Consider the following 144179-nt stretch of genomic DNA (forward strand, 5'->3'; position numbering starts at 1 on the left):
AATATTGTTCATATAAAATTGTTTTTGAGTAAGATTTAAAAATGTATACAAATACTAAATAACATAATAAATACCATTTTAATCTCACTTAAAAATAACCGCTATTAATACATTCCTTGTTCTATTTACATTGCCTCTGGTTGTAATTGGGATACACACCATCAGGTTCATTTGCTTTTCTCCATTTCCAGGGGCACCATTATCATGAACCTGGTATTACCTTCATATTTTTATAAATTTATTAAAATATTTATTTCTAAACAATACTGGTGTTTTGTGAATTTTTAATGTTTATGTGAATATTATAAGGTGTGTATTATTTCACTTTTTTGTTAACATTCTTGTTGACAGCTGCAATTATTGATGGCATAGTTCTTAGCCTACTAAATACCATCAGGTTCCATGATGTGTTTTTTGAAATACTGAAATGAAAAACCTTGCCTAGGCCTCTGGGTACACATGTGTGAGAGTTTATAATGAATGTATTAGAAGAATTGCTGGACTGCAGTGTGTGTACAGTTTTAAGTTTGAGGGGATAAAATATTCTCATTGGCCCCCAGGACTATGACTTTATTACCATTGTTCATCCATGCTAATTGGCTTAGCATATGTCTTAGATTTTTCATTTTTAATGAAGTATTATTAAAGTTAAATTGATTAGAACAAACGTGTTTGTTAAATGTTCATTTTGTTTAATAACCACAGCTATTGTCAGGGTTCTATCAGTATGTGAGGAAAATAAAATATTAACAGAATGATGACTTGAGTTGGGGGATAAGTCTGAAAATCAACTTTATTTTCCTAACAGTTTATACAAAACATATATAATGCTTTTTCAAGGACAGCGTGTGGCAGAGTGATAATAAATCAATATGCACTGAGTCAGTATTGACTAGGAATGACTAGCTTCTTCCAGTCTTGCTTTTGTTGGAAAAAGTATTTGACTAGTTTTCTTTTCTTTTCTTCTTTTTTTTTTTTTTCTGTGTGACTCACTTACACGACACTGCCAGATCATCATGGTGGGTTTGGGGAAAATGAGGGAAATAATAGGCTAGATATATGTAAATTATGTGCTGGAAATAGAAGCTTAGCACACAGAGAGTAGTTAACTCGTCCGGCCACAGTGGTTTTGTCATCTCTCATATACCTACAACTATTTATTTATAGGTTGCTTGCTAATGACTATTTTTAAAAAATCTGTTGCAGCAGCAATCACCTGAAAATGCAAGTAGATATTTAATTAATAACTACTTGATTTCCCTTTCAATCAAATTATGGGTTGAAAAGTGCCAGTAAACACATGGTGTAATCATAAAGCCTTGTACTCCCTGTTGGGACCACAAGCTAAAAGTGATATCCTGAAATCCAGAATATAGAGGGCTGAGGGGGAAAAGCAACTGCTATTTCAAAAGGTAATGCTTAGTTACATTAAGAAAACTATGCCTGAAGATAACATTTCACAGGTTTAATATGTGAATTTGGAAAAATTAAGCATATAATTCCGAGATGCTTGGCTTTTTATTTACATCAAATTAATATTTTTAAAAATCAATTGGGTACATTTTTAATTCTATTTTTTCTGCACTTAGGAATATTCATCAGTAATTGTTAGTATGTTAGCTACATTAGCTACAGAGGAAATTCAAAAAGAGTTGAATAATGCCATTTAGATGTTTCAAACAGAAAATTTGATTAAAACATTGTTTGAATTTTTAATCAATCATTGGAACCAAAATAAAGCTGTGGAAATATTATTGTGCCAGAAAAAAAAATTGAACAATATGATAAATGGTTGTTTAAAGTTCATTTAAAAAGCTAAACATTGTTGATAACTTTTATTGGTGACAGGAAGAGGCAACTTTGGAAAAGCTTGCAAGTAATATTATGTAAAAATCAATATAATATTAAAATAAATGCATTTTCCAGAAAACAGATACAGATTATTATTGTTAAGAAACAGATTAATTCATATAAATATGTTCTAGATAATTATTCTGCCTCTTTTTAATATTTAAATAACAAATATAAAGAAATTATTTTTCTATTTAGCCTCAAGACATGTAATTGTGGTTTTAAATTTTTGAAGTGATTTCATTTTTTTGATTTCATTTTTAAAAATAATTGGAAGATAACTATTACATAGATCCACCAATACAATAAAAAAATTGCCTGAAAGGAAATAATATATTAAATATTAAATAATTTTGTATATGTTAGTACTCTTTATTCTAAAAAAAGTTTCTGTTGGAACAATGAAAGTTTTAGTCATCCTAATTTTAATAAGTATCATTAGATATTCCTGTGATTGATGGAACCAAATTACCATTCCTTACACCCTTGACTACACTCGGTATTATTATGTTAATTGTTGACAAGCTAATGAACAAAAGTTGGAACGTAATGTGGTTTTGATTTATATTCCCAGATTACTAATGAGTTCAAGCATCTAACCATTTTTCACTGGTCATTTGACTTTCCTCTTTGCCAAAATGGATCTATTTACCTGTCGTGCTTTCTTCTGCTGGGCTAGATTGTTGTCTATTTGTAAGAGTTATTTTGATCTTTTTAGATACTGGTATTTTTATGTATATTTTTCGTAGTGATTTTCTGGAGTTTTATAAACACCAAAGATAATTTTTACAATTTACAATCTGAAGATTTTCAACAAGCTAACTCAGAAGACATTTGTGACTATAATGCTAACTTCTAATGAAAAAAATAATTTTGCCACTTTAGCAAAACATATTTTAAAGATACTAATTAGAAAGCACTAAAGTGCTCAATTCTACCTTTTTCATAAAACTTGCATTTAAATAGTCATTTCAATAAAATCCTTTACCCTTACTGTAAGAATCAACTATTAAATATTGATGACTTAGCTCCTGCCTGGTTGTCTAAATATTTCACAATAGTCATTTGGGTAACAATCACTTAGCATACTTGTTAGAATTACTGGTTCTCCAGGTCTCATTTCAAATTATTAAACCAGGATTTTAAAGGAAAATAACGAGCATTATCTGGATATATTTTTTATGAACCATGTAATTATTTGGGGATGTTTGTGAAACTCTGGTCTAACACATAAGATAAAGTAAAACAACAACAACAACAACAAAAAGAAAAAAAATCAAACAAAGAACATCAAGTCAGGAGTCAGGAATAAATACCTTATCTTTTCCTCACTCCCTACTTCTCAAGTCATATGCCCCTATCTTCTTTCTCATTCTTAGTAAATACTACACCATCTATCTAGCACTTCACAGAAGTAATTAACATGTTAGTTTGCAATTTAGCAAAAATAAGAAATCTATTTCTGAACACTTTCTCTAGGAACATGGTTCTAGCTATACACTGTATGTCAGTTAATGCTATGGATAGCTATAAAATAGCAGTATTTAACAAAAATAGTTGACCACTGTGGCAAAATTACCTTCTGTAAATGATCCACTGCTACTAAGATTACTTGACATCCTGGAGACTGTACTGACATTTTGAATTTCACATATTCATGGAAGATTGGAAAGTGTCTTCAGATGTCAGCGCCGATGATGATAACAGTTAAAACTTGTATTAACTTCCAAATTTTTCTGTGTTAAAGCAGGTGTGCAGGTATTGGATAAACAGGTATGACACTGAAGCATAGTGTGGTTAAAGTTGTAAAAGTTTTCGTGAAATTGCACATGACAACATCTCCACAGAAAATTTAGATTTTTGGCTCACCTGGGAGATGTTCAAGAAAAGGATATTTTATATTCTTAATGATTCCCCAGCTGGTTCTTAAAGTGAGATAGCAAAATACTGTGGAAAGAGGTAGCTCTGTAATCTGACATTAGACTTTAATATATGGTAAATATTTTGAGGCCCAAATTTCAGATGTATGAAGTGGGGTCTAAAATATTTAGTACCTGTGCGTATAGTTATAAAGATCGTATAATAACAATTGATTCTGTTTGCCTTGTACTTTTCTGTAAAACAAAGACATCATTTAACTTTGTTACTTAGTATAGCTTCATGTGGGCATTTTTAAGGAACATTTGTATTGTGATAAAAAAATAGTAACACTGGCAGAGAATTGTACTTACTCCAACATTGACTTTGCAGAGCTCCGGCTGTTCAGTAAGAAACTGATGAGAATTGCGAAAAAAAAAAAAAAAAAAAAAAAAGTGGATGATTGAAGGTTGTTTAGCGGCCAGTCTTTATTTACTAAGACTGCATAATTTTCGGAGAGGACACACAACCTATGAAGTGTTGGATGTGAAGAGAAGAGGCTGCCTTGAGGATCATCCTCTACATTTCTAGCTGCAAACACAAGGTATATAGTGCTGTGAATTTCTGAATAGTAGAATACTGTCGGGGGAAACATGTTCGGAGGATGAAATAGAATATAATTAAAATAATCCCTACTAACCAGTAGAGATGGGTTTCACCATGTTGGTCAGGGTGGTCTCAATCTCTTGATCTCGTGATCTGCCCACCTTGGCCTCCCAAAGTCCTGGGATTACAGGTGTGAACCTTCACATCCGGCTAAAATTTTAATTTTTTATTAGAGACTTTTAAACCTTATTAACAGTATTTTTCTGATATTATAAATTATTCTCTAATATTTTCTTCTGGTAATGTGGTGGTTTTGGTTTTTACATGTAGTTTTAAAATCATTATCCATTTACTCTTGTGTATACTGTAACATAAAGATTAATTTTTATATGTGTTTAACAAATGTGTTTAGTCCATTTTGCCTTTTTATGTGTATTTTGGCATTCATTTATTATGCTCTTCAATAAAATTTAGTACTTTTCCTTGAAAATTGTTGTTTTTTAAATGTTTGTTTTTATATGGCTCATAATTTTGTTTGTTCCCATAAACTCTATCAATTGTAATTAAATTCTAATCATATTGTTTAGAATTTTACGTGTGCCTTACCTATATGCTTAAATACTCATTGTTAGTGTTATTGTTTACAATGTTATTGCTAGCTTAGGGATATGTTCTTCTTTATTAATTTCTTTACTCACCTTGCTTCTTGAATTTTCCCTTTTGTGTGAAATTTCCTCTTTCCTGAAGCTTAACCTTAAGAAATTATTTCAGCAGACAAACTGCCTGTAATACATACATTCAAGTTTTGTGTATCATAAAGTATCTTTATTTCACACTCACACTTTAATGATAGTTTTTTAAAAAAATATATTATTTTAGATCATGACTTGAAAAAACCCTGCTTCTTTATTTAAATTGTTGCTTTTAGAAACTTCTTGCTAGTGTAAATGCCATTCATTTATAGGAAATTTGTCATTATTTCTAGTACCCTTTAAGATAATTGCATTGTGTTTGGTATCTGTTTAGGGTGTTTTTTGTTTGTTTGTTTGTTTTGGGGGAGAACAATAAAGCTCTAGTCTCTGAGGAAGTTTTTGAAGTATACAGTACAGTATTGGTAACCGTAGTCACCACAGGGGAATGTTTGCATGAGCTAGCAGTGAAGTTCCAGCCGTCAAGACTTGTGGCGGATAATGAGTTTCCCTCTCCAGATGTATCAGATCTGTAATGGTATAGCTTACTTCTCCCAGCATTTAAAATCTTTAAAAAAAAAAAAAAGTTGCAGCAAATGTGGAACCTTTGCACTCTGCCTGATGTCTGCAGATATGTATTACCTTGCACTCAGTCTGAATGTTCTATATCAGACGTATTATCTAAATTTTCATTATCACTGTCATAGGCTGTGGCTGAGGATCAGTGCAGGGACAAACAGTGGCTCTCCTTGCACTCCCGGCCCAATTTATCACATGTAAAGTAAGTGAAAACACTGTGCTTACTTTGCAAATACTCCTTTAAGACATATCTCTTAGCATCTTATGTATATTCATTTAAGTTTAGCCCTCATGGATTTCTCAATGACATCATCCAGACTTAATCTCTACTTCCGTTAAAAAAAAAGTTTATTTCATTTTGGTTAGGTTTTATTCTGCCTGTATTTATTCTTTATTTTTAAAGAGAAGAACAAGACACAAGACTGAAATATTTTATGAAATCTACATAGAATTAACCCTCTATGTCATTTAGAATGCCTGTGTGTGTCTAGAAAAAATTGAGTTGTATGTTCCTTTTTATTATTTTGCCACTATGTGAATAGGTAGAACTTGTGTAGGTATGCTTGCATGACTTTAAAACTCAAAACAAGTTTATTTTATTATAAAACATTCAATTTTGTGAAATCATAGATTTTAAAATATCTTTAAATAAATTTAAGGTAATCTAACTTCTTTTAAATTCAATTAAGTACATTTTTTGTTTGTTTTTTGATGGCCTCAAATCTTGCTCCATGTTATTTTCTCAGAAAAAATTAGTAACACAACATCAGCTTTACCAATTCAAAATTTTTAGTGCCTTACCTCTGCTTGATCTTAGCCTTAGCTCATTTTATTGGTAGACTACAATGTCTTTATTTCAACTAAGTTCTTGAAGATTTCAAAACTGCGTGGTTAAATAAATGAATTATCACCTATTTCTGTGGTGGAACTACTACTACTCAGGGTGCTGGAGATGATACCACTTCATGGTCTTAAGTTTCAGATCAAAGACAAACTAAATCAGATTGAATTATTTACCGCTTTTCATTGGCCACCTGACATTACGGTCCAATCAGTAACATTTTAAAGCCTGTATGTCAGGGCAAAAAAAGTGCAAGACATGGTTAAATTGGATTTCTAATTTAAAATGAGGAAAGAAGAAAGGAAGGAAGGAAGGAGGGAAAGAAGGAAGGAAGAAAGGAAAGAGGGGGCTGCAAAAATCTAAAGGTTATACAGCTTGTCATCAGCATGAACTCCGTTACTGTATTATTTCATTAAATAAGAAAGCCAAAATGTGTGCTATGCAGGAAGTGTAAATGGAAGTGGATCAATGTTATCCATATATTATTTGTAGGTTCTGGCTTCAACTGAACCAGTCAAACCCAACTTACAGTGCATGGCATGACCCGATCATGTTCCTTCAGCTCTTTAAACATGGTTCATTTTTTCAGTTTATGGCTTTATTTCTTCAGTGACTTCCAGATAGTCTTATTGACCGTCAGACCCTTATTCACTCTCAGCCCCTCAGTTTATTAGTTCTATGTTTATTATTTTTTTTGAAACTTTGTATTTTAGGAAAGACCCCAGTGGCACGTGTCTCCTTTTGTTTTATACTGGCACTAAGGTTGATGTAGGGCCATCAATCGTCTGTCTTTAGAATTATACATAAACTATGATTTACACCCAGTTTGTCATTAAAAAAAGCATACATTTTCATTCAACATCTCTTTCCACTTCGCTAATTCACCTTCTTGTATTCTGAATGCCTTTCCAATTGGACTTTGCCAGCCACCTCCCCTTTCTAGGAAGAACTTTCTTTTTCAATAATGTAGATGGGACTGGTTTTCTAACTGCAGTGATGGAGCTAATCAGAATTTCATAAATCTTTACAAAATAACAACTCAATACATTGATTGCCATCAGTGAGGTACCACTAAAACTTTTTGTCAAAATAAATCTTTGTGTGGGGATGGGCAGAGATGTGGGGATGGACTTTTCCAAAAGAACACTGTCACTTTGTTTCAGTTTTTAGAATACATTTTTTGGAGTGGTAGAATGGAATATAACTGAACCTTCAATGAGTTGGAATAAAACAAACCATCATTACCTCAATCTATAATTATAAGAACTTCGGAAGAACCGGTAACCTGAGTTTAAACTCTAGTATCAGTTCACAAAATGTCTCCTTTTGATAATACAGCATATTTTCCAAGAGGAACACTGTTTAGTCAGATGGGTCCTGTATTTACATGTGGCTTTTGAGACTGGTGATTTTACACCAGAACCTACAGTAACTAGAGTAGAATTATTGCTTCCCTAGCTTTGTGTCTGTCTATATGTCAACAGGGGGAAAAACGGCTTAAAAAATCAAAGCCGATGACTCTAGAGGGAATCCCTCTAATGCCTCTGCTGTTATTAATGCACTCCAAGGGGAACACTAATGGTTCGTCACCATAGTCCTGCTTTCCTGGCCAATCTGCCCCCTGGATCTACTGTAAGACCAGGAAAGCCTCTGTTAACTTTAACTGAGCAGCAGGGCACCTTTTTCTGGCTCCATGGTGCCTACTTAAAACCAAACAAAACAGTACAAAAACAGAAAATGCATACCTTGAATATTCTCAAATAAGGCCTCAGTTAAAAGAGAAGACAGAAATTTGAGACCAATTGATACATCATGTTTTAGTTTGGCAGAACTGTCTTCTATTTCTTTATAAGAAGTAATCACTTGATAATGAGAAACCTAGAAAAGTTGTGCAAATGAATTTGCTTCTCCAAGAACGCGCAATAAATCATCCTTTATAATTTTACTCAAGAGGCAGGAGAGTGATGGTCTGCATATCATCCACTATTCTCTTCATTGCAATGAGGTTAAAAGATAACATGAACAATGATGGTTAATACTATACTTACATTTTAATGAAAAAGTTAAGGTTTACAATGCATTTTATTTTACCCAGAAATGCGTAGCCATTATTAAAACTGTATTCATCTGGGTGAGTTTGAGGATTAAATCCTTAATGTCTGGAACACAGTATATAGTCACATCTTATTCTCCCTGCCTTGCGAGTAGCTGATCCACAACATTTTGAAGAGTTGTGTCACTGATTCATGGGTATAAATGTGAAATAAGTGAAACTAGTATGTATCTTGAGTATCCCTTATCCTTGCTAGACACAATGTCACAGATGCAGTACCTCCCACAAAGTTTTATGGATCTCTTCATCACTAATAAACTATGGCAGAGCTCCAAATTAGTATAACTCCTAGGAGTATTTCTACTTTGGGATTCCTGGAGCCTAGGTTTCCATTCTTCCTACAAATTACAGATTCCATTATTTGGTAACAAATCATCTATTTAGTAGCAATATGTGCTGAATGGTTGTGTAAAGTAAAACTAATAAGCTTTCTAGAATGGAAAGTATTTTAAAAAATCATCAGAAGAGTCTATTTTTAACAATGGTAACAGAAACTAGCAAGTGCATATGTTGAAGGAAATAACACGCAGAATATCTTTGTGGTTTCAGAGGAGAAGATGGCAACCCAACCTCAGCATGATAGCATGTTCAACTTCACTAGGATAGTGTTTGTATTTTTAGGTATAGTGTGATTTTAACTTCACTGAGTTGGTAAGTTGGTAAGTACAATTAATTCCTGATGAATGAAAATAAATATATATAAAAGTGACACTACTAGTCAGGTATTTAGGAATTATAAAATTTGTTCTCTACTGTCAGATATTCATTTCCTCCAATGAAAACTGTAAAAGAGCACACTTTTCAAAGCAAATGTAAGTCCATCTCTGGTAATATTTGTGTGATTGAAACTCAATGATTCCTTCTCTCCTAGAGGCTTCTAATGGAGAGAGAGATCATTATTGAAGCACATATTAAAATATACTTCTGAAATAACATTATTTATGTCAACATAAAGAATAATTTTGGGAGGTGTTTATAGTTATTTGTTTTTTCTTTCCTTTTTTTTTGAAACAGAGTCTCATGCTCTGTGCTCAGGCTACAGTGCAGTGGCATGATCTTGGCTCACTGCAAGCTCTGCCTCCCAGGTTCACGCCATTCTCTGTCCCAGCCTCCCAAGTAGCTGGGACTACAGGCGTCTGCCACCACACCCGGCTTTTTTTGTATTTTTAGTAGAGATGGCATTTCACCATAGCCATGGCCTCGATCGCCTGACGTGGTGATCCACCCTTCTCGGCCTCCGAAAGTGCTGAGATTATAGGTGTGAGCCACAGTTGATGGCCATTGTTATTTCAATATTCACTAAACAATTTTAACTTAAGGTAACTTCATATTTCTTTGTAACATTAAACAGTCTTTGGATTCAACTTTAAATCTTGAATACAGTGGATTTAACTATTTAGAGTAAGAAGATATATTTAAGGTAATAATGTTGGTTGAAATGTCTAATTTATGATAGAAGATATGCTGTCTACATTCATCATTTCGCAGTTACCTTGTGAAAGATCATAAAGTACCATAGGCAAATCCAAGATTCTGTCCTTGTGCCCTGATTGTTCTTGCTGGGCCTTCTTTCAAATCCTGACTGCCTCACTGCCATTTCAGTTTGAGTGGGGCACTGTACGTGGTATAAGCAATCAATGCTGACCTGCAACCGCAACAAAAACATTAATCATATAATCTTATTCACTGTCTTAGTATCACATTATGATAAGAATCCCTCTAAGCATAGTTCACTTTCTGCAATCCTCTTCAATGAGGTCTTTCTTAATAATTTTCCATGGAAACTTACTTGATCTGGGCAATATATTCCTCTCGGAAATTTAGTTGTGTATATCTATGATGTGTTGATTAATTCCTGACTCTTTCACTACAAGCAACTATGCATGAGATTGACATAAAATTAGCAAAACACCAGGTGTGATGGCTCACGTCTGAATTCCTAGAACTTTGTGAAGCTGAGTTGGGTGGATCACTTGAGGTCAGGAGTTCAAGACGAGCCTGGGTAATATGGTAAAACCCCATCTCTACTACAAATACAAAAATTAGCCAGGCATGGGGTGAATGCCTTTGGTCCAGCTGCTCAGGAGCCTGAGACAGAAAAATCGCTTGAACCCAAAGTTGGAGATTGCAATGAGGTGGGATCATGCCACTGCACTCCTGCCTGGGTGACCTAGTGAGACTCTGTCTCAAAAATATATATATAATAAAATATAAAAGCTCCAGGATATCCTTTCGCCTATGTATCATACATCATCATTTAAAGGACAGGACATCTATTTATAAAAATGAAACTATACCAGCCATAATATTATATATAAAAGTTTAGTTTTTAAGGTCATTATTAAAAGGAGCCTTAAAAAGGTGCAGAACAAATAAAGTTCAAATATGTATCTTTATTAAAATAGGATGAAATTTTTGGATCAAAATATGAATTAATGTCAAAATTTGTCAGACGGAATCTCATATGTATGACACTGTCTATTAATACTTTGGCACATGTGTTTGGCAATTTTGTGACAAAAAGAAAAAAACAACACATCAATTTACCTTGTATTTAACAAAAAATAATATCTTCATTATCTAATATATACATATTTGTATTATATTAAATTTAATTTAATATTTAAATATTTAATATTTCATGTTTATTTGAATTATAATAAATTTGCTGTGGAGAATATTTAAGTGTGTGTGTGTGTTTGAGAGAGGACATTTCATATTGTAAAATAGATTATGTTACAAAATTATTTCAAATTAGTTATTTAATTTTTTTCTTTTTCTTTTCTTTTCTTTTCTTTTATTATTATTATTTTACTTTAAGTTTTAGGGTACATGTGCACAATGTGCAGTTTTGTTACATATGTATACATGTGCCATGCTGGTGTACTGCACCCATTAACTCCTCATTTAGCATTAGGTATATCTCCTAATGCTATCCGTCCCCCTTCCCCCCACCTAACAACAGTCCCCAGAGGATGATGTTCCCCTTCCTGTGTCCATGGGCTCTCCTTGTTCAATTCCCACCTATGAGTGAGAACATGCGGTGTTTGGTTTTTTTGTCCTTTTGATAGTTTGCTGAGAATGATGGTTTCCAGTTTCATCCATGTCCCTACAAAGGACATGAACTCATCATTTTTTTATGGCTGCATAGTATTCCATGGTGTATATGTGCCACATTTCCTTATTCCAGTCTATCGTTGTTGGACATTTGGGATGGTTCCAAGTCTTTGCTATTGTGAGTAGTGCCACAATAAACATATGTGTGCATGTGTCTTTATAGCATCATGATTTATAGTCCTTTGGGTATATACCCAGTATTGGGATGGCTGGGTCAAATGGTATTTCTAGTTCTAGATCCCTGAGGAATCGCCACACTGACTTCCACAATGGTTGAACTAGTTTACAGTTCCACCAACAGTGTAAAAGTGTTCCTATTTCTCCACATCCTCTCCAGAACCTGTTGTTTCCTGACTTTTTAATGAATGCCATTCTAACTGGTGTGAGATGTTATCTCATTGTGGTTTTGATTTGCATTTCTCTGATGGCCAGTGATGATGAGCATTTTTTCATGTGTCTTTTGGCTGCATAAATGTCTTCTTTTGAGAAGTGTCTGTTCATATCCTTCACCCACTTTTTGATGGGGTTGTTTATTTTTTTCTTGTAAATTTGTTTGAGTTCATTGTAGATTCTGGATATTAGCCCTTTGTCAGATGAGTAGGTTGTGAAAATTTTCTCCCATTTTGTAGGTTGCCTGTTCACTCTGATGGTAGTTTCTTTTGCTGTGCAGCAGCTCTTTAGTTTAATTAGATCCCAATTGTCAATTTTGGCTTTTGTTGCCATTGTTTTTGGTGTTTTAGACATGAAGTCCTTGCCCATGCCTATGTCCTGAATGGTAATGCCTAGGTTTTCTTCTAGGGTTTTTATGGTTTTACGTCTAACATTTAAGTCTTTAATCCATCTTGAATTGATTTTTGTATAAGGTGTAAGGAAGGGATCCATTTTCAGCATTCTACATATGGCTAGCCAGTTTTCCCAGCACCATTTATTAAATAGGGAATCCTTTCCCCATTGCTTGTTTTTCGCAGGTTTGTCAAACATCAGATAGTTGCAGATATGCAGCATTATTTCTGAGGGCTCTGTTCTGTTCCATTGATCTATATCTCTGTTTTGGTATCAGTACCATGCTGTTTTGGTGACTGTAGCCTTGTAGTATAGTTTGAAGTCAGGTAGCGTGATGCCTCCAGTTTTGTTCTTTTGGCTTAGGATTGAATTGGCGATGCAGGCTCTTTTTTTGGTTCCATATGAACTTTAAAGTAGTTTTTTCCAATTCTGTGAAGAAAGTCATTGGTAGCTTGATGGGGATGGCATTGAATCTATAAATTACCTTGGGCAGTATGGCTATTTTCACGATATTGATTCTTCCTACCCATGAGCATGGAATATTCTTCCATTTGTTTATATCCTCTTTTATTTCATTGAGCAGTGGTTTGTAGTTCTCTTTGAAGAGGTCCTTCACGTCCCCTGTAGGTTGGATTCCTAGGTATTTCATTCTCTTTGAAGCAATTGTGAATGGGAGTTCACTCATGATTTGGCTCTCTGTTTGTCTGTTATTGGTGTGTAAGAATGCTGTGATTTTTGTACATTGATATTGTATCCTGAGACTTTGCTGAAGTTGCTTACCATCTTAAGGAGATTTTGGGCCGAGACAATGGGGTTTTCTAGATATACAATCATGTCATCTGCAAACAGGGACAATTTGACTTCCTCTTTTCCTAATTGAATACCCGTTATTTCCTTCTCCTGCCTAATTGCCCTGGCCAGAACTTCCAACACTATGTTGAATAGGAGTGGTGAGAGAGGGCATCCCTGTCTTGTGCCAGTTTCAAAGGGAATGCTTCCAGTTTTTGCTCATTCAGTATGAAATTGGCTGTGGGTTTGTCATGGATAGCTCTTATTATTTTGAGATACGTCCCATCAATACCTAATTTATTGAAAGTTTTTAGCATGAAGCATTGTTGAATTTTGTCAAAGGCCTTTTCTGCATCTATTGAGATAATCATGTGTTTTTTGTCTTTGGTTCTGTTTATATGCTAGATTACATTTATTGATTTGTGTATGTTGAACCAGCCTTGCATCCCAGGGATGAAGCCCACTTGATCATGGTGGATAAGCTTTTTGATGTGCTGCTGGATTCGGTTTGCCAGTATTTTATCGAGGATTTTTGAACAACCTGCTCCTGAGTGACTACTGGGTACATAACGAAATGAAGGCAGAAATAAAGATGTTCTTTGAAACCAGTGAGAACGAAGACACAACATACCAGAATATCTGGGACACATTCAAAGTAGTGTGTAGAGGGAAATTTACAGCACTAAATGCCCACAAGATCCAAAATTGACACCCTAACATCACAATTAAAAGAACTAGAAAAGCAACTTAGTTATTTTCAAAAAAGTATACATTTTACCATAATAGTAATGCCACAAGAATTGGAAAGATACATAACAATCTTTATAATTTCAGGATCCAAGATTAATAAACTCTGACAGGCAAGACATAATGCACCTTGACTCTAAAATGAATAGGAGGATGGTTAGAAGAGTGGAGGAATACAGCCAGTGGAAGTGAGAAAAAAAATCTGACAACTGAACACCTCTAAAATCAAGAGCAAGGGATAAAGCTTTCTGGGTATGGATTTCTAGTAGGAAGGTAACATGTGCAAGTCACTTGCAAACTAATTTTTCACAGAATAAAAACCACCTAACAGCTTATTATTTAAAATTAATAGTCCTGTTGCTTAGCACATATTCATACTTTCCATGGCAGAATTGTGCTTTCTTGTTCCTTTCTTCCTGTTAGGGGCCAATGGGATGCGCAGACATGAAAAACAAGGACGGTCTTGAAATGTGTTTGGCAATTGAACTTACCCACTTGCCTTCCTGCCTTTCTTTACAAGAAGAAAATAACTTAGCTATAGGTTTAAAGAGAACACATTAGAATCGACTGCAACAAAACCAATTCCAGCTAAGCTTAGAAGAGTAAAAAATCCCTCTTTTTCTGCAGTTACAAAGGCAAAAACACATGTTTACTATAAAATGCCACCAAGTTTTGGTATGGGTAATTATTCAGCATTATTAAGACACTAACATTTATACTCTGTACCTAAAAGAAAAATTGTTTTGCCAAACAAGCATTTGGTACAGAAAGTGTTAGACTAAGGCCTATACAAGAAAATTAAAAGTAAGTAATATTAACTAGAACAGTGATGGTAACCTCAGTAGCAAAAACAATTAATACAGAAAATTAAAAGTAAGTGACATTAACAAGAACAGGGATGATAACCTCAATAGCAATAACAATTAAAACAGAAATGTCTTACTTACATTTTCTCATTTTATATAAAAAAAGACACAATTCACATTGTGAATTGGAATGCTTAAAACTTCAGCTTTTTTATTTTAAAATACTATATTACCATGTAAATGGGGTCCTGCATTTTTCACTCAAATCAGTGAGACATCCCTTTAGTGTGGCTGAGCTGCTCTTAACTGTATACATGGGAATAAATCTTGTCTTAGTTTTTAGTTTCTTGAATGAAACAGCAGTAATAACAAAAACAAGATGTCCTCATCACTAACACTATGTATGGCTTTTAAAAAAAAATCAGTGTTAGTTTCTTTATTTCTTGGTTGGCCTGTCCTTAGCTTTTCAAACAGGCAATATCTGTCTTTAGAGAACATCTATCCTTGTCTCAACCTTTTGCTAGCATATAATATGAAGCATGAGAGAGAGAGAGAGAGACAGAGAGAGAGGAAGAGAGAGAGGAACACACAGAGAGAAACACAGAGAGAGAGAAACAGAGAAAGAAACATACAGAGAGAAGCAAATAGAGAAATAGAGAGAGGGAAACAAAGAAACAGAGAGGGAAACAGAAGGAGAGAAACAGAGAGAAAGAGAAAGAGATAAAGAGATTCTTCAAAAACAAGAAATTATTTCTGCATCTTAAAGCAAAATTTACTAGTGAGTTTGAACTAGGGAATGAAAACTTTGGTTCTATATGTTTAGCTAGTTTCTAATTTCTCTGTAATCTCATCATGAGTCTCTAAAAGAAAATAATATTGACCATACATACATTTGGTATAATTAGGTGCTCATATATTAGATCATTCTCAAGGGGCTCACCAAATTATTTACTAAGCCTAATGTATTGCTAATGCAGGTTTAACTCCACCTCTAGTGTAACTGTAAAATTCAATGAGTAAATAATTCCCTGTGATCATCATGGGCTTGTTATTAGAGATAAGTGAATACAGTGCCTAATACAATGTCTATAAGCAAATACTGTATCACCTTACCCTGCTCCATTAAAGGAATAAAGGTTCACATCATATTCCACCCAAAGAAAACATTTTTAAGTGCTTCATTTTCCCTAAGGTAAACCACAGTGACAACAACAACAACAACAACAACAACTAAAACAGACTCATTCTGTCTAGTTCTAGCCCAAAAATTAAATCAAACCTTGAGCTTTTCTGTAAGTTACTGACTCCCTAACAAAAAAAAACAATCTTTATCTTGGCCTTTGAAATGTTGATATATAGAAATGGGAGAATATCATCTAATTTGACAATAATTCAAAGAAGTTATTAATTGTCCATCATGTACATTACAAATTTGATAAATTATCTAGTCATTTTTAATTTTTTTAATTTTAGAGCAAGTTGTTAAAACCTGTACTCCAATTAATAATTTTCTGCAAATGAATTTATTTTCTTTTCTAAATGACTTAGTCTCTGAGTCTACCTTTGACCTTTGATTTCCAGTGAGTGCCCATAAACTGTTTTATATTACTGTTGTTATTAATATGGCAGTCATTTTCATAGTTAATAAATCTGCATAGATTCAAATATGTACTATCTGTGATAAACTTTTAAGCTGCAATTATTCTGGTGACTTTAGCAGAGCCAGGAGACACTAAACAAACAATTTACTTCAGTTATTTTTGCTATATAAACAGTGATGCATTTTTCCTCCAAGATTCAACTGAGGCATTCAATTAAGTATTCTTATGACTACTCCATGAAGAAATGATATGACCAAATGAAAAGAAATCCAGCTGAAACATTAGGAAAACACTAATTTTGAATATATACACATTTATTTATTTATTTATTGCATATTTATTCACCAAGGATTGTCTTGATAAAAACTGTAAGATACGTCAATCAGCCTTAATAGACTGACTCTACAGCAGTGACTAATCACTCCCCATAAGTAGGCCCTTCTTACCTGGACACATTGTTTGTTCTAGATATGCTAACCACTTCAAAGGCTTTGATGATTCTAAACACTCATTCAGGTACCCCAGACCAGGGTACCAGTGCAAGGCCTGTTAGGAACTGGTTGCAAAGCAAGAGGTGAGTGGCCAGCAGGCCAGCAAAGCTTCATCTGTATTTACAGGCACTCCTCATTGCTTGCATTACTGCCTTAGCTCCACCTCTTGTCAGATCAGAAGTGGCATTAGATTCTTGTACCTCCTGGTGAACTGCCCACTTGAGGGATCTAAGTTGTCCACTCCTTATGATTATCTAATGCCTAATGATCTGTCACTGTCTGCCATCACACTGGGATGGAAAACAAGTTCAGGCCTCCTACTGATTCTACATTATGGTGGTTATATAATTATTTAATTATATATTGCAATGTTGGAATAATAGAAATAACAGTACACAATAAATGTTATGTGATTGAATCATCCCAAAACCATCACCTCTCCACCCATTATCTGTGGAAAAATTGTGTTGCATGAAACCAGTCCCTGTTGCCAGAAAGGTTGGGAGCATCTGCCCCAGGCCAACCACTACAGAGAAAACATAACGACTAAGACATATGAGCGACCTAAGAAACTAAAAAATCTGAAAACATGAACCAGTCTGCACAAAAGGCTCTTCCCACAACATCCCAGGAGAACTTCACCTGCCCTACATTCTTATAGGGATGAAAGGGCACATCCAAGTAGAAATTTCAAATAATCTCTAAGTAGGTTACAGTAGGTAACCTTTTATATATCTTTTAAAATGTGTACATTTTCTTGAGGTTTTTTGGGCATTGTTTCACATTAACAAATCCAGTGAGTACTCAAACACCCCTGACCAGGTATAAATGCTGCCTGTTAACTTATCAATATTGTTGCTGACTAATGAAGCATAAGTAATAATTGTTTATAAAATTTTAATACTTGTCTTGGTGCTTCTTTATTTTAATTTTAATCTTTAAAAAATTCAGTCAGCTAATGTTTATAATGTGTACTATTAATATGTCTTTTCTTTGGAACCTCATAAAAAGAAAACTGCACATAATGCTTTTACTACTATATTTTCATAAGGATAAACTTGGACAGAAACTATGTATACATTCTAAGGCATATATGTAGTAAAATAATATGCTATCACCAATAATTTTATTACTGAACTAATTAAGTGTTGTATCTAAGATGAATGGCATTATTTGAAATTAATTATTTGAGTAAATAGAATGCATTCATATTTTAGTATGAACTTTAGTATGCCAATTTTCTAAAGAGTACAGTTAATGTTACTGATTCTTCATTCTGTTCAACACTTTGTTGAGCATGAACTGCACACTTGGAACTTGGAGATTGATAGGTTGATGCACAATATATGAAAACTACCATATCTGATATAAAAAATATTACCAATTTTTATGTCAAACACAAGCATGATATGAAAGCATAATTTTAATGACACTTTAAAGTCTAAACTCTCCTTAAACTGACATTCATTCAGATTTCTCAGTAAGCTTGCATGCACAATTTTTATCCTAGCATCCATATTTTCTATACTATTCTGCAATTAAAAGATTTTATTGCAAAATCCACTCAATATTTTATTTTCCTCTGCATTATTTTCTTCATGCCAGAGAAAACAAAGTAATGTAAGGAAAAGGCGCAGAAGAATAGAGAGAAAGTGTGACATGAGCTGAGTCCTGAAAGGAGAATAAAACTCCAACCAACTGCAGAAGGGACTTGACTATCAGGCAAAGGAACTGAGAACTGATTTCATGGTAACCTCACAACCTTCATACTTTCTCTTTTTGTCTTACTTTCTTTTGTGCAAGTCCTTTCCTTTCTTAGTTTCCAGGTTTGGGAACATTGCTTACATTGTTGGTTTGATTCAGAGGTCATCAAGAAATTTAAAAAAAGAATTTGCAATCCAATAGCTAAGACAAGGAGTATGAACAAGAAACCAGCAAGGATTGTTTTTATTTTATTTTATTTTATTTTTCCCACTTTCATAAAGCTAAGTGAAACACTTCAGGTTCAAGAAATTCTCCTCTTTCCTGGAGCAAAATTAAGCTTTAAAGTTCAGAGGAAAGTAGAAAATCAAGCATCACTTCCCCTCTGACTACAAACAAAAGAAAACAGACTTTGCTGCGAAGGCAGCAGGAATCTGGCTTGGTAAAACCACAATCAAAGCTGCTCTGCAGCTTTGCATCTCAAGTGGTAACCTGGGAGTGTACTACCACCATAATGCTTTCAACCCTAGTTAGCAAATACCCACTTCTAAGATAAAATCTGTCTTCTATGAGTAACCATCAGAGCCATAATGTTGTCAAACCCAAAGAAAGCATCTTTTCTTATCCTATTCCCATTATAAATTAGACATGTTTGGAAATAAATACTGTTCAACATTACCTAGTTGTTAACCAAATACATGTATTCTGAGATAGTTATATTAATAAAAAATATATCATGATATGCTGTTCACATTTTCAAAGGTAAAATGAATATATAATTACAGAACCATATACAGAGCTATACTGAGAAATGCAGAGACAGAGCTAAGCCCATGATGAATACAAATAAATGAAAAAAAGGAAGAAAAATCACAGACTGTAATGATATAATAAGATTCATAGTTGTTATCTTTTTCTTTCATGTTTGCAAAAATGTAATAATTGTTGGGTAACTGAAAATGTGATACTAATTCCCTTAATTACATTGTACTAAATATTTTCTTCCAAGGTTTTTATAGCCTTTAATTTAGACAAAATTAAGTTTAGCCAATGCAAATTGTTTTAAGGGAGAATTTGTTTAGCAAATACTACTCTGGAATTGTAGGAAAACTTTTTTTTTTAAGTATAATTTGTTTACTTTGATCAATATTAAAACTAGTGGAAATTTTGAATAAAGCCAATTCCTGTGAAAAAAGAAAACTGCTCGGTGTGTATTATATCTAAAATGTTACTAGCTTGCTTTTTCTAAAAGAAATAAATTTTGATCATGACAGGGAATTTTTAAGTATACTCTTAAGAAGTACAAAAATGGTGTTGGGAAAACTGGCTAGCCATATGCAGAAAGCTGAAACTGGACACCTTCCTTAAACCATTTACAAAAATCAACCCAAGATGGATCAAAGACTTACATGTAAGACCTAGGACCATTAAAATCCTAGAAGAAAACCTGGCCAATACTATTCAGGACATAGGCATGGGCAAAGAATTCATGTCCAAAACACCAAAAGGAATGGCAACAGAAGACAAAGTTGGCAAATGGGATCTAATTAAACTACAGAGCTACTACACAGCCAAGGAAACTATCATCAGAGTGAAGAGCCAACTTATAGAATGCAAGAAAATTTTTGCAATCTATCCATCTGACAAAGGGCTAGTATCCAGAATCTACAAATAACTTAAACCAATTTACAAGGGTAAAACAAACAACCCCATCAAAAAATGGGCAAAGGATATGAACAGACACTACTCAAAAGAATAAATTTATGCAGCCAACAGACATATGAAAAATGCTCCTCATCACTGGTCATTAGAGAAATGCAAATTAAAACCAAAATGAGATACCAGTTTGGTATCACTCCAGTTTGAATGGCAATCATTAAAAAGTCAGGAAACAACAGATCCTGGAGAGCTTGTGCAAAAATAGGATGCTTTTACACTGTCAGTAGGAGTGTAAATTAGTTCAACCATTGTGGAAGACAGTGTGGTGATTCCTCAAAGATCTAGAACTGGAAATACCATTTGACCTGGCAACCCTGTTACTGGGCATGTACCAAAGGATTATAAATCATTCTACAATAATGAGAGATGCACACTTATGTTTATTGTAGCACTGTTTGCAATAGCAAAGACTTGGATTCCAGAAAAAGAAGGTGAAGAAAGGAACTGCATGGTCAACTCAGTGAGTAATCTGTAAGTCATTGGTCCACACTTGATGTCACCAAGCTCTGGGGGAGGTTGGTTCAAGCTGAGTTTTCATTATGTGACAACAGTTATCAGCTCCTCAGAAACAGTATATAAAAGTATTAAAACAGTTGCTTAAGGCTAGCAGAGCTTCAGTTTCCCAGGTTCAGTTAAGGAAATTAATATAAACTGTGGTCTCATATAATCCATGGTTCCCCAAAGAAGGAAAGCTACATGTAGAACTCTGGGAACAAGTAGGGAGAAATCTTAATATTATGCACAGGGGCATCAGGTCCCAGCATCAGCTTTAACACGATGGGCTTTACTAAGGATGGCTTTAGTCCCATCATACACAGAAGAGTCTAAAAAGGAGAAGGAGGGAGAAACATCACCTGCCTTATCACTTCCTTTTCCCTTAGTCCCACTATCACTGGGCCAAAATAACAAAGAGGAAATGGAGGGTTTGCCTGAGCCCCTTCTTACTATAAGTAGATAAAAAAGCAAGAAACATACTTCAGATATGGGACATTTTCTTAAACAAGCAGCATTACATGGAGAGCTCTTAGCCTGTCCGGTAATGCAAGACTGACATGGTAATCAAGTACATGAACCGATTTCCTTTCACACTTAGAAATAACTAAGAAAAAGCATTAAAGAAAATGGAGCCAATAGACCATTTACAAAAGGAATGATTGAGGCCTTAGCAGACCACTTCTGTATGGCCCAATGGGACTGGTCAATGCTGGCTAAAGCAACTCTGGAGCGTAGTCCATACCTCCTCTGGAAGGCAGAATATAATGAACTGTGCAAACAATAAGCCAATCAGAATCAGGTGGCCTGGCAAAATATAACAGTGGATAAGCTCCAGGGGATGTGTCGTCATGCTGATGTACAACAACTAAATTTTGATCCCCAGGCCTATGCTCAAGTGTCTTTCTGTGCTCTCAGAGCTTGGGACCAAATTCCCAAGAGCAGAGTTCAGCAGAGGTCTTTTGTAAATGTTTGATAAGGGCCTCATGAGCCATTTATTGAGTTTATGGATCAGTTAACTCAGGCAGTTAAGAGGCACATTAGTCACACCCAGGCCACTCCTATCTTATTGTTGGAATTGGCTTCTGAAAATGCCAATGTGGATTGCCAGCAGGCAAAGCAGGCAATCAAAAGAAAGGCAAGCACCATCAGGGAGCTGATATAAGCATGTCACCTGGTAGGAACTGAGACAAACAAGGGAAGAATATTAGCTGCAGCGTTAAGGCCTCCTAAAGTAAAAAAAGGAGAGAAACCAAAATTGTTTACTATGTGGAGTGAAAGATCATGTGAAGAGGCAATGCTCCCACAGTGAAAACCAAGCTAACTCAGGGAAAGAACCCTCTTCTGTATGTCTCAGATGTAGTAAAGGGAAACATCAGGCAAATCAATGCAGGTCTAAATGTGATAAAAATGGCAATCTTATAGGAAATCAGTCAGGAAACTTCACGGGCCCCAGGCCCTGCTCCCAACTGGGGTAATGCCAACAGCTTTCCTTGGTCAGCTGGAAAGCCCACAGTCCTCTCTCTTACAGCACTACTGGGGGTGCAGGGCTGGATTTACTCTGCCCTGACAAATTACTGCTAAAGGAGGGAGAAGGCCCTAAAAGTTTGAGACCGGAATCTATAGCTGGCTGCCTCCGTGAACAGCAGGATTAATCCTGGGGCAGTATAGCCTACCCAGTAAAGGAATTAATGTGCTCCCTGGGGCAATTGATAATGATTACCAAGGTGAGATATTGGTTATGATGGAATGTAAAGGTCTGTATATTCTTCCCCCTGGATCAGTTAAAGTTAAAGCTTAGTTAAAGATTTTATCATACTGGATCACTAATGCCCATGGAAAGGAAAGGGGAAAGGAAAGTTTTGGAAGCACAGGAGCATATTGGAATCAACTAATCACTGATCAGAGACCAATGATTACCTTAAAAATTGGTAATAAGAATTTTACTGGCTTATTGGACACAGGCATGGACATTTCAATCATTAGTCACCAGAAATGGTGAAGAACCTGGCCTTGGATCACTCAGAAACAGAAAACTGTCAGCATTGGGAAGCGCACACAGCAAAACAGAGCGCATGCCCTCAAACATGCTGCAATTCAGAAGGAAGAAAGGCAGTTATACAACCTCTGATCATGCCCAACCCTGTTAATCTTTGGAGGTGGGACCTATTAGCCCAATGGTGAGGGAGGACACTCTTCAGACCCTTTTCTAACAATGGCCACTCTTGTTAATCCTTCCCTACCTCTGACTTGGCTCTCTCAACATCCGGTCTGGGTAGAACAGTAGCCTCTGACGGGAGAGAAATTACAGAGAACTCATGAGTTAGTTGAGAAGCAGTTAAAGGCTGGGCATCTTGAACATTCTACCAGCCCCTGGAATTCGCCTATTTTTGTCATTCCCAAAAAGTCTTGGAAACAGAGGCTTTCAAATGACTTACATGATATTAATGCTAATTTACAGCCCATGGGACCCCTTCAAAAGGCCTCCCCTCCCCCATGACGATTCCTCAAGATTGGCCTATAATTGTTATTGACTTAAAAGATTTCTTCTGTACCATTCCTCCAGCAGAACAGGAGAGAGAAAAATTTGTGTTTACAATACCGACTATCAATAATGAAAAGTCAGCTTGTCGATTTCATTGGAAAGTGCTTCCTCAAAGAATGCTAAATAGTCCTACCATGTGTCAGTATCATGTAAATCAAGCTTTGCTCCCTAGTAGAAAATAATTTCCTGATTGCAAAATTATTCATCCTATGGATGATATTCTACTAGCAGCCCCAATAGAGCAATACTTTTAAATTTGTTTACCTCTGTCCTAAAGAATAGACAGCTGAGAAGTTTAGTCATTGCACCTGGAAAACTACAAGTGTCCAATGTCCTCTCCTTGGAAATACCTTGGATATCTGTCAACCTCCTGGTCAGTAAGACCTCAAAAGGTTAAACTAAGTACTAGCAACTTATACACCTTAAATGATTATCAGAAATTACTGGGTGATATTACCTGGCTCCATCCCATTTTGGGAATTCCTACTAATAAACTACATAACCTGTTTTCTGTCTTAAAGGTCAGTCCAGCTCTTGATTCTCCCAGATATTTAATTCCTGCAGCAAAAAAAGAAATTGAGGAAATTGAGCAAGCCATCTCTCAGAGGCAGCTAGATCGTATTGATCCATGGTATTCAATTCATTTGTATATCTTTCCCAACAAACGCTCCCTTACAGGGTTACTAGGACAAGTGACCCCTAGGCTATGTTTCCCACAATGGTTTTTTTGCTCACATACTGAGACTAAAATACTGTCTCCCTATATTCAGTTAATTACTAGAGTTATCTATTCAGTTTGCAAATGTTGCAATCAGTTACTAAGTTATTACCCTTATGTCAAGATCCCTTTAAATAAAAAGCAATTTGAAGCAGTATTACCTTTGTCAATAGACCTGTAAATAGCTTTCTCTGATTACACAAGGCAAATAAAGCACATCTTCTCTACTGATAAACTTCTTAATTTCTTATCTCACACTCTGTTAATATTGCCTATAAAAATAATTTACTCCTCTATGCATAATCCTTTAACACTGTTTACTGATGGGTCTGCGAAACATGGAAAAGCAGCAGCCTGGAGATCCCAGAATCCAATCACTCAATCTGGGTTTACTAGCACTCAGAGAGCTGTGATTAGGGCTCTGATTTTAGCTTTAGAAACTTTTTCTACTCTGCCCATAAATATAGTTAGTGACTCTGCATGCTCTCTTCATTATTACAAAAGTTTGAAACAGCACTGATTAAGTCCACTCTGGAGCCAGCCCTGTTTACTCTTTTTCTCCGACTTCAGCAATTGCTAGACCAACATAAGCATCCTATTTTTATTGCACACATTTGAGCCCATAGCTCACTGCATGGCCCATTGGCTTATGGCAATGAACAAGCAGACCTTCAGGTTATGACATCACTGCTGGACCAAGCCACCCAATCACATCAATTTTTCCACCAAAATTGGAGAAACTTATCAAACAATTTCAAGCCCAGAGACTGGCTAAACAAATTATCCTATAATGCCTAGATTGCCAGCTCACAGGCACATCCCTTCTTCTAGACATGTGAACCCTGGAGGATTGTGACCTAATCAGTTGTGGCAAACAGATGTTACAGACATTCCTGAGGAGAATCTAAGATATGGGTAACAAAGATATGGGAAACTCATTTAATTAGCGTGCATGCTTTGCCTGGAAAGCCTACTCAATATGTCATTAAACATCTTCTTTTAACTTTTGCATTTATGGGGTGACCCACAAAAATTAAGACTGAAATGGTCAAGCTTATACTTTGAAACTGTGGAATATCCAACATTCCACAGGCATCCCATAAAACCCCGAAGGACAGGCAATAGTACAACACGCACACTTCGCCCTTAAAAATATTCACAAAGAAAAGAAAAAGGGGAATATAGGTAAGGACCCTGCAACACTACTGGCACAAGCCTTATTTACTCTCAGTGTTTAAAATTTAGATGTCAAGTTTCAGTCAGCTATAGAAAAGAACTTTGCTAAAACCTCTCAAGGCATAAAACCTGCAGTTTTACAGAAAGATGTAAATAGTCATGAATGGTGTGGTCCTAGTGAATTATTAACACTGGGGAGATGGTATGCTTGTGTTTACACTCCCTCAGGTCCTCTTTGGATTCCAGCATGAGGCATCAAACCATACCATGGTGTAGCTAGGATCCAACCCAGTATCAGAATTGAGAGTTAACCCTGCAAGGCCCACAGTTCCAGACAATGCAGCTTCAAAAGACAACACAGCCCTGGACATTAGCTGGGGGATGCTGAAGCAGACAACTCAGGAGGCTGAACAAATCCAGCTCTGGACACAGACAACATTTATTCTAGATAATTTGTTTCTTGATGTGCTTTCTCTTGTACATTGCAACTCACATAGGGTATTGATCCTTTTTATACTCTTGCTTTGTCTGTAACCTGTACCTGCTATACTCTATTGGGCTCATATCTTAGGCCCACTTTTCTTTTACCCTGTCACCTGGGCGGACACTGCCTTCCCAGTCTACAATAATGTGACTGCTTGGCAAGAAGGGATAGAATTACCCCCAGCAGGGTCCCTCAATAATGGCACACATTGGACTAAGGTGCCAGATAACACTATGTATCACTCCACTATCCTCCCACTGTGTGTAAGTTATAAAGTCTCTAACCCTTACTGTGTACCTGGCAAAAGCCAAGTATGGCTACATCATGGCAAAGAAAATACCTTAACATTTTTGGCTGCAGGTAGCCTCAAACCGGGTAATGCAATCCATGCTGCTTTCCCAAGTATTCCTTTCTGTGCTAAAGAACAGAGCTGAGAAAGTAATGGATTTCACTTTAGCTGGAAGTCTATCATGGGAAACAAGCCTACAGCCTCCAGTTGGACAATTAAAACATTTTAAACTGGAGTCCCTACAGCCACCTGCAGGGCAGCCTTACAAATGTCTTTGTCCATCATAGGATTAATCACCATTTCATAGCCACTTCTCATTCCCCTCTAATTTGGGCTGATGGGGGGATGGGATATCCCCAGATCCCAAGTAAAGTCCACGCCAATCCAAGGCACCTTATGGTGCCTGGGTCATCTTAGTACCTCCCTTAACACCTGCCATGGGAGATATAATAATTCCAGTTGCAACTACACTATAGTCTTTATTCATAGTCACCCTGATGAGTACGTGGTTTGCACTACCCATCCATATGTTTCCTTATGAGAACTAACATTTCCATTACACCCGGAAACTCCACATTTGTGACCTGGGTGCAGGGACATGCTTGGTTTGCCTCATGTATCACTTGTCACAGTATATCTAAATTAAAAACTTCTAGTGTCATGGTATTAAGCAGACAAACTGAGGCATTTCTACCAGTCAATTTGACACGTGATTGGCAAGGTTCTTCTGCCTTTACCACCTTAGAATGTGCCCTGTCCCAGGTCAGACAAAAAAGATTCACATTTACACTTATGGACTTTATAGTCTCAGCTATAGTTGTTCTGGCAACAGCTAGTGTTGCTGTTGCTTCTATTACTGAATCAGTACAAACAGCTGCTTTTGAAGGTAATCTGGCCAACAATATACGTAATGAACTTCTCTTACAGTAAGAGAAAAATATGCGAGAAAGCGACAAGATGCACTAGCATTCTGTCAACAGTTAAACTGTGACTGGGAACATAAACACAACTGTGTCACTTCTCTACCATTGAATCAATCAATGCATAGCTGGGTTGAGGAGAAACAACCCCTCTGGGGAACCTTTCATAACAATTTAACAGCAGACGTGAAGCAACTTAAAACTAAAATTTTGGAATCTGTTCCCACCATAGATCTGCACACCCAACAAATAGCCATGTGGAAGGGTGTACAAGATCATCTCTCCTAGTTAGACCCTCACTCTTGGGGGGCACTCTTTGACTGGAAAAGAATTTTGCTAATTATGCTCATGTCTGTCTTATGTTATTTGCTAATTCTAGGATGCAAATTCTCAATAAGAGCAGTGACTGCCTCATCTGAAAATCCGGTAGCTGCACATATCTGTGCTCTGCAATTAAAAAACCCTAATAATGAAACCAAAATGGGGAAATGTTGCAATTCACTCAGGATGGTGGCAGAAATATTAAGGGGAAATATTAGGGAAAGTTCTAGGGAAAAGTCACAAACCTTTTGGAAGGCCAAAAGATCACATAGCTTGTAATAATTGAACAGGCTGAAGGCAGCCGGTTCTTACCTTAGAACTTTAGGTCATAGGGTAAATACGAGGGACAATAGAGGCTTCCCCAGTTAAGTCTGTTTATCCTACCTCCATTAACTAGCTTTTGAGCCAAATGGCCCTCTCAGGCGGTCGAACAAAGATATTGCCCCCTAACAGTATTTACTTTAGACCAGTATACCTGAGGTTTAATTATTCATAGAACTACTGTCTTAACCATTTTCATTATCTTCAAGTGTATTTACTCAAAGCTTCTGTTGGTAGTTGTATACTAAATCAATGCCTGGAGTGCCAGCTGCTCAGGGCTGGCTGCAGTGACAAACCTCTCTTTGTGTGCAGGTGGTCAGACACAACAGGACTGGCAAAACAGAGTGTCTTTGTATCAGTGTAGATTTTATTCATCTGTCATTTGGGTCAGAGTCTGCAGGCAGGCCCCCGCAGCTAATGCCCTCTTGTGAGGAGCCATACCTCAGTTAAGAAACTCAAACTACTGGTAGTTCAACTCAGGGTAGTTGAGTTTGAGTCCCACTAAGTTAGAGAGAGTAGACAAAAACCTTGGCTTCCTATTGAAATTGCAGAAAGGATACACTTTAGGAAGAAAATCTATATGCCAGGAATAAAGAATTCACAATGAGAATAAGGATAAGATCCAAACAGTCTCATCCTAATAAAGTATAAGACAAATGTTCTACAACATAGGTATGACTAGCCAACAATTTCTGCTAGAACAAACACCAATCTTTTTCAGAGAAAGAAGATGAATCCATTCTCTAAACATGCAACTGCAGTTCACAGAAAAATGTTATTATGTATACAAAGAAACAGGAGCATATTGACACAGGAGAGATAAGTAAGAAGTCAGACTCCTCCGTGACTGAGATTTTGGAATTTACACACAAGGATACTAAAACGGTGTGTTCAAGGACTTAAAAGAAAAGATAAAAAGGCTGAATTAGCAGAGATAATTCAATATCTGAGAAATTTAAAAAGTTTTTAGCAAGACTTGGAGAAGAAAATAAAGTTAGTGTTCAAGAAGGTGGTAGGCAGTATGGCTTCTAGATGCTAGAAAAAATAAAGGGAATGGACTCTCTGGTAGAGACTCTAGAAGAAATGCAGCCTTGCCTACACTTTGGTTATAGTTTACTGACCCCATTTCAGACTTCTGACATCCATAACTGTGAGAAAATAAAGTGTAATCTAAGACCTAAAGAAAAAGAAAGTGTCAGCTCTGAGAAGACTAACAGAACAGTATGGAAAAAAAGCAAAGGTGAAAAGCTATGAACCAAGACAGAACTTGAAAACATGGGCAACTTGAATAAAATATTATTGACTCTGGAAAACGGGGTGGGCCTGAGATATGAAGCTAGAGCATTGGAGAGGAGGCACATTATGAGGGCCTTGTGGATGCCAGATATGTTACTTTCTGAGACATATGCTCCACAAACATCCCTTAAGAAGAGTGACTTAATATAATTTATATTTTTAAGAAAGAGAGTATTACAGAGAATAAATTTGAGAAGGCAGGAGTGAGAAGGTGTTAAATTTTAGGAAAGCTATTGCAGTAAATGAAGCAAAATATAATGGTGGCTTGGATTTACAGTGGATATTTAGAGCAGAGCATAGTCTGGGGATATTGAGAAACTAAGTTTAGCAGGACTTAATTATGGATTTGATGTAAAATTTTAAGGAAGAAAGAAATTGAGGATAAACCTTTGGTGTTTTGTCTTGAGTGGTTGATAGTGGCTTACAGGTATTTTGCAGTGAATGTGGCTGTTAATAAAAGACTCAGTTGGAAGTTGATGCTGGGACTGCCTGAAGGCAAAGCTCCTGTTTTTCACAAGCTGAAAAATCATCCCTATTTGGTCCCAGGTTTTCTATACAAAAGAAAAAAAAAAAAAGTTGTGAAACCAATATGATTTCTCTCACTTTTGTAATTCTCTGAGACTTTTACTCAATTCCTTCATCTGAACATCAAAAAACAAGAACTGAATTAATGTGTATCCAATTTGTTACCCAAATGTGTTTGTCTAAAAAATTCAACATTCACATACACATTTACATACACACAGCCAAGAAGTAATGAAATAAATTGGAAAGTACAAGAACTTGGGGCTGGTCATGGTGGCTGATGCCTGAAATCTCAGCACTTTGGAAGGCTGAGGTGGGTGGATCACGAGGTCAGGAGTTCAAGACCAGCCTGGCCAAGATGGTGAAACCCTGTCTGTACTAAAAATACAAAAATTAGCTGGGAGTGGTGGTGGGTGCCTTTATTTCCAGCTATTCGGAAGGCTGAGGCAGAGAATTACTTGAACCTGGGAGGTGGAGGATGCAGTCAGCCAAGATTGCGCCACCGCACTCCAGCCTGGGCGATAGAATAAGACTCCATCTCAAAAAAAAAAAAAAAGAACTTGGAACCACAAATACACTTGTTTTTGAGTCTTGGCACTAGCACTTTCTGATATGTGTCATTATATATGTCATTTAAACTTTATGAAACTCAATTATTTATAAGTAAAATCATATATTAATACTCACAATATTGTTGTAAGTATATTAACAAAATAACCAAATTACCTTTGACTGTAAAATTAAAAACTAGAAGTACTTGCTGGTTTTTCAATGCTCTTACAAAAAATTAATCATAGTAACATTTGAAAATAAGATGTGTGGAAGATAAATTAATACTTTTCTTCTTCCAATTTCAAATATAAGCACTAATAGCAATTTGACAATAATCTTCATGAACTTAATTTTCCATGTATAACATATGCTAAGATTATGTTCACATTTATAAAACCGAAACTGCTGTACACACGTCCATGTACACACACAATATATGCACATTCTATAATTTGCCTTTGCTAAAATACATATTTTAGATTTTTCTTCCAAAGCAACACATATATCAACCTTATTTGCATTAATAGCAACATAATAATCAATATTATATTTATACCAACGTTTCAATGGATGTACCATTTAATCTTTCCGATTAAAATTGAGGAAAATTGTATGATTCCAAATCTTTTCTATTACTAACAATGCTATAATAAACATGGTGGTATATTTATCTTCTAATCCTGGTAATTTTGTTTGTATTTAATCAGGGGTACAAAATGTGAAAACTGGGCGAAGTGTGTAAGTACTATGTCTTGAAATTATTTAAATACTAAATTTATATAATATTAAATAAAACTATAACTTTAAATACCAAGTTACTTTCCAAAAACCTTGTAGTAATCACATTTCTTCTAGTACCTACAATTTCATCACCAATGGTTGCTACTATTAGTTTTTATTTTGTAAGCTAATGAATGTATTATCTATTATCTTAACTTCATTTTTTTTTTTTTTTTTGAGAACTGGAAATTTTGTTTCATTGTTACTGATCTCTAGGGTGTTGATTTTTTTCTAGCCAGACACGTCTGAGGCTGTGACACCTTTGCCTGAGATCTTGTCCTGTGTCAGGAAGAATGAGGTAGAATGAGATATGCAGACAAGTGAACGGTGAACAAGAAGAAACATTTTATTTAGTGTTAGTACAGCTCAGAGGAACGATTTGCTCCTCTCTGTAGGCAGGTTGTCCAGCCAAGTGTTCAGCTTTTAGCAGAGAGGAAGCCCTGGAAAGGGTGGCTCTTCTCCATGGCAAAGTCTTTCGGGGGTCTCTGCAGGCCTCTGAAGCTATGAGCAGAGACCGTAGCTCCTCTCTGTGTCCTATGTGTAACATTAAGAAAATACTGATGTTGAGCTTTAAAGCAGTATTTCACTATCTTTCTCCACTGGCAATGCTCTTATTAAAATATAAGTAATCATTTGGCTTATACACTATCACATTATGAAATATAATGAGAGGAACCTACTTAAAATTTTTAGATTGCAATTTTAGTAATGAGTATGGGCTTTGCCAGACACTTATGTAAGATGTACATCTAAAGTTTAATTTATGTTATTTGGATAGTATTTTACTAAATATCTAAATCCTGGAAAGCATTAATCACAGTGTTTGACTTCAGAAATGCCTGCCATATATCTTTCATATTTGTTAATCAAATGAAGTCTTTGCAAATTAAAATTTTTGCAGCTTAGAAATTTTCAAAGAAAATGCAATACACAAAATCATAAATGGTGATATTATCCCAAATCTTAAGTCAAGTAACATGTCATTAAGAAACACACAAATTATTCTCTCAGAAAAATATTTTATCTAATGAAATGTTGAAAGATATCTTAGAAAGCAAGCTGACTACTGCACAATAATTTGGTGTAGAAATCCAGAAGAGTAGAAATAAGAGTAACAATAACTCACTATTTCATCAAACGAAAATATACGAAGTCGTCTTTAAATACAAACATTTACTTAAAATTAAAACCACTGAGTTTTTAATTGGCAGAAGTGTTTTGAACCTTCCAGATGGCAGAACGGGGCTGAATATTAGAGCAAAGACACTGATAGTTAATGAAAACCATGCATGGATGCTGTGAAATGTGACAACATAAGCAGAAGGAATCTTTCTTTCCCAATATGCTCTTCCCCTTCTCTCCTTCAATCTCATGTAGCTTGACATTTGACGTTGACAGATACTTCATTCCAAGGAGCGAGGCCAGCGAGGCCAAATCTTTGATTTGAATTAGCACATAGAAACTGTCTCATTTTAATGCCCATGACAAATTTGTTTACACTGCCTATTTCTTAGATTATGTGAAAATGTTTATTAAAATCAGTTGGAAATTTGGATGTTATTAGATTCCTCCTTGTGTTGAACTTTCTCACAGGAATAAAGTATAACAGTACGTTTCTTTCTTTCAGTTGAAAAAAAAGTACCAGTCTGGCACAGTGGCTCATGCCTGTAATCCCAGAACTTTGGGAGGCCGACGAGGGTGGATCACCTGAGGTCAGGATTTCCAGACCCTCCTGGCCAACATGTGAAACCCCATCTCTACAAAAAATACAAAAGTTAGTTCAATGTGGTGGCGTGCACCTGGATTTCCAGTTACTCGAGGCTGAGGGAGGAGAATCACTTGAACCTGGGGGGCGGTAGTTGTAGTAAGCTGAAATCATGCCATTGCAGTCCAGACTGGGCAACAAAGTGAAACTCCATCTCAAAAAAAAAAAAAAAAAAAAAAAAAAAAATCCAAACAATAGAAAAAGAGGGAATGGACTCTTCCCTAATTTCTTTTATGAGGCCAGCATCACCCTGATACCAAAACCTGACATAGACACAACAAAAAAGAAAATTTCAGGCCAGTATTCCTGATGAGTATCGATGCAAACATCTTCAATAAAATCCTGGCAAAACAAATCCATCAGCATATCACAAAGCTTTTCCACCACAATCAAGTCAGCTTCATCCCTGGGATGCAGCTTCATCCCAGGGATAACTATGTCATTCAACACAGGCAAATGAATAAACATAATTCATCAAATAAACAGAAGCAATGACAAAAATCACATGATTATATCAATAGATTCAATGCCCCTTCCTGCTAAAAACTCAGTAAACTAGGTCTTGATGGAATGTATCTCCAAATAATAAGGGCTATTTGTCACAAACCCACAGCCAATATACTGAATAGGTAAAAACTGGAAGCATTCCCTATGACAACTGGCACAAGACAAGGGCAGGGCAATCAGGCAAGGGAAAGAAATAAAGAGTATTCTCATAGGAAAAGGGGAAGTTAAATTGTCTCTGTAGATAACATGATTGTATATTTAGAAAACCCCATCATCTCAGCCTGCAATCTCCTTAAGCTGAGGAGCAACTTCAGCGAAGTCTCAGAGTACAAAATCAATCTGCAAAAATCACAAGCATTCCTATACCCCAATAATAGACAGAGAGCCAAATAGTGAGTGAGCTCTCATTCCCAATTGCTACCAAGAGAATAAAATCCCTATGGATACAACTTACAAGGGATGTGAAGGACCTCTTCAAGGAGAACTACAAACCACCACTCAAGGAAATAAAAGAGGACACATACAAATGGAAAAACATTCCATGCTCATGGATAGGAAGAATCAATATTGTGAAAATGTCCATACTGCCCAAAGTAATTTATAGATTCAATGGTATCCCCAACAAGCTACCACTGACTTTCTTCACAGAATTAGAAAAACTACTTTAAATTTCCTAGGGACCAAAAAAAGCCTGCATAGCCATGACAATCCTAAGCAAAAAGAACAAAGCAGGAGGCATCACGGTACCTCAATTCAAACTATACTACAAGTCTTCAGTAACAAAACAGCATAGTACTGGTACCAAAACAGATATATATATATATACACACACACATATATATATATATATACATATATATACACACACACACACATATACATACACACACACACACACACTTATATATATACCAATGAAACAGATCAGAGGCCTCAGAAATAACAGCACACATCTACGAACATCTGATCTTAGGCAAAACTAACAACACAAAGCAAAGCAGAGAGGATTCCCTATTTAATAAACGTTGTTGGGAAAACTGGCTAGCCACAGGCAGAAATTTGTAACTAGATCCCTTCCTTAGACCTTATACAAAAATTAACTTAAGATGGATTAAAGACTTAAACATAAGACCTAAACCCATAAAAACCCTAGAAGAAAACCTAGGCAATACCATTGAGGATAGGCATGGACAAAGACCTTATTACTTAAACACCAAAAGCAATGGCAACAAAAGCCAAATTTGACAATGAGATCTAATTAAATGAAACTACTTCTGCACAGCAAAAGAAACTATCGTCAGATTGAACAGGCAACCTGCAGAATGGGATAAAATGTTTGTAATCTATCCATCTTACAAAGGATTAATACCCAGGATCTACAATAAACTTAAACAAATTTACAAGAAAAAATCAAACAACCTCATCAAAAAGTGGACGAAGGATATGAACAGATACTACTCAAAAGAAGACACTTATGCAGCCAACAACCATAGGAAGAAAAGTTCATCATCACTGACCATTAGAGTAATGCAAATCGAAACCACAAAGAGATACCATCTCATGCCAGGTAGAATGGCAATCACTAAAAAGTCAGGAAACAACAGATGCTGGAGAGGATGTAGAGAAATAGGAATGCTTTTACACTGTAGGAGGGAGTGAAAATTAGTTCAACCATGGTGGAAGACAGTGTGGCGATTCCTCAGGATCTAGAAGTAGAAATACCATTAGACCCAGCAATGCCATAACTGGGTATATACCCAAAGGATTATAAATCATTCTGCCATAAAGACACATGCACATGTATGTTTATTATGGCACTGTTCACAATAGCAAAGACTTGGAACCAATCCAAATGCCCATCGATGTTAGACTGTATAAAGAAAATATAGCATATATTCACCATGGAATACTATGCAGCCATAACAATGATGAGTTTATACCCTTTGCAGGAACATGGATGAAGCTGAAAACCATCATTCTCAGCAAACTAACACAAGAACAGAAAACCAAACACCACATGTTCTCACTCATAACTGGGAGTTGAACAATGATATCACATGGACACAGGGAGGGGAACATTAGACACCTGGGCCTGTCGGCGGCAGGGGATGGGGAGGACAGCATTAGGAAAAATAGCTAATGTAGATGATGACTTAATTGGTGCACCAAGTCACCACATCAAGTGTATACCTATGTAACAAACCTGCATGTTTTGCACATGTACCACAGAACTTAAAGTATAATAATAATTTTTAAAAAAGGACCTTATTGAGAAAATTAAACTTGGAGAATTGTTGCCTTATTTGCAGTTTTGGCTTTGCAACAATCTCTAAATCTAATCTCATTACACTTTTTGCACATGGTTAGTATTGGAGATAATGCTTGTCTTTAGTATTGAGAGTGGAGACTCCCAATTTATGATCAAATAATTTAGCATTATGCATTTGGGCCATATCATATCCATTTTCAGATGACAGGATGCTATTGCTAAGGACTTACTGTCTGAAGTCACAAGAATGAGCAAACACAAAATGCAGAAGTGAGTTTTCTGGAGGCATACGTATGTGGGGTCCTACAAAATTTTCTTTCTTTTGTTCAACAAATTTTATGTGGCATACATATCCTGTTTAGTGTTGTGGATACAATAAGGATTGAGGAGTCAGTCCTTCACTCAAAAGACTTACAGTACAATGTGAAAAATGAAGGCCATCTCCCATTTCTCTATATCAGTAAAGAAAATTTCAAAAATAAAATTCTAAAAATAAGGAATTTATATTACACAAATTATGTAATACCTAGATTTAAATGTAATAACAAGGTGTTTTACCAAAACTACATGTTATTATTGAGATAAATTAGAAAATATTTAATAATAGGAGAAATATAACATGTTCACAGATTAAAAGCCATATTTTTAAGATTTAAATTTTTTCTAAATTTATTTATAGATTCTATACACTCTTAATCAATGTCTCCTCATTTGCCTGTGTTATTAGTAAAGTCCATCTCATACATGAGATACTGTCTTGGATAAGAAAAGGAAGAGAGAAGTGAAATGAGAAAACTGAGCATTTGGGCATTGTACGTAAGGGACTATTTTTAATATTGCTCTGAGCTAAGACTACTTGCTTTCTTCTTTTTAATTTTTAAATTTTTGTGAATACACAGTCATTGTATTTACTTGGTTTGTTGCATACAATCTTTCCCTATCCTGAGGTTTGAGATACTCAAGAGGAATATCAGATAACTTGAATACATAATAAAGAAGTTATAATTTATTTATAACTCTGAGTATAATGCAGATACATGTAAGGCTTCCTATAAAGTTTTTAAAACATATATCTAATTAGCTTATAAAAAGTTGAACCATATTTAGTCTTTTTAATATCAGTGCTCAATTCATCATCATTCTTCATTTTCAGTATTTCTGTTATAAAATTTTATTAACTTTAATTTGGGCATGGAAACACTCAAACAGTAACATAAATTCTATTGCATCATGCATTCCACTATTGCATGTGATACCATTAGAAAAGAAGTGCAGCACATAAACGAATTTATTTAATATGTTATTTTCATTTATTTCAGTGTTTTGAACTAGATTAAAATTGATGAATATGAGCAAGAATCCAAGACAAAGATGCAAAATTTTGACCAATTGATGAACATTGCTAACATTTTAATCATTATTTTGAGATAAAAATTGAGTTTTAAATTTGTAACTTCAGTAATTTGTAAAAATTCATGTGTGTGTTAATATCTATCTATCATCTATCTATATATACAACTTAAGAATAAAACTATAGATAAAAGAACTGAACTTTATATTATTTTTGCAGTATGCAATATTTTCCTGGGCATTATAGGCTTTATTTTGTCCATTTAATACACTATGATTTCACAGTAATATGCAAATATATTTCTTAATGAACTACTTTACATTATTAATCAGCTATATACCTAAAGACAAACATTGAGATAAGGACCAAATATAACCATTTTTAATAAAATAGTCCAAGGCATCACCATATTCTATGTTCTAATGAGGTGCTACTGTAAATTGAAAATTATTTTTAATGGCAAATATAAAGTATTATTGAAGCGAATTAACTTCTGTATTTTCTTAGAGACAAGACATTTTATTCCTTTTGCTAGTGGGTGTGTGTATGTCTTAGGGAAGAATTTAGCTGAGGTGGCATTTGATTCGATTGATTAAATATGCATTTTACTCCACAAAGACAATTTGTAAGTGTATTAGTTGGATATCTATTTCTAAAAATGTGGAGCTTCTTTGTTTCATGATGTCTGCCCCTGCCTGCCAGGGATTTGAATACAGAAATTAGCTGTGTTCCTGAAAATGTGAATGTATTCCTAAACGTGTTTTCTACCTCATCTATGATATTTTGCACCAAGAGAGTCAATGAATTGCCCATTTCATTGGGAATATGTATATTTTTTGAGATGGAGTCTTGATCCTATCATGCAGGAGTGCAGTGATGCAATCTCAGCTCACTGTAACCTCTACCTCCCTGGTTCAAGTGATTCTCCTGCCTCAGCCTACTGAGTAGCTGGGATTACAGGCATGTGCCACTATGCCCAGCTAATTTTTCTATTTTTAGGAAATAGGTTTAGGTTTCTCTATTTTGGCCAGGTTTGCCTCGAACTCCTTACCTCGGGTGATCCACCTGCCTTGGCCTCCCAAAGTGCTAGGATTTCAGGTGTGAGCCACCATGCCTGGCCAAAAAAAAAAAAAAAAAAAAAAAATTCTGTTTTCACTTTTTGCTTATACTGTCCGTAGAGTTTCTCTTCTTCTTGCCTTCTCTAATCAAGAGATACACATCTCTCCACGTTTCTGTGTAAATCTTTTTCTTTCTTCCTCATCTCCTATGCCATCTCTTCTCTGAAAGAAATGATTATCTTCCGCTGTACTCAATCTCTTTCTCTATTTAGCCTTCTTAGTACTACTATACCTCTTTATCTCTCTCACAGCACCATTCACTTTCTATTTTCTAGCATGGTTAATCAGCTTTAAAAACATTCCTTGAGGGTGGGGCTTTTATCTAATTTATTAATTTTTTTCCTCACAAAACTAATACAATAGTTTGCAGGCAATCTGGAGCTCAACAAACGCTTTAAATGGGTTATTCATTCAAGAGAGTAAAACAAGTCAGGTAGATATGCTAGTCCTTTCCTTAAAAGTATAAAGACTGAAAAACTCCAAAAAACCAGAAATACCAAAGCCTGAGCATGGTGGAACTGGCATGTGGTGTAAATCGTTATTTACAATTGAACCTCAGTTTCCTTAACTCATTTTTTAATCTGCGAATCTTTTAGACACCACCTTTCTTCATAAAATCATACACTTCATAAGAATTAGTAATTATTCTTAACTTTTGGCTAACTGTGATATCCCTTGTCCCCCATGTCCATTCTTTTATTTTTAATACAACAGAATTTTTGGCTTATTGTGTAACTGTAGAGATCAATACATTATATTCCAGCTTTGCATGAAGTCAGATATAACCATGTTATAAATTTCTGTGTGATGCATTACATCAGAATAGGTTTGTGCAACTTCTGGGCTGTGTCTTCCAAAGGAGGGAGCTATCATTCCATTGTCTTTATAAATCATCTGGCTGGCTAGAATGTGGTCACGACTATAGGAGATGGAACAGCCTTCTTGCACCATAAGCTGTTGTCTGTTGAGGATAGCAGAACAACAAAATAGAGGGAACATAGGTCTCTGAAAACGCTGAAGATTGGAGCCACCACATCAGCTTAGAATTCTATATAAAAGAAAAATTAACATCTGTCTCATTTAAAACTACAATTACATTTTAATGAAGAACAACTCATTGATTCCACAGTTGCTATTATCACTCCCACTATTGTATGCAGCAAACTTTACTACAGAATCAAATAAAGTTATCATGACAGGTTATCAGAAACCAACTGGATCAGTATCTTCCCATCCTCGTCTCATATTTGTCAACTTAGATGACAAACGGATAAATGCTAGAATATAAAATAATTTCAAATTAAAATGTAACACAATTTCATCTGAACCATGCCTAGGTCTTGGTTTTTGCTCTGATACTCCATTCAGCAGCAAAAGAAAAGAGAATATTTCAATAAATATAATATAATATAATATATGTTACTTTTTCTTTTTTATTATTATTATACTTTGAGTTTTAGGGTACATGTGCACAATGCGCAGGTTTGTTACATATGTATACGTGTGCCATATTGGTGTGCTGCACCCATTAACTCATCAATTAGCATTAGGTATATCTCCTAATGCTATCCCTCCCCCCTCCTCCAATCCCACAACAGTCCCCGGAGTGTAATGTTCCTCTTCCTGTGTCCATGTGTTCTCATTGTTCAATTCCCACCTATTGAATCTCTGAATAGATCAATAACAGGCTCTGAAATTCTGGCAATAATCAATAGCTTACCAACCAGAAAAATTCCAGGACCAGATGGATTCACAGCCGAATTCTACCTGAGGTACAAGGAGGAGCTGGTACCATTCCTTCTGAAACGATTCCAATCAAAAGAAAAAGAAGGAATCCTCCCTAACTCATTTTATGAGGCCAGCATCATCCTGATACCAAAGCCTGGCAGAGACACAACCAAAACAGAGAATTTTAGACCAATATCCTTGATCAACATTGATGCAAAAATCCTCAATAAAATACTGGCAAATCGAATCCAGCAGCACATCAAAAAGCTTATCCACCATGATCAAGTGGGCTTCAACCCTGGGATGCAAGTCTGGCTCAACATACGCAAATCAATAAATGTAATCCAGCATATAAACAGAACCAAAGACAAAAAACATGTGATTATCTCAATAGATGCAGAAAAGGCCTTTGACAAAATTCAACAACCCTTCATGTTAAAAACTCTCAGTAAATTAGGTATTGATGGGACAAATCTCAAAATAATAAGCGCTATTTATGACAAACCCACAGCCAATATCATACTGAATGGGAAAAAACTGGAATCATTGCCTTTGAAAACTGGCACAAGACAGGATGCCCTCTCTCACCACTCCTATTCAACACAGTGTTGGAAGTTCTGGCCAGGGCAGTTAGGCAGGAGAAGGAAATAATGGGTATTCAATTAGGAAAAGAGGAAGTCAAATTGTCCCTGTTTGCAGATGACATGATTGTATATCTAGAAAACCCCATTGTCTCAGCCTAAAATCTCCTTAACCTGATAAGCAACTTCAGCAAAGTCTCAGGATACAAAGTCAATGTACAAAAATCACAAGCATTCTTATACACCAATAACAGACAAACAGAGAGCCAAATCATGAGTGAACTCCCATTCACAATTGCTTCAAAGAGAATAAAATACCTAGGAATCCAACTTACAATGGATGTGAAGGACCTCTTCAAGGAGAACTACAAACCACTGCTCAATGAAATAAAAGAGGATACAAATGGAAGAACATTCCATACTCATGGGTAGGAAGAATCAATATCATGAAAATGGCCATACTGTCCAAGGTAATTTATAGATTCAATGCCATCCCCATCAAGCTACCAATGACTTTCTTCACAGAATTAGAAAAAATTACTTTAAAGTTCATACGGAACCAAAAAAGAGCCCGCATCGCCAAGTCAATCCTAAGCCAAAAGAACAAAGTTGGACGCATCACGCTACCTGACTTCAAACTATACTACAAGGCTACAGTAACCGAAACAGCATGGTACTGGTACCAAAACAGAGATATAGATCAATGGAACAGAACAGAGCCCTCAGAAATAATGCCGCATATCTACAACCATCTGATCTTTGACAAACCTGACAAAAACAAGCAATGGGGAAAGGATTCCCTATTTAATAAATGGTGCTGGGAAAACTGGCTAGCCATATGTAGAAAGCTGAAAATATGTATTACCTTTTCTAATAACTTAATTTTATAATAATTTAAGAACAACATATTTATAAAATTAACTTGAAAACTTTCATTTAACAATAATATGTATTCTATGATACAGTTTTTGCTTATAAATATACATTTATATATTCATGCACATTTGTATGAATGTGTCAATGTATATTCAAAGAAACATCATGAAAGTTTACATAATGACTTATCAGTTATGTCCTCTGGGAGAGCAGTTAAAATGGTAAGTGAATAACTTTGGCTTTTTATTATATACTCATGTATTAATTAAAGTTTTCAATGAGAATTGGTCTTTTATCAGCAGCATGAAAACATACTAATACAGTGAATTGTTAAGAGGAGTGGGGTGCTGCTGAAAAGATACCTGAAAATGTGGAAATGACTTTGAAATTGGGTAACATGCAGATACTGGAACAGTTTGGAGGGCTCAGAAAAAGAGAGAAAATGTGAAGAATTTGGAATTTCCTAGAAACTTGTTGAATGGCTTTGACAAAAATATTGATAATGATATGAACAATAGGTCCAGGATGAGGTGGTCTAAGAAGGAGAGGAAAAACTTGTTGGGAGCTGTAGCAAAGGTGACTCTTATTATGTTTTAGCAAAGAGAATGCAGCATATTGCCCCTGCCCAGCAGATTTGTGAAACTTTGAACTTCAGAGAGATGATATAGGGTAGCAGTCTCAGCAGGTATGCCTGCAGCTGCTGGAAGATGTATGGGAGCAGACACACAACCGTCCCTCCCAGATAAGCACAACGAAGAGACACAGAAGCAGTCCAAGCCTTGATATACTGTTTCGCCCTAAATCCTTAGAAATTTTAGTGTGTAAGACACTGTCCCTTGCACTAACTCAGCCAGAAAATCCCTCTCATATTTGTTTTCTTTATAATAAACCTGTCCTTCACTGTCAAGCCACTTTTCATGTTTCTTTCCTCTTTCTTCAATTCCTACATTTGGTGCCAAAACCTGTGACTGGTGTTGGGAGCACAGGCTGTCTTGCAACCCAGGAACCAGTAGGCAATGGCAGCTCATCCTGAGTTAACTCCTGTACCCTAAAGGTCTTTGGCTACATGCCCCATCTTTTCTCTCACTTCACTTTTCAAGTGATTTTTGTGAGGAGGACAATTAACTTGAAGAGACTCTGAGGCTCAGGCTGAGGGTACTCCCTGGTAGGCTCTCAAAGCACTCAGGTCTCAGGAATCCACTTCTGACAACCTGCAATGAGTATTTTGCTCCCTAACCCTCCCTTTCCACCTCTTCCTTCATCTTCTCTCTCTGGGTCTTTCTGTCACTCTCTCTCTCTCTGTTTCTCTCTCTCTCTTCCTCAAATGGCTACAGTCTGTGAGGCCCTTTGCCAGTTCCAGCTGGAACATCAAATATCAGATACTAATTCAGATGACTGGTGAGATTTGCCTTCTCCTGGCTTTCTGCCAGTGCCGGAGAAACTCTGGCCTGCCATTCAGGTCCTGGGAGGTCCAATGGGATTAATGGGGCTGAGCTAGAGGAAATCTTCACAACCAGTTGCTTCTCAGCTTAACCATATCCTTATGGAAAGAGGATTCTGGGTCTCTGTCTTTTGTCTGGGGATGCTTAGAACAAAACACACACACCCAGCTTCCTCTTACCAGTCCAAATGGGTGCCAAACAATCTCACATCCCTGCATCCTCCCCACTAGACTGCTATATTCACAACCTAGCCAAACTTGGCTTGTGGAGGACCTTAAAGCCAAAGCATTTAATTTTCTACTTCAACAGAGACTTAACAACTTTATTACTAGAAATGGCAAATAACAGATTTCCCCATATTCAGACTTTCTTCTACCATCAACCTCACCCCTCCTCCTCCTCTACCTGTTCAAAAACTACTTCAACCGGTTAAACCTTCTCTGCCACTCTGCCTCTACAGGAAGTGGCTAGGGTTAAACGCAGTCCTCGCATTCATTCCCCTTTCTCCATATCTAATTTGTGGCAAATCAAACAGCTTCTGGGATTTTTCTCTAAAAATCCCTCTCATTATCACGGGAAATTCCTGCACAAAACCCAATCCTTTAACTTGGCATAACATTTACATAATTCTAATCTCCACCCTTACCCATAATAAAAAGGAGTTCTCAGCTTAATTAAAATGGATATCTAAGCTATAAGTATATTCAAAAGTCCTTTATGTTTTTCTCTGCATAAATCTTGTTTTCCTGAAAAAGGGTTTTTCTCAGTCAAAATTACTTTTCTTCACTCTGTCTTGCCACTCTTGGTGCATGCACAAAAGACCCCAGAATAACTTCTGGTGGCCTAGGAATCCCTAGGAAGATAGAAATCTCGCCACAAATCCCAGGCCAGGTGCAGTGGCTCATACTTGTAATCTCAGCATATTGCCAGCTGAGGTGGGCAGAGCACCTGAGGTCGGGAGTTCGAGACCAGCCTGTCCAACATGGAGAAACACCAACTCTACTGAAAATACAAAATTACCTGAGCATTGTGGTGCATGCCTGTAATCCCAGATAACTCCAGAGACTGAGACAGGAGAATCTCTTAAACCCAGGAAGCAGAGGTAGTTGTGAACTGAGATTGCCCCATTGTACTCCAGCCTAGGCAAAAGAGTGAAACACACAAAAAGAAAGGGAAAAAAATAGTAAAACATAAGGAGCATAGTTTTTTCCTGCTCTTCTGAAATCCCAGAGTCAGAGGTATGGAGTTAAAGGAAAGTTTTGCCCCCTTGTGATTTGATCTCTGAAAAAGAACTTCACCATGTGGTGTTTGTGGCAACACAGGTCACCTATGGCACAGAAAAAGTAAAATGAGCGTATGGCATTGTTAAGCAGAGAGAGAATGCTGAGAGAAGTTTCAGAGATGCTCTTATATAGAGGCCAAGGATAGGACTCTGATGTGCCCAAGTGTTTCCTGGAAGAGATGGAAGAGTACTCAGTGCAGTGCTAGGAGGCATTCCCTGAGCTACCCTGACAAGAGATAAGGTAGTCATGGTGCTGAAGCCACTGCATAAACAGCCTGTTTGTGCATCTAATAGAGAGTTTATTTATTTATTTATGTATCTATTTATTTATTTTCAAATTTTTGAAAATTAGAGCACAACTAATTCCTGAATTGTCCAATACAAGGCACAAATTTATGCTGTCACTCAGAACAGAGCATGAGAATCTCAGAAATGATTCAGAAATCCTACAGCACTCTGTAAAACAAAGCTCTTTCCTGAAAACAAAATATAAACAATAGTGTTAGATACTATTAATTAGCCACTTATACCTCCACCATAAATTTGTCAGGGTCAGGGCTTGTGAGGAAGATTAGATTGATAAATCACAATGAAAAACTTTCAAGTACTGGTACATCGCTGTTGTTCTACGTGTTAATTTGTAGCACTACCACAATGCTTAGATTTAATGTCCTTCCATCTATTTCAGTTCATTCACATTTCATATGATTTTAAAAATACATACGGAAGATATGTGTACTGCTGTCAATAAAGGAATCTTTATGCAGCCAAAAAACACATGAAAAAATGCTCACCATCACTGGCCATCAGAGAAATGCAAATCAAAACCAAAATGAGATACCATCTCACACCAGTTGGAATGGCATTCATTAAAAAGTCAGGAAACAACAGGTGCTGGAGAGGATGTGGAGAAATAGGAACACTTTTACACTGTTGGTGGGACTGTAAACTAGTTCAACCATTGTGGAAGTCAGTGTGGCAATTCCTCAGGAATCTAGAACTAGAAATACCATTTGACCCAGCCATCCCATTACTGGGTATATACCCAAAAGACTATAAATCATGCTCTATAAAGACACATGCACACGTATGTTTATTGCTGCACTATTCACAATAGCAAAGACTTGGAAGCAAGCCAAATGTCCAACAATGATAGACTGGATTAAGAAAATGTGGCACATAAACACCATGGAATACTATGCAGCCATAAAAAATGATGAGTTCATGTCCTTTGTAGGGACATGGATGAAATTGGAAATCATCATTCTCAGTAAGCTATCGCAAGGACAAAAAAAAAACACTGCATGTTCTCACTCACAGGTGGGAATTGAACAGTGAGAACACATGGACACAGGAAGGGGAACATCACATTCTGGGGACAGTTGTGGGGTGACGGGAGGGAGGAGGGATAGCATTAGGAGATATACCTAATGCTAAATGATGAGTTAATGGTGCAGCACACCAGCATGGCACAGGTATACATATGTAACTAACCTGCACATTGTGCACATGTACCCTAAAACTTAAAGTACAATAATAATAATAAAATAAAATAAATAAATAAATAAAATAAAGAAATCTAAAATGAAAAGTATTCTAACCCAGGGTAAAAAAATTATGTTTTGTTGCTGATGTTGTCTCTCCTGCCAACTGGCTCTGTATCCTAGGCCAGGTCATTTAATTTCTCTGGGCATTCATTTTCTCCAGAAACTGAGGAGACTGGACTAAATCATTGCTGAGGACTATTTTGATTTCTGATGTCTTTCATTCATGACAGTGCTAAAATAAGGACTGCTGAGATGATCATGGTTACATTGGTATTAATCATGAAACAAGGTTAACGAGTACACAACCATTTAGTGAGTCCAGGCCATTTGCCTGGCAAAAAGTATGTCATTTTATATAAGTTATTTCTAATCATCTAAACAGCCCCATGAGGAAACAGAAGTTCAGAGAGTTTGTAATTTGCTCTATGCTACACAGTTGGTAACTGGCATAGCCAGACTTCTCACTCATGTTTTCTCTGAAGTTGCTAAATTACATATGATAATACTTATTTCCATCTTTTTACATTGTTTGATTGAAGATAACAGTTTCCAGGCATTGTGAAAATCTTATACATTATCCAAGCTCCCCATTCTCTCTGAAGCTATTTTTATAACATTGAGGCAAAGCAATCTATGTCCTGAACTCATGAAGAACTCACTTAGATCATTCATTTCGTACTTATTTTCAAAGCTAACACATTTTTCTAATCTCCTGTAACTATTGGCTGTGTCCTCCCCACAAAACTATAAATGCTCTGAAGGAATGCCAAGAAATGCTTGGGAGAGGTGTGGCATCAACAGTGCTGGAACTCAAGTGAAGAGAGTAGGGTGCCTGCTGTCAAAACCTTAGGAGGTCTCACTGTCAGGACCTCACCAGTGCTGGGTCAGCTGAGCTCGTTCCTGACCCCGGACAGCCTATAGCAGCTGGTGGATGGCTAGCTCACTGAAATGGTCTGAATGAATTTCAGCAAACTTATTTCTCAGCTCTGATGCCCACAGCTTTGGCTGCCCAGAGAGACCCTAGGTAGTGCCTGGAAAATCAATCTGGTGAAAACAAAACTGAAATCCAGAAGGCAGAGTAGAGGAAAGCCAGTGGAAATCCCTTCCTTGGTAGCATATTATTGTAGTATAAGGGGACACCAAACATCTGAAACACAAACTCATTCAGTCATTCCCTGGAGCTAGAAACCCTAGCAATATAATGTTGTAAATGGAAACATTTTTGAAGAAATTCCTTTAGCTTTTTTCAGCCCTTGACCTATGTGGGTTAGTGCCATAGCAAATCATCACACACTTGGTGACACTTGGTAATATTATCAAAACACACACATGCACACAGACACACACACACACACACACACACACACAGAGAAATGTATTGTCTTATAGTTCTGGAGGCTGGAAGTCCAAGTCAAGATGTCATCAGCTTTGATTTTTTCTGAGACCTCTGTCCTTGGCTTGCAGATTGTGGATCACCCTTTGGGTATTTACATGGTCTTATCTCTGTGCTCAGGCATGCCTGGTGTACCCTTGTGTGTCAAAATGTCCTCCTCTTATAAGGCCACCAGCGACATTGGAATAATGCCATATCCAATTGCTTTAGTTTAGCATAATTACGTTTTTAAAGCCCTTATAGCCAAATACAGTAACATTCTGATGTAATGGTTTTAGGATGTAAATATGAATGGGTGGGGGCTTGGGAAATCAGCCCATAATACCATCAGTCTGGAAAATTGTAAGCTGTCACATAGGCAGATAAAGTCATAATGATCAGCAGAATACCATGCATGTTAACAAATAATTATTGTTCATTTATGCCTCAAGATTCAACTCTGACAACATCTAGATAAACAATACATTTTTGTTGATTCAATACAATTGATTTAATGAATGAATAAACTTGTTTACTATTGTCAGTGGTCACTATCACACTATGTGAACAGCAAAACTTAAGGGTTAGAGAGGTGTCTGACATACAAGATATTAGTTACCCCAGTCTTTTTTATTTAAAAATTTGTATTTTAATTAAACAATTGAACTTAAGCAATATTACAAGTTAAGCAGATAAATCTTATTTAGAAAGATCTCTCTTTAGTAAATAAATAGAATTGAATATTTTCCCTCACTTTCCTCTATTATCTTTAATCAGACCTAATTCACATACTTAAGTATGGATTGGATATTTATTAGTATTAATTCCTACACTGACACTAGAGTCACCATTGGGCTGACCCTCTGGTTTCAGATTATCATAAAATACAATAAATTGTATTTAGTTCAGATGCTGAAAAAGTTTCTGTGTTATGCACACTAATTTTAAGTATTTATTGCAACAATTTTGCTAATAATGGTTATTTTCCATGTTTATTTGTTCATTGTATTTTTAGTATTACACATATTCTCATCAAACTAAATATCTGGGCCTTTCCCCTTTGCTTCTCTGCTCCGATTCCCTGATTCCCTTTGTTCACATTGCAACAGAAGGAAACAGAAGGAAAAGAGAAAACACATTTTGTAGATTTTCTTCTTTTACATATTACACTCTTTTTTTTTTGGTCTGGATTCTGTCTAATCAGATGCTATTTTTCCATTTGGCTCCAAAAATAATATTGCCCATCACTCATCAATTGCAAACAACAAAAATTATTGAATTGTTTTAACACAAAATTCAAATTGAATAATGTAACCTTAGCCGCAGGCCAGCAACATACAAGGTCAATGGATGTAAACAAAAGTCTTCAAATGTATTTTTTTTGGAAAAAGTATGTATTCTTACTTATTAAATTTATCTTTACATTATCTTTTTACTTGAAATATTTAAGTAACATTAACAAATATGATTAAGTATATTATTATATCAAATGTATTTTCTTACTGAGTTTTTGCAATATTAATTAATAGTAGCACTTAGCAAATAGGGCTTGTGTCAAGTTTAAAAGGCCACAAAATATGTAGTAGACTCAATTAGCAAATAGGGCTTGTGTCAAGTTTAAAAGGCCACAAAATGTGTAGCAGACTCAAATAGTAATGATCTAATCACTTATTTTACAGATGAAGAAACTAAAGGTCATCTAGAAAAGGCAAAGTTGTAAACAGGAATTATTTTAAAGTAATTTTCATTTTTAGGTTCAGAAATTATTTGAGACATGTGTTCTGAACAGGATCTTTGAAAACAAATTGGTGTAATGGAAGGTAAATATGCATAAACCAAAAGTATTAATAACTAATTCAATAATGGTGAGTATTGGGGGACAGGTAGCCAGTTTTGAAGCAAATATAAATTTCAGGTTTGTGTTTTAGAAGATGGGGAGTCAGTTGAAAAATCGTATAAAGTTCAACGTGACAGTTATATAGTTTGTGACAATGAATGTTGACAAAATGAACTAATGATGAAAGAATGGAGCTAAAAACACCCGTGAGGAAATAAAAACCAAAAACAATTTTTGAGCAATTTGTAAACTTCCTTGGTTTTAGAAGAAGACTACAGTAATGCAGATAAAGAGAATAAAGTGAGTCCATAGGATGGGGTAAAGAAAAATACAGCAGGATTGTGTCATGTGTTTATATAAATGATTCAAATTCTAATAATAGATTCTTGGCCCTAAAATTAATCAGGCTGAATTTTTAACAATAAGAAAATATTACATATAAACTGGGAAATCCATTATCAAAGGTGACAAAGAGCTTAAGATGTAAAAATCTTAATGTATAACCTGCAATTTGGACTTTCTTGTGGGTGTAACATAAATATTACAGTAAATGAACTCCATATTCATATTTCCTTGAAAATTATTGCACATAGTGGTATAAAATTAATAAAACATGGTTTTAACAAACAACAACAACAAAACTAATGTGTATTTAAACAGGCCATGTAAAAAGACTTTCAACTTTTGTACTTTCTGTAGATAGTCCAGTCTCCTAGAGGGTCCTATGTTTTAGAACTGAGAGCTGGTCTGCATGATAGCACTTCTTTGCAGTGCTGAAGGCTGTGAGAGTGGAGCAAAATCTCTTTGCTTTCACGTATCCTTTGTAGCAAAATATAGAGAAACTCCCTTTTCCTTCCTAGTGGTGTTTCCCATAAGAAAGAAGCTTAGTGTTTCACAGTATGAATTTGCACGTTGTTTGGATGCTAAGCACTCCACCTCAGAGAACGTTGAGATAGTGAGGAAGCTCAAAATCCAGTCATTGGAAGTAGGAAAACAACTCTGATGTACTACCCTTTTCATTTTTGTTTTCCTTAACGGATGAGGCCCCTAAGGTGGCTTCAACTCTGGAAGTGTGAAGCAAAGCAAAGCTACATCAGCACGATGAACGATATGTCTAATCTAAGAACTATCTCAATTGTGGTTACGGAGATAATTTCTTTTGAATTATTTACTTAGGTAAACTGCCAAATCTCATGACTGCTTCCAGATCATGAGATTTGGTGGTTTACCTGAGTAATACAGTTTTTACCTTGCTAAGTCATTTTTATTTATTTGTTTTAGTAGAAGCTTTGTTTCGTAGGAATTAGTGTCAAAATTCCAATACTTATTTGATAATAACCCTGCAGTTGGTTGACTTTTCTAAAAAAAAATGTTGAAATGATAACCATGGGGACATGTGACTATAACTTTATTTGGAAATATAAACTGTTCAAATATAATCAAGTTAAAGTAAGGTCATTGTAGATTAGGGTATTCCCTAAATTCAATGTCTTGTATCATTACAAAGGAAGAGAGATTTAGAGACACAGAGACACACAGAGAGGGAAGACAGCAATGTAAAGACAGGTGTATGCTGAAGCGATATAGCTACAAGCTGATGGATGCCAAGGATTACTGGCAACAACCAGAAGCTGGGAAAGGCAAGGAAGAATTCTCCTCTAGAAATCTGAGAGGTCTGACAACATATTGAATTCAGACTTTTAGCTTCCAGAATGCAGGAAAAAAAAGAAGTTTTTAAAAGCCATTCAAAATGTGGTATTTTTTTTTACGGCAGCTCTAGGAATCTAACACATTCTCAGAACTATAATTTTTCCCCGATTATAAATTACCTACTCATTGTTATCTTTTTCAACATTTTCTCATTGCTAATAAAAACATGTAATTTCCAACATTTGTGTAGAAGGTGTTGCTATATCTTTTAAAACTTCTAGTAATCTTAGGGATTTCTGAACAGAATATGTAAATTTAAAGGGAAAAACACATGTAGTCTTCTTAATAAAATAAGTGTTGATTGGGTAAAGAAAAACATCCTCCTTCTCTCCTGCAATCTGGCCTGGGCCTCCCACTCTAAGCATTCCGGAATAAATCATATGGCTTTTTACTCTACAGCGAATTTAAGAGATCGACAATGATGATGGTGATGGTAATGATGGTGATTACTAGAAACAGGATAATTCATATCTTATCTTTTGTTTGATTATAATTTGCTAACATTCTTTGGTATACATCATGTATATTACATGTGCCCACACAAACCCCTTTGAATAAACAGTATTATGTTACCCTTTCCCTTTGTCCTAGCTTGAGTTCCCCAGAAAACAAGCCTGAAATAGAAGAGCTTATGTGGAGTACTTTAGGGGGGTATATGAGATACAGAACAAGCAACACTCGGAAGGAAGAAGATTTACTATAACATTTTATAAAGTAGTCCAGTTTGAAAGGGAGTTTGGGCAATTCGAGAGTTAATACTTTATGATAAAGAAACTCCTCTGTGTACACAACAACTTCAATTAATAACCTTCAACCTCTGTGCCTGAAATAACACAGGTTCTCCATAGAGGTCACTACATCTCTTGCAGCCTACCCAAGCAGAGGCCACTTATTCTGTCACACTCCATATACTGGAAGGCCTGAGTGAGGTCACAGATTCTTCTTCCTCCCTTTCTAATATGGTATTCATGTACACTTTCCTAAATTTATGACCCATTCCCATTGTCTCACAATCTTCTTGTCCATTCCAATTCCTGCCAATGATTACAGAGACTTTGACATTCACACAAAGGCCCACCAAATAATACCAGTTCCTGAAATTCCTAGTTTCCAAAGACCTTCACTTACACTATAGTTCAGCCATTGTCTTTCACTGTTTTCTCTTAACTATGTTGTTTTCTGATATAGGGTCTCAATCTGTTGCCCAGGGTGGAGTGCAGTGGCATGATTTCAGCTCCCTGCATTCCTGAAATCCTGGGCTCAAGTGGTCCTCCCACCTAAGCTTCCCAAGTGGCTTGAACAAGAGATGCATGCTACCATGCCAAGTGAATTTTTTTATTTATGTACTTATTGTAGAGATGGCTCTTGCTATGTTGCCCAGGCTAGTCAGACTCCTGGTCTCAAGCAATCTTCCTGACTTGACCTCTCAAAGTGCTGGAATTATAGGAATAAGCCACCATGCCTGGTCCCCATAATGATTCATTTTACTAATATTTTAAAGTTCCTTGCCTATACATCTCACCTGTGGAAGCCCAAATGTGGAACACCTCATCCATCCCCTGTCCAAGCTGTTTCCTAGATGGCTGGCTGTCATGTTTGAGCTGCATTATGAGCACGCTCATGGGTCAACACAGTAGAGACCACCTTTAGCTAATAGCCAGTTAGGAACTCAAGTCTTTAGTCCAACAGCCCATGAAGAACTAAATCCTGCCAACAACCAGGTGAACAAGCTTGGAAGCACATCTTTCCCCACATGCATTTTAAAATGTCTGAAATCCTGGCTAACACCTTGATTGCAATCTCGTGAGAAGCCTTCAGCCAGACATACCCTGATAACTATGCCCGGTTTTCAGACCCACAGAAACTGTGAAATAATTAATGGTGTTTTTTTAAGCCACTAAGTTTTGCTATAATTTGTTACTCAGTGATAGATCACAAATAAACAGTTATGCCCCGTTACCAAAGTCATCTCTCCTTCAGGCAGCTAAAGTGCATGGTAGAAAGTAATGTTATGTGATTAGGTATTTGGTAACTGGGAAGCAATATTAAAATCACTAAAAAAGTAGTCATAAAAAACAGAAAGAGATCGAGTAGCGAAGAGTAGTTGCATATAACCCATAACACACTCTGTAAATGCATCTAAATTTCTGCTTTCCCCACAAAAGTATTGTTGGTGCCATGCCTACTTAAGGTTAGCTCTTAAGGACATGTTGTTCTAGTCAAAGAGTACATTATGGGTACAATTACTCTAATGCATGATTTAGCTCTTTCTGCAACATTTGATCAATTTGGTGATACTTACTTCTTTGTATTCCCATCTTTCCCCTGCTCATTTTAATTTAATAACATTTTCATTTCATCATCTTACTCTCACCAATAGGATGTATCATATCTCAAATACTTCTTTGCTGCATTTTTAATTTCTGCTATTGTTTGAAAGTACTACGATAATGATATTAACAAAGGACAAATGAAGGGCCCAAACTTATGCAGTTAACGGCTGTTCAAGAGCAAGCCACTATCAGTATCCTTTGTTACTCCATGGCCAAAGTCCATTGTTTCCATTTAGACAGTTTAGATATTTTGATTTCTCTCTTCTTTCTTTGAAAGTGTAGTCTTACGTTTTCATTAAGAGAAAGAAAATGTCTAATCTCACCATTTGATAAAATATAATGAAACCCATAAAATAAATAATAATATACATTTCATATTTTTATGGTACTTGAATAATGTTTCTGATTTTAACATAAGCTAACACATTGTACATTTTGTACAATGCAGTAACATAATTTTTCACAATGCATGTTTTTGTACAGTGCATGTTGTAAGTGCAATAACGCAATTTTCTTTTCTGTTATTGCTTTGTACAAAAATGCAATAACAAAAAACAAAGTGTTCGTACTAATGGAAGTAAGCCATGTATTATCCAGTCTGTCTAGGGAGTCAAGTCTGTTTGTTTTCACTCCCACATATTGCCAAGAGAAATAGATACAACAGTTATAAAATATCAGAAGATCACAATTTTTAATATCCAAATAACTGTTTTTAATATCTGAATTTCATGTCTTTTATACTTTAGTGTTTTTTTTTTTTTAATGGAAACACACTGTCAGCAGAGAACTATCAGGTCCTATGGTTTTAATGACAGCACTGGTGAAAGTTCCACCTGCCTATCAGGACCTACTGTTGTATCCGTAGCACTGGTGAAAGCTCCAGCTGCTTACTTCAGGCTTGTGAGAGCTTCTTCCCTTTGAGATTGGTGGCTGGTGCCATAAGAAGAAGAAATATCATGCCCTGGGAGAGTAGAGGATTGGTGGCTGGTGCCGTAAGAAGAAGAAATATCATGCCCTGGGAGAGTAGAGAGCAGCTGGTGTAGTTGTCCTGGTGTTTATGGGATCCGATTAAGGCATTTGGAACTGGTTGGGGAAATAATGTAATGCTTCTAAAATTTATCTTTATAATCTACTTTCCTAGCAAAGCAAGGACTACCCTGCCATTCATACTGTATTCAGCAAATGCAGTTGGGAAAAAAAAAAAAAAAAAAAAAGCTCTGTTACCACAGTGGCTGACAGAATGGAATGCATGTCCTAGTTAGATAAACTATTTTTTTCTTAGTCAAATGGAAAATAGATACACTGAGAAATTTCTTATTTTTTTAAAATTTGAACAATGAAAGACATTTTCATACAAATTAGCCAGGGGGAGCATGTCTGGAAGGCAGTCAACACGAAGTTTCCATTTGGGAGAAAATTACCATTATTGCCAAAAAATGGAGATTCGGATCACCTGTAGTATGATCCGAATTTGTCAAGCCAGAGGTATTACAAAAAGGAATTTCCTCCCAGAAAGTTGCATTCGATGGTATTTCCACTATTCCAAACTGTTTATTTTTGATGACATTTTCCTTTGTTTGGGCAGCAGTTTTATAGCGTGTATTTAGTGAAGAGCTACAGAACCTTAATAAAATGAAATAAAGTATCAGCATGGTAAAACTAGGGTCATTATGGTGACTTTAAAAATACTTTCCTACAGAAATCAGGTCTCAGGCAGCTTTTCCAAGTCCCAGAAATTATTCCTTAGTGTTGGGTTGTCTGCTGTTTTATACTCTCCCCTTTCACATTATTTGTTATTATTTTTCCTGAAATGTTTTGGGGTCTATTGTCCATCCTCTCAATGAACATCAGCGTGTACTGCATTGACAGTAAATTTTGCCTCCTTTTAGAGGTAAAATGGAAACACATGTGTGTACTAGCATCCAAAATGCATGGTGCTCCCAGAAAAGATAGTGCCTACTAGAAGTAATCATAGCATCAGAAATCACTATAAGTTACCATAATGAAGTAAACATCCATGAAAGAGTCAACAGATGCACTAAAGACAAGGAGAGTTGATTCAGTAATAATACTTGATAATCTGTTATCAAATATTATTAAATAACATTATCAAATAATGTTTTTAATTTTTACACCAATATTTTAGTCTTCTCTCAATTTTCTATTTAAAAATATATAGACTTTTAATTCTCATTCCTAAACATGTCTATCCCATGGATTGCATTCAACTTCATTTACAGAAATGGTGTCAAATTCTGGAATTTTATGAAAGGTTTATATTTGCTGGCTTACTCATCCCTTCAATAAATATTTATTGAGATTTACGCTGTGTCAAGCACTGTGTAACATGCTAAAGATACTACATTTAAAAAGGCAACATTAATGTGGCTAAAGAGGTAAGTGGAGACTATGAGGCAAGGAGGCAGGTCAACAGGTAGTGATAATTCAGCAAAATAAATTAACGGCATAAACAAACAACACAGTACACAATGATCCTGTGGTAACCTCACTTATACAAACTGAGAGAGGCATTGAGCTTATCCTGGTCAAATTTTTGAATTTAATGTGTTAAAAAATCTTATAACAAAAAAAAATTAAGAATTTTCCTGAATAGAAGTCACTGGTCAAATTGGCCTCACATTTCTGTTCTATAGACAAAACTCCAGAATATTTGGCAATGTCTAAAGAATTATTGGTAAAAAATATGGCATGACCCAATATTCATACACCTACATTTTCAAACTCATAGTATATTATTGGAAAGACAACTTTACATATACCAGAGCTCGAAAAGTGTAACCCATGCTACCCCATGAAAAAAAAAAGTTAATATAAGAGCACATGGCAGTTGAACCAGATATTAACTAAAATAATTAATAGAAAGATTGTGTTATAAAAACATGTGATTTACAAGAAAATATAGTTCACAAACAAAAAGAGCACACACACAGATACACATGCTGCACATGGTTGTGGGTGCCTCTAATTCCAGCTACTCAGGAGGCTGAAATGGGAGGCACAAGCATTTGAACCTAGGAGTTCAAGCCTGCCGTGAGCCATGATGATGCCAGTGCAATCCAGTGTGGACAACAGAGTAAGACACTGTCTCAAAAAAAGAAAAAAAAAAAGAAAAGAAAAGAAAGAAAGGAAAAAAAAATGATAACTGCCTGAAGTGAAAGATACCCTATTATTTATTTACTTGTTTATTTTTAGATTTATTTTTGAGTTGAAGACTCATTATGTCACCTAGGCTAGGGTGCATGGTGCAATCTCATCTCACTGCAGACTCAGCCTCCCAAGTTCAAATGATTCTCATGCCCCAGCCTCCCAAGTTAAGGTACTACAGGCATGCACCACCACATCCAGCTAATTTTTGTATTTTTGGTAGAGACAGGGTTTCCTGGTGTTGGCCAGGCTGGTCTTGAACTCCTAGCCTAAATTGATCTGAGTTTCTTGGCCTCGGAAAGTGCTGAGTTACAAGTGTGAACCATAGCTCCCAACCTTTGTAGATTTTGTAGAGTGGCAAATGACTTCATGCTAAAGATTTTGCCATGAAGACTGGTTTCTTCATCATTTGAGACCTGGGAAATATTTACTTGTCTTATTTTGCACTTTATATTCTCTAACTCATCTTTATATTAAACATGTACAACTGCATATGTGTGTTGCTGCATGACTATCAACATAAAATCTCTACTTACCAATTTCCTTGTACATTAGGAAAGTAGTGATGCAGAATAAAGCTATCTGAAACAATATTTAATAGCAAAATGTAAGAAATCACCTAAGTGAGCACAAAAAAGGGCCAATAGAAAAAAGACCACCCATAGTCGATACCATTAATACTAACATTAAATTTAAACTACTTACATTAAATTGCAAACAAATGCAGTAAAAGTACATGGACACTCATGGTAATAAAAATAACCAAATTTTACTTAGTTTTACTTTGAAATGTAGATGCTAATGTGGTAGTTTTCTTTACTTTAAATTGTATATAGTATAAAGAAAATGGGAGAAAATTTTTGCAATCTACTCATCTGACAAAGGGCTAATATCTAGAATTCACAAAGACCTCAAACAAACTTACAAGAAAAAAAACAAACAACCTCATTAACAAGTGTGTGAATGATATGAAGAGACGCTTCTCAAAAGAAGACATTTATGCAGCCAACAGATACATGAAAAAATGCTCATCATCACTGGCCATCAGAGAAATACAAGTCAAAACCACAATGAGATACCATCTTACACCAGTTAGAATGGCAATCATTAAAAAGTCAGGAAACAACAGGTGCTCGAGAGGATGTGGAGAAATAGGAACACTTTTACACTGTTGGTGGGACTGTAAACTAGTTCAACCATTGTGGAAGACAGTATGATGATAGCACAAGGATCTAGAACTAGAAATACCATTTGACTCAGCAATCCCATTTCTGAGTATATAACCAAAGGATTATAAATCATGCTGCTATAAAGACACATGCACACGTATGTTTATTGTGGCACTATTCACAATAGCAAAGACTTGGAACCAACCCAAATGTCCATCAATGATAGACTGGATTAAGAAAATGTGGCACATATACACCATGGAATATTATGCAGCCATAAAAAAGGATAAGTTCATGTCCTTTGTAGGGACATGGATGAAGAGGGAAACCATTATTCTCAGCAAACTATCACAGGGACAAAAAACCTAACACCTCATCTTCTCACTCATAGGTGGGAACTGAAAAATGAGAAGGGGAACATCACACACTGGGGTCTGTGGTAGGGTGGGGGTAGGGGGGAGGGATAGCATTAGGAGATATACGTAATGTAAATGATGAGTTAATGGGTGCAGTACACCAACATGGCACATGTATACATATGAAACAAACCTGGACATTGTGCACATGAACCCTAGAACTTAAAGTATAATAAAAAAGTATATATATATATATAAAAATAAACAAGCAAGTTCAGCTTGTTACTGGAAATAGCAATAATACTGTGATAAGTAAATTGTAACAGGTTAGAAAATAAAGCAAAGCTGAGAAGGTTAAAATCCACCGTCTCAATCCATCACACTGAGGGGAGAAGAACTGAAAAGCCATCTCCTGACTTAATGGAAATCAATATTTCTGCCAAAGTCTGGGCACAGCTATAAAGGGTCATAAAATTTATCACCTCTGAATGACTTCTGCTTTCTTACTCACTGAGAAACTTTATTTATGAACAGAGTATTTTCTGTTTGAAATGTTATCAGTGAAGAGAAAACTTAGCATTCTTACCCAGCTGATTTATGTCAGTTTCCACAGAAGAAAAAATGATTTCCAGTCCAGGTGAATAGCTCCAAATAACAAGGATTTGCACTGAAAATTCCACACAAACGTCAACTTGTGGTCTACAAGGAATAAAGACACTGGATTCTCTCACAGTCTAAACACGATGTTTTGGCCTTTCATACATCGGTGTACTTTACCTTGAATCTACTTAAACTCTGCTCTGTTTAAATATCTATTCACCACCTTTCCATAAATCCTACAGTACCTACTTTTATTAGTTTTGTTGCCCCTCAGGCATAGTCTATCTTATTCTAGCAAGTCAATGCAATTTTATCAGATTATAGCCAAAGACCAGCTGGATTAAGTCACAGAATTTCTCTGTGTAGCTCTTTTCCTCATAGTAAATGCAACGAGCAAAAAATGTCTAATATGCCTAGAATCCCCAGAAATAAAACACATTTTCTGATTTGGCAAATTTGATTCCTGTAAACAATACTCATTTGAAAGAAGTGCCATTTTTCCAGTGACTGATATAAAAATGGTAATGTCCATAATAATTTGTATTATATTTTATTTTAAAATGTGGATTTATTTTTTATTTTTTGCCAGGCAAGGTGGCTCATGCCTGTAATCTCAGCACTTTGGGAGGCTGAGGCAGGTGTATCTCAATGAGACCAGCCTGGCCAACATGGCAAAAGCCCATCTTTACTAAAAATATAAAACCATTGCCAGGTCTGGTGGCATATGCCTATGGTCCCAGCTACTCAGGAGGCAGGAGAATTGCCTCCAGGAGGTGGAGGTTGCAGACAGCCAATATCACTCCATTGCACTCCAGCATGGGCCAGAGAACCTGACACTCTTTCAAAAAAGTGAAATACAATAAAATAAATGTGGATATTTTGGAGACATAATAAGCTAGTTTTTATGTTATTTCTGAAATTTTTATCTGTATCTATTCTTTTGACACAAAAAGGAGCGTATAGACAAGCTGATACAAATGTTTCAACTATATTTGAATTTTATTTGCACAACTGTCTGAATAATTTTAATACCCTAGATTAAAGTTAGAATATGTATATTTTACCCTTTGGTCTGTTTTTTTGATTCTTTTAAGTCTGAGCATAGTAACTCACTAAAATATTTCTGTAGGGCCTGGTTTCTCCTAACATTATTTTCTTGGCTGTATTTTAACTAAGTTCATTATGCGAACAGAATTTGTGCTGTGTCTTCAAAGTGACTTCTGAAAGCCTTCCATTGCCGCCGTTATGCCACTAACTGTAATGGGGTAATGGGGACCATATTTACTCTCCCTGGGTAAATAACTATAAAACTAGACAGAAATATGAAACAAAGATTTTTCTAGATTCAATTGCAGGCAGTACTAAACAATAATTTCTCAGGAAAGATGAACAAAGACACTGTAAGGATGAACCCTGCTTATCACCAGGCCGCAACTTAAGAGCTCTTACTAGACTGAGAAAACTAAAATCAGAGTTCAACTATACCAAGAAAACTAGAATTTCTAGAGCAAAATGCCAGAACAAAAGAGGGCTTACACAAAAAGAAAAACCCAGAGAGGCAAAAGAGTTCTTGCAGGTCTTCTGCTGGCTGTTAATCTGCATATCCATTTGAGATAGTTCTTTGAAGTTTAAAAGAAAGTGCTGGAACAAAACTATTCCTTGTATATGCATCTATAATGTTGATTGCGCAGAGTACTTTGACTTTGGTTCTGGGTAAGAAGCATAGCATGGTCTTCCTATTATTTCTTTAGCTATGCTCAATATCTGAAATGTATGAGAGTGCCTTAATGGCTTAGGCTGTAGTTGTTTTAAGAGCCTGTGGTGAGACTCTGCTGGGGTTTGGTGTACTGAGCAGGCCTGTACTCAGGCTCCTGGGTAGCATCAGAAGACAGCAGCTGTGGCAGCTGCATTGGGCAGGTAAGTCCTAGGGTTCCCGGGCATCATGGAAGGGCCCCACTGTGGTGGCTGTGGACTAGGTGGGCCCGTCTTTGGTCCCCCATGAGGAACATGTGGGTGCCTATAGTGGCAGTAGCAGCTTAGGTTCTGGGTTGTGCGTCCTGACATGACACTCACTGGTGTCTGGTTGTCTTGCTGCTGAGGGGCTGAGAGGAGTTGGTGCCTCAGTGGCAGCAACCTCAGGCATGTATTTCCCATGCTTTATGGATCACACATTTTTGTTCCCTATGTTTTGAAGCAGCCTCTGAAATATGCTAGAATGCCTATTGCCTGGGTTATAGGATGCTGCATGATTTCCATTACCATGAACCCAGCCACATTGCTGCATCCAGCTGACTTCATGACACTGAAGTCTCTGGGTGGACAAGAGGGCATGTCACCAAGAACCCAGGATATGGAGATGCAGAGGGTATTGGACCCCTGGGCAAAAGGCTTTCTGATGTAGGTCCTAGACAGCCTTTTGCCCAATATCACCCTCAATATTGGGCCATACACCAGCAGTGTGGGCCTCTGTGGACATGGGGTCTTGCGTGAGTTCCCTCTCTGGTATACTGTAGATGTGTGGACATTAGGCAGGTCTCTGTTTTAGGCTTAGGACCTGTCCTCACAGGGCCAAGGGGATTCTCTGCATCTAAGATTGCAAATGTGGTCTTTCTTTCTCCCACAGTGGAGAATTCCTTTTGGTTTTGAGCCAATTCCAGCCGGCTGCTTTGGTCCCTCTCTATACTGCTGCCATCCTTAGGTTTCATGCCTCAGAGAGTCACAGTCAGTTCCCTGCTGAATTCTAGCATTCTCCCAAAGATGTTCGATTTAGTGCATAGTTATCTATGTGCTATTTTGGATTTTCTTTGTGGAAAAGGTGTGTCTTGAGTGACTCTAGCAGCCATCTTTATCCTTTATTTGTTGTTGTTGTTATTTATCTTATTATATGCATATTTATTGAGATGGACTCTTAATCTGTCAGCCAGGCTGGAGTGCAGTGGTGCAATCTCAGCCCACTGCCACCTCTGCCTTCTAGGTTCAAGTGATTCACCTCTGTCACCTTCCCAAGTAACTGGTATTACAGGCCCCCACTACTAAGCCTGGCTATATTTTGTATTTTTAGTAGAGATGGGGTTTCACATATCGGCCAGGCTGGTCTCAGACTCTTGACCTCAGCCCACCTTGGCCTCCCAATGTGCTGGGATTGAAGTCATGACCCACCATGCCCAGCCTTTTATTTTTTGTTTGTTTAAAAATATATGTCAATTATTTTTCTCTCCTTTTATCTTTGTCTTCTCCTTACAGTACTCAATATATTATCATCCTGCTTCATACTGTTCCATAACGTTATGGAACATTATGTTCCATAACGTTATGGAACATTATGTTCCATAGCCTAATGTTCCATTACATTAGGCTGTCTTCATGATTTCTTATTTTTCTCTTTCATTTTTATCCTCCATTTTGATTATTTTCAAAGACTCGGCTTAATTCTGCTTATCCTTTGTTCTGCTTCATCCAGTTTTCTGTTTGGCCCCTGCATCTAATTTTTGACTTAGGATCCTGTATTTTTCACTTCTTTGATTTCTGTTTGATATCTTGAAATATTTTCTATCTCTTTGTTAAACTTCTCAGTTTTTAGATGCATTGCTCTCCTGACTTCTGTTACTACATTAGTGCTTTTTGTTTTGATTTCCCCATCAGGGACGTTAAATAATTTCATTTTATCAGAGTCTAATTCTGTAGATTTCTTTTGTCCTTTTCCACAGAACATATTTTCCTCTCCACGGCACTCCTTCATCACCCTGCCTTCCCATACCCCCTGCTACCACCCCAACTTTTCTTTACTATGAGTTGGTTTCTGCAGGTCCGTGAAGACAACCGTCTTTCTTGGTTTTCCTTAACTCATCCTATGTAGGAAATTTCATTTCCTTATCAGTGCAACCAGAGATTCTAGGTGCTTCTCAATTCTGATTGTCCAACTCACTGTCTTTCTTCTTATGACCCCCTGGATTGTAAGGTGTGTGAAATCATACTCTTCCTTTGATGTAGGCAAGACAGTAGCCAGCCCCATTATAGGCAGCTAAAAGGTTTTGAGATTAGATGTATATTACTTCTGGAGAACCTTAGATTCAGAGTTTATGCCCAACTAGTTCTGTCCTATGCCAAGAATAGTGTCCACAACTGACATCTGTACAGTCATACATTATGCTTACTCTGAATCTGGACAGGTAGCCACCAAATATTTACAACTTTGACAGTCTTGTTCTCTGTGATATAGAAGACTCAGGAATACAGAGTCCCATTCACTTACAGAAGTAGATAATTTAGGACAAGCTTATGCTGTAAAATGTGTGACTCATGATGTATGCAGAAGCTACTTCCAGGGAGGGTCTACAGACCTTGATTTCTCACCAGAGCAAGCCAGGGAGAAGGTAGTGCAGACTGCCTGCTTTCTCATTGCGCATAGCTGAAGTCACATAAGTTTCTTTCAGGAAGAAACTGCAAGGCAGATTTCTTGCTGTGGCAAGGCAGAGAAGAAGGTGAGAAGGCCTGAGAGGTGTTCACTGTCACATTTATACTTTACCAAAAATCTGTCCATGGAGAATAGCAGGTGGGATCTGTTGCTAGAACAAGCCTGTGAAGCAAGCATGCTAGGTCTAGTGACAGAAGGGAAGTCCTGTCTCTTCCATTCAAGATTTCAGATATCTAACTCCCTGGTTTTCTCTAGCGAGTGATGGCAGAAATTTGCTATTAGAGCAAGCCAGGAAAGTGAGTGTGGGAAGTGCTTTACTTCTCATTTACGTTGGAAGTATTCTGACTCTCTGCCTCTTTCCAGATAGAGACTGCAGAAAATTTTACTGGAGCAATTGAGGGAAAATATCTTGGGGAGTGCTGTCTCTGTCTGTTTGGCTCATAGAGGTCTGTCTCTAGCCTACTTTGAGAGAATAATTGCTGAAATCACTGAAGGAAGTGAAAGAAGGCACAGTGATTGCCATTCTTCTCATTTAGGATTTTCATAAGTATTTTTTCTATCCTTGCAGGGAGAAATTTCAGAGATATATTACTAAAGTAAGCTAAGGAAGAAGGACTAGAAGTGCTGAGGCCTTTCCTCTTGCTCCTGAAGACTTTAAACCTCTTTCTAGGGAAAGGAAAAAGGCTTTTTCTAATCACTGAAGAAAGCCAGGGAAGAAGGCCCAGGGATTGATGTCCTTCCCATTAGGCTCCACAAGATTTATTCTTTCTTTCTTTGTTGGTTTGTTTTGAGTAGGGATTACAGCCTTGGTTACAACTCCCCTGGGCTGTAATTCTCTTCATCCTGATACTTGATACCCTATTTTGAGAGGGGAATATATTCTTCAGTGTGAAATGTTTCTTCCAAGCCTGGTGTGAAAGGCAGCTCTATTTAAGTATTTTCTTTTCTTTTTTCCTTTTTTTTTTTTTTTTTTTTTGAGACGAGGTCTCGCTTCTGTCAGCCAGACTGGAGTGCAGTGGCTCCATCTAGGCTCACTGCAAGCTCCACCTCCTGGATTCACACCATTCTTCTGCCTCAGCCTCTCAATTAGCAGGGACTGCAGGTGCCTGCCACCATACCCAGATAATTTTTTGTATTTTTAGTAAAGATGGGGTTTCACTGTGTTAGCCAAGATGGTTTCCATCTCCTGACCTCGTGATCAACCTTCCTCAGCCTCCCAAAGTGCTGGGATTACAGGTGTGAACCACCGTGCCTGGCCCATTTTTTTCAGTGAACATTAGACTGACCTTTACTCCTGATCTGAAACTGTCTTCTTAATAGCTGTTTTTCTTTATAGGAAACCCATTTCCTTGCATATAGGTTGGATATCCATTCTTCCTGACTCTCCTGCTAGTAAAAATTATTTTCTGGCTCACTGGACTTAAGTCAGGAAATCCTGATTTCCTGATATCCCGACTTCCTGATATCCCTGAGTAGGGAATTATTTTCTTACTTCATAGGATAAAAGCTACATAGGTATACATGTGCCATGCTGGTGTGCTGCACCCATTAATGCGTCATTTAGCATTAGGTATATCTTCTAATGCTATCCCTCCCCCCTCCCCCTACCCCACAACAGTCCCCAGAGTGTGATGTTCCCCTTCCTGTGTCCATGTGTTCTCATTGTTCAATTCCCACCTGTGAGTGAGAACATGCGGTGTTTGGTTTTTTGCCCTTGAGATAGTTTACTGAGAATGATGATTTCCACTTTCATCCATGTCCCTACAAAGGACATGAACTCATCATTTTTTATGGCTGCATAGTATTCCATGGTGTATATGTGCCACATTTTCTTAATCCAGTCTATCATTGTTGGACATTTGGCTTGCTTCCAAGTCTTTGCTATTGCGAATAGTGCCTCAATAAACATATGTGTTCATGTGTCTTTATAGCAGCATGATTTATAGTCCTTTGGGTATATACCCAGTAATGGGATGGCTGGGTCAAATGGTATTTCTAGTACTAGATCTCTAAGGAATCACCACACTGACTTCCACAATGGTTGAACTAGTTTACAGTCCCACCAACAGTGTAAAAGTGTTCCTATTTCTCCACATCCTCTCCAGCACCTGTTGTTTCCTGACTTTTTAATGATTGCCATTCTAACTGGTGTGAGGTGGTATCTCATTGTGGTTTTGATTTGCATTTCTCTGATGGCCAGTGATTGTGAGCATTTTTTCATGTGTTTTTTGGCTGCATAAATGTCTTCTTTTGAGAAGTGTCTGTTCATGTTCTTTGCCCACTTTTTGATGGGGTTGTTTGTTTTTTTCTTGTAAATTTGTTTACTTCTATAACATGTAGACTCCACAAGAGGGGTGTTCAAAACCCAGGAAGTGGCTGGGTGAGATGGCTCATGACTGTAGTCCCAGCACTTTGGGAGGCCGAGGCAGGGAAATCACAAGGTCAGGAGATCGAGACTATCCTGGCCAAAATGGTGAAACCTTGTCTCTACTAAAATACAAAAAACTAGCTGGGCATGGTGGCACACACTTGTCATCCCAGCTACTCATGAGGCTGATACAGTAGAATCCCTTGAACCCCAGAGGCAGAGTTTTTAGTGAGCCGAGATCACGCCTCTGCACTCTAGCCTGGCAACATAGCAACTCCGTCTCAAAAATAAATAAATAAAATTAAAATCCAGTAAATGACCTGTTACCTGAACACTGTATTTGCTGATGCCTTTACCTTGGGCTTCTCAGCCTCTGAGATTACAAGAAATGTTTGTTATAAACCACCAAGTCCAGGTATTTTCTCATAGTAATGCCTGTGGACAAAGATGATAAAAAAATAACTTATTATTCACTCAAAAGCATTATGTTCCTATGAAAAATGATGCAATCAGACTTTCACTCTTGGTATATAAAGTGTTTTCAGCATTTATTCTAACTTGCTGAAACAGAATCTCTATTCCAAAATTGATAAATTGTATCTTAGTAGTTACTCTTCTGTCTCCCATACATTTTAATCATTATGACAGAATGCCTCATGGAGATAAATGGGGTTAAAAAAGCCTAGGGACGGAGTTTCGTAGACACCTTGTCCTTTTTTTTTTTTTTTTTTTCTGCACAGTCTTGCTTTGTCACGCAGGCTGAAATGCAGTGGAGCAAAGAGGCTCACTGCAGCCTGGACTTCATGGGCTCAAGTGATCCTCCCACTTCAGCCCCCAAGATCTGGGACTTCACTGATGCACTACCACATCCAGCAATGTTTTGTGTGTTTTATACAGGCAAGATTTCTCCATGTTGCCCAGGCTGGCCTCAAATTCCTGAGTTGAAGTGATATGCCCACCTCAGCCACCCAAAATGCTGGGATTAAAGACCTGAGCCATCACACCTGGATAGACACTGTTTCTTGTGTTGCTACTGTGAAGATACACTAGACCAGGGAGTTGTATCTTTTCACTTAATCCTCACAATCTTACATTATAGATGAATGAAACACAATTTTATAACAAATAACTCACTTGAAAAATCAAAGTTGGTAACCTTTCCCTTTAAAATTATTTGCTACCTTACCCTATAAAAATTGATCTTGTCAAAATTTTCTCATAAATATATATCCTCCTATCATGAAAATGGCCATACTGCCCAAGGTAATTTATACATTCAATGCCATTCCCATCAAGATACCAGTGACTTTCTTCACAGAATTGGAAAAAACTACTTTAAAGTTCATACAGAACCAAAAAAAGCCCTCATTTCCAAGACAATCCTAAGCCAAAAGAAGAAAGCTAGAGGCATCACACTACCTGAAATCAAACTATACTACAAGCTACAGTAACCAAAACAGCATGGTACTAGTACCAAAACAGAGGTATAGACCAAAGGAACAGAACAGAGCCCTCAGAAATAATATCACACATCTACAAATATCTGATCTTTGACAAACCAGACAAAAACAAGAAATGGGGAAAGGATTCCCTATTTAATAAATGGTGCTGGGAAAACTGGCAGCCATGTGTAGAAAGCTGAAAGTGAATCCCTTCCTTACACCTTATACAATAATTAATTCAAGATGGATTAAAGACTTAAATGTTAGACCTAAAACCATAAAAGCCATAGAAGAAAACCTAGGCAATACCATTCAGGACATAGGCATGGGCAAGGAATTCATGTCTAAAACACCAAAAGCAATGACAACAAAAGCCAAAATTGACAGATGGGATCTAATTAAACTAAAGAGCTCCTGCACAGCAAAAGAAACTACCAACAAAGTGAACAGGCAACCTACAAAATGGGAAAAAAATTTTTGCAATCTACTCATCTGACAAAGGGCTAATATCCAGAATCTACAAAGAACTCAAACTGACAAGAAAAAAACAGCAACCCCCTCAAAAAGTGGGGGAAGGATATGAACAGGCACTTCTCAAAAGACGATATTTATGCAGTCAACAGACACATGAAAAAATGCTCATCATCACTAGCCATCAGAGAAATGCAAATCAAAACCACAATGAGATACCAGCTCACACCAGTTAGAATGGCGTTCATTAAAAAGTCAAGAAACTACCAGTGCTGGAGAGGATGTGGAGAAATAGGATCACTTTTACACTGTTGGTGGGACTGTAAACTAGTTCAACCATTGTGGAAGACAGTGTGGAGATTCCTCAAGGATCTAGAGTTAGAAATACCATTTAACCCAGACATCCCATTACTGGGTACATACCCAAAGGATTAAAAATCATGCTGCTATAAAGACACATCCACACGTATGTTTATTGTGGCACTATTCACAATAGGAAAGACTTGGAACCAACCCAAATGTCCAGCAATGATAGACTGGATTAAGAAAATGTGACCTATATACATCTTGGAATACTATGCAGCCATAAAAAAGGGTGAGTTCATGTCCTTTGTAGGGACATGGATGAAGTTGGAAACCATTGTTCTCAGCAAACCATCACAAGGACAAAAAACCAAACACTGCATGTTCTCACTCACAGCTGGGAACTGAAAAATGAGAACACTTGGACACAGGAAGGGGAATATCACACACTGGGGCCTGTCACAGGGTGGGGGGAGTGGGGAAGGATAGCATTAGGAGATATACCCAATATAAATGATGAGTTAATGGGTGCAGCACACCAACATGGCACATACATACATAGGTAACAAACCTGTACATTGTACACATGTACCCTAGTCATTAAGGTGTAATAATAATAAAAAAGAAAATCTAAAAGAAATGGATAAATTCCTTGATGCACACACCCTCCCAAATCTAAACCAGGCAGAAGTTGAATCCCTGAATTGACCAATAACAAGTTCTGTAATTGAGGCAGTAATTCATAAGCTACAAAACAAACAAACAAACAAAACCCAGGACTAGATAAATTCACAGACAAATTCTACCAGAGGTACAAAGAGGAGCTGGTAACATTCCTTCTGAAATTATTCCAAACTATAGAAAAAGAGAGAATCCTCCCAAACTCATTTTATGAAGCCAGAATCATCCTGATATCCAAACCTAGCGGAGACACAGAAAAAAAAAAATGCAGTCCAATATCCCTGATGAACATTAATGCATAAATCCTCAATGAATTACTGGCAAACTGAATCCAGCAGCACATCAAAAAGTGTATCCACTATGATCAAGTCAGGTTCATACCTGGATGCAAGGCTGATTGAACATAAGCAAACCAATAAATATAATCCATCACATTAACAGAACCGATGACAGAAACCACATGATTATCTCAATAGATCCAGAAAAGCCCTTCGACAAAATTCACCACCCCTTCATGATAAAAACTCAATAAACTAGGCATTGATGGAACATATTTCAAAATAATAAGAGCTACATATGACAAACCCACAGCAAATATCATACTAAATGGCAGAACCTGGAAGCTTTATTTCCCTTTGAAAATGTGCACAAGACAAGGTTGCCCCCTCTCTCACCACTTCTATCCACCATAGTATTGGAAGTTCTGATCAGGGCAATCAGGCAATTGAAAGAAATAAATGCATTTAAGTATGAAAAGAGGAAGTCAAATTATCTGTGTTTGCAGATTACAAGATTGTATATTTAGAAAACCCCACTATCTCAGCTCAAAATCTCCTTAAGCTGATAAGCAAATTCAGCAGTCTCAAGATACAAAATCAATGTGCAAAAATCACAAGCATTCCTATACACCAATGGCAGACAAACAGAGAGCTAAATCATGAGTGAACTCACATACACAGTTGCTACAAAGACAATAAAATACCTAGGAATATAACGTACAAGGGATGTGAAGACCTCTTCGAGGAGAACTACAAACCACTGCTCATGGAAATAAGAGAGGACACAAATACATGGAAAAAACATTTCATGCTCATTATAGGAAGAATCAATATTGTGAAAATGGCCATACTGCCCAAAGTAATTTATAGATTCAGTGCTATCCATTAGAGCTTTGATTGACTTTCTTCACAGAATTGTTAAAAACAATTTTAAACTTCATATGGAACCAAAAAAGAGCAGGCATTGCCAATACAATCATAAGCAAAAAGAACAAAGCTGGAGGCATCGTGCTACCTGACTTCAAACTATAACACAAGGCTACAGTAATCAAAACAGCATGGTACCAGTACCAAAACAGATACATAGACTAGTGAAACAGAACAGAGTCCTCAGAAATAATACCACACCTCTACAACCAGCTGATCTTTGACAAACCTGACAAAAACAAGTAGGAGGGAAAGGATTTCCTATTTCATAAATGATATTTGGAAAACTGGCTAGCCATATGCAGAAAACTGAAACTGGACACCTTCCTTACACTTTATATAAAAATTAACTCAAGAAGGATTAAAGACTTTAGCATAAGAGCTAAAACTGTAAAAACCATAGAAGAAAATCTAGGCAATACCATTCAGGACCCAGCCATAAGAAAACACTTCATGTCTAAAACACCAAAAGCAATGGCAACAAAAGTCAAAATTGACAAATGGGACCTAAGTAAGCTAAAGAGCTCTGACAGCAAAAGAAATCACCATTACAGTGAACAGGCAACCTACAGAATGGGAGAAAATTTTTGCAATCTATCCATCTAACAAAGGACCAATATCCATAATCTACAAAGAACTTAATCAAATTTACAAGAAAAAAGTAAAACAACCCATCAAAAAGTGACCGAATTACATGAACAGTCACTTCTCAAAAGAAGACATTTATGCAGCCAAGAAACATATGAAAAAAAAGCTCATCATCACTGGTCATTAGAGAAATGCAAATCAAAACAACAATGAGATACCATCTCATGCCATTTAGAATGGTGGTCATTAAAAAGTCAGGAAACAACAGATGCTGGAGAGGATGTGGAGAAATAGGAATGCTTTTACTCTGTTGGTGGGAGTGTAAATTAGTTCAACCATTGTGGAATACAGTCTGGTAATTCCTCAGGGATCTAAAACTAGAAATACCATTTGACCAGGCAATCCCATTATGGGTTATATACCTGAAGGATTATAAATCATTCTACTCTAAAGACACACACACACTTATGTTTATTGAGACCTTGTTCACAATAGCAAAGACTTGGAACCAACCCAAATATCTATCAATGATAGACTTGATAAAGAAAATGTGGCACATATACACCATGGAATACTAAGCAGCCACAGAAAAGGATGAGTTTATGTCCTTTTCAGGGACATGGGTGAAGCTGGAAAGCATCATTCTCAGCAAATTAACACAAGAACAGGAAGAAGCCAAACACCGCATGTCCTCACTCATAAGTTGAAGCTGAACAATGAGAACACATAGACATAGGGAGGGGAACATCACACACCAGGGCCTGTCGGTGAGTGGAGGGCTAGACGAGGTATAGCATTAGGAGAAATACCTAATGTATGTGAAAGGTTGATGGGTGCAGCAAACCACCATGGCACGTATATACCTATGTAACAAAACAGCATGTTCTGTACATGTACCCTGGAATTTAAAGTATATACAAAAAAGAAATACATATATATAGAAATATACTATACATGTATTAAAATATATATAATGCACAATATACATGGATTAAAATATATATACTGCACTAATTTCATCTATATGCAATACATATATAATTATAAAATATATTGATAGATGTATATGTTTAGGAATACTTATATTTCTAAATTAGTTATATAGCTTATATGGTTTATACATATATTAAATTATAAGATGTTAACTTAAAAGTATAAATTATACTTTTCTATCACATGTAAATTCCATATTACTTGATGGACAGTAATACATTTTACATGGTATATACTTCATGAGCTACATATAACACTTAGGCATAAATAATTGTAACTGGTTAAAAGAGTGAAATAAAATACTAAAGTGAACTTAGACGAAAGTTCTAAACAAAAATCACTTACATACTCAACATCGTTATCTGAATATTACTTAAGCCCTCAGCTAAATAACTTTAGGCAAAGCACAACTTATACAGTCACAAGAAATGACTGGGGGTATCACTTCTTCTGCCATTACGCTTGTTGAAGCATCATCATTTGTTTGGTCTCTCTGCTTGACTCTGATACTCACTTGCAGCTTACAGTTTGTTCTCCCTGTAGCCAGAATTATACTCAGAGTAAAACCAAAAGGATTTGCCTTTGATCTCACTCAAGTGTTTTATTTTGTTCATCTTGCCACATGATGGGAGTTTAACTACTTGCTTAATTCTAGTCTCGGAATTATTTCAATGGTTATTTTCTCTGCCTGGAATTCTCTTCCTCCCTGCCTAGATTACCACCCCAAGGATTTAGTCTTTGCTCAAGTAAAGCATTTTAAAGGCATGTGACTCCAAAAGACATTTTCCAACATCTTCCTATCACCTATTAATTTATTAAAATATATTTTACCACTGAACATTTTACTTTACTTTTTTTTCATGCTTGTAAGTTGACAAAAAATGTAAGCTTCATGAGAGTAAGCCTAACTACATGATTGCATAACCAATAACTCTTAGCCCACATGAAAATAAATGCTTAAGCTCTTGATATTTTACAAATGAATGACTGCTCATTGTTTTTGTTCTATACGCTATATCATTATGTTGAAATGTAAAGGGTATAAACGTCAATAGACTGCTTAATAGATTCTTAAATGTGATTTAATTTTTAAAGGCCACATTGCCTATTGCTTTCCAGAACAGAAAATGTTTTATTCTTCTAAAACAGGCTACTTTTGCCTTAAAATATTTCTGTAGGAATTTTTTTTCTGTGGCTCCTACTGATTAAATAACCAGGTATAAATATCATAACTTAAAATTATGAATTCAGCTTATTTTTCTGTTCTCATGTTTTCTGTATCTCTTTTTACCAACTTTTTCCAGAAAAAAACACATTTTCCTGTCCAAATATAAACTATGTATTAAATGTTCTTCATACCTCTGTATAGCTTATTTCTATAATAAAGAGCTGCTTTTCTTTCAAAGCCCAATCTAAAAATCTAATCAATGTGTACATATAATGAACCATATATTCTATATATTCCTACTGTTTGCAACACAGATTTCTGCATGAACATTGACAACAATATCTCATAATGTTATTGCACTATACCGTACACTTGATTTATTTCATATCAGACAGTAAGCTCTCTAACTAATGGGCTCAGGATTGGATTTTCTGAGAACTGGCATGAGGCCTGTTTCCTGTATGTGCCCTATTAGGTTAGAATTCTTTGTCTGTACAGGTATTCTGCTTGTCTAGTCTTAATTACAAGTTTTTTGAGTATTGATTTTATGATTGTTTTATGTTAGTCTTTTGGACTTAGAAAATGTTCTGATAATGTTTGTTAGCAAAGAATATTGAAATGATTTAGTATCCCTTCTCCATAATGAATTCCATTCATATTTCAAATAGTTTAAATTTTCTGGTTTTTTTTTTTTTTTTTTTTTTTTTGAGAGAATGACTCTTCTCTGTCCCCTAGGGTGGAGTTTGAACAATCTCTGCAAACTCTGTCTACTGGGCTCAATCTCTGCAAACTCTGTCTACTGGGCTCAAGCGATTCTTGTGCCTCAGCCTCCTGAGTAGCTGGTATTACAGGTGTGCGTAACCTCAACAGGCCAATTTTTGTATTTTTAGTAGAGAAGCAGGTTTCACCATGTTGGTCAGCCTTGTTAAGTTTTCTTCTAAGGCCAAGCGTGGTGGCACACGACAGTGATCCCATGTATTTTGGGACGTTGAGGTGGGTAGATCACTTGGGCCCAGGACTTCAAGATTAGACTCGGCAGCAGTGTCACTGCACCACTCGAGAAAAATAATTAGCTGGGTGTTGTGGTGCATGCCTATGATTCCAGCTACTGGGAAGGCTGAGATGGAAGTATCACTTGAGCCGGGCATATCAAGGCTGCAGTGAACACTGATTGTGTCATTGTACTCCAGCCTGGATGACATAGTGAGACCCTGTATAAAAATAAATAAATAAATAATTCTGGCCATCGTTGTCTTCTTAATTGTGGCTACTTATATACCAAATATTATCCCCTTCAGAAGGTACTACATTATATCTTACATTAGACTTTAAGAAAAGGACCACCATATTCTTTTCAAAAGCAGTTATTTGTAGAAGTGTGTTTTTCATGATAAATTTTGTTGTGTTATTTTGAGTTTTCATGATTGATAATGACCTCTCATAACTGCAGATTTTCATTTTTTATACATTTTCAGTTTATATTTGTTTAATTGGATTATATTTTTCTTCTAACAACTGAGTCCAGGAATCTAACTATAACTCTGTCAGTTTTTCCCATTGTTTCTAAATACCTTTTCATTTATTCTTTTTTTCTTTTTTTTTTTTATTATTATTATACTTTAAGTTTTAGGGTACATGTGCACAATGTGCAGGTTAGTTACATATGTATACATGTGCCATGCTGGTGTGCTACACCCATTAACTCATCAATTAGCATAAGGTATATCTCCTAATGCTATCCCTCCCCATCGCACCACCCCACAACAGTCCCCAGAGTGTGATGTCCCCTTCCTGTGTCCATGTGTTCTCATTGTTCAATTCCCACCTATAAGTGAGAGCGTGCGGTGTTTGGTTTTTTGTCCTTGCGATAGTTTACTGAGAATGATGATTTCCACTTTCATCCATGTCCCTACAAAGGACATGAACTCATCATTTTTTATGGCTGCATAGTATTCCATGGTGTATATGTGCCACCTTTTCTTAATCCAGTCTATCATTGTTGGACATTTGGCTTGCTTCCAAGTCTTTGCTATTAGGAATAGTGCCGCAATAAACATATGTCTGCATGAGTCTTTATAGCAGCATGATTTGTAGTCCTTTGGGTATCTACACAGTAATGGGATGGCTGGGTCAAATGGTATTTCTAGTTCTAGATCCCTGAGGAATCGCCACACTGACTTCCACAATGGTTGAACTAGTTTACAGTCCCACCAACAGTGTAAAAGTGTTCCTATTTCTAAACATCCAGCACCTGTTGTTTCCTAACTTTTTAATGATTGCCATTCTAACTGGTGTGAGATGGTATCTCATTGTGGTTTTGATTTTCATTTCTCTGATGGCCAGTGATGGTAAGCATTTTTTCATGTGTTTTTTGGCTGCATAAATGTCTTCTTTTGAGAAGTGTCTGTTCATGTTCTTTGCCCACCTTTTGATGGGGTTGTTTGTTTTTTTCTTGTAAATTTGTTTGAATTCATTGTAGATTCTGGATATTAGCCCTTTGTCAGATGAGTAGGTTGCAAAAATTTTCTCCCATTTTGTAGGTTGCCTGTTTAGTCTGATGGCAGTTTCTTTTGCTGTGCAGATGCTCTTTAGTTTAATTAGATCCCATTTGTCAATTTTGGCTTTTGTTGCCATTGCTTTTGGTGTTTTAGACATGAAGTCCTTGCCCATGCCTATGTCCTGAATAGTAATGCCTAGGTTTTCTTCTAGGGTTTTTATGGTTTTAAGTCTAACGTTTAAGTCTTTAATCCATCTTGAATTAATTTTTGTATAAGGTGTAAGGAAGGGATCCCGTTTCAGCTTTCTACATATGGCTAGCCAGTTTTCCCAGCACCATTTATTAAAGAGGGAATCCTTTCCCTATTGCTTGTTTTTCTCAGGTTTATCAAATATCAGATAGTTGTAGATATGTGGCATTATTTCTGAGGGCTCTGTTCTGTTCCGTTGATCTATATCTCTGTTTTGGTACCAGTACCATGCTATTTTGGTTACTGTAGCCTTGTAGCACAGTTTGAAGTCAGGTAGCGTGATGCCTCCAGCTTTGTTCTTTTGGCTTAGGTTTGACTTGGTGATGTGGGCTCTTTTTTGGTTCCATATGAACTTTAAAGTAGTTTTTCCAATTCTGTGAAGAAACTCATTGCTAGCTTGATGGAGATGGCATTGAATCTATAAATTACCTTGGGCAGTACATCCATTTTCACGATATTGATTCTTCCTACCCATGAGTATGGAATGTTCTTCCATTTGTTTGTATCCTCTTTTATTTCATTGAGCAGTGGTTTGTAGTTCTCCTTTAAGAGGTCTCTCACATCCCTTGGAAGTTGGATTCCTAGTTATTTTATTCTCTTTGAAGCAATCGTGAATGGGAGTTCACTCATGATTTGGCTCCCTGTCTGTTATTGGTGTATAAGAATTCTTGTGATTTTTGTACATTGATTTTGTATCCTGAGACTTTGCTGGATTTGCTTATCAGCTTAAGGAGATTTTGGGCTGAGACAATGGGGTTTTCTAGATATACAATCATGTCATCTGCAAACAGGGAGAATTAGACTTCCTTTTTTCCTAATTGAATACCCTTTATTTCCTTCTTCTGCCTAATGTCCTGGCCAGAACTTCCAACACTATGTTGAATAGGAGTGGTAAGAGAAGGCATCCCTGTCTTGTGCCGGTTTTCAAAGGGAATGCTTCCAGTTTTTGCCCATTCAGTATGATATTGGCTGTGGGTTTGTCATAAATAGCTCTTATTATTTTGTGATACGTCCCATCAATACCTAATTTATTGAGAGTTTTTAGCATGTAGGGTTTCTGAATTTTGTAAAAGGCCTTTTCTTCATCTATTCAGACAATTATGTGTTTTTTGTCTTTGGTTATGTTTATATGCTGGATTACATTTATTGATTTGCGTATATTGAACCAGCCTTGCATCCCAGGGATGAAGCCCACTTGATCATGGTGGATAAGTTTTTTGATGTACTGCTGGATTCGATTTGCCAGTATTTTATTGAGGATTTTTGCATCAGTGTTAATCAAGGATATTGGTCTAAAATTCTCTTTTTTGGTTGTGTCTCTGCCCAGCTTTGGTATCAGGATGATGCTGGCCTCATAAAATGAGTTAGGCAGGATTCCCTCTTTTTCTATTGATTGGAATAGTATCAGTAGGAATGGTACCAGTTCCTCCTTGTACCTCTGGCATTTATTCTATTTGTTCATTTTTCTTTTTTTAGAAACATAGTCTCCCAGGCTGGAGTGAGGTGACAAGATTATAGGTTACTGCAACCTTAAACTCCCTGGCTCAAGCAGACTTCAAAGTAGCTAGGGCTACAGGCACAGTCCAGCTTTTTTTTTTTTTTTAGAAACAGCATCTCACTATGTTCACCAAGCTAGTCTGGCTTCAAATGATCCTCCTGCCTCAGTTTCCCAACATACTGAGATTATTGGCATGAGCCACTGTGGCTTCAAAGTGTTTTTTAATAACTTCCCTACTTCTCAATTTTTTAAAATCACTAAAAATGCTTGTGCTTTATTTATCTGTGAATAAGGAAAACACATGTCTTCATGCACCTTTATAGAATTGGTAATATGTTTCTACAACCCCGTGACAATGCCAACTTTGCCTTTATATAGGAAGTACCCAGCAATCTTCTTGTGGCTGACTCTAGTTACATAAATTATTATTTCTAGTCTTGTAAGTATGTTGATGGTGGCAGAAGAAGAGATCTAGAAGCTTAACAGACAACTTCTTGATACGGCTGCCAAAGTTATTGTGATCTGAAGAAATAGAGATGAGAAGGATATGGGATATGCATTATTCTATTAGGCAATTTATAGCATGGCTTTCCTGTAAGATTTTATATTATAGCTTTCATTCATTACAAATATCCCTGAGATAGTTCAAATTCTCTTTTCTCCATCTCATCTCATACATACTTACTTCATAGAATCTTGGATTTTGGCAAATCACCTTACATCTTGTGACAGAATACAGAGTAATTTCAATGCCTGACATTGTGATTTTACTTCCATTTTTACTCCTATAAAGAAGAATAATTTGAATTCAATTGTATATTGATTTTTATATACTTCTGATTTTATTTTTCCATTAATTTTGTTTTTATTTTCAACCTCTGAATTTTATTAATGATATAGAGAATATGACTCTTGTGGCTTAGTCTGATACTGGTATACCCTGCAGTGTCTGTACAAGCAGTTATAACAGCTCTTCCAAAAGATGTAAGTGTGAGAATCTGACATTTCTTCACTTCTGATGGGGTACTGAAGAAGGACCACACCTATAGCTCTCATTCCAGGATCTGTTCTGATTTGTGGATTAAATCTTGGGTGCAGGCAGATTTTGTGGCCCAGTAAAACACCTTCCTGGTCAATGTCTCCTGAAATGGTTAGGATGCAAATGCTTCTTTATAGAATGGAAACATAAAGAATACAATTAAAATTAAAGTGAGAGAAGCGTTTAATTTTACTTCAATTTAAACTTAAATGTTTGCTTAAATATATTTTTTGTTGGCTTGGCATGGTAGGTCAGACCCGTAATCCCTGCATTTTGAGAGGCCTGTAATCCCATGACTGCCCAAGGCAGGCAGACTACTTCAGGTCAGGAGTTTCAGACCAGCTTAGACAGTATGGTGAAACCTATCACTACTAAAAATACAAGAAAAACTTGGCTAGGCACTGTGGCATGCACATTTAGTCCAAGGTACTCAGGAGGCTCAGGCAAGAGAATCACTTGTATCTGGGGGGCAGAAGTTATAGTGTCTGAGACTGTGCCACTGCACTACAGCCTGGATGAAAAAGTGAGACTCCATCTCAATAATAATAATAAAAATAATAAAATAAAATAAATCCTTATTTAGCAATTTAAGCACTTGATATTTTACAAATGAATGATCCCTCATTGTCTTTATTCTATATGCTATATCATTACATTGAAATGTAAAGAGTATAAATTTCTTTAACAGACTGCAATGTCTTTATATTGTACTTTATTTTGTACTTTTTGTTAATTTGTTTGCTTTATTGGGACAGGTTCTCACTCTGTCACCCAGACTGGAGTGTAGTGGCTTGATCATGACTACCTGCAGCCTTGACCTCTCCACTCAAGCAATCCTCCTACCTTTGACTTCTGAGTAGCTGACACTACAGGCATATACCATCAAAAGTAGCTAGTTTTTGAAATAAATATTTTTGAGACAAGGTCTTTCTATGTTGTTCAGGTTGGTCTTGAACTCCTGGACTCAACTGATCCTCCTACTTCAGCCTCCAAAGCAGCTGGCACCATAGGCGTGCACCACCAAGCATGGCTAATTAAAAAATACTTGTATTAGAGATGGGGTATCCCTGTATTGCCTAAGATGATCATGAACTCCTGGGATCAAGTGATTCTTTCACTGCAGCCTCCCAAAATGCTAAGATTACTGATGTGAGCCACAGCACCTGCTCAATATTTTCTCTTTCTTTCTTTCTCTTTCTTTCTTTCTTTCTTTCTTTCTTTTTCTTTCTTTCTTTCTTTCTTTCTTTCTTTCTCTTTTTTCTCTCTTTCTCAGTTTCTTTTCTTTTCTTTTCTCTTCTTTTCTTTCTTAGAGGATCTCACCCCCAGCAACATGTCGTGGCTACTGTCCATGGCTGAATCCTGCCAGGGCTTTATTCTGAGTCATTAGTGGATCCGGTCTACAGCCAGCTGTCTGTAAACTGTAAGTATTTGGAACCAGGCTAAAGAGCAGTGGTGGTATCAAGCCTCAATACAGCCAAGTTATCAGGCTTAGGTGATCCTCTCACCTCAGTTTCCCAAGGGGCTGAGACAGGGTCTCACACCAGTTGCCCAGGCTGGAGTGTAGTGGAGTAATCTTGGCTCACTGCAACCTCTGCCTCTCAGGTTCAAGCCATCTTCCTGCCTCAGCCTCTTGGGTATCTGCAAGTACAGGTATGCACCACCATGGCCAGCTAATTTTTGTGTTTTTGATACAGGTCGTGTTTCAGCATGTTGCCCAGGCTGTTCTCAAACTCCTGGGCTGAAGCAATTTTCATGCATTGACCTCCCAACGTGCGGGGGGTTACAGGAATGAGCCACCACGCCTGGCCTATTATTTTCTAAAGAAGATCAAAGTCCCTTTCATGTATCAAAATCCAAGGCAAATATAGTTAATAATGATGAAATAGATCTAAAAAGTAAATATAAGCATAATTCCATTCTCATGTTTCTAAATACTTACAGTTTAGTCAGACAGCTGGCTGTAGAGAGGATCCACCACCGAATCAGAATAATACCCTGGCAGAATTCAGCCATGTACACTAGCCATGACATATTGCTGGATGCTGACAACGGGGCAAAACTTGAGGTCAACGAGTATAACCACTGCTTCTGAGAATTAAGTACTATAAATGGGAGGGGAAATGGTAAATATAACATGAAAAACAGTATCTTTTCAAATGATCAGTAAGATATGTCATCCTATATGTTTGTTTGAGGAAGAGGAAATTAAGGAAATATACAGAAGGATGAGGAGGAGTAAAGAAAATCATCCTCTAAATGTAGAATTAAGTGAAAGAGAGCCATTAAAAATAGATGAGATAAATAAAGTAGAGAATAAAGAAATGATAGCATTTTAAAGCCTAGAAAACAAAACAAAACAAAACCTTAAGTACTCAGACAAACAAGTCTTAGTAAGGAGATTTACTTGAGAAAAAAAATTCCAAGTATCTGTACGTACCACCAGAACAGTGAAGAAACAATTCCTGAGAAGAAAAGTAGAACTCCCATGTTGGCTTAAGAGTGTGCAGTTAGAAGATAGGGTTTTAGGATACTATCTATGAAGGTGGAGATTGAAATGGCAGGATATGGAATGTCTGACATCATAAGAGGTCCTTGTGAGATAACTGCCTTCCTTTAGGATTAACTGTTACATGCAAGAAATGTACCCAAATTACAGGGGATATTAAAATTTTAACTCATTAGTTCAATATTAACCATTAATTTTGGAGTAGGGACAGATAATTTTCCAGTCCCACACCTTGTAAAAATTTAGGATCTATTCTGTGTTACTATGTAGCTTTCTTTCATTCTTTTTTTGAAATGCAGTCTCACTCTGTCACCCATGCTGGAGTGCAGTGGTACAATCTTAGCTCACTGCCACTTCTGCCTCCAGAGTTCAAGACATTCTGCTCTCTCAGCCTCCTGAGTAGATGGGACTACAAGTGCACACTAGCATGCCTGGCTAATTTTTGTATTTTCAGTAAAGACAGGGTTTCACCATGTTGCCCAGGCTGGTCTCGAACTCCTGGACTTAAATGATCGCACCATCTCAGCCTCCCAAAGTGCTGGGATTACAGATATGAGCCACCATGCCAGGCCAATAAGTAGCATTCTTTATCTATCTAATACTACTTAGTAATTAAAAAGAAATAGATAACATATATTATCTGACATATTTTCTGAAATAAGTTAAGGAAATATTTATATTTATTTAAAATAACCCATTAATCAATATAAGGAACAATAGCACATTTCATTCATATATCTTTTGACATACCCACATCTACTCATTATTATGTCTCTATTCAGAAGCACCCATGTTGTAAATTTACAGAAAATATCTCAAGACAAATTATCTGGCTTTCCTTTAATGGCAATCTGAAGCAAAGAGCTACAATCCAGTAAATATTTATCAAACCTCTAAAATGTAGTGTGCTATAATTTAGACACATATATGAGGAGGACCAGTCTTTGCTTTCAGGGAGTTTTCAAGGCAGGAGAAAACAATTAATATATAATGTGGGTAATTTATACTAAACAAAATAGAAAAACTAAAATCAATTATATATAAATAAATTTATATTCCATACTATGTAATTCATGAGATAACAGAGAAGGCAGATTAGGCAGATTAATGATTTTATTCTAGACCCAAATATATTCTATCATTCCACTTAGCAATTATAGTACATTATTTTCAACTTCAAGATGACTGTAAGATGGCCTCACTGTACCCATCTTTAGGTCCTTGTTCAAAATACCAAAAAAAAAAAGAGGAAACAAAATAGGGGAGAAAATAGGGGAGAATCTTTTTTTTTTTTTTTTTTTTTTTGAGATGTAGTCTCACTCTGTAGCCCAGGTTGGAGTGCAGAGGTGTGATTTCAGCTCACTGCAACCTCTGCCTCTCAGGTTCAATTGATTCTCCTGCCACGGCCTGTGGAGTAGCTGGGATTACAAGTGCCCACCATCATGCCTGGTTTTCTCTTTTTAGTAGAGATGGAGTTGGCCATCTTCACTGTGTTGGCCAGGTTAATCACAAACCCTGACTTCAGGTGATCCACCTACCTTGACCTCCAAAAGTGCTAGGATTACAGGTGTGAGCCACCACACCCAGCCAATAAACGGTTTAAAAAAAAATAATTAGCCAGGCATGGCGGTGCATTCCCCTAGTCTTAACTACTGGGGAAGCAAAAGAAGAGGATACGTGAGACTTGGAATTGGAGGCTGCAGTGAACTATGATCACACCACCAGTGCACTACAGCCTGGGGACAGAGACCCTGTCTCAAAAAAAAAAAAAAAAAAAAGAAAAGAAAAAGAGAAGAACAAAAGAAGAAAAGAAGGAAGGAAGGGAGGAAAGAAAATAAAGATAAGAGAAGGGAAGGGAAGGGAAAAGAAAAAGAAATAAAGGGAAAGGAAGAAGGAAGAATTTTTCAGCAAAATAGTGGCTCTTAAGCAGATTTTTCAGATTTATTCCCTAGAATTCATTGCATATGAATTTGGTTTTTTTGTGTGTTTGCACACGAATTTGGTATTTTTGTGTGTTTACTTGTTTTGTTTTTGTTGTTGACATAGGGTCATGCTGTATCACCCAGTCCAGAGTGCAGTGGCATGATCTTGGCTTAGTGCAAACTCCACCTCCCGGGTTTAAAGGATTCTCCCAGCTCACCACCTGTAGCTGGGACCTCAGGCCCATGCCACTACTCCCAGCTAACTTATTTATTTATTTATTTATTTTTATTTTTTTTGTAGAGACAGGGTTTCACCATTTTGCCCAGGCTGACCTCCATCTCCTGGCCTCAAGTTATCTGCCCCCACCTTGGCCTCCCAATTTGCTGGAATTACAGACATGAGCCACCAAGCTGGGCCTACATATAGGGTTTTTCTTTCTTTCCAAACAATTCTTAATAAATCATGCTTTTTTGACACTATCTGTAATCTTATTTTCCACGTCTATGAAATAGTGCAAATATTTCTTACAATTCTTTTATGTTTCTTTCTCTTGTTAAATTACTCTCTTGTTATTTATTCTTCCAGTGTGTGTGTGTATGTATATGTGTGTACTCATATATCTGTGTTTCTTCATTTCTTTGTCTTCCTTCTTTATGCGTGCATAAGTGTAAGTATACATTAACACAAACTATTGAATATTTCACTTGATGCAAAACATCCAAAGCAACACAATTGTTAAAGTATATTTTGTATATTTTTGACCAATCACTAAAGAAAGCAGGATTGCAAGTAAACCTCTAGGTGTCACTGAAAATAAATGTCATTATGACAATTCCATACAATTTTTTAGCCCTAAACTATGTTGTATGTGCTCAGTACATTATTAATCTTATGATAATAATATCTAGTAGATACCATTATTATATCATCTTTGTTGATCGGGTAAATTTCAAAGATTAAGCAGTCTAACTTCACACAGCTATTAAGTGGTAAAGGTTAGATTTTTCTTAGTTTGCCTAACTTTATATTGTACAAATCACCATATGCATTATACTGTCTCGTAGACTTTCAGCTTTGGTCAAATGATTTTTAACTGCTGCCCTACAAAAAAAGTAGCCTATTTGCATGGCAAGCAAAATGTTTCATGATCTTGCCCTCCATTCCCTGTGTCCACTACTGACATTCCCCTATATTTGTGTATTTAGTCCTATTTCATTGATCACAAGAAAATGCAGGTTATTCCATCAAGTTGATTTTTTACTTATAACACTGCAAGTTTCTGCACATTCTTCCAGCAAATATCATTCTATATTTGTGTTTTTGCTTTTCCTTCCACCACACAGATTTTAAAAATCCTGTTCATCTGCATGTTTTATCTCTGCCTAGAAAATATTTCTTAGTAGTATGTAATAGACTAAAAATCATTTTCAGTCTTGTTTTTTTTTCCATTTCTTTATAAGAGACAGTTTTAAGAACAAAATATTTCTGGAGGAAAGATTTGTTGGTTTAAATCCTATTTTTTTTAGTAATAGACTCCTAAAATTGTGTACCTTTTAAATACTTGTAACTAAATTTCCCTGCTTTGCAAATTAGGCCTAATAAAAATTATACAAATGTTATGGGACTTCTAAAAATGAAGTTGGTATAAGATATGTGTAGATATTTCATCAAACGGGTTGACCCTTATCACTATTTAGAAAATGACATTATGTATATCCTCTTTAAAAAAAAAAAAAAACACTGAAGCATTTTCTGATACATCTTATGGCATCAACCATAACGTATTATATACATATCTGTTTCTCGTGTGGTGTAGTCTCACTAGCTAACTTACTAATTCTTTTGTGTATTAGTTATCAATTTAATAAAATATACTACTCAATTATATATGACATTAATAAACATATTCCCTCAAGTAAATATAAATTGAAACAAAAGGAAATATGATCTGTTCAAAATGGAAAAAGGGTAATCTATAATGTAGAAAGAGCCATGGTCAAATTAATGTTTTTCTGGTAAGAATGTGACAAAAAGATTGTGAGAATAGAATGCTAGAGTGGATTTTGTAACAAACAAACTAAAATACCAATAGATTTGTAACCATAATTTAAGAAACTTTTTCTAAAATATACATGAACATATAAAATGTCTTTACCTTCAGAGCTTGCTTTTGCTGTTAGGATACTCATCAGAAGAAAACATTGAAAAGATAAATTAAAATATTTATGCAGACACAAAGAGCTCTATGTTGGTATAGTATAGTTTATGAACTAAGTAGTTCATAAGTGTGAGTATAGAACGTATAGAGTTTAATTTGCTAAAATTAATATAAAGCACTTAAAATTTGGCTTATAATAAGCATTTTTAAAACAACTGTTCTTTAAAATTCTGATATGCACAATTTATAGACAAACTCAGAAAAATGTTTGGGTTGCATTGTGTAGATATTTAAATGTATTTTCTTATGTTACATTTTATTTTGCAACAAAATTCATACAATGGAATAGGTAGGGGGAGAATAACTTAATGGACAATATAGTCTGTCAGCTAATAAAAATTTTTTAATGAATATAAATGGTATTTATTTTACAAGAGCTCTGTTAATTAAAGATGTTATTTATTATACACAAATTGAGGAATAGAAACTGCCTATGTGTGTATCTTGTCTTTGTTTATTTTGGAAGTTTGTGTCAAAACACTACATTTATCTACTAACCAAATTAAATAAGGTGTTCAAATATTTATATTACAACCAAAAAGAGAAGACACAAGATTAAGAAGTAGAAACTTTACATTCCTAATTGACTTATTTTTCTCACTTTCTTTTAATGTTATTTTACTTATTATTGCTTGTTTCTTATAGATTTCTTTAAAATTTGTTATTACTTTTCCCCTTTACGCATTATTTTATGAAATAAGCAGACACCATGTCGAGTGAGCTTATTGCTAATATTTTAGAGGGGGATGAAACACGGATGATTATTTCATAATAAAATACTTCTTTAAAGTTGATCATACTACCACAATTGAAAAAAAGCAAAAAATGAAAATAATATGGAACATATTTTGGCATTTTATTTTTTTTTCCTTTTCTTTTTGTTTTTAATTCAAAAGTTTCTCCGGCCACGCTTCCTTTTATTTTCGTTATGCTTCTCTTTTCCTACTTCACTAGCAGCTCCCGCAGGGGTGGTACATCCAGATTTCTAAGCTTTTTAGTTGGGTACGCCACTAGCCTCGACTGTTCCTTCAGCTCGTGATGATAGAGGGTGGCGCACAGGCAGTTTCTTGGAAAATCAGGGAAATTAGGCAAAAAAATTCTTCATTTTAAGCAGAGAGGACATGTTTGTATCTCAGTTGAAAGAGTTAATGTCTAAATCATCTCCTGTGAATAGAGGAAATGTAATTCAGACCATTTCTCTCAAGTTATTTTTTTTTTTTGGCAACTGTTAAGAAATGTTTTAATTGTCATTATGTGTGGATTTATGTATATGAGTATAACTGGTTTCTTGGCAGGAATACAAAGACCCAGAAGTTTTTGGATTTTGTTTTCTATAAAAGGGTATGGATTTTCAGTGTGTGGGTGTTGAATTATGGGATGAAAGTAGGGAGAGAACACTTTACTGCTATTAAGAAACTCACTTCTGTTAAATTTACTGATTTTTCTTGAGTATTCTTCCCTTTACTGTCGGACATGTCCAACATGTAGGCAAGTTGTAGGAGATGGAGCTAGAGCACCATTTTTTTCATGTTCACTTTTTGTTAAAGCGGTTTTTCTCTGTGAATGTGGTCATAATTCAAATATATAGGCAATATACTTAACCACTGTGATTAAAAACTTGTACTTCTACTCATCACATGTCAAATTTGTGATTTGCTTGACAGGAATTATGAAATTTTGACATAAATTGCATTACTTTAGTATATGGGGAAGTCTGGGGCCATAAATAATCACAGTTTAAATTTGTCTTCCTAAAATCTTTGTCTTTTTCCTTGTATGACAGTATTTGAAACATGTTTCATGTATCTCTGGCACTGTAAATAATTTAAACCTAGTCAGTGCGTGTAATCGAGATAAATGGTAATGAGAGGTGACAGTGCTGGCAGCCCTAGCTCGCTTTCAGCTCTTCCTCGGCCTCGGTGCCCACTCTGGCTGCACTTGAGGAGCTCTTCAGCCAGCTGCTGCACTGTGGGAGTCCCTCTCTGTGCTGGCCGAAGCTGGAGCCTGCTGCCTTTGCTTGTGGGAGGTGTGGTGGGAGAGGCGAGGGCGGGAACCCCGGCTGCGCTAGGTGCGGGCGGTGCACATGGTGCTCCCGGGCCAGCGCGAGTTCTGGGTGTGGGCGGGCTCCACGGCCCCGAGCTCGGAAGGACCTCTGGCACCACCTGCCCCAGGCAGCGAGGGGCTTAGCATCCAGGCCAACAGCTGTGGAGGGTGCACCGGGCCCCCCAGCACTGCCAGCCCAATTCTCGCCTGGCCTCAGCTGCATCCCTATGTGTCAGGGCTCCGGACCTGCAGCCTGCCATGCCTGAGCACCCACAACCTCCCCCGCCTCCCAAACCTCCCCCGCCTCCCACAACCTCCCCCGCCTCCCACAACCTCCCCCGCCTCCCACAACCTCCCCCGCCTCCCACAACCTCCCCCGCCTCCCCGCTCTCCACACCCCACCTACCCCACCTCCCGCCCACTTTTTGATGGGGTTGTTTTTTTCTTGTAAAGTTGTTTGAGTTCATTGTAGATTCTGGATATTAGCCCTTTGTCAAATGAATAGGTTGCAAAAATTTTCTCCCATTCTGTAGGTTGCCTGTTCACTCTGATGGTGGTTTCTTTTGCTGTGCAGAATCTCTTTAGGTTAATTAGATCCCATTTGTCAATTTTGGCTTTTGTTGCCATGGCTTTTGATGTTTTAGACATGATGTCTAGCCATCCCATTACTGTGTTATTTTTTATATTTTCTACTTTCACCAGGCTGGAGTGCAGCAGCATGATCTCAGCTCACTGCAACCTCTGCCTTCCGGGTCGAAGCGATTCTCCTGACTCAACCTCACCTGTATCTGGGACTACAGTTGTACACCACAAGGCCCAGTTAATTTTTTTTTATTGTTAGTAGAGATGGGGTTTCACCATGTTGCCCAGGATGGTCTTGATCTTTTGACCTCATGATCCGCCCACCTCAGCTTCTCAAAGTGCTGGGATTCACATTGTGAGCAAACATTAGTTTTAATCTTGTGTTTGCTAGAGAACTCCTTTTAATTTTTCTTAAAGTTCTTGGCAGTATTCTTTGATGGTAGGCTTCTTAATCTAATGAATTATTCAATTTCCTAGGTCCCACGGTAGTGGTCCCTCAGTGTGCCAATCTAAAAATTGTTCAGTTTCTTTGTTTTGTTGGAGTCTTGCTCTCACCAGGCCAGAGTGCATTGATGAGATGATAGCTCACTATGGCCTCAAATTCCTGGGCTCAAGTAATTTTCCTGTTTTAGCCTCCTTTGTTGCTGTGACTACAGGCATGCACCACCACACATAGCTAAATTTGTTTTTCTTCTTTCTATATTTTTGTAGAGACAGGATCTCATTACATTGACATAGCTGACATTAAAGCCCTGGGCTCAAGCAGTCCAGCTGTCTCAGCCTTCCACACTGGCTCACAGTGTGAGCTACTGTGCCTGGCCATCCAGGTTCTGAGACCTCAATAATATTTTTGTGCAAGGCATTCTTACTGGTTATGTGAGGATACTAAGAACTAACTAAAAGTGCATTTTGCAGATAAGCAATCACTGGGCTTAAATAATAATTAATAATTAAGTTAAGGCTTGATAGGTAGACTTGAAGGAGTCCAGCATTTTTAAGTTAAGAGCATACCAGAAAAGTGCACAGTTATGAAATATATGGGGTGTGTATATTAATATATGGTGTAAATTAATATGTGAAGGGTGTAAATATATGGGGGGTGTACAATTGTTAAAATTGTACAGGGAAGTTGAAACCTTAACACAAGATCCTTAGTGTAGGATTTGAAGTTGAGGAGAGAATAGTTCTAAGCAGCATGAGGTGAACAGTAGTATTGAATAGAAGTATTATCTTTGAGAAGAAGTGTGATATGTCAGACTGAACAGAAAAAAACAAGACCATGAAGTAACATATCTTAGCAAAGAAATTTAAGCAGAACAAATTAAAATCCTTACCTAGCCCTCCATCATATGGAGGAAATTGAAAACTGCCATTTTCAATTTTACATTTCTCGGGTAGTGTATCAGTGAAGTATTTATTGATGTCAGAATACACAAGCCAGCATATTTTCATTAGAAAACTAGCCAGCAAACACATCATAGCTGAAAGACTAACCTCTATGAATTAGCATATGAAGAGTATGTTAAAGGAGGAAGTTTTCTATTTTTGAAAGAGGTACAATATTGTAATTACCCTTTTAAGAGTATTGCTAATTGCAGTAAAAATAAATATTGACCATCATTAGAAGAGCTGCATTAGTACATTTTAATTTGTGGACATTTAAGTTAGAGCCAATCACTTAGAGATAAAGGACCACTTTTATGTAAAAATTTAGCATGCAGTAGTTCAAAGGTAGCAATATTTGTATGTGTGAGATGGATTGAACAACATGGGAAAATTTACCTTCTTCAGCTGAGAAAGGACAACATATGTAAACTTTATATTCAATGAAGAGTTTGATGTTTTACATGTTTTCCCTGTGTCATTAGTTGTCATCAGTAATTCTTATGAAAAGAAAAATAACAACTAGCTAGACACTAACAATTAAAAGTTAACTTTTACCTAAGAATTAATGTTTGGCTTCAGCTTCATTAGAAGAACTGGCCTTGTGGAGCCATGGGATTATCTAAAGCCAGAAGAAATATTTAAGTTGTCATGAATGTCTAGTAATTTAGGGAAGGAAGAATGGAATCATACAAGAAATAATTTTAGAAAGTTGATTCAGAGAAGAAAAAATTGTGTTTCAGATTTTGTGTTCTTTACATAATATTTAATCATTTTAACATTAAATGTCCCATGTCACCTGGATGAGAGAATTATGGAGGTCCTCCACACAGAGAGCCAGTCTCTTCCTGGAGAAATTGACCTTGTGTCACCAAGAGAGGAGGGTTATGCAACTAAGGATAGGTAAAGGAAAAATGGAAAAATAGTTGACTTTTGTTGTGGTGAAGAAATTCACATAACAAACTTAAACATTTAAAGGTAAATAGTTAATTGGTGTTTAATATATTCTGTGTTGTGCAACAACTACCTCCATCTAGTTCCAAAAGATTTTCATCACTCCAAATGACAACTCCACTACCAGTTAAGCATTTCCTTTCATTTTCTTCCTTGTGTCAGCCACTAGCAAACAACAATCTGTTTTCTGTCTCTGAACTTACCTGTTGTGGACATTTCATGTTAATGGCCCAAACACTACATGACTTTTATAACTGTCTGCTCTCATTCGCATGACGCCATGAAGGTTCATTTACACTATAGCACTTCTCTCCTTAAACAACTGCTGACTCATTATTTTGTTTGGGTTGTTTCTACCATAGTATTTCTCTCTATATATATTTATTTCATTACACTCATATATGAGTGGAATTCTTGGTACTATGATAATTGTGTTGTTTGTAACAGCCACATTTCTCCATAGTAGCTGCGTCATTTTCCATTCCAACTAGCATTGTATCAGGGTTCCAAATTATTTACATCCTCTCAAACACTTGATATTTCCTGCTTTTTAAAATTTATTTCCATTCCCGTATATGTGAAGTATGGTATCTCATTTTGGTTTTGAAATGCATTTTCTGAATTACTATGATTATTTGTTCCATGTGCTTATTGAGCATTTGCATATTTTATTTGGGGAAATATCTATTCAGGTGGTTGGTCTTTTATTTTATGTTGCCCTTTATTTTATTTAAGTTGTAAGTTATGTTTTGGATACTACAAGTTGATAATTTAAAATTTGTTTCTTTAACTTATGCAAGCAGAATTCATAAAAGTTCTCAAGACACCAGGGATTTTGCTCCACCATCTAGGGATTATGGATACCATGATTATGGTTATTCTAGTCGGGATGAACATTCCTCTAGAGGATATAGGTACTGTAATATTTTCTGGTATTGTCAAATGGAATTTTTAAGTTGTTCCTGCTGACATTAGCAAATCTTTTTTAAATTTATGGCCATGATAGAGATCATTCTGAACTTCCAAGTGGAAGTTCTTACAGAGATGCATATCAGAGTTATGGTAAGTGTCCGGGTTTGAAGTTTAAGGAAAATCATAAAGGAAAAATATAACATGTTTAAACACTGAGAATTCTTAACAGTATAATGCATAGTGAACACGTAGGTGAGAATTTCAGTTCATTTTCAGAAAATGTGACTTAACGTTTACTTTAAAATAAACTTTCTTATGCTTTGAAATACTATTCTTATACTTCTTTTAAATAAAATCTTTTGGCTATTTCAGGCATAATTGATATGCTGTCAATGAAGATAGAGGAAAGCAGATTTTTCCAAATAGTACTTTAAGTGAGACATGCATTAGGGATACCATTGAAAATGTTTAAATGTAGTTCATTATAAGTTCTATATTTTGTCAACCTTGCAGGGACCTCTCATGGTGCACCACCCGCACGATGGCCTTGGATGATTTATGGTGGAAGTAGTCGCTATGATTATAACAGCACATGAGATAGATATGGCATAAATCAGGAGAGTTACTCACGGAGCTGTGGTGATTTATATTCCTGTGGTTGTGAGCACTGTGGCAGAAAAGAATGAAGGAATCTACCTTCTCTGGAGAGGGTGCACCCTGTTCCTCATGAAGGATATTGTAGCTCAAGTTATGGGGCATCTACAGAAAGTGGTGGGGGAAGCCAATGTGAAAAAGTAGACTGAAGCAGATATTAAAGGAGATATTAAAAAATAATAGTTACCCTGGTACTCAGAAGGCTGAGACGGGAGAATTTTGCTTGAACCCAGGAGACAGAGGTTGCAGTGAGCCAAGAGCTCATCACTGCATTCCAGCCTGGGCAACAAAATGAAATGGTCTCACAAAATAAAAAGAAAAAAATAAAGAAAAATAATAGTTACTTCATACAATCCTTGCTCGCAAATGAAAAATTAAAATGTCATTTCTGTATCATTATGTTAGTACCACTAAAATAAAATGTTGATTTTGGGGAGAGAGGTAGATCTTAACTTCCTCCATGAATTTTTTGAGGTATTAAGATGAAAAGGAACGTTTTTCAAAGTAATTTCATAGCTGTTAATGCTATTTGAAAACTATCAGTTTAGATGATATGGCTATATTAAAATTTTCAGAATAAAATTACACATGTAAAGCATAATGCCTGATTTTATTGCTACGCATGCTTAAAAGCAAATAAAATAGGAGATTAAATTGTGGTGTTTGTGGAAAATGTTCTTTTGTAGCTTTGAATATAAATAGATACAAAAGTAGTCACAGGTTATGTCTTCCTTGCAAGCTGCACATGTTTTCTAATTAGGCGTGTTTCTCCTTAAAAACTTAAAGCTTTAAAAGTTTGAGAAGTCTTCAGAAAGACTACAAAACTGTCTGCCTCACCATAAAATGTTTATCATTCAGACGAATCATGTAGGTCAAAGGAAATAATTTGATATGGTTGATATTAAAGTTTAAGACATCCAGAACATTCTTCTTGAAGCATTCTGTGACTGAAGGGGGATAATGGTAATGAAATATTTTTTCAACCTAAATAAAAACTTAACCAGCTAAGTTTCCAAAGTACATAGCTTAATGAAATTCAGTGTTCCTAGTTTTAAATAGTGGAAAATAAGTGTTTTAAATGGGAAGTACTCAGGTTAATTATTTCCTATAATATTTGACAATAGTTGTTGTAAGTAATGGTTTAGCAGTAAGTTCTTGCAAACAGAAATTATCTAGGAGGCTTGGGATTTTATCAGATTTTTTATTTTTTATTTTTATTTTTTGGACAGCGCCTAACTTTGTCACCCAAGGTGGGGTGCAGTGGCTGAACCTTGGCTCACTATGACTACAACCATCTGGGTTCAAGCTATTCTCCCACCTCAGCATCGTGAGTAACTGGGTTTACAGCTGTGTGCCACCACAGCTAGCTTTTTTTTTTTTTTTTTTTTTTTTTGTATTTCTAGTACAGACAGCTTTTCATTATGTTGGCCAGACTGGTCTTAAAATCCTGATTCACCCTCCTCTGCCTCCCAAAGTGCTAGGATTACAGGCATGAGCCACCAGGCTCAGACTATCAAATTTAAGTGAAGATATGAATAGGAATGCTTTAAACCTCATGGTTTTTGGAAAGTGAAGAGTATAAAACATGAGACAACATCATAAAGTTTCAGATAGGCAATTGCTTAATGGTTTAAGATATCATCTAATGATAAAACTGAAAAGATTTGGACCCAAATAAGTAAACCAATTAATTTTCATAATCATACACGCTAAAGAAATGAAATATATGAAGATCCAGATTTTTACAGTCCATAATTCTGAAAACTAACAGACTAATCTGTAATAAGAACATTTTTTAAATTACAATTTAAGTTCTAGGGTACATGTGCACAACATGCAAGTTAGTTACATATGTATACATGTGCCATGTTGGTGTGCTACACCCATTAACTCATCATTTACATTAGCTATATCTCCAAATGCTATCCCTTCCCCCAGTCCCCACACCATGACAGGCCCTCGTGTGTGATGTTCCCCTTCCTGTGTCCAAGTGTTCTCATTGTTCAATTCCCACCTATGAGAACATGCGGTGTTTGGTTTTTTGTCCTTGCAATAGTATAATAAGAATGTCAGTTTCCAGCTTCATCCATGTCCCTGAAAGGACATGAACTCATCCATTTTTATGGCTGCATGGTATTCCATGGTGTATATGTGCCACATTTTCTTAATCCCGTCTATCATTGATGGATATTTGGATTGGTTCCAAGTCTTTGCTATTGTGAATAATTCCACAATAAACATACGTGTACATGTGTATTTATAGCAGCATGATTTATAATCCTTTGAGTATATACCCAGAAATTGAATGGCTGTGTCAAATGGTATTTCTAGTTCTAGGTCCACTTTTTGATGGGATTGTTTGTTTTTTTCTTGTAAGTTTGTTTGAGTTCTTTGTAGATTCTAGATATTAGCCCTTTGTCAGATAAGTAGATTGCAAAATTTTTTTTCCCATTCTGTAGGTTGCCTGTTCACTCTGATGGTAGTTTCTTTTGCTGTGCAGAAGCTCTTTAGTTTAATTAGATCCCATTTGTCAATTTTGGCTTTTGTTGCCATTGCTTTTGGTGTTTTAGACATGAAGTCCTCGCCCATGCCTATGTCCTGAATGGTATTGCCTAGGTTTTCTTCTAGGGTTTTTGTGGTTTTAGGTCTAACATGTAAGTATTTAATCCATCTTGAATTAATTTTTGTAGAAGGTGTAAGGAAGGGATCCATTTTCAGTTTTCTACATATGGCTAGCCAGTTTTCCCAGCACCATTTATTAAATAGGGAATCCTTTCCCCATTTCCTGTTTTTGTCAGGTTTGTCAAAGATCAAATGGTTGTACATGTGTGGTATTATTTCTGAGGGCTCTGTTCTCTTCCCTTGGTCTATGTCTCTTTTTGGTACCAGTACCATGCTATTTTGGTTACTGTAGCCTTGTGGTATAGTTGGAAGTCAGGTAACATGATGCCTCCAGCTTTGTTCTTTTGGCTTAGGATTGCTTGGCAATGCAGGCTCTTTTTTCATTCCATATGAACTTTGAAGTAATTTTTTCCAATTTTGTGAAGAAAGTCATTGGTAGCTAGATGGGGATGGCATTGAATCTCTAAATTATTTTGATGAATATGGCAATTTTCACGATATTGATCCTTCCCATCCATGAGCATGAAATATTCTTCCATTTGTTTTTGTCCTCTTTTATTTTGCTGAGCAGTGGTTTGTAGTTCTCCTTTAAGAGGTCCTTCACATCCCTTGTAAGTTGAATTCCTAGGTATTTTATTCTCTTTGAAGCAATTCTGAATTTGAGTTCACTGATGATTTGGCTCTCTGTTTGTCTGTTATTGGTGTATAAGAATTTTGCACATTGATTTTGTACCCTGAGACTTTGTTGAAGTTGCTTATCAGCTTGAGGAGATTTTCGGCTGAGATGATGGGGTTTTCTAAATATACAATAGTGTCATCTGCAAACAGGGACAATTTGACTTCCTCTTTTATTAAAGAATATACTTTATTTATGTCTCCTGCCTGATTGCCCTGGCCAGAACTTCCAACACTATGATGAATAGGAGTGGTGAGAGAGGGCATCCCTGTCTTGTGCCAGTTTTCAAAGGGAATGCTTCCAGTCTTTGACCATTCAGTATGATATTGGCTGTGGGTTTGTCATAAATATCTCTTACTATTTTGAGATACATCCCATCAATACCTAATTTACTGAGAGTTTTTAGCATGAAGAGTTGTTGAATTTTGTCAAAGGCCTTTTCTGCATCTATTGAGATAATCATGTGGTTTTTATCATTGGTTCTGTTTATATGCTGGATTATGTTTATTGATTTTCATATGTTGAGCCAGCCCGGCATCCCAAGGATGAAGCCCACTTGATCATGGTGGATAAGCTTTTTGATGTGCTGCTGGATTTGCTTTGCCAGTATTTTTTTGAGGATTTTTGTATTGATTTTCATCAGGGATATTGGTCTAAATTTCTCTTTTTTTGTTGTGTCTCTGCCTGGCTTTGGTATCAGGATGATGCTGGCCTCATAAAATGAGTTAGGGAGGATTCCCTCTTTTTCTATTGATTGGAATAGTTTCGGAAGGAATGGTACCACTCCTCCTTGTACCTCTGGTAGAGTTCGGCTGTGAATCATCTGGTTCTGGACTTTTTTTTTGGGTGGTAGGATATTAATTATTGCTTCAATTTCAGAGCCTGTTATTGGTCTATTGAGGGATTCAGCTTCTTCCTGGTTTAGTCTTGGGAGTGTGTACGTGTCCAGTAATTTATCCATTTCTTCTAGATTTTCTAATTTATTTGCATAGAGGTGTTTATAGTATTCTCTGATGGTAGTTTGTATTACTGTGGGATCGGTGGTGATATTCCCTTTATCATTTTTTATTGTGTCCATTTGATTCTTCTGTCTTTCTTCTTTATTACTCTTGCTAGCAGTCTTTCAATTTTGTTCATCTTTTCAAAAAACCAGCTCCTTCTCTAGTTCTTCTAATTGTGATGTTAGGGTGTCAATTTTAGATCTTTCCTGCTTTCTCTTGTGGCATTTAGTGCTATAAATTTCTCTCTTCATAATGCTTTGAATGTGCCCCAGAGATTCTGGTATGGTGTGTCTTTGTTCTCATTGGTTTCAAAGAACATCTTTATTTCTGCCTTCATTTCGTTATATACCTAGCAGTCATTCAGGAGAAGGTTGTTCTTTTTCCACATGATCGAGTGGTTTTGAATGAGTTCCTTAATCCTGAGTTCTAGTTTGATTGCACTATGGCCTGAGAGACAGTTTGTTACAATTTCTGTTTTTTTACATTTGCTGAGGAGAGCTTTACTTCCAACTATGTGGTCAATTTTGGACTAAGTGTGATGTCGTGCTGAGAAGAATGTATATTCTGTTGATTTGGGGTGGAGAGTTCTGTAGATGTCTATTAGGTCTGCTAGGTGCAGAGCTGAGTTCAATTCCTGGATATCCTTGTTAACTTTCTGTCTTGTTGATCTGTCTAATGTTGACAGTGGGGTGTTAAAATTTCCCATCATTATTGTGTAGGAGTCTAAGTCTTTTTGTAGGCCTCTAAGGACTTGCTTCATGAATCTGGGTGCTCCTGGATCAGGTGCATATATATTACGATAATTAGCTCTTCTTGTTAAATTGATCCCTTTACCATTATGTAATGGCCTTCTTTGTCTCTTTTGATCTATCTTGGCTTAAAGTCTCTTTTATCAGAGACTACGATTGCAATCACTGAGTTTTTTATTTTCCATTTTCTTGGTAGATCTTCCTCCATCCCTTTATTTGAGCCTATGTGTGTCTCCACATGTGAGATGGGTCTCTTGAATAAAGTACACTGATCAGTCTTGACTCTTTATCCAATTTGCCAGTCTGTGTCTTTTAATTGGAGCATTTAGCCTATTTACATTTAAGGTTAATATTGTTATGTGTGAATTTTATCCTGTCATTATGATGTTAGCTGGTTATTTTACTCGTTATTTGATGTGGTTTTTTTCCTAGCCTCAATGGTCTTTACAATTTGGCATATTTTTGCAGTGGCTGGTATCAATTGTTCCTTTTCATGTTTAGTGTTTCCTTCAGCAGCTCTTTTAGGGCAGGCCTGCTGGTGACAAAATCAGCATTTGCTTGTTTGTAAAGGATTTTATTTCTCCGTCACTTATGAAGCTTAGTTTGGCTGGATATGAAATTCTGGGTGGAAAATACTTTTCTTTAAGAATGTTGAATATTGGCCCCCACTCTCTTTTGGCTTGTAGAGTTTCTGCAAGAGATCAGCTGTTAGTTTGATGGGCTTCCCTTTGTGGGTATCCAGACCTTTCTCTCTGGCTGCCCTTAACATTTTTTCCTTCATTTCAACTTTGGTGAATCTGACAATTATGTGTCTTGGAGTTGCTCTTCTCAAGGAGTGTCTTTGTAGTGTTCTCTGTATTTCCTGAATTTGAATGTTGGCCTGCCTTGCTAGGTTGGGGAAGTTCTCCTGGATAATATCCTGCAGAGTGTTTTCCAACTTATTTCCATTCTCCACATCATTTTGAGGTACACCAATCAGATGTAGATTTGGTCTTTTCACATAGTCCCATATTTCTTGGAGGCTTTGTTCATTTCTTTTTATTCTTTTTTGTCTAATCACTTCTGGCATCATTTCATTCATTTGATCTTCAATCACTGGTACCCTTTCTTCCAGTTGATCAAATTGGCTACTAAAGCTTGTGCATTTGTCACTTAGCTCTCGTGCCATGGTTTTCAGCTCTATTAGGTCCTTTTTGGACTTCTCTGCATTGGCTATTCTTCTTAGCCATTCGTCTAATCCTTTTTCAAGGTTTTTGACTCCTTTGCGATGGTTTTGGACTTCCTCCTTTAGCTTGGAGAAGTTTGATCATCTGAAGCCTTTCTCTCTCAACTCGTCAAAGTCATGCTTCATCCAGCTCTGTTCTGTTGCTGGCGAGGAGCTGCATTCCTTTGGAGGGAGAGAGGTGCTCTGATTTTTAGAATTTTCAGCTTTTCTATTCTGTTTTTTTCCCCATCTTTGTGATTTCATCTACTTTTCGTCTTTGTGATGGTGAGGTACTGATGGGTTTTTGTGTGGATGTCCTTTCTGTTTGTTACTTTTCCTTTTAACAGGACCCTCAGCTGCAGATCTGTTGGGGTTTGCTGGAGGTCCACTCCATACCCTGTTTGCCTAGGTATCAGCAGCAGAGGCTGCAGAACAGTGAATATTGCTGTACAGCAAATGTTGCTGCCTGATCATTCTTCTGGAAGGTTCATTTCAGAGGGGTACCCAGCTGTGTGATTTGTCAGTCTGCCCTTACTGGGTGGTGTCTCCCAGTTAGGCTAATTGGGCATCAGGGCACCACTTGAGGAGGCAGTCTGTCCATTCTCAGATCTCAAACTCTGTGCTGGGAGAACCACTTCTCTCTTCAAAGCTGTCAAACAGGGACATTGAAGTCTGCAGAGGTTTCTGCTGCCTTTTGTTTGACTATGCCCTGCCCTCAGAGGTGGAGTCTACAGAGGCAGTGAGGCCTCCTTCAGCTGCAGTGGGCTCCATCAAGTTTGAGATTCCTGGCATTTTTTTTACCTACTCAAGCCTCAGCAATGGTGGGTGCCCCTCTACCAGCCTCACTGCTGCCTTGAAATTCAATCTCAGACTGCTGCGCTAGCAATGAGTGAGGCTACGTGGGCATGGGACCTTCTGAGCCAGGCATGGGTTACAATCTCTTGGTGTGCTATTTGCTAAGACCATTGGAAAAGCACAGTATTATGGTGAGAGTGACCTGATTTTCCAGGTGCTATCTGTCATAGGTTGCCTTGGCTAGGAAAGGGAATTCCCTGACCCCTTGCACTTCCCAGGTGAGGCAATGCCATGCCCTGCTTTGGCTCATGCTTGGTGGGCTGCACCCACTGTCCTGCAGCCACTGTCCCATAAGCCCCAGTGAGATAAACCTGGTACCTCAGTTGAAAATGCAGAAATCACCCCTCTTCTGTGTTGCTCACACTGTGAGCTACTAGACTGGAGCTGTTCCTATTCAGCCATCTTGGAACATGCTCATTTCTTCTAGATTTTCTACTTTATTTGGGTATAGGTGTTTATAGTACTCTCTGATGGTAGTTTGTATTTCTGTGGGAACAGTGGTGATCTCCCCTTTATTTCAAAGCACATCTTTCAAAGTTTCAAAGTACATCTTTATTCTGCCTTCATTTCATTATTTACCCAGTAGACTCAGGAGCAGGTTATTCAGTTTCCATGTAGTTGGGCAGCTTTGAGTGAGTTTTTTAATCCTGAGTTCTAATTCGATTGCACTGTGGCCTGAGAGACTATTTGTTATGATTTCTGTTCTTTTGCATTTGCTGAGGAGTGTTTTACTTCCAATTATGTAGTCAATTTTACAGCAAGTGCTTTTACTCTGAGTGTAATTCTGGCAACTGGGAGAACAAACTGTAAGCTGCAATTGGGTATCAGAATCAATCAAAGAGATGAAACAAATGATGATGGTTTCAACAAACATAATGGCAGAGGAGGTGATACAGTCATTTCATATGACTGTATAAGTTGTGCTTTGCCTAAGATTACATGGCTAAGGGGGTAAGTAATATTCAGATAATTATTTTGAGTATATAGGTGATTTTTTATTGTATAGAACTTTCCTCTAATTTCCATCTAGCATTTAATTTTACTATTTTAACCAGAGTTAGAATTAGTTATGCCTGAGCATTTTATGGAACTCTTGAAGTATGGACTATGTAATATTTATTATTGCCCTTCACGTAATATGAAATTTACATATGATAGAAAAGTATAACTTTTACTTACAATTAAATATCTGAAAATTTAATATATGTATAAATCATAAGCTATATAACTAATTTATAAGTATTGATAAACATACAATATGTGTATTTGTATATTTTATAATTAATATATGTATTGCATATATATGTAATTTATGAATTATATATTTTAATACTGTGTACTATATGTTTATATGTATTTCTTTTTTTTTTTTTTTTTTGAGACGAAGTCTCGCTCTGCCACCCAGGCTGGAGTGCAGTGGCGCGATCTTGGCTCACTGCAAGCTCCGCCTCCGAGGTTCACACCATTCTCCTGCCTCAGCCTCCCGAGTAGCTGGGACTACAGGCGCCCGCCACTTCGCCCGGCTAATTTTTTGTATTTTTAGTAGAGACGGGGTTTCACCGCATTAGCCAGGATGGTCTCGATCTCCTGACCTTGTGATCCGCCCGCCTCGGCCTCCCAAAGTGCTGGGATTACAGGTGTGAGCCACCGCGCCCCGCCAGTTTATATGTATTTCTAATATATATATAGTTACCTTTGTTTCCAACCGTTCAGGTACAGCAAGATATTCCTGTTCTTTGCCTGTTTGGCAGTCACTGGGAAATTGTAGGCCTGGTCAGTGATACCTCAGAAGCCTATGAGGTATGACCCTATTCTTGTCATCAGGACAGCCCCGTACATATCATGGATGAGATGGCTTATCAAGGCATCCCAGAAGCCACTGGGTCCTAATTTTTCTGTACCCTGCAACTTTCCTCCTGGAGTAGAAGATAGTCTACAAAACACACTTTCCTCTAACACAGGCTCTGACAACTTGGTCTTCCATAGATTATCCATACAAACATGGAGGAGAAGATTGAGCACTTCCCCAGTGAACAGAAAGCACCAGAATCCTCATTCAGTGTTTTTTGGTTCAAATAAGAGACTTTTTTTCATGCCAATATACTATCACACTTTCAAAGTGGTCACCTCTCTTCTCCTAGCAAATTCCCAATGGTATATCCTGGATTTCTCCTGTTGCCAAATCATGGGATCATCCTGATAGAGCTGAACACTGGAGTACCCCAGAAATGGACACTTCTCAATATTTCTTTTTTTCTGGACCCCAGAACTCCCAAATTGCTATTATACCTATACCCTGGAATCTTCCTCAGAAAAATGCAGTGCATTTTAAATATCACACTGTGACTGATTTGGCAAGATCCTGGATTAATACATTAGCTGGTACAATTAGGATTCATACTGTACCATTAGTTAATGCTGGTGGATCCTGGTTTGTCTTTTCAAGTGGGATAGATGGATCTCAAGTTTCTTCTGAGATGGATACTGGTCAGTCTCAGGTTCAACCTATTAATGTTCCATCTCATGGGCAACTTGTAGCTATACCTTGGCTAGAAATTACTCTTGAAGTTGAAACTTGGAAATAGTTTGTGTCTTATAAAACAGGAACAGTGATGCAGATTTGAACACCAGAAGTATTATGTAGCTCATAGAGTTAAACCTGGTGCTAAGCCAGTAACTTACAACTTGATTCCACTGGTACCTTTCACAGTTAATAAAATTGAACTACAGGCTCATTCATCCCTCAATGAAGACGGATCTCAGTATCCTACAGTAATCCATAGCTTTGAACCATGGTGTCAGCTAGTCTTAAATATATTTTGATCCCAAGAAACTATAGAAAGGACAAATGGGTACTGGATTCTTATGGTAGTTGAGTCAACTCAGTTCTAGATTTCTTCTACACTGCATACTCCATATTCATACGCTAAGTCAAAAGGTGAAAATATTAGGTCTTGGATGCAACAGAAAACAAATATGATCAGGCCTTCATATCAAATGAACAGATTTAGTAATTGAATAAACAGGAGGCTGTTATACTCAAACCCCTGATGAAGACATGGATCTTAATAAATCCTTTTATGATGTAATTGTGCCCTTAATTCACTCTAAAGTTGACATGATTAGACCACGGAATCAACGCGAAACAACCATATTCCAAACATGGACCCAGCCAGAAACTCAATCAGGAAGATTCTTGATTCACCTGGAAGCTGATACAGTTAAACCATGGTTACAAATTGAAACTCAAAGAATGAGACCCAGGATTCAGCATAAATTTAAAATACTGTGGCCCAGAACCCAGACTGAAGAATGGAAAGAAAAACATTGGACCCAACCAGAAACAGATCCAGTTAGATATTGGGCCCAAACTGGAATGGAAACAATGGTACCCGGGCCCCAACATGAGGTGTTAAATGCAGACCCTGGAATCACACTGAAGCTGATAACATCAAACCTTTGTTTTAGTCTCAAGCAGAGATAGTCACGTAGTGGAGAGAACCAGTAACTCTGACAGATCATCATTGGATACAGTCTGAAACTGAAATAGTGAGGTTTTGGAACCAACCTGAGGCTGATAAGAGACCGGATACATCATGAAACTTATGCATTTAGACACTGGGATGAGGTTGAAAGTGATAAAGTTAGATCGTGGACCCAAGCTGAAGATGACATTCTGAGACCCTGGATTCAGAAAGACATTGGTGTAATCAACTCTTGGGTACAAAATGAAACTACTTAACACATTTGTTAAGATATGAAACGAAGTATCTTAACACCATGGATGCAGGGAGAGTCTCAACAATTAAATCCATGGACACAATCTGAAACTCACACAGTCCCACTGTTGACCCAGACTGAAACTCCAACAGTAAACTATTGGACCAAGATGTTAGCAGATATAGTCACAACATGGACAAAGGCTGAATTTCAAGGATTAACATCCTGGAGATAGTCTGAAACCAATCCAATCATACTGTGGACTCTTGCCGAACCTCCAACACTGAATCTGTGGACACATTCTGTATCTGATAAAGTCACATGTTGGAATCAAGGTTAATTTCTAGCCTTATTTCCCCTGACAGAGCCTATAGCTAAGACAGTCACACCATGGATCCAGGATAGATTCCCAACAATGAATCCTTGGGCAAGAACTATAGCTGAAACAGCCATAGCATTTACTCTTGGTGAAATGCCACCAATGAATCCTTGGACAAAATTGCAGCCTGAATATCTAGAAGGAAACAACTGACTCCCATCTGAATTTATTCCAGTCTCATTGTGGACCATGGATTACTTGCCACCAGTAAACTAGTAGATACAGTTTGATACTGAAACAATAACAATGTGAACCCAGGTTGAGTCTCCAGTAATACATACCTGGAAACAGTTGGAAGCTGATATCATCACACTAGGGTCCCATGCTGAATCACTAGTGATGAATTCATGGATGTATTCTCTTATATCTGATACAGTCATAATAATGTGTATCCAGGTTGAATCACTATTATCACATCCTTGGACACAGTCTGAAACTGATATACTCACAACATGAAATCTGGCTGAAACTCTAGGATTGAGTCCCTGTGTACATGATGTATTCCTACCATGCACCCACGTTGAACATCCACCAGTACCTTGGACTCAACTGTGGTTTCTGGGTAAAACTCCAGCAATGAATCCCTGAAGAAAGGCTACAGCTGATATGGTCCTACCATGGAATCAGGCTGAATTTATAGAAGAAAATACCTGGACAGAGTCTGAAACTTACTAGTCACACGAGGGATCCTGAGTGATTTTCCAACAGTAAATTAATGGACACAAACAATAGCTGATGGAGACAAGGTGTGGACCAAGCCTGAATTTCCAGCCATAAATCCCTGGACAAATTCTGTAGGCTTAGTACTATACCATGGATTCAGAATGAGTCTCCACCAATAAAAACATTTACATAGAATCTATCTTGTACAATCAAACTGAAAGGTGAAACCAGCTGAGCTTCACCTCAGTTTGAGGGTCAGGTGGGGACATAGATAACTTTTGTGTCTAGTTAAAGGATAGTAAAGGCACCAATCAGCACTCCGTAAAAATGCACCAATCAGCATGCTGTAAAATGGACCAATCAGCACTCTATAAAATGGACCAATCAGTGCTCTGGAAAATGGACCAATCAGCAGGATGTTCATGGGGTCAAATAAAGGAATAAAAGCTGGTCACCCTAGCCAGTAGTGGCAACCTGCTTGGGTCCCCTTCCATGCTGTGGAAGCTTTGTTCTTTCGCTCTTCACAATAAATCTTGCTGCTGCTCACTCTTTGGGTCTGCACTACCTTTATGAGCTATAACACTCACCTTGAGGGTCTGTGGCTTCATTCCTGAAGTCAACAAGACCACGAACCCACTAGAAGGAACAAACAACTCTGAAGGTACCAACTTTAAGAGCTGTAACACTCACTGGGAAATTCTGTGGCTTCACTTCTGAAGTCAGCAAGACCACAAACCCAATGGAAGGAAGAAACTCCAGACACATCTGAGTATCTGAAGGAACAAACTCCAGACACACCATGTTTAAGAGCTGTAACACTCACCATGAAGGTCGGTGGATTCATTGTTGAAGTCAGCGAGACCAAGAACATTGTGAATAAATTCTGGACATAAAACCATGGACACAAGATGAATCTTCAGCGGTAAATCTCTGTACACTACCTGAATCTGATAACATTATCCTGTGCACACAAGCTGAGTCTCCAACAGTAAATCTGTGCACAGATGCTGTACCTTCCACAGTCATACCATGGGCCCAGGCTGTATCTCCAGCAGTAATTCCATGGACACAGCCTATACCTTCAGTAGTCATAATGTAGACCCAGGTTGAATGTCCATCAGTAAATACCTGGACAATGTCCATAGCTGATAGCATCAGACTATGGAAAGGGTCTGTGTTAACAACAGAATATCCACGGATACTACCTTAGGCTGCTACTGTTACACTATGGGCACAGTTTGAATCTCCAGCAGGAAATCTTTGGACTAAGCCTCTGTATGACAGAGACACACCATGGCCTCATTCTGAATCTCCAGCATTAGTTTATTGGACAGAAACTATAGCTGATACAACCACACCATGGAATCAGTTTGAATTTTTAACACTAGTGCCTTGGATCCAATATGTATCTGATGCACTCATACCATGTACCCAGGCTGAGTCTTCAGCAGTAAAGCATTTGACACAGGCAATAGCTTATACAATCAAACTATGGAATCAAGTCAAATCACCTGCCATAAATCTCTGGACACAATATAAAAGTGATATATTCACTCAGTAGACCAAGGCTGAATCTCCAAAAGTAAATGACTGGACACAACCTACACCTGCTAGAGTTATACCACTGAACCAACCTGAATCTGTAGGAGTAAATTCCTCCACAAAATTTGAAACAGAAACTGTCTTACTGTGGACGCAAGCTCATTCTAAAATCAATAATCTGTGCACATGTACTCTACTTAATAGAGTGAAATCATTGGCTAACAATGTTTATGCAGCAGTAAATCCATGGAGACAGTCTAAAACTGAAATAGTCACATCATGGACCCAGGATCTGTTGCCAGCAATAAATCCCTTAACAGTGGTTGTAACTGGTATAGTCACACTGCAGTACATGTCTGTATCTCTAGTAATAATTCACAGGAGAGAGGCCCTAGCTGATACAGTCATAACATGGAGACAGACAAAACCTCCAGCAATCAGTCCCTGGTTACAACGTCTATCTCATGCAGTCACATTGTGGACCCAAATGAAATATGCATCAGTAAACACTTGGAATGAGGCAGAATTTCAGCTGTAAATCCCATGTTGCAGTCTAAGTCTCCAATTGTAACTCTCTGGACAGAGTCCGAATCTCCATCCCCAACTCCTCTGCTACAGGCTGAGATTGAAATAGTCACACCATAGACCCAGAGTGAATCTTTGGCAGTAAATCCCTGGACAAAGCATGTGCTGATACACTCACACTGAGTACACAGCCTGTAACTCCATCATTAATCTTCTTTTCACAAAATTTACGTGGTACACTGAAAGAATGGACTCAAACTGAATGTCTACCAGTAAATACCTGGACAGAGGCTGTAGCTTCCAAAGTTATACCCTGGACCCAGGCTGAATTTCCAGCAATAAATCCCTGGACACTGCCTGTTTTTATACAGCTACAATTTGGGCACAGTCACAGTAAAGGCCTGGTCACAGCCTTCATTTAATGCAACCAGATTATGGTCCCAATCTGAATCTGCAGCATTAATTACGTGGATACTGCCTGTATCTGACACGTACATAGGATTGATCCAATTTGAATCTTCAGCAGTAAATACCTGGATACTGCCTAAATCTAACACATTATCATTGTGTACCCAGCCTCTATCTCTAGCAGTCAATGTGTGGATAGAGGAAATAGTTTCCACAGTCACCCCATGGACCAAAGCTTTACTTCTGTCAGCAAATCCTTGGACACATCGTGTATCTGATATAGTTGCACTGTGGGCGCAGGCTGAAGCTTCTGCAGTCGTTACCTCCACACAGCCAGTATCTTACAAAATTATACCGTGGCTGCAGGCCCAGGCTGCAGTAGAAATTACCTGGACACAGACTGTATCTGATATACTTATATCATGGAACTGTGATGAAATTTCAGTAGAAAATCCAGAGGCACAGACTGCAGTTTCCTCAGTGTTACCATAGACCCAGGTATCCCTTCAGCAGGAAAAACCTAGACACTACCTATATCTGAATCAATCACCCCATGATCCCAGTCTGAGTCTCCAGTGGTAAACACATGGACAGAATCCACAGCTTCCACAGACACAAAGTAGACTCATGATGATTTTCCAGAGGCAAATTCTTATACACAGAGTGATATGCGCTCATTTTGGACAATACTTAAAACTGAAGCTAAGAAACTATGGGCACTTCCTGAAGCTAAAATTTGTATAGAATTTCATTACAGCCTCAACCTGATACCACACAACCTTTGATCCAAGATGAAAATCAAGTGTCTATTTTATGGACACATCATGGAATTGAAAATATCAGTGAATGGACCTTGCCTGAATTTGGAACACTTATATCCTTGATAGGGCCTCTGCCTCAAGCAGCAAAACCATGGTCCCAACCTGAAGCTCTAGCTAGCAGAACTTCATTTACAACTGGAACAGAAAAAATAAAATCTTGGTCTCAGCCAGAATTTCAAACACTGATCACATTTACTTCCTTTGGACCTGGTAAAAAGAATCCTGGGCCAAACATAGAACTACAACATTTATAACATTAATCCAATCCGAAACTGACGTCTTCTTCCTGTGTACCCAATGTGAAGTAGGTACAATGAGATCCCAGACCATTTCTGAAGCTGATACAGTAAAACTATGGCTCCAGACTGAAGCAGGCACAATCCTCCCCTAGAGATAAAACTAATACAATCAGACCTTGACTCATGCTGAATTTCAAGCAGTCAGACCTTGTACCCTGTCCTTGTCTGATAGACTATTGTATCGTTGTGATACACTACTGTATCAGGCTCGACCATACCTGACATTAATACTCTAAGTGCTTGGTTTCAGACCCAAAACCATATAGGAAGAAAGGGTACTCAACCTTATTCTCATACAGTTGCTACCTGGATGAAGCCAGACAGAATGGCAAAAAAATTCATCAATTAAACCAATCTGAAAAGAACGCAGTCAGACCCCGGACCCAGTCAGAAGGTGATGTTATCCAACCTTGGACATATGATGAAACCAATACAGTCAAACATTGGACCCATTCTGAAACTGATAAAATAGAACAATGGACTGAGCCTGAATCTCAAGCAATTAGGACCTGTCCTGAGGCGGACATGTTGACATGTTGGTTTCCAACTCAAAACGATGCAGTTTGGCCCTGGACCCAACTTGAATCTCAAATGGCACACTCCTGGAACCAGAATTAAGTTAGCATAAATTACTCCTGGACTTAATATGTACTTGCTACTATCAGATCATGGACTTACTCTGAAATTCATCCCTGGACCCACCCTGTAGCCAGTACATTGATAAGATACTGGTTCCAGAGTCAAATGAATTCATTAAGACCTTGGAAACAACCTAAAATTGAAATATTCCAAATTTGGATTATAAGTTGAGGAATAAAACCCCGAAGCATGACTGAAATTGATATAGTCACATCTTACTTACAGACTCAATGTGATACAGTTAGACCTTGGATTCATCCTGAAAGTCAGCCATTCTCTCCCTGGCCCCAGACTGAAATTGGTATATTTTGGCCCTGGACTCAGCAGAGAGCTGCTACCTATCAAACCTAGACCCACCCTGAAACCCAAGCAGTGAGACCTGGATCAAGCAGGAAACTGATATAGTCAGATCTTTGTTTTATATTTAAATGAATAAAGGCAGCTCTGGGTTTATTCAAAATCTCAAACAGTCAGTCCCTGCATCCAGCCCAAAGTTGATATAATTCACCCTTTCATCCAGTATAAAATCTTCCTACTAAGATTCTAGCCCAAGGTTCTATCTCCAGCAGTCAAAACAGGGACCTTGTTTAAAGGATAACACTCATATCTTGGATACTGCCTGTAACCTAATCAGAGAGACACTGGATCCAGCCTGAAAACCACATTATTGAATCCTTTGCTGTTTTTAAAGCTGGTAAAGTGAGAACCAGGATCAAGCCTGCAGCAGAAATACTAAGACCCAGAAGCCGTTATAAGGCTGATATAATTGCATCATTTTCTCCTCCTGAAATTGAGCCTAATGGAGAAAAACTTAATGAGTCATTTTGGCTCTTTGTCTAAATGTGTACCCCCTTTCTGCCAGTAAAAACTGTGTCTTTCCCAGATCAGTATTCTATCACTTTGTTAACTGAGATAACTGCCACAGAAATTCAGGATAAAATCAATTCTCTCCAACCAAGCCAGCTTATAAGCATTTGGCTTGCTGCAAGAGTTGTTTAGCAACACCATTGCAGGAAATTAAAAACTATTAAGATAAAAGAAAGCCCTGATGTCCCGTGTATTTCTCTTATCTCTCATTCATCTTCCTTTTTCTTTCTTGTTCTCTTCCATCTCTGTTTACACTGTGCCCTTCTTATTTAGTTTTTTTTTTTTTTTTCTTGTACTCTCCCTTCATTCTGCTTTTTCCCATCTTGCTCAGTTTTTTCTCCTCTGGTTTCCTCTGCTATTCTCTTATCCATAGCCTCTTCTGTAATCCTCTTCAGAAAATATCTTCCTCAACATTTACTGAAGAGTACATTCTTTCTCCTTCTTTTTCATCATTGCATGCGGCTCCAGCCACATTTTTAACAAAACAACCTCTCCTGATGCCTGGATCTCAATCTGGACCTAAGCCTGGAAAGCAACCTCTCAGGTATTCAGAACTCAATGTTTACCTGGTTGAGTGTCAACTATCTGTGATCTGGATAGAAAGTTTCCAGGCTTTCTGGCTCTTCAAGGAAGCTGTTATTTCTTATGAAACCACAGGTATGTTTACTCTAGTCATATGTTAGTGTGAAGATTCTTGTTGAGCCCTAAAACCAGAGTTTGTGACATCAGAGGTTACGTTCTCAGACCTTTGCAAAATCAAAATTTAGGTTATTGTATGAATCAGCAGGAATGTCTAAATATTGAGATAATATCTTATATTTGCCAAGCAGAATTTATAGGCTATGTTTTGTAAACACAATTCTATTCAGAGAACAGTATTTTAAAAATAGTCTTACTTCTTAGAAGTGGTTTATTATTGCCAGGTGCGGTTGTTCATGTCTGTAATCCCAGCACTTTGGGAGGCTAAGGCTGGTGGATCACGAGGTCAGGTGATTGAGACCATCTTGGCTAACACAGTGAAACCCTGTCTCTCCTAAAAATGCAAAAAAAAAAAAATTAGTCGGTCATGGTGGTGGGCACCTGTAGTCCCAGCTACTTGGGAGGCTGAGGCAGAAGGATGGCATGAACCTGGGAGGCAGAGCTTGCAGTGAGCCAAGATTGCAGCAGTGCTCTTCAGCCTGTGTGACAGAGTGAGACGCTGTCTCAAAAAAAAAAAAAAAGTGGTTTATTATTCCACTTGTGGTATATGAATATATACACACACTGTTGGATAATAGTATAATATCTTGGATATAAATAATAAGATATATTTTATATATATATATTTACTTTAAATTATTATTTGAAGAAAAGTTATGCAGATAACCTCTGAAGTATATCTAAAATTGTAGGATAAACAATGTATATTTCCAATTATTTTCTCAGAATTGAAGATACTGAATTTCCAAGCATATTCCTAACAACCTAAAATTATATTTTAGAAATGGGAGAGTAGTAACACTAATCTCAATCTATTCCACATATGTATTCCTTCTGCAGAATGTGGATTACATCCTGGCCATGTCCCCCTCTGTCCCAACTGCTGGAAGGCAGAAATTATTGAATTCTTTTGGATAATCTCTTTACAGCTATCTTTCTCCCATTTCTGTGTTGGCTCCATACTAAATGAACAGTGGTTGCTTACTACAGCTAGATGTGCCAATTTTATGTAAGTCTGAGTAACTCATTTCAAGTTTAAGATATCATTATAAAGCAATTACAGTATTCAGATTGTTAATGAATATCTGTGTGTGTGTGTGTGTGTGTGTGTGTAAGAGAGACAGGGTATTGTTCTGTTGCCCAGGCTGGAGTGCAGTGGTGTGATTCACAGTAGCCTCAAACTCCCAAGATTAAGGGATAATCCCACCTCCTGAATATATGGGACCACAGGCACGCACCACTGCATCTGGCTAATTTTTATTTTTGGCAAAAATAAAGTCTTATTATGTTGCCCTTCTGGTCTCAAATGATCCTCTAAAATAGTTTCTAAGGTGATATTAGTACTTTACTGCTGACCTGGACTTCATCTGATTCACTTGACCTCCAGGGTTTTGTTCAGTTTGAAATGTGGAAATAATAAGACCTTTTCTTGATTTTTTTACCCACAAAAAATCTCAGGAGTCCTTGCCCTGGTTTAAGTGGGGCTTATTGATCTTCTGTATTCTGCCCAAGCTCAGACTGTCAGCCTTGAACTTGCCATACCCTATATAGGTCTCAAGGGACCTCTAGGACCTGGGTTGATCTTCCTGAAGAAGCCACTACATTTTCAACCCCTGGTCCTTCCTATATGCCCAGACGAAAGTCTGGAACAGGAGAAATTTATACAACTATATGACTGCTGGCTACCTAGTTGGTCCCTTATGAAGGGTGAGTAATGAAGAAGACAACGGGATGGAAGAGAAGCATGTTTGCAAAGAGAATAACATCCTCTCTTGAACAATAAAAATCTTGTCTTTCTATTCACCATACTTCTCCCTCTAATCTAGGCTAAATTCAAAAAACAAACAAGCACAAACACCTCTTCTCTGTTTTCCAACAGGAAGTCTGGGAATTGTGCAAAAACCACCTGAGCATCTTACAATCAGCACTTGTGCTGCCAAATTTTGCCCCAAGCTAAATAAATTCAATCTTTTTGTGGAGGCCAAGAAGGCTTTGGGGGAATTTGGCTGTAAGGTGACAAATTCATGGGGTGTGAATGCCAGGGAGAAAGAGGAATATCTTGAACACCAAAAGTTACTTCTAGTCCTCCTTCAAAATATTGATTGATATCTTGTCTCTTGTTTCTTGCAGGGTGAGTTGGGAGCACATTTGGTGTGCCATCTACAGCAAAAGGACACTTGAGGGCACTTGGGAATCTTGAGTCACTTTGAGAAGCATTGCACAAAGCCCCATGTCTTTGGCCAAGTGCACCCTTTCCTTTTCTGGCTCCAGGGAGTGACACGGCCTAGCCATACACCCTGGCACCAGCAAGGACCCATGACTACCTCTGCTTCCATGTCCCTTTCAGTCTCTACCTCTACAAATGACTCAGCTTTTACCTCCACTCCAAATTCTATTCAGCCACACTTCGTCTTTCTGCCATAGCCTCAGAGTATGTCTCAGAAACTTGGTAGCAGAAGTAAAGGAAGAAGTGAATGGAAATAGAAAATAATAGATGGATGGAGAGGGACAGGATAGCTCTTCATGAGAAATGCATGAGTTTTTTATCTACCAATAATATAAATTTGTTTCCTTTTGGCTTACAACGGCATTTCATACTTGATATATCATTCAATTTCTATAGTATCCCTATAGATTACTCTGTGATATAGATCATATAACATGATTATTATGGTTATCTTAAATTTGTATTCTGATACTAGAAAGTATAATGGATTGATCGACTTCTCATGGCAAAAGATGAATAGGGCTAACATTAAGACACACGCTTCTAACACAAAGACATTTCTTTACTACCACACAGTGTCTTATATTTATAATAGAGTTATTTTAAATTAAATATATTTAAGTTAAAGATATTATGGTGCTTGGAAACAGTATAGTAGTTGGTAAGTAATGTGTTTTAAGTGATGGTGTACTAAAATGTATTACGTTGCAATTATTAGTTTCCCTCTTCCCTTGGCTATCACAAAACCTATCACTATATTATCAATGGCTATTTCACGTTACTGTACTTCCACTTATTTCCTTGGAAATTGAGGGCTCTGTTTTGGTCTCATGTATTAAATGTGCACTTAACTGCAGCTGTTTTATAGCTACCACCTATTGCCATAGCTACAGTGAATAATACATTTAAAACATAAAAGAGGCCATAATTAATTGTTCACATCTTCCAAAGTCTAATTCAAAGACAACTACACTTAAAATCTTAGTTATGCTTCAAATTTCATCTATACTTCCCTACCTCTTTTACAGATTATCTTCACCATTTTTATCTCTATCTATATAATGAGCATTGCTTCAACTCAGTTTTCTGAGGAACTCTAAAATAATTTTTTAAATATGAACTCTTTCCTGAACCTCAAACTGGAATTTTTTATTGAAACTTTTGGTTTGATATCTGAGTAAGATTATAAGTGTAGGAAGATAAGCTCCCTACAATTTAGAGAAAGGTGCCTTATCTCCAAATTTTTCATTATTCATCTAATATCTTCAAATGATTTTGTTTTTTGTTTCCTATGTAATTCAGTGACTTCTAAGTAGCTAAAATTATAGCTATATACATGTTGCAATGGAGGAGAAGACTGGAATGACTCCCAATATTTTGATTAAAGAAACTTAAGCCAGGACATAAAGAAACTATGAACTTGGAAAGATAATAAAAGGAACACTTTTTTTCAAGAAAAATGCATAAGCAAAAAAGAGGTAGAAGTTTGTCTTTGCTAGTCATATTTAACAATGCTGACACAGCAGAAGTAAGAGGGATTTAAAACTTAAAAAAATCCTCTACAGATGGCAATTGTATTCAAATTAGCCCAATTAGCTTATTTTTGTCCTCAGCTTAGGCAGATCAGATTTCTCTGCAATATGCCACGACTTGGCAGGCTGTGATCATCAGCTGCGGCAGTCAGATCTGCAGTGGTTCCACAGTTAGCAGCTCTTGGGATTTCACACACCGTGTCAGGAACATGTAAGTTTTTGCCTGCCTCTTCCCATGCCCTAAAATTGATTATCCCATAATTACATTACTGAAGGTTTCTCTGTCAACATTCACTTCTATAAGGCATGATCATCTCACTTATACAGACAACATTTTATTTTAGTCTAAAAAGAAATTATCTCACTGTGTTTGGCTTATTAGTACCTCTGTTAGTTAATTCTTCTGAAATTCCATTGTCTGTGGACTCTTTATTCATAGATTTCAGATTTCTCTGAAGATGAGCTAGGGACCTTGTGTGTCATGACTAAAGAAATCTGCTGGAAAGCCTGATGTAGGTTTAAGGTTCAGGTTTTCTAATGAATGTACCATAATAAATCTTTGCCTATGCACACAGGAATCCTGGAGACACTCCTGTGATTGTGGACCTGAGGCACCCTGGGACACCACTGAGAATTGTGAAGATGTCTACCATTCTACTGCATGAGAGATTCTGGTTGGTGAGGAGTCAGCAAGAAATGATCTGGCCTTTCTACTCCTCCAGGATGTCCAGACTGTGATTCAGCTCTTAGCTCCCTTGGGCTATCAGAAGGAACTGAATAGTTCAGAATGCTAGCTGTCTGGGACAAAAATTATTATACCAGGTCAGCAGTTAGTTTTCTTATTAAGGTAGTAGTTCTAAAAAAATGAGGTTCATATTTTTACTATTATGGTTCTAGGAAAAACTATCATCACAATTGTATACATTACTAATTATAAGATATTTAATCCACATAAAAGACCAACTAGGAGATTTTTTTGTTGTTGTTTTATAAGATGATATTTCTGTTGATAACTTCACAGGATTTTAGATCTGAAAAAATTTATGTGAAATCTTTCTTTGTACAGTCAATTTTGTAAAATAAAATAGAGATGATTTACTTTCCAACTCTTTGCTAACTTCAAAACAAAGGAAAAATAATATTTTTTCATTTTGTTTTGTTTTACCTCTTTTTGAAAATGAGGGGAGGCCAAGGTGGGTTGACCATGAGGTCAGGACATCGACACGATCCTGGCTAACATGGTGAATCCACCTCTGTACTAAACACACAAAAAAACTAGCTGGGTGTGATGGCAGGTGCCTGTAGTTCTAGCTACTGGGGAGGCTGAGACTCCCATGAAGCTGGGAGTCGGAGCTTGCAGTGAGCTGAGATTGCTCCCCTGCACTCCAGCTTGTGTGACAGAGCAATAAGGTTTTTATTTTGTTTTTACCTCTTTATGAAATGAAGCTGAACTTGATTTGGAATTTGGAATTTCATAAGTAAAAAATTACTTGTTAATTTTGAAGGCTGACATTTATAAAATGATTAAAGAGTGGCAAGGCTGTCTGCAGTGGCTCACTTCTGTAATTACAGCACTTTGGAAGCTTGAACTAGGAGGACACTTTGGGCCCAGTAATTTAATACCCATTATGCAATATAGCAAGACTTCACAGTAAACAACAACAACAAATGTCCTGGTGTGTTGTTGCACGCATTTAGTCCCAGCTATGTGGGAAGCTGAGACACGAAGATAGCTTGAGCTTGGGAGGCTGAGGCTGCAGTGTGTGAAGATTGTGCCAATGCACTCCTGCCTGGGTGACCAAGCAAGAACTTGTCTCAAAAGAAACCGGGGCCAGGCTTTGTGGCTCAGGTCTGTAATCCCAGCACTTTGGGAGGCTGAGGCTGGTGAATCACCAGAAGTCAGGAGTTTGAGACTAGTCTGACCAACATGGGGAAAAACCATCTCTACTAAAAATACAAAATTAGCCAGGAGTGGTGGTATGTGCCTGTAATCCCAGCTACTCAGGAGGCTATGGCAGGTAAATTGCTTAAACCCAAGAAATAGAGGCTGCAGTGAGCTGAGCTGAGGTCAGGCCACTGTATTCCAGACTGGTGACAGAGCAAAACTCCATCTCAAAAAAAAAAAAAAAAAAAAAAATTCACTAGGAAGAGAATGAAATAGATAAATGTGTGATGTAAAATGTTAACGGTGATAAACTTGACTCCACACCTGCTTCTTCTTTTTCTGACTTCCATGTTCCTTGGTGGCCTAGGGTTTCCTGGGTCTGGCTCAAAGTCTTCCACACTAAATGTTTCCCAGTTCACCGAAGATGATCCTCATGGTAATCCTTTATGTGAATGTTTTCTTCTAAATAGGGTCACATTTTAATGACTGGTCAGCTGTGATACTTTTAAAAGTGAAAATTCCCATTACAGCCACCAACAAGGAAACTCTTCTCTGACTTCTATCATAGGGCTGCAAGATTCCTGTAGGATGAGTAGCAGGTAGCTGTATCTGGATTTGCCTGATATTCTTGGATCTGATTCACTTCCTCTGCAAGTCTGTGCTCATAGTAGAGAGCGTCTTCCATTGGGCCCTTGCTGGATGGGACTGCATCTCCAAAATGCAGCCTTTGCAGAAGGCTTTTGGGTCCACTGGCATTAATATTTGAATGTTGCTGTGACTCCAGCACATTTCAGCTCATTCTCTCAGGCAAGCCTTGATTTTTCTTTGCTTTTATTGTAGGTTCACATTTCCCCTCAAAAGCATTACTAGGCACACTTTTCAGGCTTCCAATTGCCACAGTCAGATGCTATGACACTGTCTCAACCTCATCTGAACCCATGAGATGCCAGTTTGAGGTAGGAGAACACTGCTTCACCTTGGACTTGCTTTTCTTGTGGTTCCTGTCTTTTCCAGAGAGCCCCTGTGAGTCCCAGAATTAAGGGAGAAAATGAGGTCAAGAGCCTGGCCATCTTTCATGGACACCCACCTCTGCAGTCTCAGGTATGTTTCCATCACCAAAAGACCACTCAAAAATTCACCAGACTATATCCCAATACCCGTTGGACCTGATGTTTGCACACAGCCTCTTCGAGGCTGGAGCCTGAAGAGCAGTTTCCACCTACCACCTCACAGTCTCAAAGAGCCTCCTCCTCCTGCAAGGCCCAACAACGGTGATGACCCAAAGCGGCCCTAAGTATGAGACTTTCAGAGTCACGCAGTGGGTTATCACAGGCAACTTTTTACCAATATCAGACCAGCTCTGCTGTTACCAATTTTCTCTGCTTAGGCTGCCTGACAGCTTTGACTGTCAGGTGCCAGAGGGTACTCTGCGAATGCACATGCACTGATCTCAGGGCACCAGACATGAGCTGTGAACTCTGGCTAGCATCACAATGAATACCACCATTGCCTAGAGACAAGTCTCTGAAGCTTGGGGAGAAGAAGACCTCCATGGAAGTGCATCGGCGGTGGACTCTTGCCTGTCTTCCTTGTGGGATTCATGGGAGAGTCCCATGATCCCAGGAGAGAGCAGACATGAACCAGCTGGAAGAATTGTCAAGCCAAACCCCAGGAATAAATGGTGAAATTCCTAGGAATCCAAAAGGATCTGCAGGATTCCTCAGGCCTGCGTAGACATTGTAGGGTGAGTATTTTTGAAACTTGCCATACAGTGATTTTTTTTTGGTACAGCCTGCCTGTGTTCCCTGGGGTTGTTCTCTCCCAGGTGAGATTTCCTTCAGAACGATGCAGCTTCAGAAGCTGCCAGCCTGTGTGATTCAGTGAGAGTGTTGAATATGTTGGTTGTCTGCGTGTGTATGTGGGGCTTTGTGTGTATGTGTGTGTTTGTGTGTGTGCCTATAAGTGGAGTCTGCTTAAAGGAATGTGGCTAATGAACTGCAACACTTCTCTTTTTTTTTTTTTGAGTATCTTAATTTTGGTGGCCTTTCTGTATGGCTCTGCTTGGGCTGTGGGGCTCCATGTTCTTTACTTTTCTGTTCATCACAAATCTGCAGTCAATGGGGAGGCTGCCATCCAAATTACCTCCCTCTGCGAAAAAACAAAACAAACAACCAAACAAAAAAACCACTCTTCTAGAAAGAAGAGGAGTACACCACACCCAAGAACAGACATCTCCAGGTGTTTCATTGTCCTATGGCCAACCCAGGGAGAGACACCACCAGCAGTCATATTTGCAGGGCCCCTTGAATTTACCTTGAATTCAATTCCCAGCAGAGCTTGTGCTTCACACATTTTAATGGGACACTCCTCCATCATCTCAGTATTTCATTCTGGAACAGACAGTTGGAGCAGTAATAAGGTCAGATATGGGTGAAGATAGAATCTGGTGAGGGGAGGATGGTGTCCCACAGCTTCACCTGCAAAAAAGGTGAACATAGCTGACAGAAGGTGCTTTCAACTCCATCCCCCCATTCCCTTAATTGCATGAGCAGTCCACACCATGATCTGGTGTCAGGTGACAGTACTCTAACATGCAGGGAATATCTGAAGTGCCAACTGGGGCCATCTTGGCAACCTCTGATTTGAAGGCTTTCATACCTGGAGCCAAATGGGAATGGGGTGGATAAATGCTTGGTAAAATGTGGCCTCCAAAATTTCCTCTTCTTTTCCCAAATTACGTGTTCCATGCTGGCCTAGGGTTTCCTGGGTCGGGGTCAATCTCTTCCATGCTAAATGTTTCCCATTTCACAGAGAACAACCCTCATGGGAATGCATTGTGTGAGTGTTTCCTTCTAAACACTGTCACTTTTGTTTGTTTGTTTTTGAGATGGAGTGTTGCTCTGTTGCCCAGGCTGGAGTGCAGTGGCATGATCTTTGTTCACTGCAAACTCCGCCTCCCAGGTTCAGGCCATTCTCCTGCCTCAGCCTCCTGAGTAGCTGGGACTACAAATGCCCACCACAATGCTAAGCTAATTGTTTGTGTGTGTTTTTAGTAGAGATGGGGTTTCACTGAGTTAGCCAGGATGGTCTCAATCTTCTGACCTTGTGATCTGCCCACCTTGGCCTTGAAAGGTACTGGGATTACAGGCATGAGCCACGGTGCCAACACTGTCATGTTTTAATTACTTGGTAGCTGTGATATTTTTAAAACCATAAGTTCCCTTTACAGCTGCCAACAAGGAAACTCTTGTTCTCTCAATTCTATTGAAAGGCTGCCTGATTCCTGTAAGATGAGAAGCAGGCAGCTCTGTCTGGTTTTTGCCTCTTAATATAGTCTCTGTTTTGTTTCATCTTTACATCTTTTTCACTGTGGCGGGAGTCTTTCATTGGGTTGTTACTGGATGGGTCTGCTTCTTGCCACAGACATTCTGGTTGCCAGGGATTTCTGAATGCAAATGGGACTTTGTGTATGCTGGCTGCACTCCCGTTTGTGGGTTGAGGTCTCATTGTGGGAGCTGAGGTTGTTAGCACTTTGCAGAAGGAGTATGGGTTTTCTGACAGGAATCTTTGAACTTTGCTTGGAGTCTAGCACAATTCAACTTGTTCTCTAAGGCGAGCATGATTTTTCCTGGCTTTCAAGGGTGTCCACATTACCCCTCAACAGCAGTACCGGACACATTTCTCAGGCGTGCAATCACCACAGATGGCCTCAGAGATACTATCTCAACCTTATCTGCACCTGTGAGGGGACAGTTCGAGGTGTGGGAAGACTGAGTCACTTTGGACTTGCATTTGTCATGGTTTCTGCCCTTCTTAGAGAGACCCTGTTAGGCCCAGGATGAAGAGCGGCAGTGAGGTAAAGCGCTAGTCCATATTTTGCTGACACCCACCTCTGGGGTCTCAGGTATGATTCCATCAAAGAGCCCACAACAACTCTCCAGACTATATTCCAATCCATACGGGACCCAGTTCTTGCACACAGTCTCTTTCGGGAATTAAGTCAGAAGAGCAGTTTTCAACACCCACCTCAAAGTCTCAAAATGCCTTTTCCTCCAGCAAGAACAGACCATGGAGACAGTCCGAAGGTGCCCTAAGGTCAACACTTTTAGGGACCCAAAGTTGGTTATCGCAGGCAGTTTTTCCTGATACCAGGCAGGCTCTGCCTGTATCATTTTCTTCTGCTTAGGCAGGATGACAGCTCTGACAGCTGGGGCCCACGCCTGCCTCACAAGCATGTGCTAGTCTCATGGCACCAGGCCTGAGCTGTGAGCTCTGGCTAGCATCACAATGAATAACTTCTTGGCCTAGTGAGAAGTCCCTGCTGCTTGGCGGAGAAGGAGATCTCCACGGAGGTGCATCAGCCATGGATTTCTGCCTGTCTTTTCTTGACTTCATGTTCCTTGTTGTCCTAGGGTTTTCTGGGTCTGGTTCAATGACTTCCACACTAGATGTTTCCCAATTCACAGGGAATAGGCATCATGGGAATCCATTGCATGAGTGTTTCCTTCTAAGCACTGTCACATTTTAATGACTGGGCAGCTTTGATAATTTGTAATCATAAATTTCTGTTACAGCTACCAAGAAAGAAACTCTTGTGCTTCCACTTCTATCGAAGGGCTGCATGATTCCTGTAAGATGAGAAGCAGTCAGCTGTGTCTGGTTTTTGTCTAGTAATCTAGCATCAGTTTGATTTCATCTGCATGGCATTTTCATTGTGGATGGGTTCTTTCATTGTGCTGTTGCTGGATGGTACTTCCTCTCACCAAAGTTTATTTAGCTGCCAGGGATTTCAGAGAGAAAAAGGACTTCAGGTAGGCTGGCTGTACTCCAGATTGTGGTTCGTTGTTGTGGCTGAGTTGTTTGCCCTTTGCAGACTTTTGGGTCCTCTGACAGGAGTCATTGAACATTGCTTGAACTCTAGCACAAGGAAGTTTGTTGTCTTAGGTGAGCCTTGACATTCTTTGCTTTCTTGAGGGATCCACAGTGCACCTCAACAGCACTACTGGACACCATTTTCAGGCTTGCCATCATGACCGATAGCCTCTGAGACACTGTCTCAACCTCATCTGCACTTGTGAGAGGCAAGTCGGAGATTTGAGAACACTCCTCTAACTTGGACTTGCCTTTGTCATTGTTCCTCCTGTCCTAGATAGCTCCTGCAAGGCCCAGGATGCAGGGAGGCAGTGAGGACGAGAGCCCCACCATCATTCACTGACACCCACATCTGTGGTCTCAGATATAATTCTGACACACCCCTCTGGGGTCTCAGGTATGATTCTAGCTCCCACAGAACCCTCAGCAACACACCAGACTATATTACAATCCCCAGGGGACCCGATTCTTTCACACAGCATCTTTTGGAAATACAGTCAGAAGAGCAGTTTCCAGTGACCACTTCACAGTCTTGAAACACCTCGTCCAGTGGAACCTGACCATGGAGACCACCCAAAGGGGCCCTGAGGTCGAGACTTTTAGGGTTCTGCAGTGGGTTTTTGCAGGTAGTCTTTTTTATGATATCAGGACGGCTCTGCCTGTACCATTTTTCTCTGCTTAGGCAGGCTGACAGCTCTGACAGGTGGGTGCCCAAGCCTGCTATATGAATGTGCATACCCTGTTCTCAGGGCCCTGGGCCTGAATGGGAGCTCTCTGGGGGTCTCAGGTATAATTCTATCACCCACAGTACCCTCAACAGCACCCCAGCTTATATTCCAATACTCATGGGGCCCGATTCTTGCATACAGTCTCTTGTAGGAATGAGTCAGAAGAACATTTTACAGTGACCACCTAAGAGTATGGGAACCCCTCCTTGCCACTGGGAGCCTCACCTCGGAGAAGGCCCAAATGGGTGAGGAGTTCAAGAATTTTAGGGTCCCACATTCAGTTTTTGAAGGCAGCATTTTTCCTGATACCAGGACGGGTCCGCCTGTACCATCTTCTTCTGCTTAGGAAGGCCAACAGCTCTGACAGTCAGGCTCCCAAGCCTGCAAAATGAATGGAAATCTGCTAGTCTCAGGGCAGTAGGCCTGATTATGAGCTCTGGTTCGTGTCACCGTGAATGTCACTGTTGCCTAGTGACAAGCATAAGAGGCTTTGTGGAGAAGGAGATCTCTGCAGAGATGCATCGGCAATGAACTCTTGTCTGTTTTCTCTGTGGGATCCTTGGGATGGTACCATGACACTGGGAGAGGGCAGATGTGAGTCAGCCTAAAGAAATGTCAAGCAAAGTTTCTGGAATTAATGGCGAGATCCTAGGGATCCAAAAGGATGTGATGGATTCCTCAGACCTCCCTGGATATTGTAAGGGTGAGACTCTGAAACTTGCCCCACTGTGATTTCTAGGTAGAGCTGGCCTGTGTTCCTTGGGTTTTTCTCCCTCAGGTGTGGCTTCTGACAGAACCAAGTAGCCTCAGGACCTTGCAGGCTGTGTGTTTCTCTGGGAGTGTTGTGATTGTTGGATGTATGCATGTGTGTGTGGCACTGGGTGTGTGTTGTGTGTTGTGTGTGTGTGGATGCCTGTAATTGAAGTCTGCTTGAAAAACTGTGGCTAATGCACTTCAGCACTTTTTTTTTTTTGGAATCTCCCATCTTTTGGTGGCCTGTCTGTTCTCCTGTGGCTGTGGGGCTCCATGTTACTTATTTTTCTCTGGATCATTAAACTGCAGTGAACTGGGAAGTGGGAAGAGACATGCCGACATCCAAATCATTTCCCCCTGCAAAAAAAGCCACTCTTCTAAAAAGAAGAGGAGTGCACCATACAAAAAAAACCAGACATCTCCCAGTGGTTTCTTGTGTTTCAGTTAACCCAGGGAGAGAAACTGGAAGTAGTGTCTACAGGCCTCCTTGAATTTACCTCAAATCTGATTCACAGCCTAGCATGTGCTTCATGTCATGAGATGGCGCTCCTAACTCATATTGGGATTTCATCCTGGGACATAGAGTGTAAACAGCAACGAGGTCAGAAAGGAGTGAGGAAACAATATTTTGAAGGATGGATGGGGTCCCAAAAATTCACATGTAAAAAACATGAAGACAGATGACACAGAAGGTGCATCCAAATCCATCACCGCATTTCCTTAATTGCACAAGTAGTCCACACCATGGCCTGGTGTTCAGGTGGGAGTACTCTAATGTGCAAGGAACATTTGGAGTGCAAATTGGGGCCATCCTGGCAACCCACTGATATAATCTTTTTCATACGCGGAGCCAAATAAGAGTGGAATGGATTGATACTAGCTGGGATGGGACCTCCACATTTACCTCTTCTTTTCCTGACTTCCATTGTCCTCCTTGGCCTAGAGTTTCCTGGGTATGGCTCAAAGACTTTCATACAAAAACTTTGTCAGTTCAGGGAGAACAACATTCATGGGAATCATTTGCATGAGTGTTTTTTTCTAAACACTGTCAAGTTTTAACAACTGGGCAGTTTTCATACTTTTAAAACCACAAATTCCCATTACAACCACCAAAAATGAAACTCTTGTTCTTAAACTTCAGTTGAAGGGCTGCATAATTCTTGTAGAATGAGAAGCAGGCAGCCATGTCTGGCCTTTGCCTGGTAATCTAGCCTCTGTTTCATTTTATTTGCATCGCCTTCTTGTTGTGGTGGGGCTCTTTCACTGGGCTCTTCCTGGATAGGACTGCCTCTCACCACAGATTATTTAGCTGCCAGGAAATTCAGAGAGCAAAAAATACTTTGGATAGGCTGGTTGCACTCTAGGTTGTGGATTATTGTCTCGTTTCGGGGGCTGAGATTGTTTGCTGAGATTGGGTCCTCTGACAGGAGTCATTGAACAATGTCTGGATTCCAGCACAAGGCTGCTCATTCTCTCAGGCAAGACTTGATTTTTCTTTGCTTTCAGAGGGAATCCACAGTGTCCCTTAAGAGCTTGACCAGACACCATTTTCAGGTGTGACTTCCCCACCAACGGCCTTTGAGACACTGTCTCAATCTCATTTGCTTTGGTGAGATGCCAGTCTGAAGTGCAAGAACACTGCTCCTCCTTGGACTTGCCTTTGTCAGGGTTCCTGATTCTCTGAGAGAGCCCCTGAGAGGCCCAGAATGAAGGGAGGCAGTGAGGTCAAGAGCCTGACCATCTTTCACTGACACCCACCTCTCAGGTCTCAGGTATGATTCTGTCATCAAGACAACCCTCAACAACATGCCAGACTATATCCCAATCCCCATGGAACATATTCTTGCACACAGCCTCTTTCGGAGATGGAGTCAGAAAAGCAGCTTCCAGTGGCCATTTTACAGCCTTTAAATGCCCCCTCTTACAGTGAGACCTGACCACAGAGACAGCCAGAAAATACCCTGAGGTCAAGAATTTTAGGATCCCACAGTGGGTTTTCACAGGCAGGATTTTTCCGGATACCAAGTCAGCTCTGCCTGTACCATTTTCCTCTGCTTAGACAGGCAGACAGCTCTGAGAGCCCAGCGACTGAGCCTGCCTTATGAATGAGCATGTGCTGGTCTCAGGGCACCAGGCCTGATTGTGAGTTCTGGCTAGCATCACAATGAATGTCACCATTGCCTAGTGACAAGTCCCTGCGGCTTGGAGGAGAAGAAGACCTCCTTGGAGGTGGGTCGGTGTTGGGCTGTCTCTGATCTTCTCTGTGGGATCCATGGGATAGTTTTATCATTTTAGGAGAGGGCAGATGTGAGCCAGCCTGAGGAAATGTCAAGCACAGCACTAGGAATAAATGGTGAAATCTCTAATGATCCAAAGTTATTTGCAGGATTCCTCAGGCCTGTCTAGACGTTGTAAGGGTGAGTTTTTTTGAAACTTGCCCCATTGTGATTTCTAGGTACAGCCCACCTGTTTTCTCCCAGGATGTCCTGTCCCAGTTGGAGCTTCCCACAGAACCACTCAGCTTCAGGAGCTTCCAGGCTGTGTGTTTCGGTGGGAGTGTTGTGAGTGTTGAATGTCTGTGTGTTTGTAGAATTGTGTATTTGTCTGTGTGTGTGTGAGTGTGCCTGTAAGTGGAGTATGCTTAAAGAAGTGTGGCTACTGCACTTCAGCGCTTCCTTTTTTTGAGTCTCCAAAGCTTTTGATGGCCTGTCTGTGTGGTTCTGTTTGGGTTTCAGGGCACTATGTTCTTTATTTTCTGTGGGTTGTGAATCTGCAGTGAATTGAAAGAGGGCCAATACACACCAGTGTCCAAATCACCTCCCCTTGCAAAAAACAAAAACAAAAACATAAAAAAAAACACTCATCTAGAAAAAAGAGAAGGACACCATACCAAAAAATGGACATCTCCCAGTATTTTATTGTTTTGCAGCCAACCCAGGGAGACACACTAGCAGTCTTGTCCTCAGAACCCCGTTGAATTTACCTCTAATTACATTCCCAGCCTAGTAGGTCATTCATGTTGTTAGGGGACACACCTCCATGATCTTGAAATTTCATTCTGGAATAGAGAGGGTGAGCAGGAATAAGATAAGATAGGGGTGAGAATACAATCTCAATATGGGTGGATGAAATCTGGCAACTTTCCCTGCAAATAAAATGAAGACAGATGACACAGAAGGTGATGCCAACTAAATTCCTGCATTCCATTAATTGCACAAGCAGCCCACATGATGGCTCAGTGTTCAGGTTGGGGTACTCCAACATGCAAAAAACATTTGGAGTGCAAATTAAGGTCATTCTGGCAGACTCCTGATTACAAGGCTTTCATGTACAGAGCCAAATTGCAGTGGAATCAATATATGGTGGTTTGGATGTGGCCTCCACACTTGTTTTTTCTTTTCCTGACTTCCATGTTTTTCATCAACCTATGTTTCCTGGGTCTGGCTCAATGACTGCCACACTAAACGTTTCCCAGTTCATGGAGAACAACCCTCATAGGAATCCATTGTATGAGTGTTTCCTTCTAAACAAGTGATCCCCAACAACACTACTGGAACAATTTTCAGGCTTGCCATTGCCACACACAGCCTCTGAGACACTGTCTCAACCTCATCTGCACACATGAAAGGCCACTTCAAGGTGTGAGAATGCTACTCCATCTTTGAATTGCCTTTGTCATGGTTCCTACCTTTCCCAGAGGGCCCCTGCAAGATTCAGAATGAAGGGAGGCAGTGAGGTCAAGAGCCAGGCCATCTTTCACTGACACCCACCTCTGGGGTCTCAGGTGTAATTCTATCACCCCAAAAATCCTCAACAACATGCCAGACAATTTTCCAATCCCCATGTGACTTAATTCTTACACACATCCTCTTCTGGGAATGGAGTCAGAAGAGCAGTTTCTAGTGACCACCTCACAGTTCTAGCAGTGTTCAATGATTCCTGTCAGAGAACCCAATGCCTCCTGCAAAGTGCAAACAACCTCAGCCCCAACAATAAGACAATGACCCACAACCTGAAGCACAGATAGCCTACCCATAGTCCCTTTTGCTCCTGGAAATCCCTGGCAGGCAGAAGATCTGGGGTGACAGTCAATGTAATCCCACAACAAGCCAAGAATAGGCCCCCTCCACAATGAGAAAGGACATGTAGATGAATTGAAACAGAGGCTAGATTTGTAGGCAATGCTAGATAAGGCTGTCTGCTTCTCATCCTATAGGAATCATGCAGCCCTCTGAAAGAAGTGGGAGAGTAGGAGTTTCCTTGTTGGTGGCTGTAACAGATATTTACAGTTTTAAAAGTATCAAAGCTGTTCTGTCATTAAAACGTGACAGTATTTAGAAGGAAACACTCCTGCAATGGATTTCCATGAGGGTTGTCCTCCATGAACTGGGAAACCTTTATTATGGGAGACATTTAGACAGACTCCGGAAACTCTAGGCCAACGGGGAAAATGGAAGTCAGGAGAAGAGGAGGCAAGTGTGAAGGCCACATTATCCAGCATCAATTCATTCCACTCCCATTTAGCTCCACATATGACAGCCCTGATATGAAGAGTTTGCCAGCATGGCCCAAGTATGCACTCCAAATGTCCCCTGCAACTTGACTTACTCCCACATGAACTTCCGGCAATGATGTGGATGGCTTGTGCAATTAAGCAAATGTGGGGATGCTGTTGGAAGCAAGTTCTGTGCCATCAGTCTTCACCTTTTTGGCAGGTGAAGGTGAGGATCTGCATCCAATCCTCACCAGATTGAATACTCACCCCTATCTGATGTTATTGCTGCTTTGTCTGTCCTAGAATGAAATCCCAAGACTATGATGGAGTGTCCCTCATGATGTAAAACACCTGCTTTAGTGTGAACCGAATTCTATGTAAATTCAAGGGGCCCTGCAGACAGGTCAGCTAGTGTCTCTTTCTGGGTTGGCTGCAGGAAAATGAGAGTGGGAGATGTCTACTATTGGGTGAGGTGTGTTCCTCTTCTCTCTATAGGTGTGGCTTTTTTTGCAAGTGTAGGGGATTTGGGCCAGGGCAGATCACAGCCAGCCTCCTGATTAACTGTAATTCTTGATTCAAAAAAAATAAAATAAAAAAGACAGAGCCCCACAGCCCAAGCAGGCCCACAAAAACAGGCCACCAAAAGTTTGGGAGACTCAAAAAAAAAAAAAAAGAGCTGCAGCACGTTAGCCTAATTTAAGTAGACTCCACTTAAACGCACAAATACACACACACACACACAAAGCCACACACACACACAGACATCTAACACTGACAACATTCCCACAGAAACTACAGCCCTGCATGTTCTGAGGCTGTGTGGTTCTGCGGGAAGCCCCACCTGAGAGAGAACAACCTCAGATAACACAGGCAGGCTGTACTTAGAAATCACAGCAGGGCAAGTTTCAAAAAGTTTCACTCCTACAATGTCTAGGTAGGCCTAAGTCATCCTGCAGATCCTCTGGATCTTTAGGGATTTTGCAGATTGTTCCTGGGGCTGTGTTTGAACTTTCTTCATGATGGCTAACATCTGCCCCTTTTAGGATAATGGGACTTTCCTGAGGATCTCACAGAGAAGACTTGCAAGAATCCAGTGCTGATGCACTTCCATGGAGGTCGCCTTCTCTGCCAAGCCGCAGGGACCTGTTGCTAGGCAATGGTGCTATTCATTGTGACACCTGCCAGAGCTCACAGCTCTGGTCTGGTGCCATGAGACTAGCCCATTTCCATCCATGTCACAGTCTTGGGGGCCCAGCTGTCAAAGTTGTCAACCTGCCTAAGCAGAGGGAAAGCTACTGGCAGAGCTGGCTTGGTGTTGGGAAAATGGCTGCATGAGATAACCACTGAGAGACTCTAAAAGTCTTGACCTTAGGTCTTCTTTGGGCTGTCTCCTTGGTCAGGTTTCACTGGAAGAGGAGGCGTTTCGAAACTGTGACCTGGTCACTGGAAACTGCACTTCTGACTCCATTTCCGCAAGAGGCTGTGTGCAGGAATCAGGTCCCACGGGGATTGGAATATAGTCTGGTGAGTTGTTGAGGGGTCTCTGGGTGATGAAATCATGTCTGAGACCCCAGAAGTGGGTGTTAACAAAAGATGGCTGTGCCAGGGAACTCACTGCCTCCCTTTATCCTGGGTCTCACAGGTGCTGTTTGAGAAAAACAAACCACAACAAAGGGAAGCCCATGGTTTAGCAGTGTCCTCACAGGTTGAACAGGCCTCTCACAGGTGCAGATGAGGTTGAGACAGTGTTTCAGAGGTGTCTCAGACAGTATAAGCCTGAAAATTTTGTGCCATATTGCTGCTTAGGAGCAATGAGTACCCCCCATAAAAGCAAAGAAAAATAAAGGCTCACCTGAGAGAACCAGCTCCATTGTGCTGTAGTCCAAGTAATGTTAGAAGACTTCTTTCAGAAGACCCAAAACCTTCTGCAAATTGCAAACAACCTCAGTCCCCCAAAGGAGAACATGTCCCACAATCTGGAACACAGACAGCTACCCAAAGTCTCTTTTGCTCCCTGAAATTCCTGACAGTTAAAAGATGTGTAGAGAGAGGCAGTCTCATCTAGCAGCAGCCCAATGAAATACCACCTCCACAATGAGAAAGGACATGCAGGTGCAATGAAGCAGAGCCTAGATTACCAGGAAAAAGCCAGACACAGATGCCTGCTTCTCATCCTACATAAATCATGCAGCCCTCTGTTAAGAGTGGGAGAACAAGAGTTTTCTTGTTGGGAGCAGTAATGGGAATTTACGGTTTTAAAATATCACAGCTGCCCATTCATTAAAACGTGACAGTGTTTAGAAGGAAACACTCACACAATGGATTCCCATGGCAGTTGTCCTTCATGAACTTTGAAATGTTTAGTGTGGAAGATGTTGACCCAGACCCAGAACGAGGATCATAAAAGTCAGGATAAGAAGAGGCATGTGTGGAGGCCACATCCCCCCCAGCATCTATCCATCCCACTTTTATTTGGCTCCGAGTATGAAAGCCCTCAAATTGGGAGTCTGCCAGGATGGCCCCAGTTTGCACTCCAAATGTTCCATGCACATTGGAGTACTCCCACCTGAACCCTGGGCCATGGTGTTGGCTGCTTGTGATATTAAAGGAATGTGGGGATACAGTTGGAAGTACCTTCTGTGTCATCTGTCTTCATCATTTTTCAGATGAAGGTGCAGGACTGCATCCACCCTTCACCAGACTGTATCCCCACTCCTCTGACCTTACTGCTGCTTACATTCTCTGACCCAGAGTAAAATTTCAAAATGATTGAGAAGTGTCTCCTCACAAGGTGAGGCATCTGCTAACCTGGGAAGTGAATTCGAGGTAAATTCAAGGGGCCCTGCAGACACAACTGCTAGTGTCTCTCTATGGGTTGGCCAAAAACAATGAAACAATGCAAGATGTCTGTTCTTTAGTGTGGTGTGCTCATCTTCTTTCTAGAAGAGTGGCTTTTTTATTTGCAAGGTGAGGTAATTTGGACCCAAGCCATTCTCAACCAGCCCCCCAATTCACTTTGGATTCATGATCCACTGAAAAATAAAAAATATGGGGCCCCACAGCTGAAGCAGAGACACACAGATAGGGCACGAAATGGTTGGGTGACTCAAAAAATAGAAGTGCTGTAGTGCGTTAGCCACATTCCTTTAAGCAGACTCCACTTGCAGACTCCACTTACAGGCACACACGCACACTCAAACACACACACACTGCGCCACAGACACACAGGCACTCCCACAGAAACACACAGCCTGGCAGGTTCTGAGGCTGCTTTACTCTACAGGAAGCCCTGCCTGGTTGGGAGTAGCCCTGGTGAATATAGGTGGGCTGTACTTAGAAATCACAGTGGGGCAATTTTCAAAAAGACACACATCTACAATGTCAAGAGAGGCCTGTGGCACCCTGCAGATCTTTTTGGATCCTTAGAGATTTGGGGGTTTATTCCTGGGGCTCTGCTTGATGTTTCTTCAGACTGGCTCATGTTGGCCCTCTCCTACGACCATGGAACAATCCTATGGATCCCACAGAGAAGACAGGTGAGTATCCACTACTGACACACCTCCATGGCATCTTCTTCTCTGCCAACCTGCAGCAACTTGTCACTAGGCAATGGTGATATTAATTGTGATGCTAGCCATAGCTCAGAATCAGTCCTGGTGCTCTGAAACTAGTGCATGTGCCTTCATGAGGCAGATTCTGGTGCCTAGCTGTCAGAGCTGTCAGCAAGCCTATGCAGATGAAAATGATACAGGTAGAGGTGGCCTGGTATTTGGAAACAGGCTGCTTGCAAAAACCCACTGTGGGACCCTGAGAGTCTCAAACTCACGGTTTCTTTGGGCTGTCTCTGTGGTTGGGTCACGCTGGAGGAAAAGGCATTTAGAGACTGTAAGGTGGTTGCTGGAAATTGCTCTTCAGACTCCATTTGCAAAAGAGGCTGTGGGCAAGAATTGGGTTCCATGGGGTTTGGAATATTGTCTTGTGTATTTTTGAGGGTTCTTTGGGTGGTTGAATCATACCTGAGACCCCAGAGTTGGTTACCAATGAAAGATGGTTGGGCTCTTGACTTCACTGCCTCCCATCATCCTTGGACTCACAGGGGCTCTCTGGGAGAGACAGGAACCATGACAAAGGCAAGCCCAATGTGGAACAGTATTCACACACCTTGGATAGGCCCCTTACAGTTACAAATGAGATGGAGACAATGTCTCAGAGGCTGTCTGTGGTGATGGGAAGCCTGAAATGGGTGTCCAGTAGTGCTGTTGAGGGGTACTGTGTATTCCCCATGAAAACAAAGACAAATCAGGGCTCACCTGAGAGACCAAACTTCCTTGTGCTGGAGTCCAAGTGACAGTCAATGATTCCTGTTGGAGGACCCAAAAGACTCCTGCAAACAGCAAACAACCTCAGCCCCCACAATGAGACAATGACACACAACCTGAAATGCAGGCAAGCCTACCTGAAGCCTTTTGTGCTTTCTGAAATCTTTGGAAGCTAAATAACTTGTGTGTCTAGCAACAGATTAATGAAAGTATCTCTCCACAATGAGATGGCCATGCAGATGAAATGAAACAGAGTCTAGATTACAAGGCAAAGCCAGACACAGTTTTCTGCTTCTCATCCTACAGGAATCACACAGCCCACTGATAGAGTTGGCGAAAAAGGGTTTACTTGTTGGTGGCCATAATGGGAATTTATGGTTTTAATATTATCAAAGATGTGCAGTTATTAAAACGTGACAGTGTTTAGAAGGAAATATTCATGCAATGGATTCCCATGAGGGCCATTCTCCCTTAACTGGGAATCATTAAGTGTGAAAGTCTTTGAGCCAGACTCAGGAAATTCTGGGTCAAAGATGAACATGGAAGTCAGGGAAAGAAGAGGTAAACCTGTAGGACACATCCCAAACAGCATGAATCCATTTCACCCCATTTGGCTTCAGGTATGAAAGCCCTGAAATCAGGAGTTTGCAAGCGTGACCCCAATTTGCACTCCAAATGTTTCTTTCATGTTGAGGTACTCACCTGAACACCGGGCCATGGTGTGGACTGCTTGTGAAATTAAAAGAATGCGAGGATGGAGTTGGAAGCAACTTCTGTGTCATCTGTCTTTATTTTCATTGCACATCAAGTTGCGGGACAACATCTTCTCACCAGCATGTATTCTCACCCCTATTTGACCTTACTGCTGTGAGAATATCCAAAAGACTCCTGCAAATTTCAAACAATCTCAGCTCCCACAAGGAGAGCAGGACCCACCACCTGGAGCACAGAGAGCCTACATGAAGTCCCTTTTGTTCCCTGAAATCCCTGGCAGGAAAAAGATCTGTGGTGAGAGGCAGTACCACCTAACCACAGCCCAGTGAAAGACCCCCTTCGCAATGAGGAAGGACTTGCAGAAGAAATGAAACAGCCCAGAATGCCAGGCAAAAGCCAGACATGGCTGACTGCTTGTCATCCTAAAGGAATCCTGCAGTCCTTTGATAGAAGTAGGAGAACAAGTGTTTCCATATTGGCAGCTGTAAGTAGAATTCATGGTTTTAAAAGTATCAGCTGTTAGGTAACTAAAACATGACAGTGTTAAGATAAAACACTCAAGCAATTGATTCCCATGAGTGTCTCTTCCGTGAAGAGGAAAATGTTTAGTGTGGAAGACATTGAGCCAGACACAGGTAACCTAGGCTGATGAGGAACATGGAAGTCAGGAAAAAAGAGGCAAGTGTAGAGGCCACTTCCCACTGAACATATATCCATCCCACTCCCTTTTGCATCTGAATATGAAAGCCTTCAAATTAGAAGTTTGCAGGATGGCTTCAGTTTGCACTCCAAATTTTCCCTGTTTGGAATACTCCCACTTGAATGCTGGATCATGGTATGGACTGCTTCTGCAATTAAGGGAATGTGGGGATGCAGTTGGAAGCACCACCTGTGTGATCTGTCATCACCTTTATTGCAGGTGAATGTCAAGGACCACCCACCCCTCACCAGATTTTATCCTCAGCTCTATCTGACCTTACTGTTACTCACACTCTCTGTTCCAGAATGGCATGCCAGACAATGGAAGTGTCTCATCTCATGACTTGAAGCACGTGTTTGGCTGGGAACCGAATTCAAGGTAAATTCAAGAAGTCTTGCAGACAGGACTGCTAATGTCTCTCCCTGGGTTGACTGCAGGACAATAAAACTCTTAGAGATGTCTGTTTCTTGGTATAGTGTGCTCCTCTTCTTTCTAGAAGAGTGATTTTTTTGCCAGGGGAGGTTATTTGGATGACAGCAGGTCTTGGCCTGCCTCCCAATTCACTGCAGATTCATGATCCACAGAAAAATAAAGAACACTGAGCCCCACAGCTGAAGCACAGCCACATGGACAGGACACAAAATGGATGGGAGACTCAAAAACAAGAAGGGCTGAATTGCATTATCCACCTTCCTTTAAGCTGACTCCACTTACAGGCACACACAGACACTCTCTCTCTCTCTCACACACACAAAGACAAAAAGACACACACACAGACATCCAACACTCACAACAATTCCAGAAAGACACACAGCCTGGCAGATTCTGAGGCTGCAAGGTTCTGCAAAAAGCTCCACCTGGGAGTGAGCAACACCAAGGAACACAGCAGAGCTGTACCTGGAAATCACAGTGGGGCAAGTTTTGAAAAGACTCACCCCTACAATGTCTAGGCAGGCCTGAGGCATCTTGCTGATTCTTTTGGATCCTTAGATATTTCATGGTTTATTGCTGTGTCTCTGCTTGATGTTTCTTCAGGATGGCTCATGTCTCTCCTCCCATAGAATTGTGGGACTATCTCATAATTACCACAGAATAAGCAGGCAAAAATCCACTGCCAACGCACCTCTACAGAGGTTTCCTTCTCTGTGAAGCCAGAGGGACTTGTCTCTAGGCAATGATGGCATTTATTGTTATGCTAGCCAGAGCTCACACTTCAGGCGTGGTACCATGAGACTAGTGCATGACCATTTGTGAGGGAGGCTAGGGCATCTGGCTGTCAGAGCAGTCAGCCTGCCTAAGCGGGGGAAATTGGTACAAGCATAGCCAGCACAGTATCGGGAAAATCGCTGCCTGTGATAACACACTGCAGAACCCTAGAAGTCTCTAACTTACGGCCTCCTATGGCTGTCTCTGTAGTTGGACACCACTGGAGAAGGAGGTGTTTTAAGACTGTGAGGTGTCCGCTGGAAACTCCTCTTTGACTCCATTTCTGAGAGGGTCTGTGCACAAGAATCGGGTCCCACAGAGATTGGAATGTAGTCTTCTGCGTTGTTGATGGGTCTTCGGGTGATGGAATCATACCTGAAACCCCAGAGGTGGGAGTCAGTGAAAGAAGGCCATACCCTTGAGCTCACAGCCTCCCTTCATCTTGTGCCTCACAGTGGCTCTCTGAAATGGCAGAATCCATGGCAAAAGCAAGTCCAAGGTGGAGCAGTGTTCTCACACCTCAAACTGGCCTTTCATAGGTGAAGAAAAGGTTCAGACAGTGTCACAGAGGCCATCTGTGGTGATTGCAAGCCTGAAAAATATATTCAGTAATGCTGTGGTGGAGAAATGTGGACCCCTCATATATGCAAAGGAAAATCAAGGCTCGCTTGTGAGAACGAGCTGACTTGTACTGGAGTCCCAGAAACATTCAAAGATTTCTCCCAGAGGACCCAAAAGCCTCCTCCAAAGTGCAGACAACTTCAGCCACCACAAGAAGATCATGACACACAACACGGAGCACACCAAGCCTACCCAAGGTCTCTTTCACTTCCTGAAGTTTCTGTCAACCAAAAGATCTGTTGGGAGAGGCAGTCTCATCCAGCAAAAGCTCAATGAGAGATACCCTTCAAAATGAGAAAGGGCCTGAAGGTAAAGTGAAACAAAGACTTGACTGCAAGGCAAATCGAGACATGTCTCCCTGCTTCTCATCCTACTGGAGCCATGCAGCCTTCCAATAAAAGTGGGAGAACAAGAGGTTCCTTGTTGGTGGTAGTAAGGGGAATTTATGCTTTTCTAAAAAAATACAGCTGCCACTAATTAAAATCAGATAGTGTTTAGAAGGAAACACCCATGCAAAGATTACCCTGAGCTTGACTTCTGTAAAGTGGGAAATGTTTAGTGTGAAAGACGTGGAGCCACATGCAGGATACTCTAGGCCAACAAGGAACATGAAAGTCAGAAAAAGAAGAGGCAAGTGTGGAGGCCACATCCCACAAGCATCAGTCTATCCTACTCCCATTTGGCTACAGATATGAAAGTCCTCAAATCAGGAGTTTGACTGGATGTCCCAGTTTGCACTCCAAGTGCTCCCTGCACGTTGCAGTACACCCACCTGTTCAACTGGCCATGGTGTGGACTACTCAAGCAATTAAGGGAATGTGGTGATTCTGTTGGAAGCATGCTCTGTGTCATTTGTCTTCCCCTTATTTGCAGGTGAAGGTGTGGGACCCCATCCATCCCTCATCAGATTGTGTCCTCACCCCTCACTGACCTTATTACTGCTCACACTCTGTCGAAAAGTGAAAACCAAGGGCGATGTTGGAGTACCCCTCACGACATGGAGCACCTGCTCACCTGGGAAAAAAATTTGAGGTAAATTCAAGGGTCCCTGCAGACAGGACTGCTTGTGTCTCTCCATGGGTTGGCTGGAGGACAATGAAAAACGGACAGTTGTCTGTTCTTGGGTTTGGTGTGCTCCTCTTCTTTCTAGAAGAGTGACCTCTTTTGCAGAAGGAGTTGATTCAGACAGTGGCTTGTCTCAGCCAGCCTTTCAATTCACTGTGCATTCATGATTCACAGAAAAACAAAGAACATGGGGCTCTGCATCTCAAGCAGAGTCACACAGAAAGGCAGCAAAAGGTTGAGAGACTCAACAAAATGATCTGCTTCAGTGCGTTAGGCACAGTCCTTTAAGCAAACTCCATTTACAGGCACCCATACACACACAAACATGCAAAGCCACACACACACAGAGACATCAAACACTCACAACACTCCCACAGAAACACACAGCCCAGGATGTCCTGAGGCTGCATGGTTCTTCAGGAAACCCTATCTGGGAAGGTGCAACACCTGGGAACACAGGAGAGCTGTACCTAGAAATCACAGTGTGGCAAGATTAAATAAGACTCACTCATATAAAGTCTATTTAGGCCTGAGGAATCTTGCAGATCCTTTTGTATCCTTCAGGAATTTGCGGTTTATTCCTAGGGCTCTTCTTGAGGTTTTTTCAAACTGGCTCATGTATGTCCTCTCCTAAGATCATGGGACTATCCCGTAAGTTCCACAGAGAAAACAGGCGAGAGTCCACTGTCTATGCACCCCAAAGGAGGTCTCCTTCATTGCAAGCCACAGGAACTTGCCGCAGGCAACGATGGGATTCACTGTGGCACTAGCCCAAGGTCACAGCTCAGGCCTGGTGTCTTGAGACTAGCACATTCAAGTTCATGATGCAGGTTTGGGCTCCTTGCTTTCAGAGATGTCAGCCTGCTTAAGCAGAGGAACATATAGGCAGAGCTGGCCTGGTATCAGGAAAAATGCTGCCTGCAATAACTCACTGCCAGACCAAAAAATTTTAGACTTTAGGGCCTTTTTGGGCAGTGGACGTGGTTGAGTTTTCTTTAAGACTGTGAGTTGGTCACTGCAAACTGCTCCTCTGCCTTTATTCCTGAAAGAGGCTGTGTGCAACAGTCAGGTCCCATGGGGATTGGAATACCATCTGGTGAGTTTTTGAGGGGTCTTTGGATGATGGAATCATCATTGAGAACCAAGAGGTGCGTGTCAGCAAATGATGGCCAGGCTCTTGCCCTCACTGCCTCCCTTCATCCTGGGCCTCACAGGGACTCTCCAGGAAAGTAAGAAACCTCGACAAAAGCAAGTCCAAGATAAAACATTGTTTTCACACGTCAAACTGGCCTCTGACAGGTGCAGATGAGGTTGAGACAGTCTCTCAGAGGCTGTCTGTGGCAATTGCAAGACAGAAAAATGTGTCCAGTAGTGCTGATGAGGGGCAATGTGGACCCCACCTGAAAGCAAAGAAAAATGAAGGCTCACTAGAGAAAACAAGCTGACTTGTGCAGGAGGCCAAGCAATGTTCACAGATTTCTTTCAGAGGACCCAAAAGCCTCCTGCAAAGTCCAAACAACAACAGCCCCCAAAATGAGACCAAGACCCAGAACTTGGAGCATAGCCAGCCTAATGCAAATCCTTTTTGCTTCCTGAAATTTTTGGCAGCCAGAAGATCTGTAGTGAGAGACAGTCCCATCCAGCAATAGACAATGAAAGACCCACTCCATGAGGAAGGACCTGCAGATGATGGAAAACAGAGCCAAGATTACCAGACAAATACAGACATGGCTGCCTACTTCTCATCCTAGAGGAATCATGCAACCCTTTGATTAAAGTGGGAGAACAAGAGTTTCCATGTTGGCAGCTGTAATGTGAATGTATGCTTTTAAAAGTATACCAGCTACTCAGTCATTAAAACATGACAGTGTTTAGAAAAAAAACACTAATGCAATGGATTTCCATGAGGGTCCTCCTCTGTGAACTGGGAAACTTATAGTGTGGAAGACATGGAGACAAACCCAGGAAACCCTAGTTTGAAGGGGAACATAGAAGTCAGGAAAAGAAGAAGCAAGTGTGAAGGCCACATCCCACCTAGCATGAATCCATCACACTCTCCTTTCACTGTGGTTATAAAAGCCCTCATATCGGGAGTTTGCCAGGATGGCCCCAGTGTGTACTGAAAAGGTTCCCTGCATGTTGGAGTACTTCCACTTGTACACTGACTATGGAGTAGGAAGAAACTTCTGTGTCACCTGTCTTCATTTTTTTTGCAGATGAGGCTGCAGTAACCCATGCACCAATCACCAGATTGTATCCTCAAACCTATCTGACCTTATTGCTGCTCACACTCTATGTCCCAGGATGAAATCAAAAGACGATGAAAGAGTGACCCCTAAGACATGAATCCCTGCCCAACTAGGAACCTAATTCTAGGTTAATTCAAGGGGTCCTGTCAATAGGACTGCTAGTATCTCTCCCTGGGTTGGCCACAGGAAAATGAAACACTGGGAGATGTGTCTTTTTGGTGTGGTGTGCTCCACTTCTTCTATAAGAGTGTTTTTGTTTGTTTGTTTTTTGCACACACAATGCCACACACACAGTCAGACATCCAACACTCACAACACTCTCACAGAAACATATAGCTCAGCAGCTCCTGAGGCTGCATGGTTGTGCAGAAAGTACCACCTGGGAGAGAGTCCCCAGCAAAATCAGAGAGCCACAAAGACAGGCCACCAAAGGTTGGGAAACTCAAAAAAAGGAAGTGCTCTGCTGAGTTAGCAACATTCATTTAAGCAGACTCTACTTACAGTTACACACACACAAACACAAACACACAATGCCACCTACACATGCAGACATCCAACACTCACAGCACTTCACTAGAAAGGTTTGGAAACTAAAAAAAAAAGAAGCGCTGAAGTGTGTTGGCCACATTATTTTAAGCACACTACACTTTCAGGTACACACACACCAACAATGCCACACACACACAGACATCCAACACTATCAACACTCCCACAGAAACACTCTCACAGAAACACAAACACAGACAGTTTGGCAACTTCTGAGGCTGTGTAGTTCTGAAGCAATCCCACCTGGGAGAGAGGAACTCCAAGAAACACAGGCAGGCTGTACCTAGAAATCAGAGTGGGGCAAGTTTCAAAAAACTCACTCCTACAACGTTGAAGCAGGCCTGAGGAAACCTGCAGATGCTTTTGTGTTTTTATGGATTTTGCTGTCCATTCCTGGGGCTGTGCTTGAAGTTTCTTCAGGCTGGCTCATGCCTGCCCTCTACTAGGATCATGGGACAACCCCACAGAGAAGATAGGCGAGAGTCCACCACTGATGCAACTACATGGAAGTCTTCTTATCTGCCAAGCCACAGGAATATTTCAAAATGCGATGGTGACATTCGTTGTGCCACTAGCCAGAGCTCACAATCTTGCCTGGTGCTCTGAGACTAGCCCATGCACATTCATGAGGCAGGCTGGGGCACCTGGCAGTAACAGCTGTTAGCTTGCCTAAGCAGAGAAAAGTGGCACAGGCAGAGCCGGCCTGCTATTGAGAAAATCGCTGCCTGAGGAAAGCCACTGTGGGACCCTAAATGTCCTGACCTCAGGGTTCTCATACATCGGACAGACCTTTCACTGGTGAAGATGAGGTTGAGACAGTGTCTCCGAGGCTGTCTGTCGTGAACGCAAGCCTGAAAAGTGTTTCCAGTAGTGCTGTTGAGGGGCACTGCTAATTCCCAATGAAAGCAAAGCAAATCAAGACATGCCTGAGAGATTGAGCTGTCTTGCTGTGCAGTCCAAGTAATGTTCAATGATTCCTGTCAGAGGCCGAAAAGCCACCTACAAATTGTAAACAACCTCAGCCTCAACAATGAGACAATAGCCCACAACCAGGACCACAGCCAGCCTAACTGAAATCGCATTTGCTCTCTGAGACCCCTGGCACCTAAATAATCTCTGGCCAAAGTCAGTATCATCCAACAACAGCCCAGTGAAAAATCTCCTCCACAATGAGAAAGCTATCCACAATGAGATATGTGCAAGTTCCTCCACAATGAGAAATGAAACAGAGCATGGATTACCAGGCAGAAGCCAGACACGGCTGACTGCATCTCATCCTACAGGAATTATGAAGCCCTCTGACAGAAGTGGGAGAATGAGTGTTTCTTTGTTGGTGGTTGTAATGGGAATTTATGATTTTATTTATTTATATTTATATTTATTTTATTTTATTTTATTTTATTTTACTTGTATTATACTTTAAGTTTTAAGGTACATGTGCACAACGTGCATGTTTGTTACATATGTATACATGTGCCATGTTGGTGTGCTGCACCCATTAACTTGTTATTTAGCATTAGGAATATCTCCTAATGCTATCCCTCCCCCCCTCCCCCTACCCCACAACAGTGTGTGATGTTCCGCTTCCTGTGTCCATGTGTTCTCATTGTTCAATTCCCACCTATGAGTGAGAATATGCGGTGCTCGATTTTTTGTCCTTGTGATAGTTTGCTGAGAATGATGGTTTCCAGCTTCATCCATGTCCCTACAAAGGACATGAACTCATCATTTTTTATGGCTGCATAGTATTCCATGGTGTATATGTGCCACCTTTTCTTAATCCAGTCTATCATTGTTGGTCATTTGGCTTGGTTCCAAGTCTTTGCTATTGTGAATAGTGCTGCAATAAACATATGTGTGCATGTGTCTTTATAGCAGCATGATTTATAGTCCTTTGGGTATATACCCAGTAATGGGATGGCTGGGTCAAATGGAATATCTAGTTCTAGATCCCTGAGGAATCACCACACTGACTTCCACAATGGTTGAACTAGTTTACAGTCCCACCAACAGTGTAAAAGTGTTCCTATTTCTAAACATCCTCTCCAGCACCTGTTGTTTCCTGACTTTTTTTTTTTTTTTTTTTTTTTTTTTTGCTGTATCACATTTAATATGGTGCTGAGGACAAAGTGGGTGTTATACAGAAAATAGTATTGTTTATAGGCATTGTGAATTCTTTTGAATTATAACTTTTAAGATTCAGAGAGAATTTTCTCACTTCCATTTTAAAGCATTCAGCCTATTATAAAATTATACTGCCCACAGGTTTTTTTTTTTTTTCTTTTATTGTAATTATTATTATTATTATTATTATTATTATACTTTAGGTTTTATGGTACATGTGCCCAATGTGCAGTAAGTTACATATGTATACATGTGCCATGCTGGTGCACTGCACCCACCAACTCATCATCTAGCATTAGGTATATCTCCCAATGTTATCCCTCCCCCCTCCCCCCAACCCACAACAGTCCCTGAAGTGTGATGTTCCCCTTCCTGTGTCCATGTGTTCTCATTGTTCAATGTTTCCTGACTTTTTAATGATTGCCATTCTAACTGGTGTGAGATGGTATCTCATTGTGGTTTTGATTTGCATTTCTCTGATGGCCAGTGATGGTGAGTATTTTTTCATGTGTTTTTTGGCTGCATAAATGTCTTCTTTTGAGAAGTGTCTGTTCATATCCTTCACCCACTTTTTGATAGGGTTGTTTGGTTTTTTCTTGTAAATTTGTTTGAGTTCATTGTAGATTCTGGATATTAGTCCTTTGTCAGATGAGTAGATTGCAAAATTTTTCTCCCATTCTGTAGGTTGCCTGTTCACTCTGATGGTAGTTTCTTTTGCCATGCAGAAGCTCTTTAGTTTAATTAGATCCTTTGTTACCATTGCTTTTGGTGTTTTAGACATGAATTCCTTGTCCATGCCTATGTCCTGAATGGTAATGCCTAGGTTTTCTTCTAGGGTTTTTATGGTTTTAGGTCTAACATTTAAGTCTTTAATCCATCTTGAATTAAATTATTAAAATGTGATAGTGTTTAGAAAGAAACACTCATCCATTGGATTCCCATAAGAATCATTCTCCATGAAATGAGAAACGTTTAGTGTTAAAGTGGTTGAGCTATACCCAGGAAACCCTAGGCCAATGAGGAACATGGAAGTCAGGAAAAGAAGAGGCAAGTGTGGAGGCCACATACCACCAAACATCAATCCATTCCACACCTGTTTGGCTTGGGGCATGAAAACCCTCAAATCGGTAGTTTGCCAGGATTGTCCAAATTTGCACTTCAAATGTTTTTTGAACATTGGAGTACTCCCAACTGAATACTGGGCCATAGTGTTGGCTGCTTGTGCAATTAAGGAAATGTCAGGATGGATTTAGAAGCACCTTCTGTGTCATCTGTCTTCATTTTATTTTCAGGTGAGGTTGTGGGACCTGTCCACCTCCCACCAGATTGTATCCTCACCCCTATCTAATCTTATTACTGCTTACACTCTACATCCTACGATGAAATCCAAAGATGATGGCAGAATGCCTCTAACAACTTGAAGCACTTGCTGGGATGGGAATTAAATTCCAGGTAAATTCAAGTGGCTATGCAGTCAGGAATGCGAGTGTGTCTCCTTGGGTTGGCCACAGGACAATGAAACACTAGGAGATGTCTGTTTATTGGTTTGGTGTGCTACTCTTCTTTCTAGAAGAATAGGCTTTTTTTTTTCTTTTTTTTTTTTGCAGTGGGAGTTGGTTTGGATGCCTGTGAGTCTCTGTCCTTCTCCCAATTCACTGTGGATTTATGATCCACCCAAAATTGAAGAACATGGAGCACTGTAGCCCAAGCAGAGCCACACAGACAGGCCAACAAAACATTGAGACATTAAAAAAAAAGAAGAGCTGAAGTCCGTTAGTCACATTATTTGAAGCTGACTTCACTTACAGGCGCACACACTCACACACACACACAAACACTCAAAGCCACACACACACGCAGACTTCCAACACTTACAATGCTCCCATGGAAAACATAGCCTGGCAGCTCCTGAGGCTTTGTGGTTCTGCAGGTATTCCCACCTGGTAGAGAAAAACTCCAAGGAAGAAAACTGGGCTGTACCTAAAAATTGCATTGGGGCAAGTTTCAAAAAGACTCACCTCACAATGTCTAGACAGGCCTGAAAAATCTTGTAGATCCTTTTTGATCCTTTAGGACTTCACGGTTTATTCCTGTGTCTGTGCCTGAAGTTTCTTCAGGCTGGCTCACTTCTGCCATCTTCTAGGATCATGAGACTATCTCTGGATTTCACAGAGAATACAGGCAAAAATACACGGCTGATAAAACTCCATGATGGTCTCCTTCTCCAACAAGAGACATGGACTTGTTTCTTGGCAACTCTGATATTCATTATGCTGCTAGACAGAGCTCACAATCAGGCCAGGTACCCTGAGACTAGCGCATGCACATTTATGAGGCAGGCTCTGTTGCCAGGCTGTCAGAGCTGTGAACCAGCCTAAGCAGAGGAAAATGTTACAGGCAGAGATGCCCTGGTATTGGAAAAAAGGCTGCCTGTGAAAACACATGACAGGACAATAAAAGTCTCGACCTCAAGAGAGTGAAGCCCTCTGTAGAAGGAAGCATTTCAAGACTGTGAGACGATAGCTGAAAACTGCTCTTCTGACTCCATTCCTGAAAAAAGGCTGTGTGCAAAAATCAAATCCCATGGGGATTGGAATATAGTCTAGTGTCTTATTCAGGTTTCTTTGGGAGATAGAATAGACCTGTGACCCCAGAGGTGGGTGTCAGTGAAAGATGTTTGAATTCTTTACCTAACTACCTCCTTTCATTTTGGGCCATACAAGGGCTTTCTGGGAAAGGCAGGAAGCACAAAAAAGGCATGTCCAAGGTGGAGCAGTGTTCTCAAACATTGGCTTGGCCTCTCACAGGTGCAGATGAGGTTGAGACAGTTTCTCAGAGGCCATTTGTGATGATGTCAAGCCTGAAAATTGTGTCCAATAGTGCAGTTGAACTGCACTGTGGATGAAAGCAAAGTAAAATCAAGGCTCACTTGAAGTAAGGGTCTGGCTTTTGCTGTAGTCAAACCAATGTTGAATGATTCCTGTCAGAGAACCTGAAAGCCTCTTGTAAAATGCAAACAACCTCAGCACCTACAATGAGAAAATGACCCACAACCTGGAAGACAGCCAGCTTACCCAAAGTCCTTTTTACTCTCTGAAATAGCTGGCAGCTGCATAATCTCTGGTGAGAGGCAGTCCCATTCAGCAACAGCCAAATGAGAGACTTTCCACAATGAGAAGGCCATGCAGATGAAACAGAGGCTAGATTACCATGTAAAATTAGACAGGGCTTATCCTACAGCAATCATGGAGCCCTCCCATATAAGTGGAAGAAAAAGTGTTTTCTTCTTGATGACTGTAATGGAAATTTATGGCTTTATAATTATCAGAGCCACCCAGTCATTAAAATGTAGAATTGTTTAAAAGGAAACACTTACCCAGTGGATTCCCATGAAGGTCATTCTTCATAAAATGGGAAATGTTTAGCATGGAAATCACTGAGGCAGACCCACGAAACCCCAAGCCAATGAGGAACATGGAAGTCAGAAAAGGAAAAGACAAATCTGGAGGCAACATCCCACCAAGTATCAATCCATTCCACTTCCATTTGGCTTCATGTATGAAAGCCCTCAAATCAGGAGTTTGCCAAGATGGGTAAAATTTACATTGCAAAATTTGTAATTCTACAATTACAAATCTTTGCACATTGGAGTACTCCTACCTGAACACCGGGCCATATTGTGGACTGCTTGTGCAATTAAGGGAATGCAGGGATGGAGTTGGAAACACCTTCTGTGTCTTCTGTCTTCATTTTTATTGCAGGTAATGTTGCGGGACCCCATAAACAACTCAATAGATTGTATCATTACCTTTATCTGACCTTATTGCTGCTCACATTCTATGTCCTAGGATGAAATTCCAAGACTATGGAGGAGTGCCTCTTCATTACGTGAAGCACCAGCTCGGCTGGGATCCAAATTCGAGGTAAATTCAAGGGATCCTGCTGACAGGACTGCTAGTATATCTTCCTGGGTTGGCCACAGTACAATGAAACAGTGGAAGATGTCTGATTTTTCATGTGGTGTGCTCTTATTCTTTCTAGGTGAGTGTTTTTTTCTTTTCTTTGCCCGGAGAGGTGATTTTGAAGCTGTTGGGTCTAGCCACTCCTCCCAGTACACAGTGGATTCATAACCTACAAAAATAAAGAAAGAAAGAATATGTAGCCCCTCAGCCCAAGCATAGCCACACTGACAGGCCACCAAAAGGTTGAGAGACTCAAAAAAAAAAAAAAAAAAGAAGAAGGGCTGAAGTGCATTAGCAACATTCATTTAAGCAGACTCCATTTATAGACACATACACACATACACACACACACAGTGCCAAACACACACACAGACATACAACACTTGCAACACCCACTGAAATACACAGCTCAGCAGCTTCTGAGGCTGTGTGGTTCTGCTGGGAGCCCCAATTGGGGGAGAGCAACTCCAGGGAACACAAGCCGTCTATACACAGAAATCACAGTTGATTAAATTTCAAAAAGACTCACACTTATAAAGTCTAGGCTGGCCTGAGGAGTCCTGCAGATCCTTTGGATACTTAGGGATATCCTGGTTTATTTCTGGGATTGTGTTTATTGTTTATTCAGGTTGGTTCACGTCTGGCCTCTCCCAGGATCATGGGACTATCCTGTGGTTCATACAGAGAAGGAATCAGTGGGAAACATTTCAAAAAGACTCACATCTATGGTGTCTAGGCTGGCCTGAGGAGTCTTGCAGATTCTTTTGCATACTTAGGGATTTTCTGATTTATTCCTGAGGTTCTGCTTGCTGTTTCTTCAGGTTGGCTCAAGTCTGACCTCTCATAGGATCATAGGACTATCCTGTGGTTCACACAGAAAAGACAGGCGAGAGTCCACTGTTAATACACCTCTGTGGAGGTTCTTTTTCTGCCTGGAGGCAGAGACTTGTCACTTGGCAATGGTGACATTCATTGTGATGCTAGACAGAGCTCATGATCAGTCCACATGCCCTGAGACTAGTGCATGTACATTCGTGAGATAGGCTGAAGCACCAGGTTTTCAGAGCTATCAGCTGCCTATGCAGAGGAAAATGGTACAGGCAGAGATGGCCTGTTATCAGAAAAGAAGACTGCCTGGCAAAACACACTGAGGGACCCTAAAAGTCTCAACCTCATGGCTTCTTTGGCCATCTCTGTGGTCAAGTCCCACTGGAGGATGAAGCATTTCAAGACTGTGAGATGGTCACTGAAAACTGCCCTTCTGACTCCATTCCTAAAAAAGGCTGGTGTAAGAATTGGGTCCCATGGGGATTGGAATATAGTCTGATGTGTTCTTGAGGGTTTTTTGGGAGATAGAATCATATCTGTGACTCCAGAGATGGGTGTCAGTGAAAGATGTCCAAGCTCTTTACCTCACTGCCTCCCTTCTTTTTGGCCATGCAGGGCCTCTCTGGGAAAGGCAGGAAGCACAGCAAAGGCATGTGCAATGTGGAGCATTGTTCTCAAACCTCAGTCTGGCCTCTCACGGGTGCAGGAGAGGCTGAGTTAGTTTCTCAGAGGTCATCTATTGTGATGGCAAGCTTGAAAATTGTGTGAAGTAGTTCTGTTAAGGAGCACTGTAAATTCCCCAAGAAAGCAAAGCATAATCAAAGCTCACCTGAAATAATGGCCTGTCTTTTGCTGGAGTCAAAGCAATATTTAATGATTCCTTTCAGAGGACCCCAAAGCCTCCTGTAAAGTGCAAACAACCTCAGCACCCACAATGAGATAATGACCCACAACCTGGAGTGCAGCTAGCCTCCACAAAGTCCCTTTTGCTTTCTGAAAACCCTGGCAGCTAAATTATGTGTGGTGAAAGGCAGTCTTATCCGGCAACAGACCAATAAAAGAGACCCTCCACGATGAGAAGGCCATGCAGATGAAATGAAACAGAAGCTACTTTATGAGGCAAAAGCCAGACACAGCTGCGTGTTTTCCATCCTACAGGAATCATGCAGTCTTTTGATAGATGTGGGAGAACAAGAGTTTCCTTGTTGATGGCTGCAATGGGAATTTACAGTTTTAAGAGTATCATAGCTGCCCAGTCATTAACACATGACAGTGTTTAGAAGGAAACAAAAATGCAATGGATTCCCATGACAGTCATTCTCGATGAACTGGGAAATGTTTAGTGAGGAAGACATTAAGCCAGACCGAGGAAACCCTAGGCCAATAAGGCACATGGAAGCTGGAAAAGAAAGAGGCAAGTCTGGAGGCCACATCCCACCCAGTATTGATCCATTCCACTCCCATTTGCCTCAGAGTATGAAAACTCTGTAATTGAGAGTTTGCCAGATTGGCCCCTAATTTGCAATCTAAATGTTCCTTGCATGTTGGAGTACTCAAACTTTAACACAAGGCCATCTTGTGCACTGCCTTTGCAATTAATGTAATATGGGGATTTAGCTGAAAGTAACTCTTGTTTCATCTGTCTTCATTTTTATTGCAGTGAAGTTGTGGTACCCCATTAACCCCTCAGCATTTGTATCCTCAACCCTATATGATCTTATTGCTGCTTACACTTTATTTTCCAGAATGAAATCCCAAGATGATGAAGGAGTGCACCCTCAGGACATGAAGCACCTGCTCAGCTGGTAACAAAATTTGAGGTAAATTCAAGGAGCCCTGAAGACAGGACTGCTAGTGTCTCTCCCTGCTATATCT

This window comes from Pongo pygmaeus, chromosome Y (genome assembly GCF_028885625.2).
Source record: "Pongo pygmaeus isolate AG05252 chromosome Y, NHGRI_mPonPyg2-v2.0_pri, whole genome shotgun sequence".
NCBI classification, from domain to species: Eukaryota; Metazoa; Chordata; class Mammalia; order Primates; family Hominidae; genus Pongo; species Pongo pygmaeus.